The 144,179-nt window shown below is 39.6% G+C and overlaps 7 protein-coding genes and 1 long non-coding RNA gene across 10 annotated transcripts; 2 read left to right on the forward strand and 6 right to left on the reverse strand.

Annotated features, from left to right (window-relative positions):
• The first annotated feature begins 501 nt into the window (after window positions 1–501).
• On the forward strand, window positions 502–33,133 carry col13a1 (collagen, type XIII, alpha 1). Its single transcript, XM_081616425.1, has 24 exons — window positions 502–506; window positions 1,113–1,163; window positions 1,694–1,729; window positions 2,407–2,433; window positions 2,616–2,642; window positions 2,798–2,824; window positions 2,931–2,957; window positions 3,599–3,625; window positions 4,366–4,428; window positions 6,384–6,476; window positions 7,390–7,476; window positions 7,576–7,593; window positions 7,678–7,713; window positions 7,837–7,893; window positions 7,977–8,000; window positions 8,631–8,684; window positions 13,502–13,588; window positions 18,561–18,614; window positions 18,709–18,762; window positions 21,173–21,208; window positions 26,695–26,781; window positions 27,445–27,522; window positions 29,593–29,631; window positions 31,415–33,133. The coding sequence occupies exons 5-24, from the start codon at window positions 2,640–2,642 to the stop codon at window positions 31,445–31,447; spliced, it is 984 nt and encodes a 327-aa protein (XP_081472551.1). The 5' UTR covers window positions 502–506; window positions 1,113–1,163; window positions 1,694–1,729; window positions 2,407–2,433; window positions 2,616–2,639; the 3' UTR covers window positions 31,448–33,133.
• A 1,036-nt stretch (window positions 33,134–34,169) lies between these two features.
• Window positions 34,170–39,517, reverse strand: cyp17a1 (cytochrome P450, family 17, subfamily A, polypeptide 1). The gene is made up of 8 exons (XM_008428943.3): window positions 39,121–39,517; window positions 38,886–39,024; window positions 37,898–38,133; window positions 37,270–37,356; window positions 36,201–36,419; window positions 35,372–35,541; window positions 35,166–35,269; window positions 34,170–34,675 (listed from the first exon to the last, which is right to left on the reverse strand). The coding sequence occupies exons 1-8, from the start codon at window positions 39,427–39,429 to the stop codon at window positions 34,395–34,397; spliced, it is 1,545 nt and encodes a 514-aa protein (XP_008427165.1). The 5' UTR covers window positions 39,430–39,517; the 3' UTR covers window positions 34,170–34,394.
• Window positions 39,518–41,277: 1,760 nt separating this feature from the next.
• borcs7 (BLOC-1 related complex subunit 7) lies at window positions 41,278–45,019 on the forward strand. The gene is made up of 5 exons (XM_008428942.3): window positions 41,278–41,440; window positions 43,040–43,102; window positions 43,485–43,528; window positions 43,609–43,629; window positions 43,733–45,019. The coding sequence occupies exons 1-5, from the start codon at window positions 41,309–41,311 to the stop codon at window positions 43,782–43,784; spliced, it is 312 nt and encodes a 103-aa protein (XP_008427164.1). The 5' UTR covers window positions 41,278–41,308; the 3' UTR covers window positions 43,785–45,019.
• Window positions 45,020–46,433: 1,414 nt separating this feature from the next.
• Window positions 46,434–62,348, reverse strand: nt5c2a (5'-nucleotidase, cytosolic IIa). 2 transcript variants are annotated; one of them, XM_008428937.3, is made up of 19 exons: window positions 62,094–62,347; window positions 60,823–60,943; window positions 59,625–59,657; window positions 57,966–58,039; window positions 57,512–57,629; window positions 57,320–57,415; window positions 56,578–56,669; window positions 55,578–55,635; window positions 55,149–55,242; window positions 55,006–55,059; window positions 54,835–54,918; window positions 54,639–54,680; window positions 54,419–54,526; window positions 53,739–53,805; window positions 52,709–52,879; window positions 51,774–51,825; window positions 51,485–51,545; window positions 50,780–50,956; window positions 46,434–49,231 (listed from the first exon to the last, which is right to left on the reverse strand). In XM_008428937.3, exons 2-19 carry the CDS (start codon window positions 60,921–60,923, stop codon window positions 48,992–48,994), a joined length of 1,722 nt encoding a protein of 573 aa, XP_008427159.1. In that variant the 5' UTR covers window positions 60,924–60,943; window positions 62,094–62,347; the 3' UTR covers window positions 46,434–48,991. The 2 variants fall into 2 exon arrangements, with proteins under 2 accessions (XP_008427159.1, XP_008427161.1); XM_008428939.3 differs by lacking the exon at window positions 59,625–59,657 and having other exon boundaries at window positions 62,094–62,348.
• Window positions 62,349–63,732: 1,384 nt separating this feature from the next.
• wbp1la (WW domain binding protein 1-like a) lies at window positions 63,733–70,390 on the reverse strand. The gene is made up of 4 exons (XM_008428935.3): window positions 69,373–70,390; window positions 68,125–68,227; window positions 67,249–67,410; window positions 63,733–64,998 (listed from the first exon to the last, which is right to left on the reverse strand). Exons 1-4 carry the CDS (start codon window positions 69,430–69,432, stop codon window positions 64,535–64,537), a joined length of 789 nt encoding a protein of 262 aa, XP_008427157.1. The 5' UTR covers window positions 69,433–70,390; the 3' UTR covers window positions 63,733–64,534.
• Window positions 70,391–72,761: 2,371 nt separating this feature from the next.
• Window positions 72,762–75,869, reverse strand: LOC145555107 (uncharacterized). Its single transcript, XR_014091191.1, has 2 exons — window positions 74,544–75,869; window positions 72,762–73,508 (listed from the first exon to the last, which is right to left on the reverse strand). It is a non-coding gene; the product is annotated as an uncharacterized LOC145555107 (long non-coding RNA).
• A 4,240-nt stretch (window positions 75,870–80,109) lies between these two features.
• fbxw4 (F-box and WD repeat domain containing 4) lies at window positions 80,110–117,654 on the reverse strand. Of its 2 annotated transcripts, XM_081616423.1 has the most exons (9): window positions 117,359–117,654; window positions 115,037–115,132; window positions 114,582–114,767; window positions 112,948–113,080; window positions 110,808–110,893; window positions 90,800–90,865; window positions 84,559–84,699; window positions 80,424–80,565; window positions 80,110–80,315 (listed from the first exon to the last, which is right to left on the reverse strand). In XM_081616423.1, the coding sequence occupies exons 1-9, from the start codon at window positions 117,646–117,648 to the stop codon at window positions 80,181–80,183; spliced, it is 1,275 nt and encodes a 424-aa protein (XP_081472549.1). In that variant the 5' UTR covers window positions 117,649–117,654; the 3' UTR covers window positions 80,110–80,180. The 2 variants fall into 2 exon arrangements, with proteins under 2 accessions (XP_081472549.1, XP_081472550.1); XM_081616424.1 differs by lacking the exon at window positions 90,800–90,865.
• A 10,006-nt stretch (window positions 117,655–127,660) lies between these two features.
• Window positions 127,661–134,522, reverse strand: fgf8a (fibroblast growth factor 8a). Its single transcript, XM_081616512.1, has 5 exons — window positions 133,192–134,522; window positions 133,060–133,096; window positions 132,089–132,269; window positions 130,528–130,634; window positions 127,661–128,773 (listed from the first exon to the last, which is right to left on the reverse strand). The coding sequence occupies exons 1-5, from the start codon at window positions 133,221–133,223 to the stop codon at window positions 128,489–128,491; spliced, it is 642 nt and encodes a 213-aa protein (XP_081472638.1). The 5' UTR covers window positions 133,224–134,522; the 3' UTR covers window positions 127,661–128,488.
• Window positions 134,523–144,179: the final 9,657 nt, after the last annotated feature.

A 144,179-nucleotide genomic window follows, 5' to 3' on the forward strand; every position in this document is an offset into this window, starting at 1 on the left:
CAGAAAAATGTAAATAATAACAAAAGAAAAATGTATTCAAATGTGGATATTTTGCATTCTCTACCTCCTGGCCCGAATGTCTAACAGAAGTTGAGGTGAGGTAAAGCAAACCTCGAGAAATATTTCAAAAATACAACTTTGCTATTAATTCAATGTAAAACAAAACAAAAATCAGAGCAGTTGGGGTCTGCCAAAGTCAAATGTATAAGTTAAAATAAATAAAAACTTCAATAAAAAAAATATATAAGAGCAAGAAAAATATATACTTTTCACCCATTGCATGTGGCATAAATTCATGTTTCCAAAGTAATTTTTAATTCTTAGTTGAAGTCGGTACCACTATTCCAATTTGATTAATGCATATTTAATGTATTGAGACTTTTTTCCTGCTTGTTTTACTTTTTGCATTCATATGTCAAACATTTATGTAAATTTTGACTCCCTTGTATGTTCTACTGAAAGCTGAGTTTCAATGTTTTATCTTTCTCTGTCTTGCAGGACCTCCAGTAAGTAACATCAGATGCTGTATTTGAACTCCATGTGGTATGTTGTGGTCTGTTTGGGGATGAGGAAGTTTAGAGTTTATCTCCAGGTTTCATGTTGTCACATCTGGTTTCGTCGGGCTAAACATTGACTTCATTACTTTTGTTATTAGAAAGTAGATGTAGTTTATTTAGTAACTATTTCTGTTCAAACCCCAGAATAGAACCAACCTTTTCCTTATCAGGTTGTTGAACCTTTTTAAGTTCCTGGTCCTGATGCTGCTTCCCCAAAAGATGAAGGCAGGAGAATTCAACTCAATTCAGACTAATTATGCAGAGTTACAAGAACCTTGGGGATCATCTGAACAGCAAACTGGACTGGACTCTTAACGTAAAAGCAGTTTCCCAAAAGGGCAGAGCAGGCTATACGTGCTATGGACGTTCAGGTCTTTTAGGGTCCAGGGGGAACTGCTGAGGACCTTCTATGATTTTTTATATATATATATATATATATATATATATATATATATATATATATATATATATATATATATATATATATATATATATATATATATATATATATGTGTGTGTGTGTGTGTGTGTTTCTCTTATGCTATCTGTTCATAGGGGACGGCAGGGGAGCCTGGTCTGTCTATCATTGGACCAAGAGGGCCTCCTGTGAGTACTGCTGTTTGTGATATGCCAAAACTCATAATTACCTCAAAAATGTATATCTTTTATTATATTTTTCTCCCATGCAGGTTGCCATTTTTAAACCTGCTAAAAACGAACAGGTTTAAGAGAAGTTTAGTCTGATTTAACTTTTGCATATGATATAACTGTACAGTCTGTACTCTGAGAATATCTGATATCTGACACATAATGTCAGATATCAGATATTGTTGTTTTTACCCTGTTACCTCTGAGGCTAAATGTTTTCAGTTAGGTTTAGCTGGTTTGATTAATCCTTTGGTCCCTAAGCAAAAGCAATTGCAAAGTGTGTGATGCTTGTCTTTGTCACGAAGCAACAATCTGTTGAGACCAGTCTGTTAGTGTGAACTTCAAGTCTTTTCAAAATCTTAGAAAACAGAAAAAGTCATCAATTTTGTCCCCAGCTAAGGAAATTGATAAAATTTTCTTTACTATCCTGCACTGTTGCATGCCAGATTATTAACAATATGGCTTTTTACTGTCCTCTTTGTTTTTAGGGACAACCTGGCACAAGAGGATTCTCTGGTTTCCCAGTAAGCGATTGTACAGTTTTTAGTAAGACAGATGAATGGGTACGGATGTGTCTTTTAATCACAAAACCTAGTTTACAGTTACGTCATATGCCACAATTGTAGCCATAGAATCCTTGAATAATTGCTAAGTAAGATATAAGATATAAAATGGAGACCAAGACACAAGAAAAATGGTCTAAATATTTTGCAGTACTGCGTGATTTTTGTATCAAAGTTAGTGACAAGCTAAAATGTTTTATTCTTTATGACCCAAACTTTAACCTTTACCTTTAAACTTTGATCTGCAACCAAAAAGGAACAAAATGACTAGATATACATGAAGTTAAATATGTTAAACACATGACAACATAATTTTCTTAAAGGTTTAAAATAACAGGAAATTCAATTGCATATATATATATATATATATATATATATATATATATATATATATATATATATATATATATATATATATATATATATATATTGATGTGTACACTTTGAGTTTATTCCTTGGCATTTCATTCTTCCATATTATTGTTGAAGTACATGTTGATTAATACTTAAATTTGCTTTATTTAAATCACTGCTTACGTTAAAACCGGATGTTGCTTCATCCGGTTTTAAGATTTTCTTAGACATTGTTAATGATTTGTTTATTGACGTGGATTAAATGTTTGTCTTCTTCTTCATAGGGTCCTATTGGGTTGGACGGAAAGCCTGTGAGTTTTCTTTTTTCTTTTGGAAGAAAATAAAAGTAGAGATTTTTGTGTACCTGTTTATTGTGTGAGTGCGTGGCTGTGGTCTCGATGAATTAAAAGCTCTTTTTGGTTTTATCGGCTTTAACAACACAATATAACAATTCACATTGTGTAACCCAACCTAACATTTTATGTCCACTCAGGGGCAAAAAGGACAAAAGGGAGACATGGTGAGCATGGCTACTTGTTTATACCCACAATACACAAGTAATAATTTGAATCGTTTGACCGCTTCAATTTTAAAAGTGGAATAAAATTTCCAGCTTTAATTGAAGGCATTATAAAGAGGATGTGTTTTGTTGATTTTTCATTTCTTTTCTTTTAGGGTTCTCGTGGTCCTCAAGGAAACCTGGTGAGTTTGCAATTTTTTTTAAAATTCTTTTTCACAAGATAGCAAACCTGATATCTTTGCAAAATATATAAACAGAAAACTTCTTTTCCCTTTCATTTATTTCTAGGGGGAGCCTGGCCTCAAAGGGGAGAAGGTGAGAGATGCTGCCGTTTGCATCACAATACCACGATTCAGCCGACCTGTGGATGTATTTCAATGCGTATTTCTGTATAGAAACAGATTATTATACCCAGATCCCAGGTCTGAATGTCTGAATCCAGTGTCTCATCCAGTGCCGGCCCAAAGCACAAGCAAATTGAGCGGCCACTTACTGGAACTGATTTTATTTATATATATATATTTATTTTTTTAGTAATGATTTCTATGTGGTAACATTACCAAAAACACACAATTTCATTATAAAGTTGTGATTTGTTTTACAATAATATATATTTGATCATGTAGAAATAATTTTTACACGGGCAACAAGAAAGAAGAAATTAGAAATCACACTTCACTGGTAATATACGCATCCAAACCTCCAAAGGAGCGGTGGAAGATACGTAAGCGAAACAATGTCACAAAAAATAACTTATCCTTCAGGGAGAGAGAAAATAAAGATACAATACATACATTTAATCCAATTTAGAGCCTGGTTATTAAACAAAGCAGAACAGTTTTCTAGACTTCCAAATACAAAACAAGTGCTGACTTTAAAATGTGTAGTTGGTGTAATGTTTACAACACAGCTGAAATGGATACTTGGAGGTTTACTGAATGTTTTGTTTTCTTCAGGGTACATGTGGAGATTTAACACACCGGGTAAGATTGTTTTTTATATATTTTTCACAACATGCTGACACATGTCATACGTAGTTATTGAAAACAGCAACTTGATTGGTTTGGGTTTTTCTAAATAGTTTCTTCTTTTTCACATTGATATTATTCATGTTGAGTGTATATCAAACGTGTCCCTTTCAATTTCTTCACCAGGTTTAAAACCCCATTGTCATCTAGGCAGGCAGAAAATCAGCAACACACATCAAAATGGTTACACAGATAAAAGATACTTAAAAGATCATTTAAAAAATCATTAAAAAGCACATCTAGATATGAAGGGAGTATTGGTTTGAAAATGGAAATCTTTCAAGCTTTATGGGATGAGATTCATGGAAAAAAGGTCCAGGAATAGAGATATTAAGATATTTTTTGCTGTTAGTTTTACATGCTGTACATGTACTGAATTTGTTATAGCTGCACTGATTGAGCTTTTCCAGATCTCTAGAATGTAGTCCTTTCAAAGGAAGAACATTAAAAAAAGATTTTTATTGTTTCTATCCTTCAGATTGTTGCAAGCATTTGTTGCACATGCTTTTGCTTCCTTTCCCGTTTTATGTTCTTTACTCCTGTTATGCCCTCCCCCCTTTAATTTCCATTGTTGTGGTCCGTTTTCCTTCCCGTTTCATTCTTTTCCTTTTCATTCTTGTTTGAACCTGTTAGATTTTTCCTTCCCGTGATCTTTTTGCATGGTGGTCAAGTCTGTTTATGACTTCTTCTTACAGGTGTTACCCATGACCCTGAGAAACATGCCTTCTATAAACCATCTAATCTTAAAACGCCTCCAGGTAAACATCTGTCTAGGCAATATTTGTTTTTCGTTAAGCCTTATGTACAACTAACCAACTCTCCACAAACTTTGTCTCCTCTGTCTTCTGCCTAACAATCTTTTGGCTTTAACATTTTTGGCCGTGTTCAAACCAAAAAGATTTGTTGTTATTCAATACCTGGCATGCAGACTTTATATGTTAATAAAAAAAGAATTTTGCATAGCAAAGATCCGGTGTGAATTGTTACCGGATCAAAACAAATTACTACTTTTTTTTATTCATTCATTAAGAAAATTCAGTAACTCAGAAAAGAAGAATATTGTGGCTAAACTAAATATTGAAAACTTGTGAAATCACATACTAATCAGCTAATTAACTCAAAACATCTACAAAATGAATAGTGACGTGCCCAATATATCGCATGCTATCATTTGTCATCAGTCACTCAGCCGTCTCAGAACGTAGAGGCGACTTTTGGCTCTTCCTGTACGCAACGTTAATGTTCTTGATCCAGTCCAGTTTATAGTCAATGTGAAGTCTCAAATATTTATAATTCTCCACAATGTCCACACTGACCCCCGGGATGATAACAGGGGCCACTGGCATCCTGGTCGTCCTCCTCAGATCCACCATCAGTTCCTTGGTTTTTGTCACTTTGAGCTGCAGATGATTCAGCTCACACCATGTGACAAAGTTGCCTACAGAAGCCCTGTATTTAACCTCATCACCCTCACTGATACAACCAACTACAGCTGATTCATCTAAGAACATCTGGAGATGACAGGACTCAGTGCAATAGCTGACGTCAGCTGTATAGACCGTGAATATGTAGGGAGACAGGACAGTCCCTTGTGAAGCCCTTGTGTTGTTGACAACACTGTCTGACACCCAGTGTCGCAGGTGCACGAAATATAGTCTGCCAGTTAGATAGTCAACAATCCTGGTTGTGTTTGTGTGAGAGTATATATAGACATTTATGCGCAATTGCAAGTTTTGTCCCATGGGGGCTCTCATATCTCTGCTCCAGTGCACGCCATGGTCCTGCTGTTGTCCCCATAAATACTGTACAGACCTCATAGCTTTCATGCAAGCTTTGCAAAAACCATGTGGGCACAGCTCTCATCCCACTCCAGACACTTTAGGTTTTTCAGTCACATGCCTCTGGCTGAGTCAGTACTATTTCAGCCGAAAGTCAAGAGCCAAGCCAAGAACCATGTCAGTGACCAAGATGACGTACGGCGGATCATCAGACTCAGAGAGCAATGAAGACTGGGTCCAGGTCCTGGATCAGTGCTGTCTTGAGACCGTTTGTTGGCCCCAGTTAGACTGATGATGAGCTGGTGTCATGCTTGCTGTCTTCTGAGCGGGAAAACTGTCCAGCCTGCTGCAGTCCCTCTTGTTCTGACTCCTTTGCTGTCTTCACCTTGGGGACATATTCAGGTTGACCTCTATGGAGAACATTATGGGGTACCTTCTCTTGCCCGCTACCTGCTGGTTGTTAATGATCTTCATTCTAAGTGGTCAGAAATTTGCAAACTGAACTCAATCACTGCATCCTCCGTCATCGACTTTCTGGAACCTTTTTAGATGTTTAAAGAGTTTATAAATAAAATTGATCATTAACTGTCCATCCATCCATTTTCTAACACCCTTGTCTCTAGTGGGGTCAGGAGGGGTACTGGTGTCCTTTTAGAGCGAATGTTTTGAGCGAGAGGCGGCGTCACCCTGGACAGGTCGCCAGTCTGTTGCGGTTATTAACTGTCTTCTCCATTAATATTTTAATGGAAATCACTTGAACTTGTTTTCATTACCTTAGCTGAAATTAACTATATTGTCACTTCTAGCAGAAGCCTTAAAACTTTTACAACTCTTAAAAATAATGTACCAAATGTAAACTTTGCAGTAATGTAAAGAGTTGACTATTAATAGATTTGTTAGTCTTCATAATTGATTGTAACTCAAAAGTCTCTCAGCAGGGTGCACCTGGATTACAAGGACCCCCAGGACCTCCAGGCCTCCCTGGTGCCCCTGGTTCCCCTGGCCTTAATGGTCCCAGTGGACCACCGGTGAGTCCCAGCTTTACTTGAGATACAAAACCACAAATAATTGACTTTTTGTACAATATTCCTAGTTGTAGTTTTTGATCGTTCCTTGTTGAAAAGAAATGTAAACATCAGTCATGCAAGAAGTGCTCTTGTTCTTCTTGTTCTTTTTAACACATTTTAGCAAAGATTTATGCGGATTGCGGTGCAAACTCCTACTATTGCCACCATCGTCTCTCAATGTAGCCAACTCTGGGTCATAATTTCATGTCACCTACCCAGTGACAGAGAATTGACCAGTGAGATACTGTTAATGAATGGTCCACGACGCTTTTTAAAACATCCTTGCAATGTTTTGCATGTTTTGTTGCCATTTATGCCAGGTAAAAGAAACCGCAGTGTCAAAATATTTAAAATCGATAGCAAGTCTGTAACCCTGCAACCGTAAATAACAGCGCAACAGCTGCTATGAATTAGGGGTAAGTCAGGAGTACCGTGGACTTTAAGTACAGAGTTTGGGCTGACTGGATGCTACAGGTAGTCATTTGGATGTCAGATTATTTTTCTCCAGCTCCATTGATGTTGAAATTTAAGTTGATGTTTCAGGTGAGTAATTCAGCTAAGTGCAAATGAAATGCCATTACAATGGACACCTCTAAAACAGCCTGGGTTTTATCTAAGGTGTCTAAAGGTTTCTGTCCCTCCAAAGGTTTGTCAATCCAAATACAAAGCAGCACAGAAAAAGATCAAAACTATAATTCCACAAAACAAATTCCCTTAAAAGTTTGTAATACCATTTAATCCCCTCACTCCAAGAAAAAAGAACCACCACAACCAACCAGTATACTCAAAGCATTTCAATATACTGTCCACAGTAACAGAAACACCTGGATGTATGGATTACCAAAGAAACATACATGTTTTCTATGTGTGCCAGGGTGAAAAGGGAGAGCCAAGCTCTTTTGCTAAGGGAAGTAAAGGAGAGCCAGGTTCACCAGGACTAATCGGCCCAATGGGGCCCAAGGTGAGATAAGCATCAATGATTACCTTTTAGCTCAGCAGTTGAAGTTGTACAAAAAAAAGAAAAAAGAAAAAAAAAGACTTAAAGAAGTTTATTTTTTAGGGCGAAAAAGGAAATAAGGTAAGACATGAAACTGAAACCACTCATTAAAAAAAAAAGGATAATTACTTTGAAAACATGTTATGGTGGTCAATTTTCTATTAGGGGGAAGCAGGTACCAAAGGCCCTGCTGGCCCAAGAGTAAGTCTTCCATAACTGCCATACAACATTTTTTTAATTTAGGATTTCATTTCTCATTGCTAATCAAAGAACTTTTATCTCTGTGTCCACAAAGGTTCCAAATGTTTTTGTCCTGTTTCTTAGGGTCCGTCAGGTCCAACAGGGCAGCCAGGAAAGATTGAACTCCAGAACAGTGAAAATGTATTCCATTATTTCAGTATGTACTGTATTGTATCCCTGTAAGAGAATGTGTATTAGTTTAGTAATAGTATGTTTCTTTACAGAGCATTCGCAATATGCCCCTAATGGTAAGTGACTTTAGTTTATCCCTTAGCATATGGTGGGTTGTTGGAGGATTGCTGAAACCAAGAATTCAGTTCTGCCAATGAAGGATGCTAGATGTTGAACATGACTTAAAATGAACTAAAACTGCAACGCTAAAGCAGACTGCTTTAAAGATCAGACTAGCTCAGAGGGGCTAACACTAAGGTTGAGAGATACATTATATTCATGAGATCTTGTCCTTCTCAACAAGATCTAGAGAAACTCATCCATGCTTTTATCTTTAGTCACATTGGTAAGTTAAATTTATAGCACCTGCGATTCTCCTCACTTTGCTCTTCAGTTCAGTTTGCAAGTTGCTTTGAATATCAGGGTTTTTTTGTGATATCAAGTCTATTTTTATACATTCAAACCTTTAGAAGAAAAGGCCCTAAGTGGATTAGCAAGGAAGAAAACAAACAGTAAGATGGTAAGATCAAACTTTCAAGATGACTCAAGAAAATCTAACTTAGAAAAAATACACAATATTGAAGGGCAAAAACAGTGTTGGGATGAGGCACTTAGCAAAACATCAAGCAGATATTAATAAAGCAGAAGTAGAATCAACAAACCAAATGGATTTGTTGTTTTTCTGACATTATTCCACATCCTCATAGGGGCTTCCTGGATTACCTGGACCGCCAGGATCACCTGGAATCCCTGGTGAAAAGGTAGGCAATTTTTTTAAATGGCATTGAAACAAGATTTTCTATAATTGTGGGGATGTAGATTTTGTGTGTCTGTTTCTAGTTAATCTTGTCTCTATGTCGTCTTCCTGCCCTGATTGATTCCAGCTGTCTCATGTTTCCCCTGATTACCTCCCTGTGTATTTAACTTCACCTGTGTCACCTGCCGGACCCTAGTCGTTAGTCGTGTCTCATTGTCTAGTGTTAGTTCCCTAGCCTCTTCCCTAACCTGGATTTCTGTTCACTTTGTCCATTAAAATCATCACTTTCCACTTCAACCTAGGTCCAGCCGCATACATCCTCACCACCACAAACACTACAATTCATGGCAATAATCAGGCCTGTCTATTTAATCACATACTAAATAGACAGTATTTAGTATGTGTGGATGTGGATGAATCCACATCCACACTGTTCAGTCACTGCCTTAGCACTGGTGATTGTGCTAAAGTCTATTAAAATGCAGATTTTTAGATCTAAGCACTTAAGGTTGTTTGTTAATGCTTACTAAAATTTTAAAGCTAGATATTAGCTGTAATACAGAAGTTTGTAACCAAGATGAAATTTGTTCAAAGATTAATATTTAATTGGTATACTTGGCTAAAAAATAAGCATGATTACTGTATAAACATTCACATTTTCAGTTGTTGGCTTTTCCCTGCTTTATTCTAAGCAGCTTTTGTTGGTTTTAACAACAACCAGGGATGGGCCAGTTGCTGGTATTGAATTACCATAATATGAAAAAGTCACAGCTTCAAACCACAAACATTTTTCATACCATTCTTCCAGAATAAGCGTTTATTTTTACTGGTCAGAGATAAAGTGGAGGTAGAATCCCAGCAGCCATGTGTAGCTGCTGCATGATGATCCCTCGCCCCTCACCCCATCTAAAGTCTGCTGTAAGGGAATTCTTTGGCCTACGAAGCAAGATAGGCGGCCACTTGGAATCAAATGGTAGTGTAGAAGAGAGACTAGCTACTGCAGCAGGTTGTGTACCTTTGTGGGTAGAACACGTAGTGGTCTGGATTCAGATGGTTGATGGAGCAGCGTGATCATTGAGATGGGAAAGTTGTGGGTTACGTTGGAGGGCGGACAGGTAACAGCACAGGTAGTGGAAGGAGAACCGGTCCATTGCCAACAGTGGAAGGAGAGGCCAGAGATTCTTCCTGAGAACTTGCAGTCTTGGACATGAAGGACTTGGGCAACACAATTGGTAACATCCAAGGCGTCACAAAAGGAGACCATAAGGTGAAGGACTCAGGCCACACAATGGGTAAAATTCAAGGTGCCACAAAGGTAAACCTGCAATGAGATCAACAGGTAAATGCAACTGGAAACAATCTGGGAAAAACACAGAGACAAAACTCAGAGGGGCAGAGAGTACCACAACACGCAAACACTCAGGCGCTGAAGTGTTGACAACCTACTCCTCTTATACCCAGGCTGATGAGGCAGATTGCTTGCAGGTGAGTGGAATCTTAACACCCTCCAGGTGAACAACCTCCTGGCTCCATCTAGTTGACTGAACTGTTGACTGTGACAAGGCAGCAGACAGAGAAGAACTCCCCACAAAAGCTAAAACCCTGTTCCCAACACATAACAGTTGGTGCAAATTGGTTGATTCATGTTTGATTTGGAGGCAACCGTGTGCAAAGAGCGAGGGATTGAAATTCACCATTCATCCACATCCACACTGTTCAGCCACCAGCCAGTGTTGAGCAAATTCATTATGATGTGATTTTCTGTCACTTGGCACAGGTTTAAACCTAAATGAATCAAAGAGTAAAAGTAAGACATCCAGTAGAAAAACAGATAACTTCCTGTTGGAAGTGGACACGGCTAAGGTGATGTCACCAGTTGACCCTGTGAATGTGATGAGGGCTGGTCTCTAATAAGACACAGAAAGTCTGATGCAGCAGTGACCTTGTATGTAGAAGTTAATGCATCTTGATGTTTCATGGTGAATGGTCAGGTTTTGAGGGTTGGCCACACCCCTTGGTATACGGATGTATACCAAGTTTAATAATTCTGGGATAAAGCATGGCTTTGGGCTGATTACTTAAAGTATTAAAGGGGATGCTGTAGGCCAGAGATCTCATTCTCGTGGCCCGCAGGATGTTGTCTCGTGGCCCCCACCGTGATATGAAAGTATAATATTAGTGCGGCCCACAGGGTGAGCGAACCTACGCTTGTAACAATGGTGCGGCGGTGATGGAACAGTCCGGTACCAGTTTCCCTTCCTGCAGTCGCCAATCCGGTACTTTCTACCATTAACAAATGCCACGATCAAACGCAGAGAAAGGCGACTGCTACTGGTCTGCTCGTCTTCCGCCGCACTGTTGTGACAAGTAGAAGCGGTAATGATGTCACGCATCGAGACGTTCTCCATACGTTGCTAGCTGACTAGAAACGTCTATAAAACATAGAACAAGAGTGATGCCAAGTGGAATAAACTTAGGGTGCGTTCACATTGCAGAATAAAGTGACCCGATTCCAATTTTTTTTTGACATATTGCGACCTGTATCTGCTCTTTTCATGACAGTCTGAACAGCACAGGTCGGATTCTTTTCGAACGTGACCCATATCCGATACGTATCCGATTCAAATGCGACCTAACGTACAGGCCGCATTCATCCGAACTGAACGTCACTGATACTTAACAAATTCTGCGTCCTGATACGCGCAAGTGGGAAGAAAAACAGCTATGACAGACTATAATGAGGATTAAGTTGTTAATATGCTACTCCTGTTGAACAACAACTTCAAATATGTAAGTTAAGCTCCACCGGTTTGCATGTGAACGACTGGCAAAAAAGTGTGAACGGTCCGGCAAAAAAAATCCGGTTTGACAAAAAAATCGGAATTGGGTCACTTCAGGCTGCAGTGTGAACGCACCCTAAATTTTGTCACACCCTCATCATGTCTTTGTCAAAGCCAAAGCCTGCAGTTCACGTATTGGAGAAATAATTAAATGTTTTAAAATGTTTTTTGTGGAATCCTTTATGCCGCCCAGACTCTGCCTCCAGCGGCCCCCGGGTAAATTGAGTTTGAGACCCCTGCTGTAGGCCAAGCACACCAAAGATTGCTGTTGATTCCTGTTGGGGGTCAATCCCAATGTGTTTGGTGCAGCTCGGCTCGAATCTGTGGAATTTAGAGTCAAACGTATGGCAATAGCGTCACAGGTCGCTTCGCCATGCCGCCGTGCTCACCTCCTCCACTGTCAGTGTTGGTGTTAGTCAGTGTTACACCAACATGTCTTCTGTATATGGACATAGTTGCAGGTTGATTAGGTCAAAGGTGTCAGAGACCATTCAGAGTAAAACATTACGCTTCCTGTTCTTAGTGGGGGTAGCCTAAGTGATGTCATCATTTGACCATTGGGTGTTGTAGGGCATTCGATGATGATCAATCACTGAAGGTTTGGTGTCTCAGTGAGTTTTGTGTAGGAGATATAAGAATTTTGTGTTTCATGGCGAGATGTCAAACTTTGAGACCTAGACATGCCCTTTCAGCCTGCACGAGTTTGACAATTGTACTAAATTTCATGTCTCTACGACGAAGTAAGGTCAGTGCAGAGGGTATTTTGAAAGTTGTTAGTGGGGGCCGCGGAGCAGTTTATGCTGCGATTTATGTGACAATCTTAAAATACGTGTGTGTGCTGGGGCAGCCAACAGATTGAACAGACTGACCTGCAAGACATTATGGGAGTGAAGCTGGACTCTTTGACACCACTCTCCTTAGACAGGACTCTTTCTGCCCAAGGTGGATGTCATCTTGGACAAGTTTCATCCACTTCATGATGTGCTGGCCATCTAAAGGACCACTTTCAGCCACTTGAAAGAGTTAAACCAAACTTTGTACACATGTTCAAGGCCACACCATGAGACCATATCTTATACTGAACGGATACCGTTATGCATTGTTTGCTCGCTGTATGTAATCCAAACTGAAATTAACTGGTTAATGAGGAAAGATGGGCCTGGCCCAATGATAAGTGTATAACAGTCAGAAGAAGAATAAATGCTAGGACCACGTAGATGTCAATCAGCAGCAAACTGGTCTGATGTTACCAGTTATGACATAGTTACCAGATATGGATGGTGAGGTTGGGTGCCTCACCTTGTAATCCAAGGTGAAGCACATGGGAATACGGGTACCTGAATTGTTTAGATGAAGGCCGTCAGTTCCAAAAAAGATGTCTTCTTCCCCAGAAAACATAAAAATTTTCCACAAAGTTTACATTTTGCAGAATGCAAACGGAAGGGCTTTCCCGAGACTGTACACAGTAAAATGAATACATTTTTAGACTAGTCGATTCTTTGGGTTCATTTTTTATGCATCACGTTGAGTTTTGTCACATTTATGTGACAAAACTGATTTTTCTAAGATGAAAGATGAAGAACTACGTGAGTTTGTCAGTTTGAAATGTACAAAACCACAAAGGAATTTACCATAACCTTTGCATCGCCGGCAAAGGCTACAGGATTAATGTGTGGCATAATGCCTGGCTCTTTTTCATCCATCAAAATGATCAGCGCCACCTGGTGCATTGAAGCTTCTAAACTGGCAGCTTTTATGAAAACACTGTCTGTATGGAGCTTGAAACATAATTCAAGCTCCATTCTGAGGATCCAAAAGAGTCTATGCCTTATGTTGGGATGTTCATCCCGTAAAGACATATATTTCCAAGTCCATATTCTTTAAAAGCCATTTAAACAAAGAAGTATCCCGTAAACTTGAGCCTTCCTCAAATTTGATCCATTACATATCTGAAGGACTTTTAAATTTGTGTATTTTTTAGGGACAGCCAGGTATTGGCATCAAAGGGGAAAAGGGTGCGATAGGGCAAAAAGGTGACAAAGGAGACAGAGGCTTTCTTCGATTTTCTGTAAGTAGACTTTTGTATCCTCCTTCCCTGTTGTTCATTTTTTAATGAAGTAATTACAAATATAGAGTTTGTGGTCTTGAACATTTGCTTAAGATGCATTTCTTCTCTATACTATGGTGTCACTGTCTAAACGTTTCTCATCTTTGTGCTTACTTTTATAATTAACCAATAATAAAAATAAAAAAGTTTCACATACAGTTTTAAAAATTTTGTTTACAGTCATGCTGTTAGTTGTATGACTGTTGCCTTCACTGCTCTGATAACAAAGCTTGTTTGAAGTATCTTGGGAATGGTGGCCATTTTAAGGGGCATATAACAATAAAATTGTATTAAGTGGGTTTTATTTGGCCAGGCAAAGCATTTAAATCTGTTAGCATAGCTACTCAGATAACTCAACCCCTTAGAATTGAGTTATCTGAGTAGTTATTTAATCATCTCAAAAAGCTGTACTCAACAGAAGGTGCCGCTCAAGGTGGTATTGCTGTGGTTCCACAGGTTTTTGTTGTGGTACTTGCTATGGTGGCAGCAAGAGGTTGCTGCAGATGGCATGGCTGAGGGCAGTGCTGTGGTGGTGTCGGTTGTTTTGGAGGTGATAGAGGTTGGTGGCTCGGCGGTGACCGAAGATGATGAGGGGTTATGAACAGATGTGGCCACCCACAGTTTGATCAATTTCAACGGGATCTTGAGTGTTTTCTCCTTGTACCTTCTAGGGTAGGGGTCACCAACTCCAGTCCTCAAGGGCTACCATCCTGCAACTTTAGATTCACCTCTGCTCCAAAATGTCTGAATTCCCTCACCAGCATTCATTCATCTCTGCAATAGGCTGAAAACGAGCAGTTTATTTGATCCAGGTGTGCTTGAGCAAAGACGCATCTAAAAGTTGCAGGATGGTAGCCCTCGAGGACTGGAGTTGGTGACCCCTGTTCTAAGGTGATCAATGTGGATCTTATTGATAGATTTCTTACTCCTATCAACAATGCCAACACTTTTCCCATCAACCTAAGTTATGGTGTAGGGTCCAAGGAAATCTGGGTCCATCTTTCCACTTTTCCATTGCTGACTTCTGTTTTTTTTTTTCTCCAATGTCCCCATCCTGAAAGCTTTGAGGCTGTGCTTGTGACCGATGTCTTGACATAGTTCTTTCTTGTACTTCCTCTTGGTTTCCCTGGACAACTTTCAGTATTTCCTCTTGCTGATTAATGTCTACAGCCACTTCTTCCACCATTTCCTCAAACGATCCATCAAGTTGAATAAATTGATAACAAAATATGGCTTGGTATGAGACACAGATGCTCCTTTTTTTATCCCCAGGATTTTGCTCATCTCAGTGTTGATCTGTAACCAAATGTTTTGAATTATTTTTCAGCTATGTTCTTTGTGTTTACATGTAAAATACATTGTTAGAAACTGCTTCTATGGATGTTCTATCAAGCACAGCTGTTGATGCATATGAGTTGCTAAACTCTTTCCCTTGATTTGACAAGATTCTTTGTGGAACCTCAAACTAGTACACCAATTTAAGTATGCATTCTGTGACCTCAGCTGCAGTTTTAGATTTGATTCGGTAGACCTGTGTCCATCTAGTGCAGTAATACATAATAATGTGGTACAAAATGGTGAACCTTAATTTAAAGAACAAGATGTTTCATAAGGTTAAAGCAAAATGTAAGTATATTTATTGTAACAGTGTGTCGCAGTTAAAAACTTAAATACCACAAATTGAACTAATAATTACATAATTACAACATGATGCTGCTACCCCCATGCTTGACAGTTAGGATGTTACAACCGTCCCCATTCTTCCTCCAAATGTAATGATAGTCATTATGGCCGAACAGTTCCACTTTAGTTTTATCAGACCAGCTGACATATTTCTGCAATCTGGTTTTTTATGTTTCTTTTGAAATAAAGGTTTCTTCATCTCTAAGTGGCCTTTCAGCCCATGTCGGTACAGAACAGTTTGACTGTGATTAACAACACAGTCTTACCTGCTTCAGTCAGCATATACAGGTCCTTCTCAAAAGATTTGCATATTGTGATAAAGTTCATTATTTTCCATAATGTAATGATAAAAATTAAACTGTCATATATTTTAGATTTATTGCACACCAACTGAAATATTTCAGGTCTTTTATTGTTTTAATACTGATGATTTTGGCATACAGCTCATGAAAACCCAAAATTCCCATCTCAAAAAATTAGCATATTTCATTCGACCAATAAAAGAAATGTGTTTTAATACCAAAAAAGTCAACCTTCAAATAATTATGTTCAGTTATGCACTCAATACTTGGTCAGGAATCCTTTTGCAGCCTTCAAGGCAGCGTGGCATGGAGGCAATCAGCCCGTGGCACTGCTGAGGTGTTATGGAGCCCAGGATGCTTCGATGGCGGCCTTAAGCTCATCCAGAGTTTTGGGTCTTGCGTCTCTCAACTTTCTCTTCACAATATCCCACAGATTCTCTATGGGGTTCAGGTCAGGAGAGTTGGCAAGTCAATTGGGCACAGTAATAACCATGGTTAGTAAACCGTTACCAGTGATTTTGGCACTGTGAGCAGGTGCCAGGTTGTGCTGAAGAATGAAATCTTCATATCCATAAAGCTTTTCAGCAGATGGAAGCATGAAGTGCTCCAAAATCTCCTGATAGCTGCTGCATTGACCCTGCCCTTGATAAAACACAGTGGACCAACAGCAGCAGCTGACATGGCAGTGGCACCCAGACCATCACTGACTGTGGGTACTTGACACTGGACTTCAGTCATTTTGGCATTTCCTTCTCCCCAGTCTTCCTCCAGACTCTGGCACCTTGATTTCCGAATGACATGCAAAATTTGCTTTCATCCGAAAAAAGTACTTTGGACCACTGAGCAACAGTCCCAGTGCTGCTTCTCTGTAGCCCAGGTCAGAGGCTTCTGCCGCTGTTTCTGGTTCAAGGTGGCTTGACCTGGGGAATGCGGCACCTGTAGCCCATTTCTTGCACACGCCTCTGCACGGTGGCTCTGGATAAACATCCAGAGCCACCGTGCTCTGGATGTTTATCCAGAGCACGGTGGGGGATAAACATCCAGAATGTTGGGGGAAGCAGTGGACTGCATACCAGCACTGAATTCTACAGTTGTCTTGATCTCAATTAATGATTTTTCCCCAACAACGCCCTCCGTAGATTGTGGAGAAGGACCGATTCCCCCAAGGTCCGGAATCGGTCCTTCTCCACAATCTTCCTCAGGGTCCGGTCACCTCTTCTCGTTGTGCAGCGTTTTCTGCCACACTTTTTCCTTCCCACTGAGGTGCTTTGATACAGCACTATGGGAACAGCCTATTCGTTCAGAAATGTCTTTCTGTGTCTTACCCTCTTGCTTGAGGGCGTCAATGATGGCCTTCTGGACAGCAGTCAGGTCAGCAGTCTTACCCATGATTGCGGTTTTGAGTAATGAACCAGGCTGGGAGTTTTTAAACGCCTCTGGAATCTTTTACAGGTGTTTAGAGTTAGTTTGTTGATTCAGATGATTAGGTTAATTGCTTGTTTAGAGAACCTTTTCATGATATGCTAATTTTTTGAGATGGGAATTTTGATTTTTCATGAGCTGTATGCCAAAATCATCAGTATTAAAACAATAAAAGACCTGAAATATTTCAGTTGGCGTGCAATGAATCTAAAATATATGACAGTTTAATTTTTATCATTACATTATGGAAAATAATTAACTTTATCACAATATGGCAATTTTTTGAGAAGGACCTGTAAAGGAGGTCTTTGGCTTTTGTTCTAGAGTCTATCTGCACATTTTGGACCGAAAGACTTTCATCTCTGAAACACAGAGCCCCTCTCATTCCTGAGCAGTATTATGGTTGGACATTCCCATCATGCCTATTCTAGAATATAATTTTTTCAACAGATGAACACAGCTCTTTCAAGCATCGGTGAATTGTTCCCAAAGATGAACCAGACTTGTGCAGTTGCACAATTCTCTTCCTGGTTTCTTTGCTGATTTCTTTTGACCTCCCCATCATGTCAAACAAGAAACCTGAGCTGTCCATGACGACATAATGATGTGACTGGCTTTGCTCTCAGCAAACTGGTTCTTTTACAGAATCGGGTAAGAACTGGCTCCAGAACCAGCGCCAGGAAAAGAACTGGACCTCTTTGGTGGAAAATTTTCAGAATCTGTAAATAATTTAAAATGCCCAAGTAGACGTGTTCAAGGCTTTGTCGTGGCCAGTCACATTTACCAAACAGAACCACCCTTCTCATTAGGAAAACAAAGAAAACATCAGTAAGTGAGTTAATAGACTGATATTTTCATTTCAACTTGCATTATATATTAAGATGTGTTATCACAGAGGCAGTCATGGACCAGGTTAGATGATCCGTGACTGTTAAATGGGTTAAGTGTTCCTCAGCCTGAAAAAGTTTGAGAAACACCAAACATCACTAACATGAAGCTGCTGCCCCTTGGTGCTGCAGTCCCTCAGCAGTTTTAATAGATATGGCACCATTTAAGAACAGTTAAATACTGCACACATTATGATGACTGAAAAACAGCACACTGCAATGGAGCAGTAATGTTATGTCATAACCGCGCCATTATTGTCGGTACCAATAAAGGTACAGTCCTGGCCCTTCATACTTTTTAAAAAAAAAAGTTTTTACGTTAATTGGACTAAGGAAAAAATAATCAATTCAAAAAATTATTTTGTAAAGTTGAGTAATGTTCACCCTGCAACAGACTGGCGACCTGTCCAGGGTGTACCCCGTCTCTTGCCCGAAACGTTTGCTGCAGATAGGCACCAGCAACCCTCCCGACCCCACTAGGGGCAAGGGTGTTAGAAAATGAATTGATGGATGAATGGATGAGTAATGTCCAGCAAAAAGAAACACTAGCTTAACATTTAAACACATTTAGAAATATTTGTGCTTCTTTTTTGTTATGCATGCCCTCAGTTGATTTTTCTTTGTTTTTTGTGCTAACAGGGTCCCACAGGACCAGCAGGTATACCAGGGTCTCCAGGACCAAAGGGAGATAGAGTAACTAACATTTTTATTGCTTATTATCCACTTGAAAGCATAATAAAAGTGTTACATTGTAAATGCGTTTTATATTTTTTCCACATGGCAACAGGGTGAAAAGGGAAATGCAGGCTTGCTAGGACCAACTGGGCTTCAAGGCATCCCTGTGAGTTGGACGCTCCGTTTTACATATTTGTTATCCAGCATTATGAAAAACAAGACATTTTCAAACTGCTGGCATTATTACTGAAAGTTGTGTCTGTGTGAGCAGAGAGTTATCCTACATTACCAAAACTATTATGTAATCTGCCTTTACACATATGGACTTAAGTGACACAGTGTTCTTATACAGTAAAATATTTGAACTGAGATTTTCCACTTTGAAAATACAATCATGTACAATTTTTAACACAGTTCTTTTATAGTTACTACATGAGAGTACAGTAATTATTCTCTGAAAAATAAAATAAAAATGTATCACCATGAGAACCATCACAATCTGGGCTGATGATGCCTCTCTGCAGCTGCAGGATTGTTTTGGAAGAACAAACTGGGACATTTTTGAACATACAGACCTGGAGTTATTCACTGACAGTGTTCTGTGTTACATCAAGACCTGCACTGACAATGTCACAGTGACCAGTATTACAGTACCCGGGTCCTCACAAACAAAAAGGCATGGATGACTCGCCTAGTCCAGTGGCTGCTTAGAGAAAGGAACACTGTTTTCAGGTGTGGGAACAAGACCCTCTACAGCTTAGCATGGGGCAACTGTCAGATGGAGCATGGTGCACCAGGACAATAACGACAGCAGGCAGGTTTGGGTGGGAATCCAGTACATCACCAACTACAGGACCTGCCACGGAGCAGCTGAAAGTGACGTCTCAATAAATGGAGAAGTTGAACCACTTCTTCGCTCATTTCGAGTCAGAGCTCCAGTGGCAGCTGTTTCGAATGCAGGAGTGCAATTAAGCACCTCTAACCTCAAGGTTTAGGAACATGAAGTGAGACGCTCACTACAGTCTGACGACCCCAGAAAGGCAGCGGAACCTGATGGTGTTCCTGGACGTCTGCTGAGGAACCTTGCAGAGCAATAAAAATTAAAGATTTTTTATTGTTACCTGTCGGAGGTCAGAGTCCCATCCTGCCTGAAATCCTCCACCATAGTTCCCATTACTAAAACGTCACCCATCACCTGCCTCAACGACTACTGACCAGTGGCTCTCACCCCATCGGTGATGAAATGTTTTGAAAGACTGTTTCAGAGTTATATTCATTCATGCATTCCTCATACAGTGGCCACCATGGGGCCTCCAAAAGCAATTTATATTTCTTTTTTTCTCATTAAAGAACGATTTTTATATGGTAAAAAAAATATGTATTTATGTAAAAAAAAAATTAAAAAAAGATCCGATTTTGGTTTAATAAAGTAAACACACAAAAAACAAGTCTATTTTTGTTTTTTTTATTTTTCATTTCCATTGAAATTTTCAATTTCAATGGAATAATAAACAAAAAAATTAAAAAGTTTCTTTGTTTTTTTTATTTCAGACTATCTGATTATACACGGAGCGCCTTGACTGGTTTTGTGTTGAGTTTAATGATTTTCATTGTACCGACATGTCAGTTCAAGCCCTTACAGCACTTCTGTCAGACTACCCCAGGGAAACTGTGGCTACTATCCAGTAGCTTACCACCTTCAAGTGTGTGAGTGTGAGTGAGTGTGTGTGAATGGGTGATTGCATTGTGAAGCACTTTGGGGCCCTCTGGACTTGATAAGGCACTATGCAAATACAAAGCCATTTACAAAGTCTTTTATAGCTGGCATGTTACACTCATGCAGGTGTGCTGAAGTTTACTGGCTCTGACCAGAGAAACTAGGCCGGTCACTTTAACGAATTTTGCTGGGCGATTAATTGTCCCATAAATTATTGCAATAAATGACAATTTTGTCATTTTAACAGCAGAAAAATTGCACAACAAGGCAAATACACCTTGCCACAGGTCAATAATTTCAAAAGAACATTTAACACTGGAAACAGAAGAGCTTTTAAATATAAAAACGTAGGAGGGGTCTGGGAGGTTGAAAGGACACCATTCACATTCAGATGCTCTGAATGCAGCCAGGGGGAGTATGAGTCGGCCCCCCCACAAGATGCCGCCCCTGGGCGGTGGCCCATGTGTCCCATATCAGAAACACCACTGCACCTCAGTGATTGTGGACTGTCAATACGATGGTCCCCACGCAAGGAAACCTGGTGCAGATATGCTGGTTGTATTGTTTAGTTGCTACTGTTTTACAACATAGCGGCTCCACAGGTTCAGTGGTTCACCTCAGTCATTCAGTTTGCATCCAAAGCGCTCCCAGACTGCAGCTTTCACGTTCGGCTTTTAAACCCGCGTTTCCCCGACTCACTCCTCCTCTTCAGGCTTTAAGCTGTGGTAGGAGACCAGGAGCCCGGCCCTTGTGGGACCCCCTGTGCTGCTGACAACACTGTTTGACCCACAAATTCAAATCTATTGAGTATGATTATAGATTTAAAATTGTTATATTTATTTCACATTTCTCTTTTCAGGGTTTGCAAGGACCACAAGGACTGAAAGGAAATCGGGTAAGAAATTACAAATTTCTTATTGAGAATTACAGTAGAAACCAGAAGTTTACATGCACCCTAGAAGAAACACGTTTTTTCTGTCTTACTGTCTGAAGTTAAATCAGTCCAAACTTCTCTTCTTTTTTGCTCAGTTAGTATTACCTCAATTATTTCTTTATGCAAAATGTCACAATCATTTGCATATATCTCCTCAGTATTTCTTAGCGTTGTCTTTGAGCTGTATGACTTTAAATGTTTTAGACATCCTTCCACGTATTTCTCACAGCTGTTTGCTGGGGTTCTGTCCCATTTGTCCTGACAGAACTAGTGTATTATAGTGAGGTTCTAAAAGTGGCCTTTTAAGAACAAACGGTAACACTTTATTTGAAGGGGTTTGCATAAGACTGACATGATACTGTCATAAACATGACATAACATCTGTCATGAACATAAAGAAATCTTTATGAATGTTTATGACTGTTGTCATCAAGTGTCATTTGGTAAATAATGACACTTTTAATGCAAAGTTGCTTTAAAAGTTGCATTAAAAGTCCATTAAAAATGTCAACTTTGCATTAAATTATTATAATTTACAAAATCATGCAAAGTTTGCATTTTTAATGGACTTTTAATACAACTTTTAGAGTCACTTTGCATTAAAAGTGTCATTATTTACCAAATGACGCTTCATGACAACAGTCATAGACATTCATAAAGATTTCTTTATGTTCATGACAGATGTTATGTCATGTTTATGACAGTGTCATGTCAGTCTTATGCACACCCCTTCAAATAAAGTGTTACCGAACAAACAAGACATTTTTAAAAGTAATCCTGTATCTCACAGTTTTTTTTCAACTTTACTTGATATTTTGATTTGAACTTTCCTTGATAGTGACTTAGCTTTGTTGATTGTTGCATTTTCCTTTTGAGGCCGTAATAGATCAACTGATCATATGGCACTACTCAATGAATCTTTGATATATTCTGTCTCTCAATGTTGTGACATTTAGCAAAAATAATAATTTTGGTCATTCTAATTGACCAAAAAAAAAGAGAGAGAAAAGTTTCACCTATTTCTTTTTTTTTCTTTTTTTTTCTCAACTTTGCTTGACATTTTGATTTGAACTTTGCTTGACTTAGTGACTTAGCTTTAAAGTTGGTTGAATCCCTATTTTGAGGATAAAATTGATCAGCTAAGCAGCAGCAATGTTGAATATGATCTCAAACCCGTACTAGTGATGGGGCAGTGACGTGCGGTCAGGGGAGGCGAGTGAGGCACCTGCAATCCCGATAAATAAAAAGAAGCACATGAGAAGTAAAGTATATGCTAACAATGATGAGAGAAAATCAGTTTGTCCACTTGAATTTTCTATGAATTATTTGTTTTGTTTATTGGTAATTTCAACATTTTGATGGTCAAAATCACTGAATTTATGCATTGCCTGTTGAAATACATGAAAGAAACCTGGGGTGAGACAGTTCAGTGCTATGCCTCACATCTGAATCACACAAGTGAATAAAGTTGGCAGTTGATACATTCCCACTGTTGTCTCTCTTTATATCACGTGTCAAACCCAAATAAATTAAGTGATGAGTTTTAAAAAAAAGTACAAATATAAACCAGCTTAATTTTTTTTTAATTATTGAGAAATATGTTGTTATGGATGGGTGTCTCAAAACCCAAAACTGCTATTGATATTAAAAATGTATAAATAATTGTACATTTAAGGATGAGTATGAGAGATTTAATGTCACTTAAAGTGGGAACAATTTAAGAGCTTATCTGGTGGGGAGATTTAAATGTTTAGGAATATGAGAGGGGCAGTAAATCATAAGATCTTGTATCGTCTACCTGCTCCTTTTCGAACAAATAATGTCAAATTGTATGTCGGTGAGCATGATAATTTGTTTTAATGCTTTTTTTTCTTGCTTTTACATTTTGTCAGATTGAAATAAATAAATATGTAGAAACAAGGATGTTTTCTTACAACAGAGTATTTGTGGAGAAGGATAGGTATATGGACGTCATATAAAATAAAGGTAAGATCATACATGATTCTCAGTTTTAATCAGAAAAGAGAGAGGTCAAATAATAATAAAAAAGTGACCTTATTAAATCTTCTTTTATTTTTGCTATTATAACTCGGTATAGTCAAATTTTTAAATATTACATTTGTATTTGATTTTGGATCTGTACATCCGACCCCCCAGGAGTCTGTGCCTCACCAGTCATGAACCTCACCACACGTCACTGTTATGTGGGTTTGCTTAGAATATGTCCGAATAGCCTAGCAAAAAATGAAATAAAATAGAATAAGTACACAATGTACACACTGGAGAGGATGGCTTGGCAACACACACATCCATGTAATGTAAACTATTTTCAGTTGTCATTTTATACAGGACATATTAGTGAAATATTGGCTGCTAAGAAACTGCTAGTCACCCTCGTCTCTTGTGTCCACCTCTTTGAATCAGTTTCATTAATATATATATATCATATACATTATATGCATATAATGTATATTTCCACTCCTATCCTTGAGGTTCATAAGATCTCCCAGCACATTCAACTGGCCTTGGTTTCTATGAGTATCCAAAATTACAATGGGACACACATGAAATAAACATACCCAATTTTAACTTCTTTAATGAAGAGATTTAAAAAAAAAAAATCAAGGCTGGGAGATAGTACTGGTGTTTTTACCATTTGTCCTGTCTTCCTTTGTTTCTGCAGGTCTCCCTATCCCCTTTTCCCTTCCTTCACCTTGTTCTTTGCCCTATGACTGCTTTTGCAGGGTTTGCCCTCCTTTCTCTCACAAACCCAGGCCTTCTTTTCCTCATCCTCTTTCCACATTCTAACATATTCCTGATTTAATCCTTTTCCTTTAAGACCTCCCTTTTCCCCACCTTTCTCAATATAACAGTAGCTATTTCTTTTAAACCACCCTGTCCCCAAATCCCAATCCTTACTATTTACCTGAAATTGGCAATAAATAAATACATATTAACAACAATTCCGCATTAAAATTTTGCTGATGCGATATTCATCTTTCATCTTGCCAACAACTGACGGTATTGGCCAGATGAAGGATTCATTCAGTCCTTCAGCCGTTCACTTGGTGAGTAGGGTATCTGTTAATACAGTGTTCAGCTAGTAGTTGAATTTTCCTAGCAAACTGCACACAGCTGGGTTTCAACCAATAATCAATACTGAACACTGCTCTATTTAATCAAAACCAGTTTTAGTGTCCACGTTTGTGCACACAGACAAACCATTTGGCTTTAGTTCTGCTTTACTCTCAATCCACTTACATTTTAAATACAAATTTATACAGTTTGGTGTGAGACATTTTTTACAGCCTTGGGGAAAAAATCTCTGTGGTGACTTCATTTTTTTCAAGTAGCATTCTAAGTAGCTAAAAGTCTAAATAGTTTGTGCCCAGGATGTGTGGGGTCTGCAGTGATGTTAGCTGGCCTTTTTCTGACCCCGAATGGAGGGAAAGACGGTCCTGTTTATGTTTTTTGTGGACCTGATTGCTCGCTGCTCTCTGGCCATATCATGTTTTGTGGCTGACTCTAACCAGGCATTCGTAGACGTTTACAAGGCAGACTGAGTAATGACAGTGTAGAAGAGGAGCAGGAGCTCATGTGGTAGGTTCTTGATTTGTCACAAGACGTGGAGAAAGAACACACACATCAGGAGCATCGTTGCTGATTGTTCCTGTGGAGGAGAAGATGCTCCTCAGCTTCATTTGCTTTTGCTGGTCAGTCAGGGAGATGGTGGTCCACTTGCAGGTGGAGGTCTGATGCTGTGAGCTGGAGGATGGCTTGGCTGATGGCTTAGAAGGCTGAGCTGAAATCCACAAACGGGATTCTGTCACATGTCCCTGGACAGTCAAAACTGTGCCTGATGAATTGTGGTCCCAGGCTGACTGCATTATCCATTGACCTGTTGGTCCAATAAGCAAATTGGAGGGGGTCCAGGATGGGGACTGTAATGTCCTTCCTTTATTCAACACCAGTCCATTAAAGGATTTCAAGACCACAAGCATGCGGTGAATTTCTATGAGATGAAGAAGCATTTGAAGCAGTTTAGAGTCTCACACAGCTCAGGGGAACTGTTGAAGATCTAAGTGGGGAGGAGGGTCAGGTGGTCAGCGCAAGCACTTAAACAGAGGCGTAGCACACGATCAGGTCCTGGAGCATAAAACCACTGAGGCAGGTATTTTTTGTTTTACCTTATATTTGCTTGTTAAGTTCTCAGTTCCCTAAAATTCTTCTGCAGTTTAGTCATTATGGGTCACAGATAAGGAATCTACAGACTGTCTGTGACCTTGGTCTGCCCATTTTGATGCAAAAAGATGAATTTGTCCACAAAATAGCTTAACTTTACAGCTGAATTACTCCGTAATTAACCTCTTTCGTCAAACTGTTGGCATGTAATTTAACTACTGATGAAAAATACAAAAAGGAATGTGTATATTGAATGATAAAATGAGAATCAAATCATATTTGATTATCTCCAGTTAACACTTTGAAGGTTTTAAAAGTCCTCTTTCCGTGCCAGCAGGTCAGAAGGAAACATGTACACTGCATTTTGGTGGTGACGTCTACAGCTAGCTGTTAATAGATGATGTTCTGATGCACATCTCACTATATCCCTCTGTATCCCTCTCTATATGGATGATATTAAGCTGTGTGCTAAGAAGTGTTGTTGTAAGTGTTGTTTAATCACTTACATGTCAGACACCTCATAAGAACCCTGCTCACCAAATGAGTACCTTTGACCTCCCTTTTTAATTCCTTCTGCTTACTTTCCTTTCACACCAGAAATGCTTCACAAAATCAAGGTCTTTTAAATACCTCAAAAAAATCACATCAAAGTAGTATTTTGAAATTACTTATTTTCCATGTATGCCAAGTTAAAGTGGCAGAATGTAACTTTTACAAAAAAGTGTTACATATTTTTTTGAACTGTCACTACATTGAGACAGATAATCTGTGAAAAAAATCGAGCTCCTCCACCTATTACCCACTGGTAATAACAAAAAAACTTGTTATTGATGCCATGTGAAGAAATTAATCACTCTCTGTCTGTCAAAACAACCAATTAGAGGCAGAAATGTCTTAGTGCTGTCAATCACTTGTGTATGTGCTGCTCAATGTGTTAATGGCAGAGAAACAACTTACTGTTTCAGAATGAATGTTTATCCGCTGTCAGGAAGAAGCCGTAGCAAAGAGCATGACTGACAGCGCTAAGACACGCCTCCTGGTTCTGATTCGTTGTTTCTAGTTACCACTGGAAGGCGGACGAGCTTGATTTTTTTTTTCATAGATTCTCCCATATTATACTGTCATGACATGGTGACAGCTTCAACAAATATGTATAAATAAATAATATATATATATTTTTTTAAATAAAAGTTACATACTGCAGCTTTAAATGTACTTCAGAGACATAAAAGTTTGTCTTTTTTTAAATACACTGTTGTTTGCAGGGAGAAAGGGGCAAGAAAGGCAACAGGGGGGCCAAAGGGGATAAGGGAGACCAAGGAGCACCTGGATTAGATGCCCCATGTCCTTTGGTATGTCAGCGAATCAATATGGAAAGTAAAGAGGCAAAAGGAAGGACTACCACTCTGGAAAATCCCACAATGCTTTGGTTACCCTGAACATTTGTACTTAGAAATCATCTTCCTTTTGGCTCTTTTATTGACTATAAAAAACAAGAAGAGTTTTGGTCAGGTTTTCATTCTACCAGAAAGCAGCAACTGATATTATAGTTAATATCAATAAACCTTAATTAGAATAAACCTACGACATACATTTGAAGCAAACCATTTTTGCCTAGACATGAGACCAAAACTCTTTTTGAGGACCTCTTTATTCAGAAAAGAGGCGGTCAGGAGCCCGTCACTCCTGGTGAGTGATCACAAACCCCAAAGTATCTTAGACTTTTTTAGCATTTATTTTACTTTGCCACATTCTCTGGAGTTGAGATACCAGTTTGGGGAGCAGAGGGGGTCAACGCAGAAAAATATAATCCAAGTCAAATATTAAAACACTTCCAAAAAGGCAGCAAAAACGGTTTTTATTAACAAAAGTGTTGTCATCAGTTGGAGCCTATTTTTAAAGGGACTCTGCAGCCATTTGATTGAATGGAGCACTTTGTTTCATTACTCAGTGAGGGAAGATCTGCAACACCTTAGCTATAGCAATGGATCTTAAATGGCTGATTTCATAAACAGGGCTTCCGAGGCTTTAAAGGGGACAAAGGTGAACCAGGCTCGCCAGGCCTGGATGGGCTGGATGCCCCTTGTCCTGTGGTATGGTCCTCTTCCTTTCCTGCTACATCTTCAGCATGTCTGCACTGTGTATAATTCTTACTGCCGAAGGAAAAAAGATGATTAACAAAAATATTACTTCTTCCTCTAACAAGAACAAACATTTACATGATTGCTTTTTATAATGATGGCATATCTATTCTGATATCTCACTTAAACTAACAAGCATTTCTTTAATCACTAAGGATTTCTTCTACATATACAGAAACTTATTAATGACACTAACAATATCATTAACAGTACATTTAAATTCTGACATAAAGCAGATCTCAAAATGTAAACACGTCTGTTAGGATTGCAGGTCTTTGTGACATGAAACCACTTTAAATAACTTCTAACTTTTGATATGCGTTTAACGTGCACTTCAACTGAAAAAAAAACTTGTTAGTAAAAATTTCAGAAGACCTGCAGTAACAGTTTTGCAAAAGTATGCATCTTTCAGGTTAACTGCATATTGTCCGTCTAATATTGTTGCATGGGGCATCACATTTTTTCTCATAACTTACCACAGAGAATCAGCCAAAACAAATTTATATTCTGTCCAAATTTGTCAAAGGCCTGGTGTTTGTGCGTCAGACATTTCTGATGTGCGGGGCGGGTTTTCTTGAAGGTTTAAAACCCAGATAGAGGATGTTAAAGTTGCAATGAGTGAAAGGAACCATCAGCGCCACCTGGAATAATACTCCAGGAAAATTGGGTTGTAATAAAGACACAGGTAAGTTCTACTGGAAGAAAGGAGACAAGATTCAAAAGTTCTATGAAATTGATTGAAGTTCAATATTTAAAAATCGCTTTTTAATTTGCAATACCCTAAAACAGAATGGTTAAGGCAAAGTTAATATGGTTTAACCAAAATTGTTGGCTGAAGTAATGCATTTAAATCTCAAGGGAGGCTGAGGTTTGCCAGTGGGGGAAGCGGTGAGGGAAGGGGGGCAACGTCCAGTGAAGAAAAAGGGGGTCGCTGGATGAACGACTGGCCTAGAGCCGAACCACCGGGCATAGCAAGTTTTCTGGGGGAAACCTTGAAAGAAAACATGAACACAACAACAAATACAATATTGCAGTAACTCCAGTTGAGCCGTGCAGTTGACCCCCCAGCCAGCAGGGGAAGGTCTGAGTTGATCTTTTAAAATATTTTCAGAAGGCAAAACATCAGCCAACATCCCAGATTGAAAGCTGGTAGAGAGGCTCATCAGGAAACTGTGAACTGGTAGGTTAAGGCAACCGCCACGTGAACAGATGAATAAATAAAAACTTGCCAAGTACGGAAGAATATATTTGCATATGTCTGTATTAAGGAGGGCTCCATCTTTCCTTTTCTTTACCTTCTTATTCCTCTCCATCTTTCTCCGCTTCCTTTTACACTTTGAGTCCATGTCACATCCCCTACTTGCTGTCATCAGATTTGAAAAATCTGGCCAATCAGATCAATCAGAAAAGTTACCACCCCAACTAACTAATATGCCCCCTGAACACAGAGAGTCAACACAATTTTTCTGGCGAGAGTACACAGACGAGTCGATGGGGCATGTTCTACCGCCCATCGTGCTGCGTTTACGGGCTTGTAGAGAAATGGAAATGCGTATGGTCAGAGCTGTGCTGCTCATGTGCACAGATTGTGCCGTTACTATCTCTCTCTGTTAGTAACTGCAGAAATAAAATGCATTAAATGAAAATTCTGCTTAACATCCAACAATGTCTTGTTTAGATAACAAAAGTATTTTTGAATGTTTTTCATGAAATGCATCAACATTTGTGATGGACGTTAATTACACTGACATTTTATCCATAGCATGCATATGGAAAAACCAAAGAAATCAGTAAAAGTGGAGCCACATCTCCAATATGTTGGTAGTTTAACAGTTGACTCTCCATGGATGTTCATGTTTCAAATATACTTTTGAAAGTAGCTTTAGAACATTAGTTTCTTTTCCTGTCATTTAGCCAAACAAAGAGCCGTAAACATAATTCTTACATTCATTGTTGCAAGTTTTTGCATAATTCATCATGGAACGATACCTTTGATTTTCTTCCCTTGTCTTCTGTCTCCAGGGGGATGATGGCTTACCGGTCATAGGCTGCTGGAATAAAGTAAGTGTGATTCTGTTTTAGTGCTCGTCTCAAGTTTATGTAGATTGCAACGTTACCACTAACATCTCTTGCAATTTGTTCTCTTTTGCAGTGATCATAACCTCGGAATGGCTTTTGTGTCTGTTAAGAATATATTTATTTATTTATTTATTACTTATCCCAATATATATATATTGGAATATATATATATATATGTGTGTCTGTGTGCGTTGGTAGGTAGGTAGGTAGACAGATAGAAAAAATGAAGAACCCACTTCACTGAACCCCATTGAAAATCTCATAGTTATTCCACCAAATATTGATTTCTGAACTCTTCCTGAGTTCAAACATCAGTATTGTTGTTTTCTTTGCATTATTTGAGCTCTGAAAGCACTGTGTCTTTTTTTTTTATTATTCTGACCATTTCTCATTTTCTCCAAATAAATACTACATTTTTGCTTGGAATTTCAGAGACATGCTGTCAGTGGTTCATAGAATAAAAGAACAATGTTCATTTTACTCAAACATACACCTATAAAAAGTCAAATCAGACAAACTGATCATTTTAAGTAGCCTCTTAATTTTTTCCTTAGCTGTAGATAGATAGACAGAGACACACACACACACGCACACACAGTCAGGACAACAAAAAAAAAAGTCCATCCATCCAATCTCTACCCATTAAGTAAAGAACATCATAAACTAAGCTTATTATGAACAGATTCTCTGCCCCAATGCGCAGCAGGATGCTCCAGTGACAGCGACTCTCTGACCGACATGGATAGACTCTCATCATCTGAATGCAACTTGAACTAGATGTTTCCAGATGTTGTCAAGCTGTATGTTTATAAGTTCATAAAGCTGCCAGGGTAGAAGCTTCAACACGCAGGGTGAGAAGCCCGACGTCATGCCGCACTATACAGGTGTTGTATTGTTTTTAAGAATCTTTTTAGCACTAGTTGCCTTTATTTGTCAGCAATCCAACAGAGAGAGAGAGAGGGAGAGGGAGACCCCGCTCTGACCACTGCACCACGCAATGCCACTATTCAAAAAAGAAAAAGAAAGAAAGAAAATACACTATATGAACTTATTAGGCCCTCCATTTCAAATCTCCCCTGGTCTTTGCTTCTGCAGTGACATTAACTCACCAGCAATGAAATGGCATCTGGAAATATGATGTATATTTTATTGAAATATTCAAAGTGATTTTTATCTATTGCTGATTGTTGTTCCATTGATATAGATCTAGCCATTGTGAGCTACTGATTTTTCCCTACTTTTCCCCTATTGAAAAAATAGTTTATTGAAGTATATTTTAAATATGCTGCATTTTTTCAAAAATACATTTCTAGTATGTTATTGAATATACTTATTAAGATTATATTAAAAATGTAAAATAAATGTAAAAAAAAACCTGATGGCTATCAGTTTGGTTGAGCTGACCTTAATGCTTAAAGTACTTCACATGTTTTAAAATAAAACTTAATCCCAGCAGCTACACAGCGATGCACCGCTATAGCCATCAATCCAAAAAAGAAAATCAGCAAATGTTTCATGTTGTTTCCATCTTATGTTTTCTACTTTGCAACATGTACATATTTTATCTCATAAAAAAAAAAGATCTATAATAGCAGAGGGCACATGAACACCTAACAACGTTTAACCTGAGGACATTGAGCATTTGCAAAAACAGCTGGTGTGTTTTTGAGAGAAAGTTCTAACCACCTAAAGAAAACTGTACATTAAATATTTCCTTTTAATTAAGTTCTTAATGATTAACCTGTTTTGACCTGTTTGTCTGAAGGGTCAACATCCTTTCCAACTGGCTAGAAAGTAGCGCTGCCTGCCAAAGACAACTTAGTGAAGCCAGAGGAGAAGAAACTTGAAGCGATATTGAAACGTCTTGGGACTTGTTGTTTTTTTTGTCAAACCTGTTGACGAACACAAAGCCTGTTTTTTGAGTCCTGGAATGCAGAAAAGCAGAGGAACGCCAACATCCTGCAGGTTACCGAGGATCCAGCTGAGAGGAGCACACAGGGAGACGATGTCTGAGGATTTCTCTCCATTCTTCTATTATCGTTTTCTGTTTTCTGATTAAATAATCTTTGACCTACGGCGCTGAAGTTGGAGCAAAATCGAGGAATGGAATTTATTTATTACGTTTTGATAAAGACTTCTTACGAGCAGCACGCCACACAAATTAACATTTTGTGTTTCCTAAAAAAAAAAAAAACAACAATCATGATTCCTATTAATATAGTCTGATTAAGATTATTTTTGTGCAGCTATTGCACATTAACTTGTGTTAACATTTGTGCTATTTCCATAAAGAAGATAATGTCATGTCTGGTGACATTTTTAACATTCTTTATTTTATTTTATTTTTGTACTGATGTGTTTTACATTTTATGTCTATACTTGTAAATATTTTACAATTTCATTACTATGTATTTAAAGGTATTTAAAAAGTGTTGATTTTTAGGTATACTGTAGAAGATTGTTATTTTGATTTCAGGCTCAGTCAGAGCTGAATGACTGCTGGCGTGGAAATTTGGGCATTTGATTCCGGACTGGGCTTGAGCCCCCCTGCAGTGTGGAAAGTACTGTTGAGAACTAGAATGAGAAACTGCTGACTGTATTCTGTACAAGTGAAACGTGGTTCGCGTTCATATGTTTTGAGCATATAGGCTATGTCTCCTGTTGTCGTTTTTTTGAATTCAGAATGCAAAGCCATAGTAAATAACAGAAAAAGTAGGTCTTGTTTCATTAAAAAGAAAAAGACAGACATATTCCTAATGTCATATTTTTCCCTTTTTTTTTAAGTGTACATTTTTGCATGTTTTTGTCAGATTTCTTGTTTGTGAACACAAACTGGCCAATGGGGTGATTCTGATTCTGACAGGCGGAGCGAGGGATGCATCCTGGGTACTGATACTTTATAGGTCACAGGTGCATAACCTTCTAGCAGATTTTTCTCTTTTTTTTTGCTTCATACCAGACCTTATAATGGATTCAGTTTTGAGTGTTATTTTCAAGGTTCACTAGTAGCACTACCTACTGCCTGTCCTCACTCTTGGAGCATAATGGCAGCTGGTTTGTCAAAAGGTCCGTGCGATACAAGCTGAAATGCTTTTCAAAGTAACAAATACATCTGGGCCTTTTGGATCTTTGCACATTTTTAGAGTTGCCAAGTTTCGTATAAAGTGTTTTGGGTTTTTTTTCACAAAATATGTACAATGGTACATTATTAGGGAATAAAGTTGGCAACAACTGCAACAAAGTTTTTATTTTCTTTTTGTAATTTTCTATATTTTACAATGTTACTGAATTTGTCTATCGAGGTTTTTAAATGCAATCCACAATTTAAAAAAGAAATGTGTTTATTGTATTTTAAATGAATGTGATTTGCAAGACTTCATTGTTGTTCTCATTTGAATTTTTCTGCTTTTTTTCCGAACCCAAAGTGTCCTCAATTTGACATGTACATAAGGATTCCCAATAAATGCCAAATTGAAATAGTAAAGAGCATCATGAAGACTTTTTTTATTTTTATTTTAACGCGTATCAACTTTTTAAAACTGCACAGGAAACCTGCACAACTGAGCGTGATCTGTGGAAAACACCACCAGATGCTCCTGGTGACAACGGTGGCAGCAGGCGGACGGAGTTCATCCCTCAATATTTATCTATACATTTTAGATTGCTTATAGTTATATTTGTATTTAACACTATGGTAAAAGACTCTGACAAATACAGTGTCCTGATGTTTGTCCTCTGTGATTTTAAGCATTATTCACTAAAATCATCCAGAGCTATGACATGGTAGACATCTGAAAAACTATTGTTATTGACAGGGTTGTAGAGTAAGGTCAGGGATTATTATGGCCATCATAATCTGTGACCAGTTTGATCCTGGCTGTTTTAGGGTCCAGTGATATTCAGTGTCATTTTGTAAATAGTTCCACCTTTAATACAAAGCTGTACTAAAAGTTGCATTAAAACTCCACTAAATGTGTCAATTTTGCATCATTCGGTAAATAAATACACCTTTAATGCAAAATTGCAAAATTATATTAAAACTCGCATTAGACGTCTATTAAAAGTGTCAACTTTGCATTAAAAGTGTCATTATTTACCAAATGACACTTCATGACAACAGTCATAAACATTCATAAAGACTCCTTCATGTTTAAGACAGATGCTATGTCCTGTTTATGACAGTGCCATGTCAGTGTTATGCACACCCTGTAAAATAAAGTTACCTTCTGTTTTATTCTACTTTGATCAACCTGAAGTGCAGAGTCAGCAGAGCCGCTCCTCTTCGCTCCGTATCAGATTGGTTCAGATCGAGCTCCTTCATTGTGAACAAACTTTATAATCAAACCAGATTTTTATCAACAATTTGACTTTAATGTTTCCATTAAATGTTCGAGGCATAAAAGCTGCAGTAAGTCAAAAGGTTTCTTTGGTACATTATCTCAGATTAAGGTAACAATTGTACTTTAAAGTAGCGTAACGACAGTCTGTGTCAGTGTTGTGGAGTGAAAAGACGTCTCTCCTCAGGTTTGTTCAGTTTAATACCACAGAAGAGGAAATGTGTTCAGTTCCTCTATGTCAGATTGCAGGCACAATTTTTATGTGGTTTATTCTGCAAAGATATATTCATGGATTTTATATATTGGAAAATGTTATCTGTGCAAAGCACGGCTGCCTGTTCTGTCTGCTGGCTCGTTCTTAACTCTGTTCTCTGGGTTTGAAGCAGAAAGTGGAGCATGGCTCGGCTCTCAGCACATCTGGCTCTTTGCTCTCTCCCAGCCTGGTCTGGGTGTAGCTTTCACTTTGTATTTGACTGGCTGGAGGACCACGCCGAACTTGCCCTCCAGGCTAGGCAGGGAGTGGTCTGGTGGGACAGAAAGGGTGAAGCGCTGTAGGATCCAGGACAGGAAGAGGAAGAGCTCCATCTTGGCCAGGGCCTCGCCCAAGCACACCCTGATCCCGGTGCCGAAAGGCAGGTAGCTAGATGACGGGATGGTCAGCCCTGTGCCTTCACTGTCCAGAAAGCGACCTGCAAGAGGAAGACAGCAGGATTGGACTGATGGACATCAGAACTGTTCATGGGAGAACTAAGCTACTCTCATTAGTACTGGTGTCTTTATTCATGTTTGAATGATCAACAAGTCACTAGGTGGCCTTAGTGCTCAAACTAATCAACAGATTGGCTCTTCAACCCAGAATCAATCAATCAAGTTTGTTTGTACATTTCAGCAACAAGGCAGTTCAAGGTTTAAATTTAAAGAAACTTAGTTTTTTTGGCTGTTTTGCAGTTTTTTTGGAAGTTTGTTCCGGATCTGTGGTGTATAGAAGCTGCGTCTCCATGTTTGGTTCTGGTTCTGGGGACGCAGAGCAGAACCAGAACCAGAAGACCAGAGAAGGTCTGGAAGGTTGACACGACAACAGCAGATCTTTAATGTGTTGTGGTGCTAAAACGTTCAGTGACTTATAAACTATTCTCTGAGCTACATAGTATTTGGATGTTTGGAGGTCAGATGTCTCACCGGGGTCAAAGTGCTCAGGATTGCTCCACTCCTTCTCATCATGATGGAGAGACCACAGGTTGATGATGACTCGAGTTCCTTTCTTCACTTTGAAATCTCCAATACTGATGAGAGGAAACAGTTCAAATCTCTCTGTCGATGTGCTTGAAAGGATTATTAGTATGGAAGGTAAATATTGTTTTAAATTACGACGATATCGATTGTACCTGGCGTCACTTAGCGCCACATGAGGGATGAATAACGGAGCGACTGGGCGAATCCGTAGCACCTCTCTAATGGTGGCCTCCAGGTAGGGCAGACTGCCTCTGTCTCTGAGGCGGGGAGAGCGATCTGCTCCTATCTTAGTGTCCAGCTCATCCTGGATTCGCCTCTGTACCTGGAAAAACAACAACAACAAAAACAGAATCGTAAAACCATTCCAACCAATAGAACCCATTTGAAAATTAAATAATTTCAGTTAGAAATTCACAAGGTTTTGTCTCAGTTCTTCGGCGAGTAACATAATATAACAGTGAGACGTTTAGAGCTCCAGCCCCATTAGTGATTTAAGTTCCTAGAAACTTATAATTACTAATACCTCATTTAACAAGTTAGGTATCAGTAATTAACTTTAAACTTAATGTATTTCAAAGGGATTATTAGATGCGCCAATAATAGTGAGTTGTGATTGATAAAAATAAAATAATTTGTTTCATGCTGGGCTGCAACAATGAAAGCTTGAATATATTCTTAGGGGGTCAATATGGTCTTCATTTGTAAAACTTAAGAGTAACATCTGCACATATCAGAAAACGTTTGTCCTATTTTCATCTCATAGTATGACTGCCAACCCCGCCTCTCGCCCGGAACGTTAGCTGGAGATGGGCACCAGCAACCCTCCCGACCCCACTGAGGGACAAGGGTGAAAGAAAATGGATGGATGGATGGAGTATGACTGCCATCTAGAGGACTAAATAAGAGTAACAGCTTGAACAGCATTAAAGGTACTGAAAGTTTGATAGACTTCAGACTAAACAGCAGGGATTCGTGGCTTACGTCTGGATGATGGATGAGGTATGTTACTGCCCACTTGAGCACAGTGGTGGTGGTTTCAACACCGGCTCCAAAGATGTCCCCCACTGTCATGAGGAGGTGATCGTCACTGAGGCCTGCAGTCGCCTTGTCAACGTCCGCCGTGTTGTTGTTGTCAGCGCTGCGTTTGGCTCTCAGCAGGGCGTCCAGCAGGTCTCTCTGGACGTTGTCGCTGTAGTCTGCCTGGGAGACGGGAAAGAGTCGGTGTGCAACACACACACACACACACACACACACAGTCAAAACAAACGGGAGAGAGGTTGTATCACTCAGGGGAAAAATAAAGAGGAAAAAGTTTTTTTTATTTTTTTTTTAAAGATCTGATCATGTACATTGAGCTGCAGCTACTGCTCTGGTGGACATCTGAGGCGTTATGACTTGTGACAAAATTTGACATTTTGGGGTGGCCTTTTACTGTCTGCAGTCCAAGGATTGTCAGGTTGTTGTTCATTTTGTCTGATCGCCCACTGGACATGCCCCACCCATGCACTGAGTAAAACAAAAATAATTCACTGAGTTATGCTCACAGAGAAGCAAGTTGGATTAAAAATTATACAGAAATCAAGAGAAATATTACTTTTGTACAATAAAATGTCAGCAAATGCTCGTTTGCAGTAGTTACCCCCACATGGCAACAATATTTGACATGGGGCGTTTATATTTTTCTTCAGTATAGTTTGCATTTCTGGTCAATAAGTCACACATTTAAACCTTACTTATTATTCTTACTTGAATATTAAAAGCCAATAACAGGCAGAACAGCAGCAGTAAATAAGACACATATTGTTAGATCAGGGCTGACCAAACGTTTGTCTTGAGGGCTGAGATGTCAAGTGCAACATAATAAGCTACAAAGTGGACCATGTAACGGTCAGCTCGGTTTTGGATAGAGTGAGAGTTTAATTGGAACAATGCATTTCGTTTGAATTGAAACTAGGACTTTGTGTGCAGTTTTAATATGGGTTCTAATCAACATGAATGTTTTCGACATCAGTGCCGTCGTGTGGGTTAATAGCGACACCACAGAGCCTACCTTATGCTCGTCATACTTCTTCTGCAGAAGTTTGTCTCTGACTGAAACACAGTGCTTCAGAAGACGCAGGTCTGCATTGGGGAAAATCTGGTGCACAGAGACAGACGTTAATCAGTTTTGATCATACTCAATGTTTCAAATTATCTTTACTACATGATTCGATATTGACTGACGACATTTTTTTACATGTTTTTATTCAGGTGTTAGGGTGAAACAAACTGCCCTTTAAAAGCAACACAGCAGGTTGCTTCCTAAACCCAATGATGTAAAGAACTGGAGAACTTGAGTTTGTATTCTTTATGATTTGTTACCTAAACATTTACCATGACTGTTGATCAGACCCTCAAACCAGTTTAATAACTTGATTATTAAACGTATTGGTCTCATTTAATGGAAGTTGGAGAAATGTAAGGCTCATGTTTCTATGAGAGAAAATGTACCTCAATGCATTCTTGTTCAAACTGGATGAAACATCTGCTTTTGGCTCATTTAGTTTGTTGCAATTTTTGTACTTTTCTTATTGTTTATGTAGCAACTATTGTAGCTGTAACTTCACGTGTCTTTCTGATTACAACCTCATTTTCCACATTTGAAGCTGTCTCTGTGTGGGGCGTTGACATCGACTGACCTGTAGCCAGGGGAAGATGTCAACTAAGCTGTCCTTAGCCACCGTGTCCACGATGCCCTGGCTGTAGCGCAGCATGCCTTCGAACTCTGGGTCTCCGCGGGCGTAGGATGAGTTGAAGCAGAGGGAACAGACCACGTTTGTGACGGCCCGAGTCAGCTCAGGGGCCAGATCCAGAGCCAGGCCCAAAGCCGCTGCCTCGGACACAGTGGAACACAGAGACTGGGCCTCTGCACAGACTGAGCACACCACAGGTCCACCATGTCCGGTTACTGTCCAGTTCTGCCCAGTAGATAAACTTAATAGGTTTCAGTCATTTTAACACTACAGGACCAAAACGTTTGGAGGGAAAGTGATTTGTGTCCACTCCAAAAAACTGATATGCCAAAAAAAAAAAACTGAGTGCAGAGCATTTCTCCTACCTACTTTGCTCCACCCCCTTACGTACACACACACACACACACATGCACGCACACACACACACGCACGCATGCACACGCACACACACACACACACACACACACGCACACACACACACACACACACACACACGTGCAAACACACACCCAAACCCATCTCTCATAGCCACCCAAACATGTTTGGGTGGCTATCTTTGTGGGGAATTTCCATTGACTTCCATTCATTTCTACAGCATAAACTTTACCCTTAACCTAACCCTATCCGTTACTTACCTAACCCTAACCAAAACTCAATTCCCACCTTAGTCCTAAATTTGACCCCTGACCCAAAAACAGCATTTCCCCTTGTGGGGACCAGACTTCGGTCCCCACAGGGAGCAGTGGGTCCCCACAGTGTAGTATGTGTAAGGAAAATGGTCCCCACAAGGTATTACAAACAAACACACACAAAGGCAGTCTGTATGGATATGCGCCAGAGAGAATTTCTACATGCGTAAATAAATATTTTTGATCAGTGTTGCTATATTTGAACATTTTGATACATTAAAGGAAGTGTAGTGATCTGTACTCACTCATCCTCTCAATGGTGGCAGATCCTTCTCCAAACATGCAAAGAGCTCCATGCACTATTTTTCTGTGGAACCTCCAGGCAGGACTGTAATCTCCAAAAGCAATGTCTTTTCCATCTCTGGTCAGAATGTCTGTAGTTACCTTTGAAATACACATGGCACGCAGAACAAAAGCACAAAAGGACAGCGTCAGCACGAGAGATGAAGCCGAGGACACAAAAAGAGAAACGGTACCCACAGTTCTTGGCCTCCCTGCAAATATCTTTCCCTTCTTCAGCAGGATCTCTTTGGCGTGCACATGCTGGTTGACGATGACTACCCTGTGAGAGCCCATCGTCAGCGAGTACGTCTGTCCGTACTTTTTCTGCAGCTCTTTAAAAAGCACGTGAGGAGGATGCTGGCTTCGCAAACTCAGCAGACTGCCGATTAAAGGCAGCGCGGGGAGGTGAGGGGGCTCCTGGGAGCCAAACAAGGACTTGACTTTCAGCTGCCACGTCAACACAGCCAGAACAAGGATAGCAAAGACAATCAGAAAAAAGCAAGCCATATCTGTGAGTGGAGGGTCCTGCCGGAGTGATCTGATTCACCTGTGGCCATGCATCGCAGGGAGAAGCTGTGAAGGAAGGCTTCCAGCTCATGCGGCACTGAACTTATATGCAACCACATCAAGGCCAAAGCCTTGACTCTGACTGAGCAAAGATAAGAGACACTTGTCTGATGAAATCCTTGAAGAAAATCACTTCTAACCATTGTTATGCCCTTCAAAAAACCGATGCTCTATTCCAAGTAATGAAATGTCTTCCCAAAAGTATTCACACCCCATGAACTTTTTCTCCTTTTTGTCATGTTTCAACCACAAAGCCCATGTATATTTGGGTTTGTCACCTTGTATGTGACAGACCACTACAAAGTAGCACACAATTGTGAAATGAAAAGAAAATAACACATGGTTGAGGAGGCATTGTAATGCATGGTGTTGGAGTTCATTCATTTTTGTCTCTGTGCACCTCCGTGGTTCATTTATCAGTTTCAGGACCCGACCTGAAATAATGGGATTTGGTTATATATAAAAACAGGCTTTAATGCAGAAAAATGATCAAATGTTACAAGCCACACATGTCATACAAAAGGAACAGATACAGAGTTACATTCTCTATCCAGCACTGGGGCAACACTTAGTTTATCTTATGGATGAAACCAAGTGAGGCAAAGATTGCAGCGCGAGTTTAGCTTTTTATTCTTCTCTACAATCTCCACCCTCCCTCTAAAGGATAGTCTAATCAATTTCAGTCTGTTTACGTATGACTGGCGGCAGTCACATGTAGACATGGTTAGGTAAGCTGCAGTGTGTGAGTGTAAGCAGATGAAAGAGGCTAAAAGAGATGGAGGAAACAATAGAATTCATAACAATGGTTTCAAATTTTTATTTTACCAGTAAAAATCGGTGGGGCGCATTTTACATTCAATACTTCTTGGTCAATACATTGTTTTTTAGGACCAACTGTCACTGTAAGAGCTGCAAGCATTTTGAGGTAAAGTCTATCTGTCTATCTCAGCTTAGGTTTTTACATTGACTAGACCATTGTAACATGTTAATATTTTGATCAGTACCATTCCGTTGTACCTCAAGCTATATGTTTAGGGTGGTAGACCTGCTGGAAGGTGAAACTCCACTCAAGTCTCGGGTTTTTAAATGTATCCAGTCACCTCCATGTCCACTTGTCCAGAAAATGTCATGGAGACTGCTGCTACTAACATCAGGAAAAGAAAGGATCGCTCTGAAGTCAATTCTAACATGAATGACCTGTGCAAGAAGCTCAATTGTGAAATGTCTTCATTTCTAAATATTCTTCAGTCAGAGGTAGTGTGGTGTGGAAGAACTTGACCTGCCTGGATAGAATCCTGAACTGAACTGAACTGAACTATGAGTCAGACTATTTTGTCCAACATCAGTGTCTGACCTCACAAATACAATTTTGGAAGAGTGGTCTAAATTCCCATCAAAACTCCTAAACCTTGCGGAAAGTCTTCCTGCAAGAGTTCCAATTGTTTTAGCCCCAAAGAATGGATCAAATAAATCTCGTTAATTAACAATCAGCTGTGGATTTACACACACATGCTCATGTGTGTATAAATACTTCTGGAAATCCTTAGGAAACTTTAAGGTTAAATTCAATTCTGTTTTAATATTGCATAGTAAGCCTGATTATTTAGATATTTTTCAAATAGAATCTATTTTTTAAAGTCATTTTTTAGTAATTAAGGCTTCATTATGTAGTTGTTTCCAAATATTTTAATGTATGAGCAGAGGAGGACACCGGTAAACTACCGAATAGATGTGAACCGAACAGGCGCCTCATGAACGCGTTGCTACTCAATTAAGGACCTCTCCGGTTGCCGTTGTTTTTTTTTTTGTAACAAGGAAAATGGCGTCAGCTGATTCTCAGCCGCGGTTCGGCCAGTCTGTTAAAGGATTATTATCCGACAAGGTGGGCTCCTGTAGCGGGGACGTGATTGCGTTGACCCGCCAGGTGCTGAAAGGATCCCGGAGCCAAGAGGTAGCGGAACACTCGCTTTGATTATTGCCTTCTTCATACTATTGAACATTACCGGACAACCACCGGAAACAAGTACACATTACAAAATAAAAGGATAGCCACGTTACTCTTAAAGCGTCTTAACAGGCTCCAACATATGGACTTTAATAAAAAATAATATTGTAGCAGTTCTTCATCAGTATCACCCGAATCGTGTATATTTTTATGTTTACTTGCTACGCAACACATTTCCCATAAAAATGGATAGGGCAGTCCACCAGCGGCCCATCGTGTATTGTGTTAAAAATGTCAACAGGAAATTTTAAAATATGCTCTCTATATAATCAAAAGACATTATTGACAATGTCTTCCGATAACCTCAACTATGGTTTTAAAAAGGCAAACACAAAACACAGTGAAATACATTTTAATTAAACATTTATCTTTTGCACTTCAGTTAAACCCTTAAGAAGTCATCGGTCAGTGGATCTTAAGACAAACTACGTAAAACTGATCACATTTAAAAATGAGATAAATAAAAAAGAAATATTAACTGATTCATTTGATGGCATTCATAAAAATATAATGTTTGTTACTGGTTTCTCAATTGTTGACAGGTGTTTTTTTAATGACTTTATTTTTGTGTTTAAAATGTAAAGCGCTTTGAACTGCCTTGTTGCTGAAACGTGCTATGCAAATAAACTTGACTTGATTAAAAATGGACAATGATGAGTATTTATCTACTTTACTAAAAGCCACAAAGTTCAAGTTTTTATTTCCTTACGTTTTCTTGTATTTTCCTAATTCCACCAGTTTTGTTTAGCTCGTTACAGAATTTTGATTTATTGCTTCTGATTGGTTTATACTCATACAAGAGAATCCAGTATTTACTAGAGATTCTCTGATTGGATGAAGACCTGTCACATAGTGAAGTGTGTACCAGAACATGGTTTGAGCGCGTATGAGTGAGCATTTGTGTGAAATAGCATCATATGCCGCACAATATTCCTTTGTCACAGAGATATATGTACATACATCTTATTCACTGCACATTTAGCGCGAACATGAAGCGCTTTGGTGGCACTAATTGAAGTTTTGGAGGTTTGCGTCGAGCGAACGGGAGTCAAGCAAGTTTTCTTAATATATCAAAAATACAGAGAATCGTTCAAAATGTCACGTGTAATTTTCTAGATTCAGTTGAAATCAGGCACAATTTATTCCTACTTGATCACAAAAATAAATTTGTATAGTTGGCTTGCACCTACGTGTTTATTTTGGGACTTAATGTGATGTTATGGGGAGTGTTTGTGCCAGTGTGTTAAGGGGAACTTGCACATCTGTGAAGGCACCATTAATGCTGAAAGACACAAAAAGGCTGTGGAGCAACATCTTTTTCAGGGACGTCCTACGTGTTCCAGCAAAACAGTGGCAAGCCACATTCCGCAAAATGTAACAATAGCCTGGCTTTGAGGAGCGCTGGTACGAGACTGGCCTGCTAGCAATTATAAACTATTTCCCCATTTGGGTTGAATTGATCACCCAAAATGGGATGTAATGTTTGAGTTACTGAAATGAAGGATTTTTTTTGTCAACAATGTTTTCGTTATTGGTGTCTTTCAGCTTCTTGGCCAAGCAGCAAGGAATATGGTGATCCAAGAGGATGCCATTCTGCACTCTGAAGATGTAAGTGATCATTCTTCCTCAGGGTTTCCCCCAGTGTACTATAAGCCTGGCGGGCCATCAGGCTTTACTTGTGCCCCCACCAGGCTTAGCATTGCTTATTTATTTAAGTTTTTAAAAAATGTTTGCAGTTTTTTAAGACTTTATAGTTGGTGTTCAGTTATTAATCTCCCAATCTTTCAATAAGACATAATTATCAAGTGATATTTTCAAATTTCACGTCAACTTTAAGCATTTTTTAACTCAAAAACATGGTGGGCTGCTGGATGAAAGACTGCCCTAACACCCAACCACCAGGCTTAGCAGGTTTTCTCGGGGAAACCTTGTTCCTGTATGTGACTCTTCTTTGAGCTAACTGGAGACATTTGTGTTGTCTGTCCTCCAGAGTCTGAGAAAAATGTCCATCATAACAACTCATCTACAATACCAGTAAGTATCACTCAGCTGCTTCACTTCAGTCGGTGCTGTGGAGGAAAAAACAGTTAAAGCATGTGTGTCTCCCCTCTCAGACAGGAGGCCATCCAGAAGAAGTAAGTCTCAGCACACCCAGCGTTGTTTAGGCTGTACTCCGTATCTCTGAGTAAAGCCATAACACAAAGCCACAGCGTATTCTCACTGTCCTTTGTCCCTCAGTGTGGAGCACTCAAAGAACCTGCAGGACCAGCTGACGCATCTGCTGAAGTGATGCAGCACGACAACAACACGCCGTCTGTCACAGGGGTTAATGTAATGGTGCTCCCTGAGGCCCCCTGCTGGCCTGTGTGATCGTCGCCTCAGCTTTTGCTGCTGCAGTGCAGACAGTGGGCGCCATAACTGGCTCTTCTGTCGCTTATGTGTCACATTCGTGTTTGATCAGTGAAATTAAGTTGGCTGTTTGGCAGGTTTAGGATGAATTGCACAGCTGGACTGGTTACATGCCGAGGTGTGTTTGATATTTTTAAATGAAAGGAGTCTAAAGTGTTTTTGTGGAGCTTCATTCAGTGGATGAGAAGGACAGGATGAGTTGCTTCAGATGGTTAAGAAAGCAGCTCTTCAGGTTGCCCCTGGAGTCTGGACACAGATTCTGATTCAGTTTAGTTTATTTATACAGCGCTAGTTTACAACACATATTATCTGGAGGCACGTTATATAAAATGTAATTTTGATCCTAATCAAATCCTGTCAAATAGTGCATCGAGTTCAGTCCCTTAACGGACTAGTTTAAACCCAGCAGCAGATTGGATGGAGTCATTGACTTGCAGCATTCACTCCCCCCCCCCCTTTCTACTGGCGGGAGCACACAGTGTCATTGACTTTTACAGCATGCACGTAGTGACAGTGGAGAGAAAAAAACCCTCCCTTTTAACAGGCATTAACCTCCAGAGGAACCTGGCACACTACGAGACGCCATTTCCCACAACGACTGGTGGTTTGAGAAGACAGAGCAGAGACACAAAACAGAAATGATAAAGCTGATGTCTAAGTTCTACGTTGATGAAAAGTAATAAGTTCAAAAAGAGAGATTGATTAGCTGATGGTCGTTTTATCTCAACCCTATGCCGTCCTCCAGGAAGGAATCACAGCCGCAGAGAATGCCAAACCACATGTAGCCGGTTTGGCTACGTCAGTTAAAATAACGGCAAATAATGCAAATTGGAGCGTTTAATAGAAGAAGAAGAAAGTAGATGGGGATTGGGTGCAACATTCAATTTGAAGGTTTAGATCAGGCGTGTCAAACTCAGTTTCATTTCGGGCCAAATCAATCAATCGTGCCAGAATGTGTTGATGAAACCAATTAAACTGTTAAAATATCAATAAACAGATGTTTGTTTCAGCATTCAGTAAGTGTTTCTTAAAATTAAATAATATTGAACGTCTTTTCACGCTGATCCAGTTTGTGATTGTTTTTTTGCTATTAAAATCACAGTCTTAACACCCCCATTAAGAGTAGAGAGTTCTTTTTACATGCATAATGTGACATTTATATTCTTTTATTACTGGATAAGATGAGAAAACCTGCAAAAATCCAGCTCCATAAATCCATCCATCCGTAGTGGGGTCACCAGGGTGCTGGTGTCTATCTCCAGCGGTCAAAGGGCGAGAGGCGGGGTCACCATGGACAGGTCGCCGGTCCATCATAATCCATAAATCTGCACACCCTTAAACTAAAACTGTTGAGCAACTTTTGGTTCAGTTGCATCATTCAGTCTTTGCGAGTTCACAAAGAAACTGAAGGAAGGAAAATAAGCGGAAGGAAACCGCATCTGTCCTGGTAGGAGTCTCTTGACTTTTGCTTCTTAAGCTAAATATTGCATAGGGTAGAATGAATCTGATTGTACGGTAAGATTAGGAACTGACAAACACAGGAACTGATTCAAGACGTGCCGGGACACATTCAGCACTTTAAAGGCAATAAAAATGTTATTTGGCACAGCTCAAGATTTCAACAGAATGAAGTAGTTTCTAAGGTAACAATTCTCAGAACTATTATGAAGATAGAACCACAGTAATTCAGAGAATATTTCTTTCTAAGTCCGATGAGCTGAGAAAATGACCGTGACCCTTCATTTCAGCACGTGGCGATGAACAACCTTATCAGCAGCCTGAAGGCCAAACGGCAGATCAACCCTGACAGCAGCCCTGAAAGCGCTCTTCGGCCCGTTTCTTCAAGCCTCACGTGTTCTCACAAGTGTGGAATCAGGGTTTGGTGCTGCTGATTATGACATCCAGAGAGCAGAGTGTCCTTCAGTGTTTACAGACTTCTCCTGCAAAAGAGCTTTTAATAAGAGCAGTCGCTGTGGTTTGGTGTGAAGATGAACGCAGAGGTATGCCGACGAGGTTAAACAGCACACGAGGAACCTGTAAAGGCTAGTTCAGTGAGAACACGTGAATTCTGGCATTTCTTACAACATGAGATTTTTTTTTAATGCTACTTGTTCCATTGTGGGACTGCACAGTGGTCAGATTCCAGCCTGGGGTCTTTCTGCATGGAATTTGCATATTTTCCTTGTCGCGACCCCACAAGACAAAGCGTGTTGGATGGAAGTTCCATAGTAGTGGCAGTATGCACTCCTTCCCCCGGTGTCATGCTGCATGTTGGTGCATCATGGCTGATGCAGATGTAAAGTGTCTGATTGAACACCACATCAAAATGCATTTCTATGAAAAAAAGTTGGGTTGCATTTCATAATTAAATTATTTACGCAAAAACACATTTTATAATACATATACATACTTAAACATCAATCTGTCTGTGTGGGATTGATCCGTCACTTACCAATGGCACTACCTACTGACATAAATCATATTTCCATTTATTTAATATCACCTTGAACAAATCACCTAAAAAAATCCATGCATTTTATAATAAGAATCTTTATTAAAATATTTCAACACTGAAACAATGTCAACAAATACAACACAGCAAAAACTAAAATAAAAAGCATGCATGAAGTGTGAAGGGCTGCAGGCTCTCATCAACCAAACGTTGATTTGGCTAAATCTGGCTTTTGAATGAATATCAAAAAGAAGTTGTTTTCCAGTATCTCCATAACATGAAAGTAAAACTTTGAATCTTTATCAGTAGAAGGTTCTGCTAAGAACCTGACTGTTGTGTTACGTGAACTTCGATCAACTAAACATTCCAGCATGTGAAACACGTCTACAGCCACGGCGGCATCAGTGATGACACCGGTGCTCACGCTTTGTTACAGAAAATGGCTCATTTGGGACAACAAGAGACTGCAAGACGCCCACCCTTTTTTCCCAATAACAGTATCAAGTCAAGCGACGGGTCAAGCCCCGCATAAAGAAAATCAATATCGAAGGAAACATGTTTCTTATAACACAAATGCTGGGTTATGTTACGTTACTGTGCAATTCAGCAGGAGGATTCAGAATCACACGCATCACAGGCCATCAGTCAGACTGACCTGGTTCATGTCATCCTCCTGCCTGAAGGAACAAATGCTCCGATGTGTACCAGTTCATTTGCCTCTGCTGGCCAAAATAATTAATAGCTTAAATTCAGCTACTAATGGTTGCAAAGCTGCAAAGGATTTCCTATCCTTTGTTTACAGTCTGATATAGAAAAAAATCTGATTACAGTTCAACATTTTTACACGGGGAACAATAACAAAAAATAAATAAAAAAATCAAATTCACATGAAAATTGGATTTTTAAGTGAAAAAAATCCAAATGCTTAAATCACGGAGACAATAGAGATGATGTGAGATTGTTTAACAAAAATCTTTTTAAAACAAGTAAACATATCGACTAGGTGTAGAACAACAAAATCAGGATGAGAACACTTCTGTATGAACCCTTTATTTGACGGGGTGCGCATAAGACTGACATGACACTGTCATAAACATGACAACATCTGTTATGAACATGAAGGAGTCTTTATTAGTGTTTATGACTGTTGTCATGAAGTGTCATTCGGTAAATAATGACACCTTTAATGCAAAGTTGCTTTAAAAGTTGCATTGAAAATCCATTAAAAGTGCCAACTTTGCATTAAAGTGTCATTATTTACAAAGTAATGCAAAGTCGGGACTTTTAATGGACTTTTCAGCCATTTTTAGTGCAACTTTGCATTAAAAGTGTCGTTAATTACCAAATGACTCTTGGTGGCAACGGTCATAACTATTCATAAAGACTCCTTCATGTTCATAACAGATATTATGTCATGTTTATGACACTGTCATGTCAGTCTTATGCACACCCCGTCAAAATAAAGTGTTAACGAACTTTGTTGCTGAGGGAAAAAGACTCAATGTGAGCCATTTCCTAAACAGGCAGATTACATGAGTAAAGTTATAGGAGGGAACGCCGTCGTCTCTCTTCTTCCTGTAAATAATGAATAACCTCTCACAGCAGGAAGACAAAAGAAAAAAAGAAAAATTTCTGAAGGCTGATCTGTGTTCTTGTTGTACCATGAATCTAGATAAGGAACGGATTCAAATCAGATAGAAAGACTGAAATTTGCCCACAAAGTTCAGATTATTCCGATTAGTAAATCTTTGGTTAACAGAAGGGGTATTTAGACCAACTTATTAATCAACCTCAGGGTCAATAAACTAAAGCTAGAATATTGAATAATCCATCAGTCCATCCAGCAAAACCTAAAACACCTCTGCAGAATTAGTTGACCATGTTTACAGGATTCTCTGTACAGCTGCACAATCTGACCACATCCTGACCATCTGAGCTGGTTTGAGATGTTGTAACAGCAGCAGCCTGTCAGAGCGTCAGAGAACAGGAAGTGGATGCTGGTAACATGTTATGTTGTTTAACCGTTTAACAACCTGCAGAAGCTGCTCAGGTCTCTGCTTGGAGCTTTTTTTAATATTATTACACAAATGTTTTTTGTTTTTTGATACACTAACCACCCACAAGATGAAAGGCTGATAAAGATACTCATCACCATCATTTATCCGACAGTCCAGCAGTTGCGATGGTTTTAATTGATTGGTCTGCCTTTACGTAATATAATTTGTAAATCTGCCACATATTTAAATGAGCACATAGTATAAAGCTGCTTCTTTGCCTTCATGCACAGACTGGCAGGGTTGTGCATAACGCTGCAGGAAAACAAAAGCAAAAGAGCAAAATGGCAGTAAGAAAAAAGAGCTTCGACTGAGTGGAGAAGCTGACGGCTGAACAGAAACCAGCTGGACCCACACACACCCAAACATTTTTACTTTTCTATTTGCTGTATCTGCTTATGCCTGAATCCTTTACTAAGAACAACTAGATCCAAACTGGCTTCATGATCCTGGCCAAACCAGCAAACCTGAATGAGATTTTCTAAATATCCATCAGCCGCTTGAAAGTTGGACAAAAACGTTACGCTTTGAACAATCAAATAAAATGTGCAACAGAGATAAGGCTCATCTATCTGCGTCCTTTCACTCCTCTTCTTCCTCTTCCTCCTCCTCGTCGTCGTCCTCGTCGTGGCAGTGGGTGATCTCCTGTGGAGCCTGGGGGAACAGGTGAGGCGGCTGGATCTCACTGACGGATCGAGTGAGCTGGTGCCGCTTGATCTCCATTTCTTTGATGTCAAAGTCTCGGCGGTTGCGGGTGGCGAGCGGCGACTCCGTGTCTATCAGGTCGACGTGTGAGTGCTCCACCGTTGACTCGTGAGGCATCTGGACAACGAGACACAGAAGCAGAGCTCAGGCAGACGGGCAGGCAAAGGGGAGAGCCAGCGACTCATCATCCAACCTTATCCAGTGTGTTTTGGCATTAAACACTCTCATTGGTGTATAACTGCTGCAGAGTGCGTTCCATAGTGGAGTGGCGGAAATTGGCAAATGGCCTTTAATTCATTGAGGATTGCAGAAATATGTCTCTGGCCAGTTGCCTGATGTTCCTCCATATCGATGGGGGAATTTTCCTGCCATAATTTGAGAGCACGCATTTTACAGTCTGAAAGCTTGATTACATGTCTTTTGTTCTCAAAACTTGTAATACTTGTACTTATATTTTCAGATTGAAAGCAGGATTTCATGTCTTTGGTTCTCAAAACTTGTAATACTTGTACTTATATTTTCAGATTGAAAGCAGGATTTCATGTCTTTGGTTCTCAAAACTTGTAATTCTTGAACCCAAAACTAATGCTCACTGTCAAATATTTGCTGTGCTCTCTCAAACCTTTCTCCTCTCGCTCCAAACTTGTCTCTGCTCGGATCAAATCTCCGCTTGCAAACCTCTCTGCTCATTTGCAAATCATTTTCTGCTCACGCTTGGAACGAAAAATGTACAGTCGCCTGGCAACCTCTCAGCCAATAGAATGAAAGAGGTATTACTGGATATCTGTTCAATCTGGTTTCAGTCTGGACTTGGGCAGGGCCATTTATTATACAGGTTAGGGATTAAGTTTATTATAATATATGAAGTACTATATATAATACATAGTATTATACTATAACAAAGTACAATACTATATTATTGTACTATAGTATAATATTATACTATATTATGGCAGGGTTTCCCTCAGACTTTACTTGTGCCCCCAACAGGCTAACCATCGATTATTTATTTAAGTTTTTTTTCTTTTATGTTTGCATTTCTTTGGTGTTCAGGTCTTGATTTTCCAATCTTTCAATAACACATAATTATCAAGTAATATTTTCAAATTTCTTGTCAACTTTAAACATTTTTTAACTCAAAAACCCAACAGGCCGCTGGATGAATGACCGCCCTAGTACCCAACCACCAGGCTTAGCAAGTTTTCTGGGGGAAACCTTGTATAGTATAATAGTTAAACATCAGTGTAACACCGCTCTGTACATGAATAAATAAATATGAATAAATATGCAGAGCAGTTCAGGCTCCATTTAGTGCAAAACATGCCCACATTATTGGCTTTCCACCAGCATGCTTGGCCACCGGCAGCACAATGTCATCATAGTATCATTAAACCCTGAAATGTCTGTCTAGACCAGTTAGACCACATTTACCACATAATCCTGTTTCTGTGCTGATGTCTCCAACACAGCTCCTTTAGCTTTAGCGTCCCGCTCTCATCTAAAACAGGTGAAGGCATCTCTGCTAGCAAAAGTCCATTCAAGTTACTATATATAGAATTGCTGGATAAGCAGCAAGGAACATAAAAGATTACCAAATAGTCCCACAATGAGTCAGATGTAAACACTGAGAAGCTCAGATCTAAAATGAAGCAATAATAAACTCACCAGTACATGTGCAGCCCTGAACAGATAGCTGAAGGGGTAGTAGAGCAGGTTGATGAAAGAGGCCGCGTACAGGTCAGCGTAGCGCATCACCTGGGAGGCAAACAGCGTCTGCCGGGATCCACTGCGAAATAGACTTCCCATCATGCCGTAGCACATGTCCATGTCATGGGTGACTTTCTGTAGACAACATGTTGACCAAAGAGAATGGTCACAACTTGCATAAGATAACAATGCAAAGTATTCACAGTGCTTTATTTTTTACACATTTTGGTATACTCCAGCTTTATTTAAAAACATATTAAATTAATCCTCAAAAAATTCTACCAAAGTTGCAAATACCTTCCGGATGCAGTGCATGTGGCTGTGATAGTGAAAGCAAAGAAATACAGAAAAATTCAAATATCCGTTGGTTTCTATAAAAATGGCAGCTGCACCATGTCGAGAAAATACTGAATTGCAGTGGAAAACGAGTCAATGACTCGATACAATTTACTGGGTTTCCATAGACTGAAAAGTTTTGAAACTAATTTGAATAAAGTTGACTGTGTTGCTTGATAACAAGAACCACATAGTTTAAATTCTATTTCTATTTCTAGAGTAGTGATGGCAGCCTTTCGAGTTGCTCTGTTAAGTTAGTTGTAATTTGTTCATTTCATAGACTTTTGTTCAGATTTTTATTTTTGGTTATCTTTCATAAGGTATTACCTTGATGCGCCTCTGCAGTGAGCTGATGTCAGGTCTTTCATTACTACTGCTGTCCAAATGCCTGAGGATGGAAACATGGAAAACATGGAAGGGTTCACCTGTCTAGTTAAAGTAAGGGTTCTGCATGATCACGTCATGATCATGCACTATGATCACGTTTCTTTGTCAATAGTTGAAGTATAATAGAAGAAATGCACATCCTGCAGTTTCATAAGTATGTGTTAAAGGATATGTTGTAAGAATCCATTAGTACACAACACATATATTTAAAGAAAAAACAGGACCTTACTTGTAAAGATCTGCGAGAAAGCAATCAAGTGACTGAAGTTCCTCAAAGATGGCTGGAGAGAAAACGACAATGATGAGTCAGCTTACTTGGAGAAGCTGAACAACAATTTTAGCAAATATAATCTGTGGCAGCTTTTCAATGTTATCACTATAACATGCTACAATTACGAGGTTCTTCTCCTATCTTCTATTTTATTATTATTATTATACTTTTTTAATCTTCCAAATATTTCACCATGGTGACAGAATACAGAGCTGTGAATACAGAGCTTCTCAGCTCAGTTCTGTCGGACGCATTTTGCACTTGCAAAAAGCAGGTGAGTAATAATTACTTAACGGTATGAAAACAAGCAAATCAGAGCTACGTTTTGATCATGTATGTCAGGTTATGCATGGATATTTGAACCACATTCCTGAAAAGTTACGGCTTTACAAGGAAACTAATGGAAACGGATGTGTGGCCAGAGTTCAGATTTATTATTCTGGAATCAGCTTGACGCATTAAAGGGGCAGTACAACATTTTCCATCTACATGGTGTCATTTTATAGCTCAATCAAGTAACTATGTTACCTTTAGTAGTTATAAAAATGCTATATTATATATAATCAGACTTATATATTATATATATATATATATATATAAAACATGCTTTAGGGGAGTTTGATAAGTTTATTTATTTAAATAATTCTGTTGAAGCATATATGAAAAGCAATGTTGTCCGACTTTCTTTAGTTCATTTTCATAGACTTTTTATTCATTATTACCTTTGTCAGATTCAAGTTATTTCTGTGACAATTGTGGGTTTTTCTTTCATTAACTCAACAATTTTGTCCATGTGTGTATGTTACTGACTGTTCAGCTTTGTAACTTTTTCCATGACATACTGCCTAACAAACTGACAGGTCCTTTTTAAATGTGATGCTGAGGCCTCTCACCGCTCTTGTCAGTCCACACATGAAGCTCCTGGGCCAGCTCTGGTATGACCAGGAACGTTCTCCAGCCCTGACGCTTCTTGGACTTGAGAATGTCTCCAAAAATGTGGTCTCCAATGTAGATGATGTCCTTTCCTTTAGCGCCCAGCAAGTCGCAAACAATGTCTGAGGATCCTGAGAGAGAAAGTGAAGGGAGTATTAGAAGGTCTGATCAAAGGCCTCCTGCTGCACTCTAAGGCAGTGTTTCCCAACCCTGGTCCTCGAGGCACACTGCCCTGCATGTTTTAGAAATTTCCCTCCTTTAATCCACCTCATTCTGCTGTTTGCAGTTCAGCAAAGACCTGCTAATTGAAATCACCTGTGCTGAAGCAAGGAAACACCTAAAACATGCAGGGCAGTGTGCCTTGAGGACCAGGTTTGGGTAACACTGCTCTAAGGAACAGAAGATCCACCAGAGCTTCTCAGGTCGTCCATACAGCCACAACATGGGAGTTTAACTGCATGCAATATATACATGTATATATGGATACTGGGATAATGACCTCTATTCATCTTTCACATTTACAGAAGTACAGCAAAAAAAAACAAAAAAAAAAAACAGGTGGGATGTCTGAATTAGATGTTTACAATTACATGTCTCTTACTCTTTGGTGTTGGAAAAACAAACAGGTTCTTTACTAGTACCAGTGAAAAACTGGCACTGGAGTCAGCCATAATTAAGGTCTGGAACTCATTTATTGGAAAAAGTCCAATTGAACAATTGAATAAAAATGCATAATTTTCTGAGTTTTATAAGTACAGCATTTTGAAAACTTTCAACTTCATTACTACAACATTGCTAGTAGTAATGCACTACTAGCAATGTTGGTCTTTCTTATGAAATCCCAATAAAACATATGAAAGTTGGTTTGTAATGTGACAAATGTAGACTAACTTTTGCAAATGGTGCCGATGAATTTTTTTCTTTTATTCAATAATTACTGAGGGGATGGCTTACAAATATCTGCCTGGGCATACCCATTGGAACATTTACCTCCAGAGTACACGATGCCGTGCTGGAGCGGTCCGGTGTATGTGCCGATCTTCAGCCGACTCGTGGTCTGAAACAATCCACAGCTTCATCACACACTTTCAGAGAACACGACATTCAACGGCATCTGGTTTTAGCTTCTCGCTATGAGGCCTGAACCTAACTTAGACACGATTAAGGTGCATAGTTTGTATTCGGCCCCTCTCACTTCAGGACGCCGTCATATTTGGGGAAAGGTGGTAGACGTAAATTAAAGCTACTCTGCTCTGTAGTTTCCCTACACAGACTTAAAAGTCTGGTTTATGGTCCTCAGTGATGATGATGATGATCTGCATCCATCTTCAGCTACTACTTATTTGTCCCTTTAGCGTTCGTCTTCAAGACAAAGAAGCCATGCTCAGCTGGATCTAAATCAGGTGACTGCCTTGGCCAGTAGATAACTACTTTGTGCTTGGAGAAGGTATGCTTAGGCTTGTTTTCCTGCTGCTGGATGAAATACTATCGAGTGAATTCAGAGGCTTTACTGGGACTGGAAGAGATCAGAGCTTCAGTGTATTATTATGAGCCTGCTGAGTTTTCTGTAAATTGCTAACACACAAAAGGAGAAAACATTTTTAAATCTGTCTGAACAACAGATGATTTTGCTCCATAACTTTCAAGTCTATCTAGTAACACACACTTACAGTGTCGACTTGCCGCAGAACTGTACCTTCCCCAAAGAACACGGGCTTGCGGGCGTCGACCAGGATCAGGTCAAAGTAGGACTGCCAGGGCCGGTGAGGAGTTCCCGGCTGGGGGAACAGCACACGCATGAGGAAGTGTTCTGCATAACGCTTTGTCTTAAAAAATGTCACGACGGCCATGATTCTGGTTCTATTCAGGTTCCCGATAAACTCGACGCACCTTTGGTCCATGAGAAAAGTCAAATAGGTAGGTCATGATTTTCTGCAAGAAGATAGGAGACATGTTTTTAACACCAATGAAAATAGAATAAAAATAAACGGTCTCAGAAAAATAAAACCTCCCAGCAGATTTATTCCAGGAAAAATAAGAAATAATAGAACTACACAAGTTAATCATGACGGAAGAAGAAACTTACCTCAGTGTACTTATAATCACTGTTGGTGGCCAGAAATACTTTAGCCACTTCGTTCATGCGGCTGAGGAGCAGAGGGAGCTTCGGCTGTCCACAAACACCAACAACACAATTCAAACCCAACAGTTCTTTACAGTCAGACGTCAGGTTTCATGGAAAGCCGAGTCCACTTACATCCTTTACCACATACTTCTCCAGGTTCTCAACCGTCTTCTCTTTCAAGGATCCCTGTGAACATCAAGTGAGAGCCAGCAGAGTGAGTGAACAAAGAGAAAGCAGAAGCCAAGGAGTTATTAAAGAACAGGAACAGGGTTTACCTTGAAGTGAACCCAGTCCACAGCGTCTCTCACGTCCTGGAACATGCTCTTATATGACATAAAGAGGTCGCCATTTTTGAAGCCAGATTCACAACTGCAGACAAGTTCACAGAGCATTTTCATCATTAATTTACTCAACATTCTGCCAACCATTTTTTTGTTTGTCCTTCGAAGCGGTCAGTCTTTCTAGTCATTTCTGAAAATTTGTCTTGATGACTATTTCTTTATGTTCTGGTTTCTTGTTGCTGTTTTTAGACTGAGCACAGATGTCTGTGCTCAGTCAATAAAAGCAATAAAAGCCCTCTGAAGCAACTAATAAGGAAAAAAGGAAACCAGAACTGGAAATACAGGAACACTGGAAATCCTTTACTTGGTCAGCTCTAAAACATTGGAATCACCCCCATGGACTGAGGCAGAGTGTGTGTGTACCTTGCATATCTGGGACAGTTAGTAAAGAAATCCACCAAACAAGCGAAGAGGTACGTTTCTGTGGAGGAAAACAAAATGAACAGTCTGGTTATACAGTATTACATCAAATTTGCTTTGCCATAAAACACATGACTGGCATGGCCAAAGGTTTTTTGGCTGTGTCGACTCATTACCTATGGTGGTCATTTTCACTGTATTTGGATTATTGTGCAAAGTCATTGGATATCCGGCAAGGACCAGAACTGTGAATGTTTTTCCACCTTCATGGTTTTTTCTGCATCAAAGCACGTGGGCAAGGCTAGGCCTGAAAATCTGCCGATTCGTCGTAAAACATTGAGGCAGAAAACGGTCCACGCGTGGGATGCTTGCTGCATCACGCTTTCTGTGCGTTCTAACAGACCAGCACTTATCTTATTACGTTCACATGGTAACATGATGACATCACCTTAACCCCACCCTCTCCCAACAGGAAGTTGACATATTCTGACGTCAGAATGTGTCAAAGAATGGAACCAAGATGTGCAGCAAGCAAATCACATTCTTGATTTGCTTGCTGCACATCTTGGTTCTATTCTTTGACACATTCTGATGTCAAGTTGTCTGACCCACACAGAGCAACAAGATACTGAATTCTTCTCAGTACCGACTGCTGGTTGGACTGTGTGGGCTGGGGGATGGAAGGGGCTGCACTGAAGGTGCTTAAGTCGCCAAGTGTGTGACTAGAGTTAGAATGTTGACTACGGCACTGGGGTGGAGGTGTTGGAGATCAAGGAGTCGTTTGACTGTTTGAGGTTGCTTGCAGCTTTAATTATCATTATATTTTTTTCATTTTCCAAATATTTGACCAGCCATTCTGAAGCTATTACTGTGTTTTACCTTAAATTCTTAGGTACAGAGTAAGAAATAATTCTGGTTAGTTTCACCCACATATACCCAGGTCTTTAGAGTGAATAGTCATGTTTCATTTTAGAATGGAGATGTAAAAGGAGCCTATACTAACCCGGCAGGTTAAAGAGTGTGTTCAGGATGTAGAAACGGTCGGTATCTCCACGCTGGATGAATTTGTTGGGATACATCTCTCTGATCTCAGGTCTGTGCACAGAAATAACACAGTCAGCTGCTTTCATCCATGCATTCAGTGTGTGGGCTTGAATGAGCCATTTAAATGCTGGTGCTTAGACCTGTCACAATAAGCAATAAATTAATTAATCGTATGATAAATTAAAACAAAGCCAATAAGTTCCATTGGCATGATTTATCGTTTATCCTTTTTACCTCTCTTTCTACCAAAGACTGGATGATAAAAATCTTCAGTCTGGTGCAACTATCCCTTTTTTGAAGGAGAATTTTTTTTTTACAAACACTTCGAAATTGATTTTATTTATTGCTGTTTATTTATTTTTGATATTTAAAATGTCTTCCAGTTCCAGTGTTAAATGTTCATTAGAATGTAAAGTTTACTAACCTTTTAGAATGCGCTCTTGCATTATTATTTTGCTATTACCTCTATATTACTTAAGAATGATCTCAAAAGAATATTATCGTGTATCGCAATAACTTCTGGAAGAATTTATCATCCAGCAAAATTTGTTATCGCGACAAGCCTACTGCTGCTAGCCAAACATAATGCATAAGCTCTAGTGAGACGTTATACATATCATGTCTGCTACGTGGTTGTGATTAGAACCTCAGTGTCTCACTATGAGGTGGAATAAGGAGAGATGTCGGCGTGTGAAGCTCACCCCCTCAAGAAGTTGAACCCGTGTGCACACACCAGAATGTTCCCATAGGCATCCACTTTTAGCAGGTTGCCAAACATGGTGTCAAACACCAGACCTCTGAGATGATGCAGACAGATAAGTGAAGGTAAGAGATTCGATCTCTGCAACAACGACCGAGTCAGAAAACCAAACAAGACGCTGAGAGGAACCCACCTGGTGGGGAAGGAGGGATCATAGACAAAGTTCAGCAACTCTTGGGGGTAACCGATGGATACCAGACGCTCAACGGTCAAGTCAAATCCCAGTGACTCGTACTCTGGAGATTTATACACTGCACAGGAGGGGAGGCAGAATGATCGTCACAGCATAACACAATATCTGAACCACTTAAGTTCATACTATATTAAAAATACATAAAAGTGCTAACAAATAAATAAATTCATTTTTTAAATAAGAAACCATTTCCCTAAAAGTACTGTATACAGGGGACAGACAGAAGTATTCAAATGATGAAATAGAATTTGAACCAAAACTAAATTCTTCCATTAAAGAGAGAGAACACATTCTGGGATGTTCTTAGGATTTATTTACAGAAGTTTTACCAAAGTTGTTTTCTCAGAAACCTTCAGATGACTTTTGTTTTAAATTAGGGTTATACTGTACTTACCAGCAAGAGTATAATCCATGTCAAATCCAAAGCACTTGATTTTTTCCATGGCCAAGCTTCGATTGACAAACACTCTGCAATGACACGAATCTAGTAACAATTAAGAGCGATTCTTTTGTCTTTTTTTAAATTGTGCACTTTTCCGATTCCCTCCAAGCGACTCCTAGGTAAATGACTGATCAAAAGACACAGTGAGTTGCAAAAGCAGGTCATCGCAAAAATAAATTAATCCTCCCAGAACACATCTATTGCACAGACAGACATGCACTACACATTCAAATAGATAAAAATTATTTCAAGTTGTTACATGGCAACATTAGGATGTTACTGGGATGATGAAGATATGCATTACCCAGAGGGAGCATGAGACACTTTTTAACTAAACAAAGTGGAGAGCTGAAAAAATGAAAATTACTGATGTGCTGTCCTATATGTGAGCCTGAAAATGTGTTAATTTACCCTTAATCACTTTGGTATGGAATACAACTGTTCAGAGCAACAGGGACACCAAGTCAGAGCTGCTACACGCAGAGCTTTGTGCAACTGTTGACTCCTAGATGCATCATAGTGCCCATAAACTCAAATGTATTTTACTGGGACTTTAAAGTTCCAGAGGTAGAAAGAGGTCTAACAAGGTGATAAATGTTACAGCAATTGATGTCCCTCATCCCATCACTGACTGTTCTGTTCTGCAGATCTTCTACAAGTCTGTTGTTGAGACAGCCGTCTCTTCTACTGCCATCAGAACCAGGGACCTAAAAACCCCAAAACCTGATAAAGAAGGCCGGTTCTGCTCTGGGAACGAATGTGGACTCTTTGGAAACAATGATGCAAAGATTGATTTTACATAATATCAAGAAAATTATGGACAACCCTGACCATCCTCTTCATGAGACTGTCTTAGAAAAACAGTGCGTGTTTAGTCTGGAGTTTCTTCAGATCCACTTTAATACACAGCTACAGGACATCCATATGCACAACCATCACCATCTGAAGAACCTTGAATATGAGTTCCATCCATCCATCCATCCATCCATTTTCTTGCACCCTTTTTCCCTCAGTGGGGTCGGGAGGGGTGCTGGTGCCCATCTCCAGCCAACGTTTCGGGTGAGAGGCGGGGTACACCCTGGACAGGTCGCCAGTCTGTCGCAAGGCAACACAGAGACACACGGGACACACAACCATGCACACACACACTCACACCTAGGGGCAATTTGGAAAGGCCAATTAACCTGACAGTCATGTTTTTGGACTGTGGGAGGAAACCGGAGTACCCGGAGAAAACCCACGCACGCACAGGGAGAACATGCAAACTCCATGCAGAAAGACCCCAGGCCGGGAATCGAACCCAGAACCTTCTTGCTGCAAGGCAACAGCTCTACCAACTGCGCCACTGTGCAGCCTTGAATATGAGTTATAACATCTAATTTCTCTCTGGTATCAAAAAATTATTTTTAAATTTGATTCTAAAATACAGATAGTCATATAATCTGTGACACCATTTAAATTTCACAACCAAAACACTCACATGGACCACCTACTGGGTGTTGTGTCAGTACTGATGACATTTTATGAAAGTATTATGAAGAATTATGTCACATCATGGAAATCGTAATTCCGGTCATCACAGTAAGCTTCAAAAACAAAAGGGATGCGTACCTCATTGCAGGATGAGCCAGATCCCTCGGAAAGCTTTGCAATAGAAAATACATGTAGGATTACTACTGAACTCATGTAGCAATATGCATAAACCAGAGAGATTAGATATGCCTCAAGCCACTAATGTTTAATACAGAAAGTTCAAATCAACACAGATTGATTTGTTTCTGCCAGATGATCCTCATCAACTCAAATAATGTTAATATGCTATCATTCTGACAGGCCTTTAAGTTCAAAAGAGTAGAAGCAGTTTCTTTACAAAAAAAAAAAAAAGTAAATACTTCATTTCAGATTGGCTAAACTGCTCATTGTTACAATGGGAGTATGCTCTTTCGTGTGATTCTCTGTATTGGTTTTTTCTTTGCAATAATTTCACTAAATACACTCAAAGCATAGCAATAATTACTGCTTCACCGAGCTACAGAACAGGAGATATCAACCAGGTTAATTCAATTCTGAGTCAAATTACCCCTGAGTTAAATGTGAGGTTAAACCTGAATCATGTGACATTTTAAGACGACGCGGGTTGATAGCATCACGCCTCGGCTGCGTGGTAACTGTCTCTAGGCAACCGTGACAACAGCTTCCAATCGTAGCGTTCTGTGTGTTTTATTTTGGTCATTATTGTTACTCTTAGCATTGATATGTGGGTAATAGGCGTGTCTATCAGACATGTATAGAAATACAGAACAATCGGTATCGGTTCAATACGGAACGCAACATCCATCAGCCAAATACAGGACGATTCTGTATTTTACAGGACGAGGGGGGGAAGGGGGCGATCCGATCTCAAACATCAGTGTTATAGCATTAGCTTGTAGCATTCATGGGGGAATTATCTCCAAACAATGCTGTTCATCAGCTATAACAAGGGTCGCTCATGTTTTTCCCAGATGTCTTTACAATGTTTCAGAGTTTAAAACTTACAGCGAGTCTTTGTTTTAATCAGGTTAGTGACTGTGGGGAGGGGCGGAGTTATTGCAGCACTGCTGCTGAAAGAAGTGCCACAATTTAGACAAATAATTATAAATGGCTCTGTTCATATTGATTTTGATGCACCTAAGTACCTTTGAGCAATTATGTTTTATAGTATCACATATATTAAGATACTGATTATTTTGACAACTCTACTGTGATGTCATAACAAGAACCATGAACCATATCTGTGTAAAGAACAGAAATACAGATGTGACTGTACCTGTGGTGAGCTTCGCGTCGATACTTCTTCATTGCAATGCCGTCCATGTTGGCCGGGAGTTCAGCACAGTTCTGCAGACGGTCACTCCATGAAGTCGTCATCTTTAACGTTGAAAATGTTCCTGCGGTGAAAAGGTTTGCTCATTAAAGTCAGAAGCAGGCTGATCCATTTCGAGGGACACAAACAGGAGTCTGAGACATGAGTAAGACTGAGACAGTGTTCCTGAATCTAGATTTTTTTTCAGTGAAATTTTTCAAAAAAATAACGGAGGACATTTTGCTTGTGAATATGAAGATCTTTGTTCTTTTCATGTACTATAAGTAGGTAAATACAACGTCTAATGAACAAGAACATATCAAATATTATACATGCTTTAAAGCTGCAGTATTTAACTTTTCAGTTTCTTTCAATAAAAAACTTAATGAATAACTGCAAGTGTGTGTCTGGTGAATTTTTGGTTAAAGTATGTTTGTTCTCATTCAAAGAAGTTACTCACAGTGGTTAGAGAATCCAGAAATTTTACTCAAGAGTAACAATACTTCATAATAAAATTAGTCAAGTAAAAGTAAAATGCACAGAGTAGTAAAAATACTCCTAAAGCTACTTTTTAAAGGGGAAAACAAAGTTATTAAAGTAAATTTCACTAGTTGCAACCCAAGTCTGAGCCTGGGTGCCATCAGTTCTACAGGGGCAGTGGTCCATGTTGGTGAGCTCTTTCAGGTGGAATCATTTGGTTTGCAATAGTTTTGCAGATGCTGATGACATACGAGTTATTGGTGTATTCCGTTAACACACACCTGTATGCTCCAGAGCAGCAAACTGCCTTTATAGCGGTGCTCTTACTGGCTAATGACTAGATATTTAATGCACAATGAACCAAGCTGCTTGCCATCTTAATTCCTGCAGAAGCAGGAAGGTGGCCTCACAGTTGTAGATGCCATGCGATATTTTATATTTGCCTCCGTTTAAAACCTGGTCAAACCCGACAATTATTTCATAAAACTCTGATACATTAGACACATTAGAAAGTACAACAAGTCGGAGTAAATTGTGAGCAAACATAGCCATGATAGTCTTTTTGAAATCGCATTGCGACACTGTGGTTCGCAGGCAGCTGGAGGTGTCTGAGAGAAGCCAGCAGTCAAACAGCAGCCATTTAACGCCGACACAGGAAGTCAGAGCCAGAAGAACAACAGGAAGCATTTTCTTCCAATAAAGCTCTTTAAAACGGAAAGAAATGAATAAAATACTCGACTAAAAGCACCACTTACCGTCTCAACGTTAACTTGGACAGTGACTGTGGGAGGAGCGTGCGCAGTAGTGGCAAGCTCCGAGAGGTCTGCGCTATGATTGGATCATCGGGAAGGACGCTCTGATTCACAACTGTTTGAGTGCTGAGACGGTCATATGAGACATAAAGAGTTACTGAGAAATAAGAGCAGCACATTTATCAGTCTGTAGATGTACAGAAAAGTTTAAGTACAAATAATGCATGCAGGTTGTTCTTCTAGCCGATCTAAACCAATACTCTCTGCTCTTCCTGTTGTTTCAGCCATAGACGGATATAAATTATGTCTGTGGCTTCAGCATGCTACCATCTGCTGTATGGGAGGAACCATAGGACAATAGGAAATACGGCGGCCATCTTGGAGCGGTCGTCCCTTCTTGTCTAAACCAAGACAGCAGAAGATATTAGCTGTATTAATTGTAAAAAAAAAAAAAAGTAATTAAAAAAGGCAAGGCAGACTTTTGATTATGAATATTTTTAAACATACATGTTTTCTTCCTCCTCAGGACATTTATTAATTAATCAAAATGTCTGGCACATCTAATTATTTATCCTCTTTCAACAGGTCAGACATTGCAGCAGACACGGAGGAAGGAATCGTCTGTCATATTAACCTAAAATGTTCACATATAAATTTACTTCTGGAGCACTTTGCAACAAAAGTTGATTTATTTAACATATATGCAAGATAAAACATTTTAAATGTTAACCCATGACTTAGTGAGATTTAAATATATAACATAACAAAAGGGCAAATATTCTTTTTTTGTTTTGCTTTTAAGATTCTATAGTTGTGGGTTTAAATAGCGTTTCACTGCCTATGTCTTCCTGCAATATATAGTTACCAAGTAATATTTTTATATTTTCTCTCAATTTAACACCTTTTAATTCAAAAACATGGTGAAATGCCTCAGCGCCCCGTTCACTGGACTTAGCAAGTTTTCTGGGGGAAACGCTGCATTTCACAGCTCAGTCTGGGCTTTCCCCCCCATTTACTTGGATCCCTCCAGTAGAATTTCAACCAGGCCAATCAGCAATCAGAAGAAGTTTTGAACGATGAAGTAAAATTTCTGCGCCATTTTAGAATTGTAGTCTCCCTGTAGTTTTAGCAATGACTACAGAGGAAGTGCAGGCAACTTCATAGTATCGAACTGCTGCAAGCCATAAGTCACAGGAAAAGTTAGCAATTGGATAAAATTTAAAGCTTCAACAGAGGTCACGCCTCCAGGAAGCAATTGTTTCTCAATAGTCAAGAGGCCAGATCCTCTGGACGAAGCAAAGCGTAGAACAACAACTTGGTTTTCAGCAGACTAGATATGATGGAACATGTTCTTGGTTTTGAAAGTGCAGCTTTTTAAAACCTGAATACACATTGATAGTAGAGCCCAGTTAAGATACAGCAACTACTAAACTAGTACAGGAACCAAATAGAACAAATCTCCCTCTGATTGAGTGCTTTGAGTCTGCATGAAGAAAACAGAAGGTTCTGTTAAACTTTGTGGTCAGTGGTAACCTCACTCCATTGTACTCATTTGCAATAAATGGAGGTAATTCCACTTATTGCAAATTGATTATATTCATACAGCCAGTTACAGAAATTCAGCACAAATCAGACACAGAGAGGATGTGTAGCCATTGTTTTAGTAACACATTTAAAATGATAAAAATACATTTATTAAAAAACAAACAAACATGCATACCATCTCATTACTAATGAGACATATAGACATGAGATAAAATCAGAAATACAGTACACATGAAAAGACTCATTATTTTGGCCCTGATCATACTAAGTTTCAGTACTTCTCCTGAAGCAGGTACATAATAATCAGCCTCATACAGCACATAATAAGGTGAGGCTCAGATTGTGTTGGAGAAAAAAAAAAAAAAAACTGTTTCAGTTGTTTCATGCATCCTGGACAATCTAATGCTACATGATCCATGTCCCCCCCAGTGAAGGTAAATATGTCACCCCATACTCTTTGACATTCTCTTTGGTAATGTAGTGAGGAATCTCAGTCGGTGCATCATGTAGCTAACTCAACAGGTTGAGACTGCTCAGTGCTTTCAAACAACCGCACTGAATCCCTAAAAAGGAATCACACTGTGGTACACTTTAACTTCACATCAGCTTACAGCTGGTCTATAATGTACAACTGCATTTCATTTCCCTTCTAACTGGATTATTATCTGGTGTCATACACCAACCCTTATCCTTTTTAAGGCCCATTGTGTTCATAATAGACATAGTCTTGTGGATTAAGACCTAAGAGTGACCATTTTCAAGTATCCATGTACAAATCAAGCTATCAGACTATTAGGTTAATGAACCAAATACCCACAGTCTGAATAAATAGGTCTGCAGAAAGAGCCAACGTCTTGGTACAAAAGGTGCAACATTCCAAAACTACAAGACAGACATCATCACCCAGGAGATTTTGTTTGGGTGTCATCAGCTGCAGGTGCACCAGCAAGACCCTGTTCAGGAGTCTGGGGATCAGTACAGCCATCTGGCTCATCCTTTCCCCTCAAGCCCTCCTCTTCTAACGTTTCTTCTCTGTCAAAAAACTCATGCTGATCCCATGGATGGTCCTGGCCTTCACACACTTCAATCCCAGAATCCCCAGTGAAGCGCCGGTACCGGCCTGCTGTTGAGTCCTTGTTAGGGCCGTTGGTACTGCTGGAGTAGAACTGCGTCGTCTCTGGAGTCCCACTAAGTGCTACATTAGCGTCACACGGCATGGAGACGGCCGAGTGGGGGCTGTAGACTTCCTCAGGAGGGTCACCGGACGGTGGTACCAACTGGAGAGGTGTGTACGGAGGTGGAGGGGTAGCTGGTCGGTTGACTGTCTCTTCATAGGCTGGTAGCAGGTAGACAGGCAAAAGTCCTGCAGAAGACAGTGTTACAGATATATATTAGTACTTGTGAAGATTAATGCTAAAAAGCTAAACACGTTTAATTAAATATGCTGACCACAGGGGCCTGGTAAGCTTGTTAAACGACAAGGTAGAAGGAGATGGGCCAGTCTTGGACTTCTTTTTTAATTGGTGCAAAACATCTAAATTTGTTCTGAACACAAAATGGAGGAATTCAGGAAGCTTCAGTCGTTCTCCCCAACCATCATCGACAGAGAGCAGATTCAGACAGACTCTGGGCGAGGTTCTGGACTGTCACTGAAACTGGGATTACTGGGCTGACCTTATTAGCACTATGGTTCAGCAGAGACTACACGTTTTAAAGAAACTTTTTTTATAGAGTCAATGACTCAATGCTTGTAATGTTTTATTCTGCTTTCATTGAGTATTTTAACCTTTTGTAACATTTGTTGGTTTGGCAAAAGCTATTGAGGCCAAGAAGAAATCCTTGAGAACTACAGTGACCACAGCCATCAAATTTTTAGGAACCACTCTGCCAAGCATGGAAAAAATATACATCTTCTGAGAAAGGCAAGCAAGATTATAGCAGACAATGCACATCCCGTGATGTCCTCATTTGAGCCGCTTCTTTCAGGGCGACGGTACTGCCTTCTTTTATTCCCAAGAAACAGGACAAAATTTCTTTCATACCACAATTAGTGATTAAATCAGTAAACAGTAAACTGGTACCATAAATTTGTGAGATTGAACTTTGTTGCTGTTAATGTTGTTGCTTTTATTCACTGCTTATGTCATGTTTTTGTATGTATATCTCACGTAAATGCCTGGTGACAATGCTGCAAACCAATTTTCCAACTGGGATCAATCCGTCCGTCCGTCTTGGTATTAGAGTACCGTATTTTCCGCACTATAAGGCGCACCTAAAAACCTTCAATTTCCTCAAAAGCCGACAGTGCGCCTTATAATCCGATGCGCCTTATATATGGACCAATATTGAGCCACAACAGATCTAGCAACTACGGTAAGCAGCCCCCGACTTCATTTTCACCCGTAGAAGAAGAAGTGCGCGGTGAATGCTTTGATAGTTGTCAGAACGCTGGTTTGTTAATAAAGTTTGACTGACCTATCTACCTACCGACCTGATAATCAGGTCGTCTGCAGGTCATCATTTAGCACCACATTCTCCACGAACATGCTGTGCGCGAACGGAGAAGGGTGACCATCGTTCGGCCACGCCGCCCCGGGCAAGTCGCGGCAGGCTTTCCTCGTCGACCCGAGTCGGACTGTTTTGTTGACAATCTTTATGTCAACAAAGTGGCTTTAGATATTCATCTGGGGTGCTTTGACTAGGGTTACCAAGGGACCAGCCTCTATACATTTAAAGCCGGGGGGCGGGGAATGGAAAGAGAGACTGAGACTGCGGCGGCAGCGTGTCGGTTTGTCTGCGTTACCCAGAAAGCAGTTGGGCACTATCGCAACACCGTGAGTGAAACAATGACTGGGGCAGCCTACTATATAAAGTACTCGGGGACCACTTCTTTATTATTATACATCCACATTTGTAGAGTACGGAACAAATCGTGTCCTGTATCGGTTCAATACGGGACGGGTGGCAATCCTAACTGTAGCGTCTATTCTATGCGCCTTATAATGCGATGTGTCTTATATATGAAAAAAGTTTTAAAATAGGCCATTCATTGAAGGTGCGCCTTATAATCCGGTGCGCCTTATAGTGCGGAAAATACTGTATTTTGATTGTATAACGGACGTAATTTATATTCTCTGTGCAACTTTGTTTTCCGTAGTTTTCCGTAGAAAACAAAGTTGAAAGCAAAGTGTAGCAGTGATCGATGCTCTGATGATGTCAGCAGTGGAGAATCTCCAGGCTGTGGTTTTGATGAGTTGTAATCCAAACATGTGCATTCCAAAGGCGGATTCAGCGACTGTGTGCAGGAACAGCCAGGACCGAGGAGGACTGCAGAATGTTGTGTTGGGCTTTGCTTGAGACCACACAGCACTTTGCAGTTGAAATTGAACAAAGCGAGGCACATTACTGTGCTCACTAGTACTGCCTAAAATTTTAATAAAATTCTGAAACCTATGCAATATTTCCTTTTGCACTTGCATATGGCCTGTTGTCTGGGTTCATAACCTAACATAGTATATGACTGGATGGCCCTTTTGAAACCCTCCTCTACATTCAGGGTATAGAATATGTAAAGGTAACAAAGTTCACAAGCGGTTTCAGGTGTACAACTTACGAAGATAGAGGGGCAGCTGAGAGTTGTTGTGAACCTCCCTATAGGCAATGAGGTTGATCTCGTTCTGCCGGCGCTCCTGCTGAAAACGCTGCTTGGCCCGCCAGTGTTGACACACGCAAAAGCCTGTCAGGATAATAATCACGGCCCATACAAGCCAGAACCCTGAAGGGAAACCACAGCGCACCAAGGAAACATATTAATGTGTAGCTCATAACTGGAATGGCATCATAAAATGGACTTCTGCAGGACTCTAAACTTTAGGCAAATACTCAAATGTGCTCAAAATATGAGTTCTGTGTTTAAACAAACTCAAACTTGCAATTTAATTTAATAACAAAAAAAAGCTGCAATATTATAACATCTATTCTGAATCCTGCAAACTGTTGTTGACAGAACTTTACATCGGTATTTAGCATCATCTTCTAAAACAGTAATCAGCGAATCTCTAATGCACGATAGGCTGTAATGTACCAGAGTGAGTGGATGGGGAAAAAAATATATTGTAAAGCTTTTAGTAGAAGCTCCATAGAGGCAAAAATTAAGAGTATATGTGTGGACAGATCACAAGATTATGACTTTACACCAAAACTAGTAGTAGTAGTAAGTGTACAACATGACAATTTAACAGTCATGGCATTCTTTTCCCAGGATATGTAGAAAACTCCAAAGAATTTTTTTTGAATACAGAAGAAAGAGAAACATCATTATTAGTCTATTTATAACAAGATTGTCTTAGGACAGAAAAAAAATACATCACAAATAAAACCTTGCTTTAACCTATACTGTATACCACGGACTCATTTAAACAATACGATGCTTACTGGTTTATGATATCTTTCTCCTGCTAATGAAGAAGGAAATAGAAAATTAACTCACACCACAATTCATAGAAGTTACTGCAGCACTCTGCTTGTCCACAGCAGTGGCCAGATTCACAGATGTAGCTCTGGTTGTTCACTCCCAGGCAAACGAGTCCAGCCTATTCACCCAAAAAAAAAAGAGATTCCAGTCATCTCCGACTCTAAATACAACATTCTGAAGCAGTAAGGGATGTTTTTCTTTTTTTTCTCTACATCTTACAATGATTCTAGGCACATTCCAGTTTATATTTAAGCCTTCATTGTGCTGTTTTTTTATTTACATTTCTTTCTTTCTTTTTGCAGTTTCCGGTGCTTACTAATAAGAGTGGAATGATGATGAAACACCACAGACAAGATAAGAATGTATGGTGAAAAATGCTGAAACGTTAGTAATAAAAATAGAAACGAAAGCAAAAGCTGGTGTGTTTATAAGAAAAAAAAAGCAAAAGAGTGAATTAAAATATATATTAAAAAACTTTTACAAAACTTAATTATTCATGAGAAAACAAAATAATGAAAAAATAAGTGATCAAAAAACTCAGGTCCATTTCTATGACAGCCCTCTCTGACATTCTGTTGAAATATGCACACACACACACACATTATATATATATATATATATATATATATATATATATATATATATGATAGTTGGTCTGAGGTTCTGTACATCATAATATAGTTTCTCACTCTATATTGTGAGATATAAGTTTATTATTCTTTGTTTATCTGGGTGGCGGAAGTGGGCTTCCATAACAAATACAGTCAACTACAAGTGTAATTAAACCTGAAATACAATTTCACTTGAGAGAAGATTAAAATGCGAAAGCAAACAAAAAACATGCGTGGGGAGGTGATAATAACCACTGCTGACTTGAATGTAACTTTAATGTACACTCTGGACAAAACAATAGAAATCACTAAATAGTCGCCATTGCATGTTTTGGATAGCAAATCAAACGTGATACTCCTTATAAAGTATTTAAAATAAAATAAAACTTGACGTTCCGGTTTGTCTCATTGATCTATAAAGTTTCCCACAATCGTTCTCCTTGCTGAACTAAACGCAGAAGTTTAATTATAGGTAAGTTAGCTGTTTAGTATGATCAGAAACCGGAAGCACAACTTGTAGCCACAAGCTAAACAAAGTTTGCCTGTATACTACCGTGTGAACATCTTCGCTGTCCATCACAAGCTAACACCTGTAAACAGTCAAGCGCCAAAAGACTTCAACAGCTGGGGCCGACTTTAGGTTAGCTCTTACCTCGACATTAGCTGACGTAGCAGAATTTCCAAGTCCAGCGTTAAACTTAGGTGAAGACATGATCAAATTCACCTGTCTTTAGTAGTTTTAAATAACTTCTCTGAAGCTCGCTGTCACATAGTAACACAAAGTATGTTAAACTACGTCGGATTCGATGTAAATGAAGCACAGTTCGTCGTTCACATTGTTCCCGGTGTTTATTTAAAGGGATTGACTTTTTGTTTCACTCTGACCCTACTTCCAAGCTCCTGACACAGCCCTTAGCCATATTAAAAAAATAAAGAGACAGAGAGAGCGAGAGACAGAGCGAGCGAGCGTTCTTCTTCTTCTTCTTCTTCTTCTTCTTCTTCTTCTCTTTAAGGTTCATACTGCCACCTACTGCTCGTGAGTGTAGCAGCATTTTGGTTATGGAAATTGAACTCTACTTCGTACTTCCAAAAGTACGAACAATAAAAGCTGTAAACACATATGAATGTGGTAGATCCCTGGATATTTTTAATTAGTCATGTCTATAATATCTGGTTTCTATTTTTTGTTTTCATATCAATATATTTACTATTGAAACGTTCACCCCTGACATACTTTTTTGTATTCTGGGTTCTGTTCCATTGTTTTTCCTTGTTTTTTCTTTCCTTGATAAAAAAGATGTTATCTAAAAAAATGTATACAAATGCCTTTCTTTTTTTGTTGTTGTCATATTTCACTTTGTTATAAACAAAACAGTTGAACATAACACAGCTGATATGGATTGTCAGCTCACTGCCTGGACCGTTGATTACCTCACCAGCAGAGCACAGCATGTGAGACTTCCTGATTGGGTTCACCTTGTCGTGGTGACAGTGATTCAGGTGACTATTGGTGTGTGCAAGAAACTGTTAAAACCCTCTTGTATGTATTTTCACATTTGTTAGTTGTCTTTACTTATTTGCATTTACTCCAGTAACTTTTTGGAAAAAGATTAACTTTTAGGAGTAGCTTTATTACACTTTACTTTTTACTTGTACTTGTATGGAGAGCCGTTTTAGCCAAAATTAAATAAATAAATAAATGGGTGAAATAAATAAAAAATGAGTAAAATAAATCAAAAAATGAAGAAAATGAGTGAAATAAATAAATAATTTGTTAAATAAATAATTTAGCTTTTTCATTAACCCATTTTTTCATTTATTTATTTTTCATATTATCAATTTCTCAATTTCCCTTTTTTCATTAATCTATTTTTCATTTACCCACTTTTCATTAATCTATTTTTCATTTAACCATTTTTTAATTTAGCTTTTTCATTAACCCCATTTTTCATTTCTTTATTTTTCATATTATCAATTTCCCAATTTCTCTTTTTCATTTATCTATTTTTTATTTATCCCTTTATCCATTTACCCATTTTTCATTAATTTATTTTTCAATTAACCACTTTTCAATTTCCCTTTTTATTAACCCAATTTTTTCATTTATTTATTTTTCCGATTATCAATTTCTCTATTTCTCTTTTTCATTAATCTATTTTTCATTAATCTATTTTTCATTTGTCCTTTTTCATTTATCTCTTTATCTATTTACCCATTTTTCATTAATCTATTTTTTAATTTAAACATTTTTTGATTTCCTTTTTCCATTAACCCGATTTTCTATTTCCCAGTTTCATTAATCAATTTCTCATATATCCCTTTTTTATTTACCCAATTTTCTTTTATCTATTTTTCATTCAACATTTGTTTGAAAAATCTTTACTTTTCCCATTTTCCAATTCCCCTTATTATTTAGTATTTCCTTATTTTCTTATTTATCACATTCTATTTCCCCGCAAAACTTAGGGAAAAAATAAATGCAAATGAGGAGAGGCACGTCATCAGGCTACAACTTCCCCAATTGGTTGGTTAGCGTCACACCCATACTTTGCTTCAAGAAAGATGGCGACCTACTAACGGGTTATCAATAAGCTGAAGCTCATTAACTTCATTAGAAAATAGTGTTATTACTCCTGACTTTAGTTCTCGTGTGGCCGCTCAGACAGAACGTGTTTCAGTTGGCGGCTCTCATGGACTCAGAGCTTCACCGTCGGGAGTTTTTATAGTTTGAACGAAGCGGCCGCTGAAGTTGGCTTACGATTGAAGGTTCGGGACACCTTCGTAGCTACCAGCTGTGATCCAACTATAAGGAGCAACTTTACTGTACATCGTAAGTGAACTGCAATATCCAGAGGCAGCTCTACGGAGCATCGGGCTGAAAGAATGAGAGTGGAGAGCCTTGGAGATCTGCATCGGAGGCCATCTTTCAGACATGCACTGCTGCTGTCCGTCCAGGATCCTCCGGTTGCCCAGACGTTGCACGGTAAGCTACTAACGCTGATGTTTGTTTTCCAACTACAGTCATATTTAATCAATAGGGCTCAATTACGATCGCGGAGGTTTTGAGTTGATCTCGGCAATAGGTGACAAACTGAACGTCTCCAGGATGTTGAGACCAGCACGTCCTCTGATCCAATACATCTTATTAAGGATAAAATCAACAAAACGTGTTCAAATTAATGGCCCAACAGGTTGATTAAAGACAGTAAAAAGGTAGGAGTGGTTTCGAGTCGATCGCCTTGTTTTACCTTTGTAAACAGACAACCTGAATACAGTGACTTTAGTGAGGGTACAGAATGGAGAATGGATAAAAGCTGAACTCCTGCTACAATCTTTGCCTCTCTTGGTTACATCCCTGAGGTGTGCCAAGTGTGGCCCACATGCATATGCACTGTTGAAAATGAGAAGCTGACATTCACAAATGACATTGAAATAAATTCTAGTCCAACTTCTGGTTTGTTGCGATTCCTCTGGATCCTGTTGGAGGAAAAATATCCCAACTTCACAAGATGTGGCTTTAACCTAACTCCTGTCAGTCTGAAGCTTCTCATATTTAGGTCATCAAACCAAAGTTCAGATCTACCATAACTGGTTCCATCGCCACCAGGTCAAAAGTACAGCTTTTTGGCGCAGCACATTCATTAATGTTTCCATCATGTATGTTTTCAGATGCAGACCATCCTGCAGGCCTCTGGTCTCAGTGTTTCCCTTCAGACTCCCAGTGGGCTCACAGCTTCAGGATGACCAGAGACCTTCACCTTTCTGGAGCAGGAACACTCGGCCAAATGCACTGGTGACACATTCATTTAAAAAAATGTGTCTGTTCTTATACCATTGATATGCATTAACCGTCTGTATTTTACCGTTTTGAATAAACAAAATGTTTTATTATGAAATCTGTGTTCCTTCTAATATGTGAAGTTCTAATTTAATCAAATCTCATGTTTTCACGTCCCAGAGACAATAAAATGATCGTTTGTTTGTGGCTTAAAATAAACGAAACAATCTTAATAGAACAAAGCTACAAAAATAGAATACAGATTGAAAGTTTTGGACCCGTTTTATTTTTTGGTTTCATTACACTGAAGATTCTTCAACATGAAGCTAAACAGTGAGTGGAGTACCTTGTATGTACGACAACGTAGAAATGAACAAACATGACATATTGGGTTCTTAATAGCAACCCTAGCAGTTATTTTACACAGCTTGGTTTATTGAATAATGATTGTGTTCATTTACGGACGCCTTCAATTGGAAATCTGCAATCTGAAGTGTCAGTGAAATAGTTTAACCAGTCAGTCCTCAGGTCGTCTGCCCTGCATGTTTCAGGCCTCAGTAAATGTCTGATGGATGAGCTAATGCTATCGTTTGTATCAGGTGCTCTGGAACAAACACTTTAAAATGTTAATGTCCTGTATAACAGAGTGATATAGACAAATGTTTTCATCTCACTGTGTCATTTCCACTCTATAGCTGAAGTTCATCACATTTCTGGATGTTCTGTGTTTCAGTTAAATTGAAGTTAGCAGGTTTTTAATCAGGGCCACAACACCCTGTGTGTGTTGGGTTTAAGAAAAGAGGCTGCTCTGTTGAGCACCAGCATTCATTTTTCCTCTGATGTTTGGGTGAACTCTTCTCTGTGGAGGTCGGCCGTCTCTCTGGTTCTTCCTGAAGGAGACCCATCAGGAGTTCTGGTGCTGCTCACAGTGCAGACGGTTCTCCTCACTGTTCGCCGTGTCAGCCGTGGTCCCTCTCAGCCAGGATCTCCAGTCATTCTGTTCCTTCACCCTTGAATAAACATAACAGAATATGTTCTGGGTGTTATGATTCATTTGTTAATTGAAACAATGTTTAGTATCAAAATAAGATTAATTTATTTCCTTAACAGTTCTTTCTCCTGTTCCCTCAGAAGGGCAGAGTTTAGGAGTGACTAATTACATTTACTTAAATATAGTTGAGTAACTTTTTGAAACTCAAATGAACTTTTAGGAATACTCTTACTATGCTGAACTTTTTACTTTTACACAAGTCATTTTATTATGAAGCATCACTATTATTTAAACTAATTTTTCATTTTGTCTTTAAAATACCAAAATTTCCACTGAACTTAATATTTTGGGCCTTCTAATTGTGTATTTCTTTTAGATATGAAATAATTGATAACTTGATCAGTTACTCAGTACTGATCAACTTTTTACCAAATGCTTCTTTACTCTTGTTTAATTTCTTATTCAGCTACGATTTACTTTGAGTAAAAACATGTTGAAGTGCTGCTGTTATTCCTGGAGTATAAATTGTGGGTCCTCTGTCCACCTCTAAGGAACAGTAACCACATGTTGAGGCACACGTTGACCAAAAACAGGCAAACTAAGGTGGTCAAGTTATACATACAAAGAAATACTTAAATTAATAGTCATATTTACTTTATATGCATGTGGGCACACCTCAGGGATGTAACCAAGAGAGGCAAAGATTGTAGCAGGAGTTCAGCTTTTATCCATTCTCCATTCTGTACCCTCACTAAATGTCACTGTATTCCGGTTGTCTGTTTACAAAGGTAAAACAAGGCGATCGACTCGAAACCACTCCTACCTTTTTACTGTCTTTAATCAACCTGTTGGGCCATTAATTTGAACACGTTTTGTTGATTTTATCCTTAATAAGATGTATTGGATCAGAGGACGTGCTGGTCTCAACATCCTGAAGACGTTCAGTTTGTCACCTACTGCCGAGATCAACTCAAAAACTCCCGCGATCGTAATTGAGCCCTATTGATTAAATATGACTGTAGTTGGAAAACAAACATCAGCGTTAGTAGCTTACCGTGCAACGTCTGGGCAACCGGAGGATCCTGGACGGACAGCAGCGGTGCATGTCTGAAAGATGGCCTCCGATGCAGATCTCCAAGGCTCTCCACTCTCATTCTTTCAGCCCGATGGTCCGTAGAGCTGCCTCTGGATATTGCAGTTCACTTACGATGTACAGTAAAGTTGCTCCTTATAGTTGGATCACAGCTGGTAGCTACGAAGGTGTCCCGAACCTTCAATCGTAAGCCAACTTCAGCGGCCGCTTCGTTCAAACTATAAAAACTCCCGACGGTGAAGCTCTGAGTCCATGAGAGCCGCCAACTGAAACACGTTCTGTCTGAGCGGCCACACGAAAACTAAAGTCAGGAGTAATAACACTATTTTCTAATGAAGTTAATGAGCTTCAGCTTATTGATAACCCGTTAGTAGGTCGCCATCTTTCTTGAAGCAAAGTATGGGTGTGACGCTAACCAACCAATTGGGGAAGTTGTAGCCTGATGACGTGCCTCTCCTCATTTGCATTTATTTTTTCCCTAAGTTTTGCGGGGAAATAGAATGTGATAAATAAGAAAATAAGGAAATACTAAATAAATAAGGGGAATTGGAAAATGGGAAAAGTAAAGATTTTTCAAACAAATGTTGAATGAAAAATAGATAAAAGAAAATTGGGTAAATAAAAAAGGGATATATGAGAAATTGATTAATGAAACTGGGAAATAGAAAATCGGGTTAATGGAAAAAGGAAATCAAAAAATGTTTAAATTAAAAAATAGATTAATAAAAAATGGGTAAATAGATAAAGGGATAAATGAAAAAATGGACAAATGAAAAATAGATTAATGAAAAATAGATTAATGAAAAAGAGAAATAGAGAAATTGATAATCGGAAAAATAAATAAATGAAAAAATTGGGTTAATAAAAAAGGGAAATTGAAAAGTGGTTAATTGAAAAATAAATTAATGAAAAATGGGTAAATGGATAAAGGGATAAATAAAAAATAGATAAATGAAAAAGAGAAATTGGGAAATTGATAATGTGAAAAATAAAGAAATGAAAAATGGGGTTAATGAAAAAGCTAAATTAAAAAATGGTTAAATGAAAAATAGATTAATGAAAAGTGAGTAAATGAAAAATAGATTAATGAAAAAAGGGAAATTGAGAAATTGATAATATGAAAAATAAATAAATAAAAAAATGGGTTAATGAAAAAGCTAAATTATTTATTTAACAAATTATTTATTTATTTCACTCATTTTCTTCATTTTTTGATTTATTTTACTCATTTTTTATTTATTTCACCCATTTATTTATTTATTTAATTTTGGCTAAAACGGCTCTCCATAGTACTTGAGTTATGAAGTATCGCTGCTCTTTCTTGAGTAAAATTTCTGGATACTTTGCCCACTGCAAGTAACTTCATCAAATAAAGAACAAACATATTTTACCATAAATGACTGACCTGCTACAGTTTTGTCTTGTTTGTTCTTTGTTATTCTATTGTTATTTTCAATCAGCTGAGCCTATTGTGCCGCTTGGAAGTCATTTGAAAATATAGTAAACATTAGTGTAGTAGATATCATTACTAGATGTATTTTACAATGCTGTAACATATATTTATCTATATATTGCTAACAGTAAAGATTATAAATTAATTTTGTAGGTTTTATAACAAATTTTTTTTAAGTGTTTCTCTTGATTGAATTTGTTGTTTTGTAAATGTGCTGTTAATTACTGCTTCTTTTTCAGTCCCCAAAATACCAGGATGTGCACACAATTTTAGATTTTGGTCTGTCTGAAAATATTGAATCAAATGTGTTTACAGTGAACTCATTACTCGAATAGGCGTTTTACCAAATACCTTTGTCCTTTTACTTGAGTCTTTTCTTGCATGGCTACTTTGAGCACATCTTTTGGCTGTTCCCACCAATCTGTGATATCTGACATATTAAGAAAATGCATAAAACTAAATGCCTGCACAATGATAGTCTGTTTAGTAGTTTTAGTTGCCCCTAAGAAAGTTGCAGTGATTCTGATGAATAGGCGCCTTTCACCTGCCTGTCCATCGCCTTTGGATGGTTATTCTCCACAGAGCTTGGCTGGCCCCTTTGAACCTTACAGACAAGTTTTGGGGAACAAAAGCAAACAAATCACACTGTGACATTTTTCACTGTCTTTCATGACCTCCTATTTAGGCACCTTTTGCCTCTCTGCATTCATGGTCCTCCAAGAAAGTCAATGGTTCCTCACATCCTATCAGGGCAAATCAGGAGGATACATGCTAATCCCCTTAATCTGCCCTTTCTCCTGCGTGCAGCCACAGGGAGAGAGGGACCACAAAGAGTAATCCTGTCAGAGAAACAATAGGATTAAGGCCCCAACCTCACAAGTGACAATCAGGTATCCACTGACTGATCTGCCAAGCAGGAGCCCTATCTGTAAAGTCCTGGCTGCCCTGTCTTCACTGTGACTTTATTTTTGTTTGGTGGGGTTAAGAGGGATGGGGGGTGCTACAGCAGGAGGGGTATTTCTTTGAGGGACTGCTGGAGGTCTGACAAGTCTGAGGTCTTCTATGCACCAGGGACCAAAGAATGACTGACATGTAGAGGGGTAGGAGCACGGAGGGGGTTTAGTAAAGAAAGGTGGGAAATGTGTGTATGTCTGTCTGTCTGTGTGGCACAGGTGAGGCTGAATCACAGGATAACTTTTAGTTGGCATTTCACAAATTTGAACCTCATAAAAGAAGAGCAAGAAAAAAGCTGCTGTTGAAAGAAATCAAAGATGTCTGCTGAATAACCACAAACCACGTAAGGGACGAAGGAAAACATGTGGAAGAGAGTGCTTAGTTTAGATGAGTCCAAAATTTGCATCTTAAGCTAAAATGACAAATGTAGTGGAAAACTAACCCTGCAAATCACCTGAAAAACACTTTGGAAGGGGTGTGCATAAGACTGACATGACACTGTCATAAACATGACATAACATCTGTTATGAAGATGGAAGAGTTTTCATAAATGTTTATGACTGTTGTCATGCAGTGTCATTCGGTAATTAAATTTTTAATGCAAAGTTGACAATTTTAATGGACTTTTAAAGCAACTTTCCATTAAAAGTGTCGCAATTTACAGAATAATTCTAAGTTGATGCTTGTAATGCTCTTTTAATGCAACTTTGAATTTAAAGTGTCTTTATTTACCTCTTCACGACAACAGTCATAAACAGCCATAAAGACTCCTTCATCTTCATAACAGATGTTATGTCATGTCAGTCTTATGCACACCCAGTAAGATAAAGTGTTATCAAAAATAGATTTTTTAGAAAATCTGACAGGCCTTTGACTGTTTAGGAAAGAAGAAAGGGTGAAAATGTGAGTCAGTAGATGTTCAAAGATGGCAAACATAAACCAAACGATTGGCAGCTGGACGTGCAGCAAAAAGAAGTTTCTACAAAGTACTGGTTGAGGGTGTTGGATATAAACTCTCGTCACAATTTACTAATTTTTAATCTTAAAAACCTTCTACTTTACCGTGCAGCTCTATTGTGAAATACACTGAAGTTCGTGTTTTGTAATGTGACAGAATGTAAAAAACATCAAAGGTTATGAATATTTCTTCTTAATAACATACATTTAGGCAGCAAAATGAAACCAATCCTTCACAGCTGTACCCCACACTTTTAATCTGCCTCACAGTGTCAACATTTGCCCACCAGATGGCTCCATAAGTACCAATATCGGTAAGTCTTCCATAAAAATCTAAAATCAGTCCTCAGTTAGGCCAGTCCTGGGTTTAAAGAGGACCATAACAGTAAGGGATTTATTTATATATATTTGCATGTTAAATGTTCTATTTTTACTCTTTTACTCTTTCCATGTCCAGGGGTGAAATAAATCACACATTTTTGTACCAGATTATCTTCTTTTGCCATTATCTGATCCAGTTATTGGCATGCCCCCTCTTCTTTATTTGTTGAAGGAATAAAGAGTAATGTAACAGGATACAAACTTAATCTACCAAAATCCTTATTATTTCCACTGAATAATCTAGCAAGACAAATCAATTACAAACAGTTGCCCTTTAAAATTGAATAGGACAAATGTACTTATCCAGGAATAGACATAGCAGGTTTGATCAATATATTTCGATGTAATTGCAAATCTGCACTATATTGCCAAGAGTATTCGCTCGCCTGCCTTGACTCACACATGATCTTAAGTGACATCCCATTCTGAATCCATAGGGTTCAATATGATGTTCCTGTTCTTGAGCTCATCTGAAGGCCACATGAAGTTTGGAGGGCAGTAGTGACCGACTCTGCAGAAAGTCGGCGGCCTCGTCACACTATGCGCTTCAGTATCCGCTGACCTCGCTCCATCAGTTTACATGGCCTAACACTTTGTAGCTGAGTTGCTGTCATTCCCAAACACTTCCATTTTCTTATAATACAGCTGACAGTTGACTGTGGAATATTTAGGAGCGAGGAAATTTCATGACTGGATTTGTTGCACAGGTGGGATCCTATCACCGTAACACGCTGGTATTCACTGAGCTCCAGAGAGCGAGCCAGTCTTTCACAAATGTTTGTAGAAACAGTCTGCAGGCCGAGGTGCTTTATTTTATACACCTGTGGCCATAGAGGTGACTAGAACACTTGACTCTGATCATTTGGATGGATGAGCAAAAACGTTTGGCAATATAGTTTATCTGAGATTGAAGTAGCATTGTCCATAACAGGCCAGATAAACGCTATAAAAAAAAAGACTATAATACCCAGGTTTAATTATTTCAAATGATTTGGTATTTTCTTCTAAAATCCTATTTTGTCCAGTTAGACTGACATATCTCCTCATTTATATGGAATAAAAAACCTGATAAAAAAAAGGCTATTTTTGAGAGAGCTAAATCGGACGGAGGGTTTGGTTTGCGTTATTTTTTATTCCATTATTGGGCAAATAATATTGTTAACTTAACATACTGTGTGTGATCAATCTGGAAGGGCCAAACAGCATGTTTCCATGGTGATACCATAGGTTTGTCAAGAGGATCACTTGCTCTAATCCCTTCAAAGGCTTCTTCTGGATTGATACTGCCTCTCTAAAGTGTTGGAAAGAAAAGAGCGTGCTTTGTTATTTTTCGAAGAAGGGAGATTGTCCACATGATTTTATGCGTTTAGGTTTTGACTCATAGCCTCAAGGTTGTGGATTTGCTCTTTACAAGCAGGTTCCAACAGGTTTTCCTAGCTTTTCCTGTCTGGTTTTTGAGGATCTTTTGGTGTGCTTAACTTTACCTGGCAAGTCCTATTTAAGTGATGTCTTGATCGAGAAGAGGTGGGGCAAGAGACAATAAACTCAGGTGTGATAAATCACAGTTAAGATATGTTGTAGCCAGGGGAGAAAAAAATCACTTTTTCACACACGGCCATGTAGGTGTGGATTTTTCCCCCCCTTTTCCTTAAGAATAAACACCTTCATTAAAAGAAACAGCATTTTTGTTTAGCTGTTTTGCCTTGGCTAATATTTAAATTGGTTTTATGATGTTCTGAAAAATAAAATGTCATTTTTAACTTCAAATAATTGAAAAATAAAAAAGAAATATACCTCTTTATTGGTTTTATAAGTGTTAACAGTCTTTGTTTGTGTGCGTGTGCATGTGTGTGTCATCTGATGTGAGCAGGTTGCTGTCTGAAGTCCAAGGAGTGCAGGGCAGTGGCCACAGCTGCATACAGGTGAGAGCTGCTGAATCTCAGGCAGTATATTGGGCTGCTCACAGAGTCAGAGCTCAGCTGGAAGAACTGCAATTAAAAAAAAAGTTTTGTTAAAGTCTAAGGATGCCTTTCAAGGACGAAGTATTTCCATTCATTCATGTAACAGATTGTCTGACAGGTGGATGAGGATCACACCTGCAAGCATTTGGTTTGACGTTTGTCCCAAATACGGACCACGCCGTAGTATGACGAGCCGCTGGCTATCATGTGATTTCCATCTGTCTGGATGCAGTAGAGAGCACTGTCATGAGGCTCCTCCCACTCCATCACACACTTCCTGTTGGAAAAAAAGGTAGATGTTTTATTACGTGCTGCACTTTCACACACTCACACACATGCTTGTACTTCTATACAAACTGAATTCTTTGTATTGAGTATAAACATTTTAGTAACTGCATTAATGACTAACTCAAACATTTTCCATAACCCTATTCTAACCTTGACCTTAACTAAAACTTAATTCACACCAAGTCTCGAAATCTAACTAACAGAGCACAGTAGAACTGCAAAAAGGTGAGGACTGAGAAAGGGTCCTCACTTTCCATGAATGACCTCACTTTGTTGTAAAATATTATGAAAGTGGTCCTTTATATGTAGTATATACATGTATCCACACACAACCACATAGACATGTTGAAATAATGGCTAATCATTTCTCATTTTTAACAAAAGAGAGATGTAAAAGTCAAAGACTTTGCCTTTGGGATCATTAATAAAAATCCAAATCTAAACGTGTCTCCTTTCTATTCTGTCATGATGTTCCCTCTTTGCATCAGTATTGTGCTTTAGGTAACAACATCAAAAATGACCGTTCAGTGCCTTTTGTCTAGTCACTGTGCTATAGAGGGTCTGGATAACATGAGAATGCAGAGCAGCTCTCTGACACTCTTAGCCTGACCCAGAAGGTTCCAGAGCCGAGGACAAGATCCTGCCTTGTTCCGGAACCAAAGTGAGCTCACACATCACTCCTTAATGACTAGGATGTGCAGGAACTCCTATTGGTCCACTTGAGTAAACAGACAAGCACATATCAGGACCCTCTTCAGACACCACCATGTACCTGCTTCAACAAACCCACTGTCATCTGGGAGTAGCAGAGCAATTTGATAGATGCTGCCTTCTGAAATTAAAAAATAAAATCTTAAAAAATCTTAAAAAAATCTTAAAAAAATAAAAATAAAAAATAAATATATATATATGCATACAATAAATAATATTAAATTGGCCGGATTGGGTGAATTGATGAGGGCAGTGAAGATTGTTACGTTTTGTTTTTAATTTATCTTTGAAATTGTTGAAGCGGTCGATGTGTATCTTTTTGTGTGTTTTAAGGTATTCTGGGCCACCGTTCAGCTTTTCTGTGACATTTGTAAAACTATGATTTTTATTGTAATGTTTGTGGTGTGGAAACCAGCAAGAATAGTTTCGACAACGAGGACTAATGGAGATACTTAAATAAACTAAACTAAACAAGCACTTAGACTGGTGAGGTCCCATGTAATAAAGCACAGGTACTGTATGTTTTGTTTACAAGAGAAAATTCAGTAGATAAGATGGCAAATATGTGAGTGAATAATACCATAATCCATGTCAAATATATTTGGAGAATAAGAGATGGCTAATGAAAGAAGTCAATGCAAAGTCCTCACAAGTGATGAAAGCCAAAAGGTGTGTGCGCTCAGCAGAGCAGAGCAGAGCAGTGGTTGAGGTTTAGAGAGGGGACGTATTTTAAGGACGAGTATTTTCTTCCAGCAGACATCAATCCTCCATTAGAGCAGCCTCATCAATAAGTGATGGGGAGACATCAGGAGCAGACAGTGGGGCAGCACATGGATCTTATGCACAATGCACTCTCTAATTTTAGTTAACCTCTAAGAGGGAGGTCACCAACTTGCTCCTCAGGGTAAAGGACAAAAAGAATGCAAAACCAAAACGTGGCTGTGTTTTTGTGTACATGTGCACAATTTCTACGCAAATCTTTGCGTAGAAATATTTACGCAAATGTTCTGTTTTTGTAAAGGAGACAATGTGGATTTCAGGGAAAACAGATTTAGATCAAACCCTATTTCCATCATCGGAGAAGAAGTGAAGGTGGTTGAGAAATATAAATGCCTCAGTGTTCATCATCTGGACAACAGACTGGACTGAAGAATCAGCAGTGGCGAAGGGACAGAGCAGACTGGACTTCTTAAGCAAACTAAGATGCTTCAAGGCTTGTAGTAAGATACTGCAGATTTTCTATAAGTCTGTTATTGAGAGCATCATCACTTCTATCGTCATCTGTTGGGGCAGCAGCGTCAGAGCCTGAGAAAGCTCAATAAGCCAGTAAAGAAGAATGGTTCTGTTCTGGGGATGACTGTGGAACCTCTGGAAATGAATATGCAAAGAAGGATTCTTCCTAAGGTCGAGAAAACTATGGACAACCCTGACCATCCTCTTCATGAGACTGTCTGAAAACATTCATCCAAGCAGAGGCTTCTTCAAATTTGTTGTAATAGAGACGGCTACAAGAGAGCTTTTAATGGCTGCCTACAGGTACCAGCGAGGACCAAAGTAAAGTCTTAACAGACTAAAATCCTTAAAAGTGATTACCGGACCATCAAGAACCACATTGACTGAAGTAGTTCAAACCGGAAAAATTCGATGTGGTTTGACTAAACGGACACTATTTACGGGAACCGACCAGCGAGCAGCATGAGGGAGCGTTGACTCCGGCGTACTTCACTCTGAGGAAATTTGCATGTAATGAAGGTGGACTCACTATCCAGGTGTGCAAAAGTACATTTTTATGACTATGTACGTGTACTCGGTGCGTTGCCCAGTAAACTGCTTTGCTTGGCGGGAAACCCTGTTCACATCAAACTGTTTTGTATGCGAAACTGATCTAATGAGGCTGAGAGTCGACACCGTCTTGTGGACAATATGGAGTCAAATTTTGAAGAGCGTGGGTAAAGGAGAGGACCACAGCTGAAGTTGTGGTTGTGGGACATGCAGCAATATTTCACGAGAAATGTATGAAACTGGTTCTCTCGTTTATGCAATATGGAACGGTTCTGCACAGCAGAGAACATGCACAGTACCTCCGATTATGTGGGAACCCTAAGTTGCATTTTGCTGTAGAATCCCTTTCCACAGAGGGATACTCTTCCACCTCTCTTTATTTAGACCCATAATAGGAGACTATGTCCTGTTTAGCTTATTGAAATAGAACATTATTTGCTGCTTTCACTAGCACACGATTATACTATGTACAAATGTCTGTAAACATGTCAAATCAAGATCTAAAAAATTATTTGTACCCCTGGCATATTCAGATTTCACAATCAATGTGTTTGTTTTTCGACAAAAAATTAGGCAGGCATAGCTCAAAAGAAGTTTGCTATAGTTTTATAAAGTTTAAAAATAACATTTCTATTTACAGCGTAAAAGTTTTCTTTGCCTCTTTGGTATTTTGTTGATTTATTTTTGGTTATTTTAGCTCCAAATCTTTGAAGTTGGGAAGTCTCTTCACCATCTGCTCAACCTTCAGCATCCTCCTCCGTATCGCTATCAGACTCAAAGCAGGACTCTTGTTATAAAGTCCAAAATATTAATAATATTTCCAGTCATGCTAGCCAAGACGCTACTAGCTAAATTTAAATAGTAAAATTTAAAAATCACTTTGCACCGCAATCGGCTTGAGGTATGAACCACTTTGGTCATAATTGCGTAATCATGGATCGAAATATTTACCTGCAGTTTTTAAATAAATAAAACATAAGTTTCACAATAGATAGCGTACATTTTATATTAGAGTATTATTAATTCGTCCCCTCGGCTGTTCTTGTATTTCTTTAAAGGCGAGCTCCAGACAACCAAAGCCTCTTGAGTGACCCTGATAGATTTTTTTCTGAGGCTGCTAAGGTTTGCCCATATTAATTATTTATGCCTAAAAAAGGGGACCCCCCTCTGCCAACCTTACTGTCAGTCCCCAGAGCAATCTGCCAATCAGATCTGATTTGTCTTACTTGACTGCTCCCCTCAAAAATTCTAGCCTGAAATCTTGAAACACTTGCCATACTAAATCAACACTATTATATCAAGGAGAAGGTTGCTGAGAAATCTTCCATTAGAAGCAGATACATTACTCCTGACTGAGGCCTGTGTGTGTGGAAGTTAAACAGAAAGAAACATTGCTTTCTGTGTAATTTCTGCAGAAATTAGACAGAATTTCTGAACACTTCGAAGTTCAAAAATAAAAACAAAGAATCAGAATGAGGACGATGCTTACTGTGGACTGAGCCGCAGGTCCCACTGTCGAACAAAGGTATCATAGCCGCAGGTGAAGAGCTGGAACGGAGACTCAAAGACTATATCCAGCACCCCCGCACCACGACGAAACTCCGAGCCCAGCCTGCATACACACGCTAATCTGTAAGGGAGACATCCAACAGTAGCATTTCTCATTTAGACATCCATCTGCTACACAACATCTTAAATCAAGTCTGAAATGTGAAAAGAAATGAGAACAGTTAAACTAACCCTGATAGTGGCAAACAACATCGGTTGACACGTAACTATATGAGTAAGAAATGTGTTTGTGTCCTTACACCTCATTTGAATCAATGCTTCATTTCTCCTGGAAATGTCTAATTTATACCTGCATGCCATTGATAAGTGGCAGAGTAAACTATAGGCCTCATTAAACCATTGGCTCCAGAAACCCAAATGAATATCATGAAAGACAAAATGTAAAATGCCCCTGAAATACAATTCCATATGTTTACTTAAAAATAAGAATATTTCTTTAGCATTTAATAGCAGAGGTCCATGGAGCGTAACCTGTCACTGTGGAGTCTTCCATGTCTCTGTGGTCCTCAGTCAGAGAACTGAGACTGGAGAATCGTGTAAGGCAGTTTTGATCCAGATCGACTTATTAAGGTGGTCTGAAACATTTATGTCATTATTTATGAAAACAATGACAATTTCTGTTGTTGGAGATGATGGACAAAAAAACTATACAGAGCAAATACATAAGCCTAAAAAGACAAAATAGCTCTAGGTGTGCAAAAGGAATTCTGTGCAAGTAGCAAACGGAGTTTGTGTGTCTGGGTTGATGTGCTGTGAGCCGAGGGTGTGGTCAACGAATTCACATCCCAGCAGCACCATGCTCTTGTGATCACACTCTGAGTTTGCACCTCTTGCTACTCAGCACTTGATTATTGGAGAATAACTTGCACCCAGTAGGGTATGTGATTGCAGAATAACTGTCTCTTTGTTGCCATTTATTACCCTCCGTGACCGTGACTGTGTGCTACTCTCACATTTGTGATACCTGCCTCGTAGCAACCTTTTAAAGGAGGCCAGTGACCTTAGTGACAGACCAGCGCGATGCCTCAACCCGTGCCCCCTCCCTCGCCCTGGAGCTCAATCCACAAGCTTGGGCTGGTAATCCCCTAGCCTTACCCCAGGGGCCATGTTATTGGACCAGGGCTTTCCCAGTGGGATGCCTTACTGGGTGAGAGCTCTCATTGCCAGGGCCTCAGAACCAAGCAAGGGCCAGTGGGGAGATTGTGATGAAGTGCATTTTGGATTTGTATGGAATAGCAATTCAATGTAAAAGCCAAAAAGTGCAGCACGTCTCTGAAAAAATTTATAAACCAAGCTGAGAACAAAACTAGAACATGAGTAACATGTAATAATGACAGCAAAGTGTTGTGAAAAGTACAAAACAGCATAGATTCTCACATTGTAGGTAAGAACTTTTTACATGTACAGACTGTCAACAAAATGCTATCTGTTAGAAAACAGAGCACACTGTACGCATGACTTGCTTTTACCAAAGAGAGTCCGTTTGCCTGAATCATAAATGGACATGTGTGCCATGTCCATTTATGATTCAGGCTGTTGTTAGGTAAATAGTTTGTCTCAGGAGAATACGGCATCGTATGCAGCAAGCTTTAAATATCACACGTGTCAGGTACTGTTCCAATGATTATATCTGATATTGCTTTTTTCCCCATTTTGCAAGGAACTGTTCCCACTAAAATAAAGAATGCCTGTTCACAGTTGAGGGAGACTATCAACTTCTGCAAAAGACAATCTATCACATTAGCGCCAGGTGGTAATTTACTAAAACATTCAGGGTTTTCAAAATAAGAAACAGCTTTTACTTTGACCAACTTCATAAAAGGTTTATGTATGAAGAACCTATACTTCCTGTGCAACTCCTGCACTTCTGCCATACTTCTGTGTAGAGGTATTTTTACTTTTATTATTGAACAATCCTTAATTCTCTTTTCTCTGAGAGGAAAGTAATTTGAGCCAGAGTGTGAGTTGGCTGTTTTGTGGTACCCGGTTAGCTTCACAAGGCCCAGACTTAGTGACTGTTATGAAGGGGCTATTGGCTATGTGACATTCAAAGTCCTGGTTTAAGCTTGTCTGGCAGCTCTGCAGGAGTCACGCCGGCTTTAGGGGCCACACACACACACACACACACGCACACACACACACACGCACGCACGCACGCACGCACGCACGCACGCACACACACACACACAGGTTTCAAAAGTTGTGAAAGAAATCATTAATGAATTGACAAGGTTAGAAACAATGTAAAAGCTAAGGGAATTATGCTTTAGTGTGGAGACAGCTAAAGAAAAACTGTGTGTGTTTTTGTGACAGAAGTGGCTGGAGGCTCTTGTAAAGGATAAGCTCTAAAACAACAGCCTGGATGCACTGGGAAACAAACCGTTTTGTCAAAAGCTGTCAGACAGGTGAAGAAAAGGATTCCTGCTGAGGTATATTCACTAAAACAAACAGAGAGGAGTCACGCAACCTGCTGCACATCACTCCCTTTTATCCCACATCCCTGGACCAGCTGCACAACGACTGAAGCAGGAGCGGGAGGAGGAAACGCAGCCCATCGAGAATGAACGATCACCTTGAAAATGTCCAGCAAATGCACATATTGCCGAGACAATGTAGCATCAATTTGTACAACGGGGTGTCCGTACCGCTGTAGACGTTTAACCCTGTCCTTTCAAAGTCAGGAATGCGAGGAATCCCAGCCTGACCATTTGACTGTAAAAAGAATGACTCCTTTTCTGAAGTCACAAAGGGAGATGTTGGCGGAGGGGAGTAATGATCAGAGCCTTCTACCTTTGATGCCGATTCCCTCCTCTGTGTTTGACCATGAGGGAAATTGTGTGAAAAGTCGGGGTGTTGCTCGGATGACGCCGCATGTGTGGCATCCCCTTCCATACGAGTGATCATACAATTTCTTTGTCCCTCTGAGATGGTAAGATGAGAGAATGTTAAATTAAAATTAAAGTGCCAAGAAGTCATTGGGACCATGGGCTTTTGTGGCTGCACCTTTGTTCAATTTAAGGGTCTCAAAGGCTCTCAGCCTGCTGTTAGGCTATTCACTGTTGTAAATCTCTTGCATCGCTGATTTTCACAAGTAGCAGAATGGTGCATCTTCTCTAGAAGGTTCTGTGGCAGCAGCTGGTTTGCGCCTGCAACAGTGACCTGTTTATGATGTTTTCACAGAAAAGAGTCTTAAATCAATTTACACTGTGGTTGTGCAAAGGCACTGGGGTGAAGCTGATGCAAACAGTGAACGCTGGGTAAGGTAAGGCAGAGAATTTAATGCTTGCCACTCAGCTTCACAAATTAAGCAAATAAGTAATAAAAAAAAATACAGGCTACAGCTTACAAACTGAAGGTCAGAGATTCTATTTTAAAATTTTCTGCTGGAGCAGAATGTATTGCTTTTAATAACAGCAAGTGGTCTTTAAACAGCTCCAGACCATCACTGTACTCCACCACCATGTTTGACTGTATGGCCAGATGTTCTGCCTCTGGAATGCTGGATTTGTGATGATGTGTGGATAGATGGTGGACCCAAATGCAGCACGCAGAGGTGTCAAGTAGATTTTGTACACTTATGACAAAAAAATTAAAAACAAAAACTTAGAACAAAAACCACGGAGAACACGTTTTTTTTTTTTTTTTTGCTCCAAAAGTAGAGAAAAAAAAAAAAAAACACCACAGGAGTCAGAAACAATAGCTAGCAGGGTAACAATGGAGAAGTAATAGGATTTAACGGGAGGAACCACCAAGGAGTGAGAGGAAAACAGGTATATAAGTACTGGGAGAGTGAATACTGGAACAAATGACCTGGGCTGATTTGCTAACGGGTTGCAGATGTGAAGGGAGAGAGCAGAAGGCAGGTTGAGGAGAGAAAGACAGTGAGAGAGAGACAGAGAGAGAATAACAAAACGTAAGAGATATAATTCAACTAGAGTAACAAAAAATAACTAGACACACAAAAAATTAAAAATAAGACACTAGAATCACTGAGAAATAATTGAACTAAGGTCAAACAAGGTTGATTCAATCAAAAAAAGAGACTAAAGAACACAGAATAATAATGAAACTAGAATCAGTAACAAAAACAATATTAAGTTAAAATTGTGTATAAAAACTACCATATAGAGGGCCTTTAAATGCAAAGTTATCATACACAGGAAGTGGTGACATTAAAATCTGTCTAGCTGGTGTCAGGCAGAGCAAACGCCCAACACGTTAATTTACAGGACACAGAATCTGGGCCAACTGGATAAACAACTGTGTTTATGTCTAGAGGATGTGCTGCTTTACAACCAGATGAAGAGACAATAGAGATGGCTGATGGCTATTTTGGGTCTTTATGTGTCAACGTTGTGATTGAAGAAAATGTATTACTGTTCAGAGTATTTAAATACTTAGTCATATTTGTCACAGTGGGTTCTTAAGATTCTTAAAATAAATGTTTATTTACTAAATAGCTTTTGGTAAGTGATTTCCGTATGAAGTTTATTCAGAATCTCATCAGATTTACTAAACTCTTCAAAAGCTCAGACCCCTGAACGAAAGCTGTCAGGATATTTCATTATTTCCAGATGGCGTTACAGCTAACTGGAAAATTCCCCTGCATGTTCTGCACTCCTACACCATAAATGAGCCATTTCATTATGCAGATCACTTTGTAACCACATCAACTTCCCATTCCCACCTGATGAACGTGCCTACTCATCCCTTTCGTTGTTCTTCCTGTGTGGCTGCCGTTTTATACCCTCCTCGAGTTTCCAAGCCTTTTGGGAACAGGAAGCAGCTTTTTGTATGTGGCTGTGTGTGATGTTGTGTCGGCCTGTTGTCACTGGCCCATGTAAAGCTGGGAATTACCGAAGCCTTGTCAGGGATTTATGAGGTTTAAGGTTTACCTTTCCAAGCCAGGATTTTTTAGAGGCCCCTCACTCTGGACAGCTTTTTGTTGGAGACTAATGTGTGCTGTGGTGTTTTTAAAACTGCAGCTTTGTTTATCCATAAAGGGCCACAATGGTAATGTTCACAACCAAAACGCCCATACATAAATGACATAGATTGTTACACTCATTAATAAGCCATTAGATCCAACCTGGGGGGGTCAGAATACTCTAACATTGGTCTGTCTGCTGTTCTATACATATTTATTGTAACTGGTTCACCATTTCAAACTGGTAATATCCAAGAATATAAGCATATTTCAGCATAGTAACCAGCCTGGTGCTGCTAATTCAATGCTTTTGACAGCTGGTCATAATCAGTGTGTCCACCACAAAAGAATGCAGGAGCTATGGCAGCTTACTGATACGATGCATCAGTGTGTGTTCACACCATGCAAATAAGGAAAGACATCAGCAATGATCTTACAGCAGCATTTCTTGCTGCTCACCGATCTGGTGAAGGTTGCAAAGCTGTTTCCAAACTATCAAAAGTCCAGTGGAACAGTAAGAAAGACTATTCACAGGTGTGAGACTTTCAAGACAGTCCTCCTGAGGGTGAATGTCTCTATAAATTCACTCAAATGTCAAACTGTGCAATGATGACCCAGGTCATCTCTGAGGCGTGTGTTTTAAAAGTTCAGAATTGTGACAGTATGATTTGTTTAGAAGGAGGAAGCATCTTCTTTCTAAAAAGAAAGAAGATGCTTCTTTCTCTTTAGAAAGAAGCATCTCTCAGAAAGAAGCATCTCTCCTCCTGCCAGGTGATTACATCCAGCTGTTCCCCATTTGGGGTGCACTATATAGAGGAGCTGGTTCTGGAGATGAGATTCAACCCTTTTCTCGTCGAGCTCATTCACCAACTCCCTCACCCCTCAGCTCTAAGAAAACAAGTAAGACTAATAAATTCCCCATTCCATTTACCTTCCTGGTCAGAACGGACCCAGAAGAGCCGAAGGTGCGATATGGTAGCCTCGTTTAGCCATCAGGCTGCCCCAGGGCAGCAGTGGCTACAATCCAGTGGATCATTTTATTCATACCCAATACCTTCTTATGAGAGCAGACTTTTAATATTATTAAGTGATTTTTGGTTAAATGAAGTTGTGAACAAAACAATTTGCTCCTTTTTTCCTGACACTTCAACTGTTCAAAATAGAGCAAACTGAATTTGAGTCCCCTGTAAAAAAAAAAAGAAAAAAAAAGTGCTAGAACAGGTTCCTCACTCACCGTTCCACATCCCAGATACGAAGAGGATAGAAGTTCTCACAGCATGCAGTGCCTGTTACAAAGGAACTGGATATAAAACACAGAGAAGGAGAGACATTTAGAAAAACAACTAGAGTAAAACAAAAAAAAAAGCAACAAAAGTTACTGTTGGGTCCAATATTAAAACAAATTTGCCTCCAAACACAGACAAGCTTAGTTTAAGATATGTGTTTAAGATGAATATATATTTAGCAATATACAGAGCAATACATGTGTGTCCTTAAGATTATTACTGCTAATTGTTATTTGTTTATTATTATTATTTTTATTTACTTATTTTTGTATGCCATACTAAGGCAAACAACCCCACGACCCCTTCAGGGACCAATAAAGTCTTTTATCTTATCTTATCCAGACTGTGAGAGAGCAGACTCACAAACCAAAAGGTCATCTACCAAATACAAACATAATAAAATAGTTTGACATGACATCAGCTAAATAACCCTATTATATACTAGTTACAAAAACCAGCTTTGCTTGGTGAAATACTAACAGCTAACAGTGGATATAACAGAAAAGTAGTCATTTTGGGCCACATCAGCTTCTGTTCTTTTACTACAGAAATTATTTATATATTTTGTTGTCAGTTTAGAACACAACAGATTATGATTTAGCCTGGATCAATATGAGAAAAGAAATGTTCTTAAAAACGGACTGATTTGACAGTAAAAGATAAATGAACAAAAACAGAGAAAAAAGATGGGGAGAACCTTTCCCTCTCCCTTACACACACACACACACACACACACACACACGCACACACACACACACACACACAAACCAGACTTGTCGCTGCCTCTTTTCATTACACATTGTTTCTCAGCAAAAGAAAAGAGACAAAAACTACAACACTTGTGATCCTTTGATTGGAGAGGCAGTTTGGAATTAGCAGCCTAGGTATGCACGGTGAATGGTCTGCATGTGGAGCAGTCGGAGAGCAGTGAAAGGAGAGGGGAGGAGAGCTGTTAGGGAGGGTTGACGGGGTGTGTTTGGGTGTTAGAAGCTATGTAGAGGGTGGGGTGGAGCCCAGGGGTGCTGGTGGTAGGGGGGCTTCTGTTGGGCTGGGACTGAATCTCAGGACTTAGTGCCCTCCTATAGGGATGACAGACAGGAGGGAGGTCCCACTTTTATGCTCAGAAAGGTGGTTACAGACAAATGCTGCCACCTGCATTAAAATACTTTGGATGAATGTACAGACACTGATGTAGAGAAGTCAACAATAGGTAGGCACTGACTCAAATGAATTCTGACAAAGCCCTGGAGACATGAAGACATTCCTGCTCAGTAGACAACCACTAGACAGTAGAAATTAACAATAATTAATAAGCAGATTAACTGTGAATCACTGACTGTACAGTATGGACCCACTATTTGCAAGATATACAATTAGGGGTCAGTCCATTGTTACTTAGGCACAGTAGTGATGGAACTGGTCTTTAGTTGCTAGCAGTCAATACTGTTTGTAATATAACAAATGACTGTTTCACCTGTGAATAAGGAACTTTAACTCTTGAGGCAGGTTATGAAGATTGGTAAATGGTGAATTGCCTGTTCTTATGTAGCACTTTATCTAGTTCAGAGGACTCTGAAATGTTTTACACTACATTTGGACAATACAGCTATTGTAGGCTATGTATTTGATGGGAAGGACCTGAAGGAGATCATCAGCAACGTTGTTGCCATGTCTGAGGTCAACAACCTTCACATTAAAACCACCGAGAAAAAGGAAACGGTGACTGACTTTCACATGATGTGCGTACAGACTAGCCTGATAAAACCCAGTCCCTTTTTCTATGCTTTGCTTCGTACAGAGTGCCAGGGCTCTCAGCTTCACCGACTATGTTGTGGTTCGCAGACTGTGCTGCGAAGCAAGATTTGAATCAATCAGAATTGCATAGGAAATCAATGGCCAGGCTACATATACATATCAACAGTGAACATCCAGGGCTTGGACAGATTGTAGAGGAGTGGACCCAGATAGCAAGCAATGGTAATTCACTGTTACCATTATGGTAATTCATTACCATAATATAATGGCAGATAATAATACCCATCGTATGCCAACGAAATTGTATTTAATACCAGTGAAGAAACTTTTAATGGTATGTTATGATGTAGACCTATCAGAACAAAAAAAATTGCATGAATATGTTGATTCAATAGTTAAATCAACATTGATTCCTAACTGATTCAATATAAAGTAAACTGTGCATGCAGATCCAAATGTAGATGATGGTTGAATCAACATTGATCAGTTAAGGGTGAAACCCTAACGTTCAACATGTAAGTCACCGACCATTTTCAATATCATTCCAATGTCAGGCTTCAACGTTGATTCAATGTTTCTGGTTAGCTATCTTTCAACGTTGATTCACTCATATTTTGCTATCTGTTAAAGTATCTGGATGTTCACTTGACACTGGACTGGTACGTGAACACAAACGCTCTATACAAGAAAGGTCAAAGTTGTCGCTGTAGAAACATCTTAAAGATAAACAGTGGCAAAAGCTCAATTTTGCTTTTTGGGAAAGGCTGAGAATACCTATACTAATACTTATAACTAATACTTATACTGAGAATACTAATGGATGTTGGCAGGAAAGATCTCTTGTCGCAATCTGTATTACGGTAAATCTGAAGAAGCCTCTGACTGAAGATACTCTCCCTTCCCAAGACAGTCTCAAGAAGATTGTGGTTGTAACGAGACAAAAGGTGGAAACATTTCAAAAGTAGCGTAAGTGTACATTGTTCAGGAAGCCCTGTCAAAAGGCCTGGAGTCCAGCCATACCAACACCACCAAGCTGAGGCATCACCACAAATGCAGGTGGGATCATCATGACATGCAAATGGTGAGGATTGTGCTGAGCATATGAGTGTTGGGAGAAGGGGTCAGAGGGGTGGTCGGACAGCAGAGGGCTGCGGTGGTGGGGGGCAAGGCCATCCAAGCAAGACCCAGAAGCATCTGTCAAGCCAGTTAGCAAGAGCAGCCCATTGGCAGGCCCCATTAATTAGTGTTGGGTAAACTCATTTCAGACCCAAATGGGTCGGACAGGGCCAAGACCAGTATGTGCCATGGGTGACCTCTGACCCAGCTGACACAGGATACAATAGGGTTACCCTCACACTCACTATCTGCACCCTATTACTCTCCATTACTCACATTACTCACCCCTCACTAGGCCGCGGCACTGGCAGAGGAAAGCTAGAGGACACCATCCATACAATAAAAGACCCCCCCGCTCTCTAACTAACTCCCTCACCCTTCTGAAGTGCCAACTGGGCCTGATCTTGGGTCAGAGTTTGTACTGATATTATAGCTGCTAAGGTCAGAGCCTCTCTCGCCTAATGTGGGGCAGGTATCCCCCGTCCCCCACACAAAGTTCTGTGTCTGACTAAACAGAACCACCCATCTCTAACCCCGCCAGAGCCCTCCGCCCTGTAACTCCACCTCTCATCATTAGCAACATGCTGGGCCTCTGTTAGCGTTTGGGTAACCTCATCAGCTGGTTGAATTATCTAAGGGTCTGTGTGGGGTGGGGTAACACAAACTGAGTGTATAGTGGGAAACTGGTTTAATTCACACAGACACACGCACACCCACACATGAACAAATCGCAGACATGCTGAAGAACATGCACACAGTCAGTTGGAAACAACTTCTCATTCACACAAGTCACTTAATTGGTAGGACTACACACACACACACGCACACGCACGCACGTATACACACGCACGCACGTATACACACACACACACACACACACACACACACACACACACACACACACACACACACACACACACACACGCGCACACACACCATTGGAAATTCAAGGAGTTAAAAACATTGTTAGCTTTAAATCTGTAGCCCAGACCACAATTCATCCATAGAAACCACAGGGCATCAAACTTCTTCTGAACAGATAAGAAAACAAAGAATAGCTTTCTGATGATGTCAAACACATAGACATTTATGAAAAAATGACCATTTGAACACTCTACAAACAAGATTGGGGAGAAAACAAGCCTCAGAATTTTAAAAGAATTCTCCAGAAAACCTGTTCCGCTACCTGGGGGGCATCACCACAGTTTACCAAAGTTTATTCATTTACATTACTTTGCAATAACCCCACCCCACAGCACTGGCTGTCAATAATTAAATAGTTATGACTGAGAAGATGAAAAAGGTGAGCTTTGGTCTGAATTATTTCGTTAGAAATATGTTTTTAGAAGTTTTCAGCTTTTGTTCCATTTTCCATTAAGGTTGTACTTTGACTACCAAAATCCCTCAAAGCAAATTATCTGCCTCCAGGATTATTACCTTAAAATCAGTTTTATTATTTAGAGCACCGTGTTAAAGCCGGTGATTATTTGTGTTGCACAACATTGTCACTTCCACTTATGAGTTGTTGACGAATGCTAAGTGTTAGCAGCATAAAGTCCAATTTTCAAGTTCAGTCCAGGGAATGCAGGGGTATTTCATTGAGTTATGACAATGTTTGGGTTTTTAATGTTTTTCTGGGGGACCAATAAGCATCCTTAAATTGACTGGCACGATGCCTGGAGTACGACAGTCTTTCTCCTCCTGGGGCTGCTGGTTCAGAGCGAACAGCGGAGAAGAGCGTGGCAGGTGTATTTATACAGGTGAGCGGATAGACTGAACACAGCAGGCTGCTATGCTGTAGTTGATGCTTAACGTAAGTGTAATTTTATGGATGAACCAGAAAATGAATTGAACTCCATCCCAGTCGCAACAAATGGGTGGTAGAGTGCATTCTGTTGGCACATGGCTGGCAGATGTGTTTCTGTGTGACGGAGGAGCCAAATTTCTGTGTGACAGAGGAGCCAAATCCTGCTTTTGTGTCCATTCACATGGACACAAAAGCAGGGCCGGCCCAAGGCACAAGCAAACTAAGTGGCTGCTTAGGACTCTGTGGCCATTAAGGGGCTATTGTTTTAATTAAAAATGATTTCTGTGTGATAGTAACAAAAACATACAATTTCATTATAAAGTTGTCATTTTTTTTACAATATATATTTGATCATGTTGAAATCATTCTTTATACAGGCAAAAAGAAAAAATAAATAGCTCTTGAGGGCCCCCTGGTGGCCCTGGTAGGTCACGCTTCACTAGTAATCTGAGCTGCCAGTGTGCAGTGCGAATCAAAAACCTCAAAAGCACTAGCGGAAGATAAGTGCTTTTGCAACTTATCTTGTTGCAAAAAAGGAGGAAGAATAGAAAACGGCTAAGATGAAGGTATGTTTGTGTGTGTCATGGTAAGGTAATGTTCATCAAAAAGATTTGTGGAGCTGCAAATAGAAAATTAGTTTGATAGCAACCTTGAACGGTCCAGTTCAACAGCCAAACATTTAAATACTAGAGTCTTTGTGTGAATCTGAGAATAAACTGTGAATGAGTTGATTCTTGTGCTTGGCCCTACATGTTTCAGAAGTTGGCTTCATAATGTTTGATAACAATAATTAAAACTTGACATTGTCAAGCGAAATGTTTTTAGATCTGGCTAAATGGCTACTGCATTAATATATCAGTGAGCTACTCTAAGCTAGTTGGTGATGTGTTGTTTGCTGCCAAGCATGATGTGACTAAAAACAGACATTATTTTTACATGAATTTATAAGTTAAATGAAACTTCTTCAAGAGCTGTTAAAATTATTTGAAGGCTCAGAATCACCGATGGTCCACATTCTCAAGTGACAAAGACTCACCTAGAACAAATTAAAATGTTAGCAGTTGGAATTACATCCCAAAGAAATTAACTTAAAGTATGTCATGCATATGTGTGTATTCCATCTTAAGTAGGGCTGCACCGATTGCAGTTTTCTGGCCGATCACAGATTACCAATCTTTAAAAAGCCTGACCTGCCAATTCTGATTTTGGCCGATACCATTTTTTTTCCTGAAATGTCACTAAATAAAGATGTTTCCTGCTTAATACACCCGATTAAGAAGATAACAGTTCAGCAAACACCTGTTAATTAGCCATCAATTGAAATCAGCAGGGCTGAAGCAAGAAAACCCTAAAACATACAGGCCAGTGTGCCATGAGGACCAGGGTTGGGAAACACTGCACTATGGAGTTTCTGTGAACCCTGAACTTTGGTGGAACTAAACCAGGCCTAAATACACACTGGAGGTACTAGTTCTCTGCTGACTGGGGATCGCCTTGGGGTTCCCCCTAAGGAGCCGGGCCAAATGGCATGGCAGAGGGAAGCCTTAAAAGACCCTCTCTTTTAAGGCTACTACTTCCGCGATCCAACCTGAGATAAGTGGAAGATAATAATAAATGTTAGACAATGACTTAACCTAGTATATTTTTTGCAAAAGACAAAAATCCATATTTTCTCAGAAATTGGTGGTTTTTATCCTTTTTCTTCATTTGTGCTCTCGTGACTTGTTCCTGGTTTTGCCCTGGTGCATCACATTTTAATTGAAAAACATCAAAAACGGCACGTGACTTTGACCAGACAGTATGCATCTATTTTTAGAAGAAAAAAAGTTCTTCATGTCTTTAAAAGTAATTTTGTTTTTAGAGATATAACGTTTTTTGTCGAACTGCGATGATAAGCTTGGACCTAAACTAAACATGAATCTCAATCTCCACACAGGACTCTTCTGGATTAAGGGATTAAGCTCCATCAATCTTCCAATCAAATCTAATCAGAATTTGTGAAGGAATCATTTTGTCTGTAAATGTGTTAACTGTGGAATCATTCAACTAATTCTTTTATGAAAGTCTTAACTTTTTTCTGTTTTGCAATGAATGTTATGTAATCTCTGTGTACTGTTGCTAGTCTTGGCCAGGATTCTTGTGTAAAAGAGATTTTTAATCTCAATGAGAAAGTTAATAATAATAATAATAATAATAATAATAGTAATAACTCCTAGATTTTAGTAGGGTGTTGTTAGTTTTTGCAGTCTTTTTTTGCAGGGACTATTTCAAAGAACATCAATAGTTTTCTCAGTCTGTTGTGCTGAAAACATCATCAATTTCCACCTTTTCACATCCATGAAAACAGTTTTACTCCCTTAAATAATGAGCCCCAATTTGCTAAACCTCACTGTGATGAGACTGACGAATGAATGAAATTCTTGCCTCTCATAATGATGGTCTTGACTTTAGTTGGAGTTAGCTTGGAGAAGTTTTGTGTTAGTAGGACACAAAGCAAACAAAAAGTAAGTCAGTATTTATCTTAGCCTCTGGCCCCTGGACCAATTACAATGAATAAAGGCGAGCAGCCCATGTCTCTGCTCTGGGAATATGAAGGCATTTGGCTCTGGACTCCAGGGGCGGTTTGGCTTTGCCCCGTCACCCCAGACCCCCAACTCACCATCAGAAAGAGGGTTGTTAATTTGTTGCGCTTGACCCCGGGCTTTGTGCCTGATGTGTATCTAGTTTGTAAAAAGTGCTTTTATCTGGTTTCTAAATATGTCTGGGCTCACAGGGTTATGATGCTTTTATATTGGTCAGGGAGGGAGACAATGGTCAAAGGGTACAAGGGCTGACCCCATACCCCCCACCCCACACTCCCTCTCTCTCGTTCACTCCCGAGCCTCCTCTCCCTTGCTCCGTCGGCCCTTTACACACCGATATGCATGATCAAACATTAGCATGCACACAATCATGCACTTTCTCTCTCACAGATTCACACACACATATGCTAGGACCCCGTTGTTCCATCTTCACCCCCTGTGGTCCTTTTGGCTTCTGTTCGTGTCTTCTGTGTGTAGGGTCACCAGGACATTCCTCAGCCAGCCCCTTGGCTGTGTTCATCCAGCTGGAACCAACTGGGATCCAACACCAACCATCCACACCAGCCACACAACACAAATCATCTGCAACCATGATGGTTTCCAAGACTGCTGGTAATTTTCACAACGCTTTGCAATGTGAACATTAAGAACATTATTCCAATGTTAGGACTTTTACATTAGAAAACAAAAACAGACAAAAATAATATATTAAGTCCAGTTCCATTTTAGGTGGAGGATCATAGATGGCTTGATTGGGTTCTAGAAAAAGCTCCCGGTTAAAACAAAAATTTTTACAGGATGTATGCCACCGTCATTGTGACGCAATGCATTCCTGAAAATCCAATTACAGGGCAGAATTCAAGAAAAGAAATACTGTTTGCAAGGGCAAAAAGCATTAACTTTTGCTGAAGAACAAATTTTAGTCCTTTGCTAAGGTAGGTAAGATCGAGGGATAAGATTGACCGATCACCGATCTCCCAAAATTATGGAAAATGGTATCCATAAATCGGCTGGCTGATAAATTGGTGCACCCCTAACTTACATCTTGCTCAAATTTCCACTGTAGTCCAAAGAAGCTTCACGAAAAAAATTGAAGCAAAGTTCCAAAACTGTAAAGGAAATACCCTCCGAAATGATCCAATAATATCAAACCACTCTTCAAAAATAAATAAATAAATAAATAAATAAATAAATAAATAAATAAATAAATAAATCTATTGTAGTGTAAACAAAACTTCAACAAGATGTAACAGCTATGCGGCAAAATATGCCAACTTATAAATGCATGGCGCTTATACTTTAAAATTACAAATTTTAACTGTAGGCCTTCAGCTAAAAATAAATGTTTTAACCATCCATTTATCTTGACAGACATTTTCAAAAATCTATATTTCCTCCTCTTTCTCCTCCTTCTACTATGTCCTCTTCTCCCTTCCTCTTCTTTTTTCTTGTCTTCTTCTATCCTCCTCTGTCCCCCATCACTGCTGCTATCTACTTATTTAGTTTGAGCTTGCAACGTTTCATTAGCTAGGCAATTTGCTTAACCAGTAAAGAGATAGTATGAAGTCGGATTGTCAGCTCCACCGTGTGGGAAGAGCTCTGTGCTCCTCACAGGGACTACATTGCAATCCTCACTGACTGTCTCATGTACTTTATCAACTTCTGCATGGAAAACATTGCGGCCCTCACGAAGGTAAGGTGTTTCTCTTATAGCAAACAAGCCTTTTAGGTTGGGAAACAAGGAGGAGCTGAGAGGTGCACAGAAGGAACTGAAAGAAATTTAGGGAGGGAAACGAAATCTACAGAAGATGGAGTACAGGAACATCTGTGGGGTTTGAAAGCGCCTGAAGACAATTGCCTTGTAGCATGTTGTCAGCTTCCTACAACTGTTTATCACAGCATGATAAAATAAATTAAGCTACCAAATTGACTTCTGTGAATGTAATAATTCTTAATGACCCAAACTCTTTACATGCAGGCAAGTGGATAAATGAGAGGAAAAAGTGCTCCAAACTTCAGCAGTGGGCCATTACTTACTAGAAATATGAAAGCAATTTTGTTCACGGTATCAGATCAGCTCTCAGTGAGATGTGTTTAGTCCCTCTAAAAATTAGACAAACATGTCCATGAGCAAGGGTTTTCATAAAACTGTACATTTTCATTAAAACTCAGTTTATATTTAGTACTCAAGGATTCGAGGATTTTTTTTATTGCCATGCCACCTTTGCTTGCTTGTGGTATGAAATTTGGACTCACATTAAAAAATCTAACGCACAAATAAAAAATAAAGTAATTTATGTGATATGTAGATATGTACAAAAAAAGTGTGTGTGTGTGTGTGTGCGTGTGTGTGTATAAATAATTTATGAGTTGAAGTTGAATTAGGTGCAGCTTGAGTTTAAAGGGCTCAAGCTGTGACCTATTTTGGTCACAATTAGTGTTCATTTTGGCTGCAGGAAATTTCACGCTGTTCTTGTTCAATTTTTCCAGCCGGGCAAAATAAAAATAGATACTAGTTTTCAAACAGTATTACGGTGTTTGGTCACCCTTACCTCCAATGAAATTCACACATGAAAACCATGTACCACATGAAAAAGGAACATACTGTACGCCACCCGTAGTCATCAAGGCAGATGGTGAACTAAGCAATCAGAAATCAAAAGTGCAACAGGCTGAACGGGAGGCAGGTTAGGTGTCAGAGGCACAAAATTACTCTTTATTCATGCTTGACCGATAAACAAGCCTCCTGTCACCAGGTGGCAGCAGTGTTCAAATTGATCAACAGGCTGCCTACTAAAGCCAGTAGAAGTAGCCTACAAAGACACACCAAGGATAAAAGCACGGATGTTTTGAGGAGACAGAGAGAGATGGAGAAGTTTGTGACAGTGAAAACAAAAATGGCGGCAGAGGTAAACGAAGTAGGACTTTAGTTTTACTAAGAGAATTAAATTTTTAAAAATACAGGAGTAAAGTCATAATCTTACAAGAGAAAGAATATTTTATTAGAGTAGTTATATTACTGGCAGAATAAAGATGCAATTTTGCCAAAAGTTGTAACAACATTCTCACGTGTATAAAAAAAGTTATATTAATAAGATAGATGAGGCCTGCTCAGCAAGTCTGGTTCTTTCTTTGAAATAAACAGTTGCTTAAACAATAGCTTCAATGTCCTGGGACTGATAATCTTTTAACACATCAGAATCAAATTAAGTATTTTCTTATTTGTAAACCCAACACCAGTCACAAGATGCTGAGTATTCCTCGTTTCAGTGCAGTGTGGAGCAGATTCTCATGAAATTATGATTTTATTATCACATTATTACAAATTCACTTTGGTACTTAGAACAAACAGGCAAAACACTTAGTCCACTCCATCATAAGCACGTAACTGTGTTCATAGAAAAAGGTCAGGAAATAGACAAAATCTACTTGCTGTGAATTCAATATTTTATGTGCTTTTCATCTCTTCTGACAAGCTGAGATGTCAGCTCTAAATTCAAGCTGAGAGACTCTGCCTACCTGCATCACCTAATTACCACACCTCCCCCTCAGCCAATCTCTCTCCCACTCCTGCTGCTTTGGCATGACCCTCTGCCTCCACCTCTGTGCTCCATCACCCGGCTCTGATCCCGCCTCCTGCAGACATCCATCACCTTACCGCGACTCTCATCTCTTCCATGAACATCCTCCATCATCCTTCCCTGAGGTCAACCAGTGATTTGAAAACAGCGATCTGTGCCTCACAAAGGACCTCTGCATCGGGGAGTATCTCGCAGCCTTCAACTTCTATTGTGATGTTCTGTGTTCAGTCACCTGGGGTAGTCTTCGGATTGAGCTAACTCCTACATGTTCCTCATTGCTGATCTCAATCTCAAATACGGCCATTCCCTGTTCTATCAGTACCACAAGATGTCCACCAGTAAGGCCGTGTCAGTCCTCTCCCAGTCAGGGGACTGCCTGGACTGGTTGGTCCTCAATATGGAGCTGCTTGTCAGGCTCACTGAGGTTTCTGCATATCACACCTGTTCTTTGCTCTCTGACCCCTCGCACAGGAGCATCCTTTTGGCTTCTTGGTCCAGCCTTTCGCCTCCTGGCCCTCCTGAGGTACTGGGGCATCTTTCTTGAGGCTAACAGGGGCGCTCTTTGCCACATGCTGCCATTCTCCTCCTTTGACTTGGATTCTCTCCAGTCAATATTTAACTGGGCCAATCAGCAAACAGAACAAAAAGTTATGAACGTTGAGGTAAATTTTCTGTGCCGTTTTAAAGTGGTGGTCAGCCTGCAATTTTAGGAATGGCACCAGTGGAAGTGTACAAAGCTGTTCAGCCCATGTTGGCACGCTTCCAAATATTGGTTAAAAAACTGACGGCCGCCTCGTTCAGATCAGCACTTCTCTCTTCGTAGTGGAGGATGATTGTTTACAGTGCAGACAATTTCCGGAAAGCTTTTTAGCGTCGAACTGGCGTAATGCATACATCACGAGCAAATGTTAGCAATTGGGAAATATTTAAAACACTCAACACAGTCCACGCGGACCCTGTGTACGAAGCATAGGGTAAAGTCCTGATTTCTGCCAAGCTAGGTAAACCCTGCAGAGAGGGGTTTTGGAGGAATCGAGTGATGCAGCGATCTGTTAAATTAACAAATCATTTGAGTGAACAAACTTAAAATAAATAATTTAATTACCTGATTCGTTCATTTCTTAGTTCAGCTTGGGTGAAGGGGTAAACTTCCATGTTCTGTGACTCATTAAATGTATGATAAAGATTCACCCAATGAGAGACAGTGCCACTCCAACACAGTTCCTGTACTGCCAATCAGAAGTCATGCTGTTCTCGCTGAATGAACGGAACAAAGTGCTTGCGCATCCGTGATTCGTTCAAGCAGCATGAATGGCACAGTATGCTGTGCTGTTGGACGTGAGCCGTTCACACTGTGACACACATACAGCATCATACCGCAAATCAGGAAGTGAGTTGTTCAGTCTTTTATTATTTTTTCTACGCCGCCTGGTTATTATCGCTGTTGTTCTTGTCTTAAAGCAGGAATAAACAGTGGTGTAGTGTACATTTTTGTAGTACACTGTGTTTTGAAACAAAAGTAAACCAGTTAGTGCAATGTAATCAACACTTTATTTAGATTTTTAACTATATTTAACAATGCAACATTTCTGATACTTGTATTTGATTGTAACACAAACTTTGTACAATAGGTGGCTTTAAAGACATGTGGTACAATTTATAACAAACAATTTTTGTCTGCATTTCTTTTACAGTACGTTCCACAATTTTTGTGGAACTGTTCGTTGAGTGGAGACCAGTGCCCACGTTGACAACAATTTCTCTTGATCGTCAGTGAGATCATCATGATCAGTAAAATGTCTGTTCATCTTGGCAATACAGTATGCTGTTCCAAATACAACATCTATCTCAGCTGTATCTCACAGTGTCATGTAGAGATTTATCCATACTTCCAGGCAGATCCATGCGCCTGAGCCAGTTTGTCAGCCCTTCACATCTCATGCTGCTGAATCTTGGTCCGGAGTGAAGACAAGCTGCTTCTCTGTTCTCACTTGAGCCTGATGACTAGATCTTGAAGGAGACCCACTCCTCAGATCTGGAGATCCTCCTCTCTGTCAGGGCATCGGTTGACTTCATGGTAATGCAAACAGCACATTCTGCAAGTACATAAAAAATTATCATAGTCGTATAGTTTTTAAGTTTTCCTAATATTTCTGTTACCAATAGCATCTGCTGCTGGATCAAGTTTAATCATACGTTCATAATTAGATTCATATTTAAATTATTTACACTGTTGCTTGCATTACTACCAACTTAAACCTGAGAATGAAAATATTGGGCTTTAATATATACTATATTACCTGCACCTTTCAATGACTGTCCTGTGTGATGAGCTACATTATAAAATGTTTGCCAAAAAGAGTATATTTTACTCAAATTAATATTTGATTATCATACAACTTTTTGCAAATGATCAACATGTCATGTATTAATTTTGTAAACTTATTTTTTTTAATCACATTTATTACAACTATAAATAGCTACTATAATTTGTAGATTTATTAGATGTCCTAAGCTTCACGTATACACACATTTGTTCCAATGCTTGCTGGCATTTCACTAACTTTCTCTCCCTCCGTTCTTACTAAGCATGTCTGTTTTCAAATTCTCAAGCCTGATTCTTCTTCTACATGGTTGCAATTGCTCATACTAACAATTAATCACATTTTTTAAAAATGTATACAAAGCTTACAAGAGCACAAAGCATAACGTTTTGTTGATTATTGGAATGACGACACACTTTGACACAAGCATGTCATTTTTATATTCACATATTTATTTAATGTTTGTCCGATATACTTCCACTCATTAAAAATTTTACTATGAAATGTTACTGCAAATACCTGAACTGCACAATGACATGCAGTTGCTGATTGGGCTAGCTTTAGCTAACATGTTTACTAGCTACTTCTACTTACCAGAGGTAAAGTCGACACCGGCCTCATAGTTTCGGCCAGTTTGACGGCCGAAACTATGAATTCAGGGATTTATGGGTTTATGAAGGGCAGCTTGTTTTCTCATTGTTTTCGGTCCGTTGCTGTAAGCATTGCACTGGGACAGGACGAACAATACATTGCTTATCATTCATAGACTTTAAAATAATAACCGGGAAAACACTGCAGGACGGTGAATTTTTAATTCAAGCGAAATCAAATCTTGATAAAGGTGCAGAAATTTTTATTTTTTTTTTCAAAAGAAATGTCAGTGATGCCGAAGATAAAAATTTACTGAAGATGCTACAAGATAAAATTGTTTATCAATATTTGAACATGAGGCGGATAGAGTACAAAAAAATGTGGTTACTCAAGTAAAACTGCAGTTATTTTTGATTTAAATTTGCACTTAAATAGAAGTAAAGTTACTAACATCAAAAGTAACAAGTACCTCTTTAAAATGTTACTCTAGTTACTTTGTGATGAGCAAAACAAAGTTCTGCTCATCGCAAAGGAAGTGAGAACATAATGGTCTCATTGTTTTTATCTAAAGGATCACATTTATAAATAAAAAGGCAACACAAAATATTGTGCATTTTTAATGGGACATTCATTTCCAACATCTTATGTCAGCTGAGTTTGTCCCTCTTATCTAATAGTTTTAAATAATTGATTCCAAACTAATCACCTGATTTTGTGTTTTCAAATTTAGTCAAAACTCGTCATAATCACAAGTACTTGATAAAACTGACATTTACATTTGTGGTTAAAATATTATTCAAGTTCACAATGTATCACACAGCTGCTGCTTGTACTTACAGTTAAACTGATGCATTGAATTCAGCAAAGGGTTTTCTTTTTCTCACAATTTAACCTGAACTAAACTTGATGGGTTTTTCTTGCTCCTCTGTCTCCCAATAGATTCCACACCATTTAATACAAACCCAGCTGAAAGATCAATGCTGTTTTTTTCTTATGTTTTATCTTTACTCATTAATGGATATAATTTCAAATGCAACTGAGTAACTCTACTCAAAACAAATTCAAGTAAAAGTAAGAATTCAGGTTTTGTAAACAACTTATGGTGCAATATAGACAAATTGGAATTACAGCAATACGAGTAAATGTAAGTAATTACTTTCCACCCTCTGTGCCAGAGCCAAAATATAAAAATATATGTTTCTTCCATATTGTAAAGCTCTTCTACAGTACAGTAAAATAGTTATGCTTTTATTTGTTTTGGTTCGCACAACGAGCCACTGACGATTTTCGTCATAGTACCCGGCAAGAATTTAAAACCCCTTTCACCCCTGCTGATAACCCAGCGGACTCATGTTTCTGTGATGAGCTCTAACTACATAACAGGCTAAGCTAGTTGTATAGAACAAGTTGAAACTCCACTGCAGCTGCTTGTCCACCTGTTCATTTCTCGCTAGCTAAGTAGACCAAAACAGTCTTCCTGGTAAACCAAAGACCAGAGAACACCTGTATGAGGCCGAGATATAATGAAAGGTGCTCGGTTTGTGTTGTGATTGTGCATGAAGGCTTATGTGTACTAAGCGTTTCTCCCACTGTGTTTATGTGTGTAGTAAGTGTGGGGCATCTGCAAGGTGTGTCTCTCTCTCTTTGGGAGAATGCCTGCGTGTAATGCATGTCTGGATGAAGCTATCTGTGTTTGCAAGGAATGTAAGCCATGTGTGTGTGTGAGAATGTGTGTAATGAGGGGGTTCAGAGGGAGCTGTGATTATTCTCACCTCCTGTGGTGCAGGTCCTCTGGCTCTGTGGGCCCCAGGGAAAGCGCCCTGTATTTAGCGTGTGGGAACACACATTCTGCCCCCTTATCGCTGTATTGTTGCTGCTTCGCTCTTTTCTTCTCTTTTCTTAACTAATTGAATTCTTGACTCCTGAGCCACAGGGACTGCTCAGGAGAGACCAAAGAGAAAGACATGAATTTCGGGCTTTTTCTTGCGGTTGAGTGGGACAGAGCAGTGGGGGTGAAACTGGAGTGTGTGAGGTTGGATGGTGGCAACAGCAGCAGTGGGAGTGCAGTCGGAGAAGGCTGTCTGGGTGGCTACAGTGGCGTCACCCTATACTTACTAGAGGTCAAAGGTCTTCCCCCCCTGGTAGCGGTGAGAAAGTACTGAATTGGGGACGGTTTATCCAACAATCTTGTCCTGTTTTTGGAACGTTTCAAAGGCACTTTTAGTCCATGCGACAACTTTGTAGTTGTGCTTGAGGAATTCTTGACAAATCAAGGATAACCCCTTTGGCTGATCTCACCTCTCTTCAGGGTAGCTTCTCTCTTAACTGCCTTCTGCCCCCCAAGCCCCCTTTCTATACATTTATATTAAAGCAGTGTTGTCCCCTAAAGGTAAGGCCTGTTTTGTACCAGGTTACCAACCTTGACTGACAGGTAAAGGACAAAGGGAATGTTAAGTCAACAGCAACAAATTGGTTCTTGACAAATGACCATGAAAAGCGTCTCTTGAAGAATTTTTTTTTATTTGTGTGTGTGTGTGTGTGTGTGTGTGTGTGTGTGTATGTGTGTGTGTGTGTGTGTGTATACAGTATCTACATCCACAGAAGTGATGGACAAATCTGACTGGAACCTCAGAGAAGGAGGGTGGTTGCCTCTGCTAAGGTTCTTCAAGGTATGGAAATGTGGATAACATTTTCATACCTTACCAAAGTTATGGCGTTACCATAGCATCACAGCCTAGCACAACACCCAGGGCACCCGTTTGAAGTGACACAACCAGCAGCCCCCGGTATCCCACAGATCATAAATGCACTGGCCAAAGCCCCAACAGCTACCAAACCCAACAGACATCCGTGAGATGTACGTATGTTTTTTCAGAATGAGAAGGCATCATGGATGAATTTTCAATTGCACTGTTAGATAATTTCTCTGTTATCCTTGGCTTTAGCCTGTGTCTACCAGGACGGCTCAGAAGTCACTGGACTGCTCCCAGTTTGACCAGCAGACTGAACCCTGCCTGTGCCCTGTGTTGGCAGTATAATATAAATACATCTGTATTTTAATGTCCACTTTTTTCTTTCACTTTTTGTGTATTTTTAAGTTAAATATCTCAATCTGAAGTGTTAGGGTATTAAGAAAGTTTCTGTAATGAAATAAAAATAGTTTAGCCTAGTACACATTTTTTCACACATTGTCTATGCTGTCCGTAGCAGAGTTGACATATCATACTATAATAATTTTTTTTTTCCTGAAAAAAGTAAGAAAAGTATGTAGCTAATGTTTGACAATGATTGATTTATTACTTTATTGTCTTCACAATAAAATATCTAAAAATTAAAAGGAAATTATGTTTTTTCTTCCTTCATATCAAATGCGCATTAAATTATGAAATTGTGTAAATATGTTCATGAATACACTCCTGTGTGTGTGTGTGTGTGTGTGTGAGCGTGTGTGCGCGCGTGCGTGTGTGCGTGTGTTTGCTTGCGTGCGTGTGTGTGCGTGCGTGCGTGTCTTCATCAATGTCAATATAAAAAGGATTGATCAGAATCAGCTGACAAATATAAACATTGTGCTCTTTAAACAATTAAATAATCACATCAAAAAGTTAAAAACGTTGTCTTTAGTGCTTTCTTTAATTCCCAAATATATTAGTGAGTGTGACAGAATGTGTCACTGACAGGCATTGACTTAAAATACTGTGTACGACGACGCTTTATGAAGTTCGGTCCATTTATTTCTGCCAGTATTTGCTTACTGACAGATACTCCACATTCAATATGGCGGACGCTGTGACGTATCGCAGCAACGGGCCGATCCAGGTATGACACTGTGAGATTCAACCTATTGCACTAGAGACCCATCATAGCAGCACCTGTCGCTATAAAGAAATAGGGGGAAAACAGAGGCGAACAATCTACAGCTGTATTCTGCAGATCCCCACTTATCACTCCGGATCAACTTGAACGCTACCTGGAGCGATTCTACAGCTTGTGCTCCATGAGTCCTCCACAGACACACGCACGGCGGGACTGAACCACCAGTTCTTGTTTTCATCCACAATGTCATCATTTACTTTCTTACTTTTTTTCTCTAATTTTCTATGGTTAATTCTATTATTTTGTTGTACAACTCTCATGGATAAGTAAATCTTTTTTTTCATTATTTTTATTTTAATTAATATCATTATTAATGCTTCATTATTTTCTGTCTGACCATTAATGACTATCATTACAACTACTATATCACTTTGCCATTTTTTCGGTTTTGCTGTTATTTTATTATTACTGTAGGCATCAATACAACAGATTTAGTAACATCACTGCTGTTAATATTAACAGCAGTTATTATTAACAACATAATATGTCATGTTTATTTTTATTTTTCTCTTATTTTGCTTGTTTTTACCTTTTTACTATAGACCTTTTTTGTGTCTGGAATAAATATATGATTGATTGATTATCATTGTTTTTTATACATATGCACTATTATTTTATTATCGTTATCACTGTCAGTATTACCTCATTTCTCTGCTATTGTTAACAGTATTTTTTTTTCTTATTTTCTTTGGTAATTCTAAAACTTTGTTATAGAACCCCATTGGAAAAGTATGTTTTTTTTTTCATTATTATTATGATTATTATTTATATTATTATTGTGGTTGTTGTTGTTATTAATATTTTATTCCTTTCTGTCTGACAGTTGATGACTATCGTTGCAACTGCTAATCTATTTAGCAAGGTTTTCTTTTTTTCTTTTTCTGCTTGTCCTTCTCTTTCTTTTTACTTTCACCGTTTCACTCTTACCATCCATACAGATAATCAATTTTGGAATAATGTCTGCCATAATATTTTCAACATGTTCAACAACACCAACATACAGTTAATACAATATAAAATAATCCATAAAACACACCTCACACAGCACAGGATGCACTTCATGGGACTTACAGAATCAGAAATATAGGAAAAAAAATCAGTACCTCACAATGGCTAAATCTTCTCACACTACAGATAACAAAAATCAGCAGTAGAAAATAAAAATGGAAGTGAACTGCCCAATGGAGAGCCTAATAACAAGTTCACATAGTGTTTTTCTTTTATTTCTTTCTCTTTTTTTAAGTTATCCTTTATTTATTCTTTGTTCTGGCATATAGTTTGATTTATTTATTTTCCTATTTGCTTGCTTTCTTACCTCCCTCTCTTTTCCACTTCTTCCCAAAAATATCTGTGACGTTAGGTTAACGTCACCAAGTAATCTAAACGTGGACAAAAAAAGCCATGGACAAAGGCCACTGATCGGCTCGGTTTACTTTCCAATGCATCACCGAACTTTAACGGGGGCGGCAGTTCTGTACCAGCCTTGGCAATTTAATGCCACAACAATGATTCTTATTAGACCTTGAGATGATATCAAGTGTAACAACAAAACATGGGATGGAATTAGACGTGGGATGACATGGGTGTCCAGCAGATGGGTTGTTATGCCTGACATTATCGAGTGGATCATCCACTCACTGTTTAATAATGTCAACTAATCCACAAGATTGGATCATCAAGGAAAACAAAATGCCGGGGTGAGGTGACTCAGAGCATGAGAAAGGGTGTATAAAGGAACTGACTTCCTTTAAGGCTGCAGAATACAACTTTTATGAAAAATATGTTGTTGTTTTTTTTACACATTTAGGGTGATGATGGCGATGTAGGTGTTCGCCCTGCAGAGGGTTGCCACTTCGATTCCCACTCCACCCACCTCTGTCATGTCCTTAGGCAAGACAGTTCACCCACCTTGTGTTGGTAGTGGTCAGAAGGGTCAGTGACACGAAATGACAGCCTCACTTTAAACTACAATCCCTAACTATGCTCAAAAGATCTCCACTCCACTCATTGTAAGACAACTACCACCACTTGGCTGGACCTCTGCTGAATTAGGTTAGTCAATTTAAAGGGAGTGACTATTTATGCAGTTACCTATTTTATGGTAAATATTACTCACCATTATTTTGTAGAAATAAATTTTTACTTCCACTGCAAAGGTTTTTTTTTTGTAAAAAAGCCAAATTATGTTGCTTATAATTGATTCATAAAAGTCGTAAAAGGGTAAAGTACCTAAGGTACTTCTATAGGACATGTAATTAAGTCTTTAGTAAATGATCTACAAGGCATTCTAAACTAAACTCAGCAAATTATCTTAAGAAAGTACTTACCTTTGAGTGGGACTAATCGCAACAGACCAAACTCTGTCAAACATGGGAATCGTTCCTAAGGGGGAGCTGGAGGTCAAAGTCCACATCTAGAGAAACAAATGTCACCAGTAACTATTTTTTTAACACATGCTTAAGTCAGAATCAGAATTAATTTCAATGCCATTGTGCACATATAAAGCACAACGAAATGTAAAAAATATCAACTCTCAAAACACAGAACACCTGGGATGTTAAAATAAGTAAATAAATAAATATCAAGTTTTAGATTGAATAAGCTGTGTTCATGGCAACAAGAGCTCTTGGGTATAAACTGTTTTGCAGTCATTTTGTCCTTGACTTTACTGCCCTGAAACACCTCTCTGAGGGCAGGAGTTTGAACTGGTGGTGGCCGGGCTGTGAGCGGTCCTTGATGATGCTACGGGCTCTCCGGAGGCAGCAGGTCCTGTAGATATCCTCCAGAAATGGAAGAGGGGCAGCCAATCAATATCTGGGCAGAATCTCTGGAGCTGCTTCCTCTCTGCCGCTGTGCAGCTTCAGAACCACAGCGAGATCCTCAACACCGACTCCACAGCGCAGCAACATAGGGCCACTAAGAGCTCAGTTTTCAGATTGTTCCTGCTGAGAATCCTCAGGAAGGACAGTCTCTGTTGTGCCTCCTTCAGGACTGAAGTGGAGTTAGCGTTCCAGGTCAGGTCTTCTGTCAAGCAAACTTGAAATTTGACACCATCTCCACCCTCTCCCCATTTATAATGCTGGGTTGAATGTCTGGTTCACTTCTCCTAAAGTCAACAATCAGTTCCTTCGACTTGGAGATGTTCAAGCGGAGGTTGTTGGTGGTGAACCAGACAGACATTCGTTCCACTTAAACTCTGTATGCGGCCTCATCTCCTCTAGAGATGAGCCCCACCACCGTGGAGCAAACAGACATCTACACCTCCAGATGCAGGAAAAGGGCCTCCTGCATCATGAAGGACCCCACTCACCCAGCACACTCACTTTTTGTCCCGCTACCCTCAGGCAGGAGACTGCGGAGCATCAAATGCAGGACAACCAGACTGAGAAACAGCTTCATACCAGAAGCTGTGAGACTCTCAAACTCCTCTCAGTCTCTCTCACTGCACTGTCCCTAACAATAACTTGGTCACTTCAACCCCTAACCCCCCCCCAATGACACTGTATTTGCACTTTACACTCGGACACTTTAAAATGTTGCACTGCTAAATTTATCTTCCCATGCTGCTACATTATTCATACTTCATCCATTTTGTACATTCCTATTAATATACATTTCATTTTTCTACTTCTTGTTTTTATATATTTGTAAATATTTTTCCTATTTATAACAATTTGATCTTGTAGCTAGTTTTTATATTTTATACTTTATATTTGGATGTAACTGGGGCCGTGACTTTCAATTTTGTTCCACCTCATGTAACACGTGATGTGAATGACAATAAAGTCTCTTGAATCTTTATGATGGTATTGTTTGGGTGGGTGGGACTACAATGTAGAGGGGCTTTAGCACACAGCCTTGTGGACAACTGGTGCTGGAGCTCAGTGCTGAGGACAGGTGGGATCCTACTCTCACCCTCTGAATCAGGAAGTCCATGATCCAGCAGCAGATGTTATGGGGGAGACTCAGGTCAGGTGTAGTTCGTCTTGGCCTCTATGATTCCTCTCTTCAGAGAGCCTCGGGTGCCATGAATGTCCATGAGGAGCCTGGTGTGTGGGCTATGTTCGGCGGTATGTTGTGCATCTGTACAAAGTCCTCGATTACGTACCATTCGCTCCATAATCCATTTTGGAAAAGATCTTATCGGTTGTACATGATCCTACCCTTATTAATAAAAAAAAGAACCTTAAAAATCAGTGACAATGAGAGGAACTCCGAGCTGCTGCGTCTTTGAGTTCCGCCATGGAAACTCTAACTTAAATAACATGGTAGAAAGAAGGAACTGCAGAATTTGTGGTTTACAGAATTAAAAGATGTAACAAAAAATAATATCCTTACTCTGTGTTATACCAGAGCTTAAAAAGAGATGAGAAAAAACCCTGAAATTTATCTAAATTCTTTACTTAGCAGACTATAAGTCAGTATTTAATTTATCATCATCAACAACTGATTGATAGATGTTCTTACTCGAGCTGTTCGGTCTCTTGATCCACTGATGATGAGTCCGTTTTTAGAGTCCAGGCAGTTCACTTCCTGGCTATGACCCATTAGCCCCAGTGACAAGTTACGTCTTCTGCTGTGGACCAAGATCCGTCCATCACTGACAAAACAAGACAAAATAGATGTTTAGGCATTTCACTGCTTATAATAGATGGGTCTAAAATTAAAACTGGTGTGGCCAAGTCAAGTCTGCAAGAGCCACCATCCTGCAGTTTTAAATGCATCCCTGCTCTAACACATCTTTATCAAATGGCTGTATTTTTTCGTCATCAGTCATCAAGCAAGAAGGGAAAGTTAACGGTTCTCCTGGACCGAATCTGGGCACCCATGATCCAAATGGTTTAAGGCTGTAGTAAAGCAAATAGCTGCAGTCAGAAATTCTTTTTTTTTTTAAACATTAAAGAATTTCACCAGAAATACTTTGTGTTTACTGTGACAAAACCTTTCTCACTTGTTGGAACACGCTCACTTGTTGGTGTAGACAAGTGCAGTAAATATCAAAACTTATTTTAGCTTTACAATTCAAGTAATCATTTGTAAATAAACCTTTAAAACATATTTTACAGCATTTGTTTTGCCATAAAAAACAAGCAAAAAGAAAAAAAAAAACCTAAGAGTTCTTCTGCATAAGGATAATCCAGGGGAATTCTGTGTAATGCAGCAAATGTCTCACCTTCATTTGGTTTGGTTCAGTTTCACACTGCACTTATGACAGAAGATCATCAGAGACTGTCCAATATGAACCATCAGCAGGTTGCTCTGACACTGAGGCAAGTGCAGGGGGTCCGAAGAAGACAATAGAGCATGAGATAGTCTAACCTGCTGCTGTGACCATTTAGAAGTTTGAAGATTATAACATTTTAACATGTGTTTGACTAGGCTTAAAATAGCATCCAGAACACCAGTGGTTTAAAGTTTAAACCATTAATGGCTGTATATCTAGGCAGAAGGATGCCAAGAGCTTATTGATGGCTATACAAGGTAAGCAGTTTCTCTTTCACTAAAGAACATTTCTTCAAATATTTGAAGGAGAAGGATCACAACAAATTGAAACTTGTGAAGGTGTATGTTGGTTAATGATTACAAGACCAATACCAGACCTTCTGAGACCAAGGCAGACGCCGAATGTTTAGAGCTTCAAAAAAAAAACAACATAATTTCTGGACATTGCTTTTTGTATGCATACAAAAATTAATGGAAAAACAGTTAACTACTCAATCAAAACTACTTATTGGTTTTAAATTGATATTAGTCACAACAAACTAATATTTAAGTTACTAAATACAGCTGCATATTGATACATATAGTTAATTATATGTTATATGTTAATTTTAGAGAATAGTTAATTCTCTAAAATTAACTATTCAGCTTACGTTGCACAATAGTTGTATGATAAATTTAAAAAGGTTTGTCATGTATGGCCCTCTCTAACGCACAACCCATATGCCATGCTGCTGTCCAGCTGGGAAACTGTAATGCCAACATTACAGAAGAAGACGTCTAAGAATAATATGTAGTAGTGACCATGTCAAGTGGACTTTGTCAAAAAAAAAAAGCCAACAAAACATGACCTTAAAGAGGCCATGTAGAGAAAGAATTACCTTCCTGCACTGATCAGGTGAGAGTCTGTGAGGACAAAGCGACAGACATCGCCCTTGTGCCCCAAATAATTTTCCAGTGGTATTCGCTGGAGCCTCCTGGAGTCATGGTTCAGAGAGTAGGCTCCGATTTTAGCAGCCTGAGACAAGTACAGCACATCTCCGTCCAACTGTAACCATGGCAACAGCCTAATAGCAAGATAGGGAAAGGTAAAAAGAATAATTTATGTGGAAAATAAAAGGAGAAAAATACTTATAGCTAGCTTTCTTTCCCAGAGAGGAAACTATTCACAGGAAGCGCCTGCAAAAGGGAGGACTCTACAAGATTTTATATGTGGAAAAATACTATTACTCTCACATCAGGTACATTACAGGAAAATGCAATGAAGCTAAGTGTCTCTGTGTTGCGAAGAAAAACATAGCTAGTTTTGCCGATTAAAAGCAAATGATTGACGTACTTTGTCTTCCATTTGAGAAGAGTCCACTTTTTACAAAATCCATGATACCAGTTCTGAGCTGTCTTCACTCGTTCCTTCAGAGGGATATTAGGATATCTGCAAAGACAGAAACAACTGAATATCAATTCATTTTTCTAAAAGGTTGAAAGTTGTAGTGCCAAATGGTTGTAGGCTATTGCATGGTTATGAAGTTCATCTTCTAACAGGACAACCATCCTAAACGTACAGCCAGAGGAACAATGGATAAATTAGATCTAAGCATATTCATGTGAAAGAATGGTCTAGTCAAAGTTAAGACCAAAATCCAACTGAGAATCTAAAGACAGACTTGAAAACAGATGTTCTCCATCAAACCTGACTGAGCTTGGGTCACACTGAACACAACAGTGAGGAAACGGTCTCAAGATATTCTGAACTGGACGGGACAGCAAAAGAATCCACAAAATATTGACCGGATTAAACGTTTTTTTGCAGTTTTATTTGTACAATGTTTTAAAATTATGTTTAATTTTCCTTTGCGCTCTGTAATGATCAAACAAAATCTTACTAGAAGGTTTGTGGTTTTGATGTGTCAAAAGTATGAATTCTCTTACAAGGCAATGCAAAATGCCTCACTGCCCAATGAGTTTGAAAAAACATCTTTGTGCTTAAGCAATGACAGAGGGGAAAGATATCAGCAACGGCCTTCAAGAATTGTTACTGTTCATTACCTGGGAAAGAGTATGATGTCAGTCCAAAATAATTTAAAAACCACCATCCAGTTGAGTGCTAAATATTTCAGAAAGGCACAGATGGGTTAGAACTCTATTGGTGGATTTGAGTGGGACACTTTTAGCATAGGTGGGGACACAAAGAACCTGTCATGGGTCTCCTCAAACTCACTACAACAGAGTAACCTAGAGCCATCCTTTGCTGAAAGTGGCCTTTCTGCTGGTCTTTTAAATGACCAGCAGTCTGGTGGTTAATTTATAACCACCAGCAGAATTTTTTTATACTCACATTGAGTATAAAATGATGAAAGTCATTTTTAGGAACGTACTGATATTTAGATTTGGGGTTGATATCAACATCCGATATTAATAGTCCTGCTGTGGCCAATATTAACCAATATTTCTCGATATTATATAAATTATATCATAAATATTTCTCTACCATTTCAACATCTTTAAAATTTTAAAAGAAACAGATAGTAACAGATGAAAATAAATATGGGTTGTTCATATCAATCTAGTTTTACTTATCTGACCGATACGTTATGTTTTACGAATGACTAATATCGGAAGATACTGATGTTAGTACTGATATATTATGCAATCAAAGTCATTTTCTATATCCTAGTCTGCTGTAAGGAAACATGGACTCTGATGAATATTATCCACAAGCAAGAGGTCACTGAGTTACTTTTAGTTTGATCAAGGAATATATAATTTTTCATATTTATTTAATTGCCCCAAACAAGAACCAAAATACAAAGGAAAGAGTGTAATAGAACACGATAGCAATAAAAGCAGTAGTACACAATTGAATTCAAAGTTATTCAGCATTTTATGATAATTCATCTGCATAATTGGTGAAGACAATTATGGCATCCTTTAAGTTAATGGGACTGATATTTACTGCTTGTTTACAGAGGAGAGCTGGATAGAGGAGGGAATGAAAACTGGGGAATGGATGGCAGAATTGGCCCGTTGATTTGGTGGGACGTGGTAATAGCGCTTAGTGGACCGTGAAAGTTAGGGTTATGACCCGTTTCCCTCAACTTAGCCAGAAAAGTAAACCCATTTCATTTCTCTGGGGGTTTTAAAATTAAAGCAATCTTCTCTGCAACTGAATGATAAACCTGTCATTAATAATAATAATAATAATAATAATAATAATAATAATAATAATAATAATAATAAAAACATGATCAAACAAGAGAACAACCCTCTGTGAAGACAGAGGCTCTCCAAAATGTTGATCAGGGGTCCTAGCATCACATGTTGGTAGACTCACACATTTGAATTGTGTGTGTGTGTGTGTGTGTGTGTGTGTGTGTGTGTGTGTATTGTAAGGTTCTACTTCTGTTGTCAGCATCTGCAGACAAGAAGCCCCACGTGTCGTGTTGACAGCTGACATGTGCCCTATGTCTGCAGTTACTTCTCATTAGCTTCAGCCGTGTTGTTTCTGTACTCTCGCGGTTCTGTACAGAACGGAGGAATAGCCTCACAGGTCCAGTTAAAGCTGTGTCTACGAAGAACAAGAATGGCTACTTGGCAGTGAATGTAACCCCGGCAACCGAAGGAAAATAAAAGCAGCTGTTTTTCTCAGCTGTCTCCTTACATGTCCGTCCCGTTCCAGATTATCCCGCTGTTTAAACAGCCTTTTGCAATCCTCCTCCACACAGCGTCCCGGTTTACAAAGCGATTCATGCTTTTACAAACTTGAGAAAGGCGACAGAGAGATGTGCGGTCCAAATGAAACAAGATGTGGTAGAGCACGTCCTCAGGGAGCTGGGTGAACAGCATCGCAGCGAGACACCGAGCAAAACACCGGCCATGATCCACACAGCAGAACGTCCGGGTAAACAGGAAGACGTAGCTATAGCGGCGGCGTGACGTCATGACGCACATGGTTAGTTTCGCTCACTTTCAGAGAGCCGTGCAAACTGGGATCCAGGAAGATAAAGTCTTTCAACATGAACACCGGTTCAAGATTTCACTGAGCCCTGAGCAGCGGTGTCTAGTGGGCGAATACGTGTAAACTATAAAACCTCTAGTTTCACGGCTTACAAGTGTTTTCTTGTGTTTTTATTGTCTCTGAAAAAATTAACTTACGGTATTTATTAAATGTAGCAATACATATCCCCCTTTTTCAGTGACCTTCTCTTCAGCTCTGTCAGTATTAAAAAGCCATTTAGCTTTTTAAATGGAAGGCGAGGTTTTTGAAATTAAGCCCATTGGCGCAAATTCAATCTGGTAGACTATTCCCAGTCTCACCTGGAGCATCCATTCGCTGTAGAGATGAAAAACAGGTGGGAAGGGGAGCAGAGAGGCAGGCAAAAATGCTGAGGAAGGGAGAACATAGAACTGTAAAGAGAAAACCTACAGGTGACAAACAGCAAAGGGACGCTAATGTTAGGAAACTCAGAGAACTAACACATAGGAATAAACTAAAACCAGATTAAATAATAGACAAATGTTCAAAACTATAAACCCAGAAGAAAATAAAAGTCCAAACACAGATCATGCTTCAAGACCAAGCTCACCACACAGTCTAAATGGATACAGCTCAGTTTATTTTAATAATATGATGCTACTCATGAAATGTTGTAGTAGCAGATTTATGCTTTTGAAGATGTTTAACATTAAGATAGTATTTTTTCTTTTGCATAGAAATCAATTTTGTTCTGCTCATTCTTTTCTTTTTTCTTAAGATCACTTCCTATGCCAGGTTGTTCTGGGATATATATATATATATATATATATATATATATATATATATATATATATATATATATATATATATATATATATATATATATGTTATGACTTCAAATATGTGGTAATGACTTAAAGTCTGTATATATATATATATATATATATATATATATATATATATATATATATATATATATATATATATATCTCACTACATTTTTTTCTTACAATATTTTATATACGTTTATAAGTAACTCCTAAAGACTAATACTACTGATGTATTTTCCAAATAACAACTATGTATTTGGAGAAGAATACAATTGATTACCTAGAAAAATCAAAAACAAAATTTGTTTTCCCACCTTTTTTATGTCTTAAGAAAGTTTTGAAAAATGAAGAAAAAAAATCCTGACATACAGGATCAGAAATCATGCACAAAAGGGTTAAAAATGCAGTTGTTGAAAAGCCTTATTAATTTGTAGATTTTTTTTTCTCTTACTTGTAAATGAATTCAGAAATCTATTAAGCTGTTAATGTTATTGTATTATTTAGATTGCAAACACCTGGAGAATCCTCCTCGAGTGTTTCCTCTGTGAGTCAAACATCGGGTCACACAGCCCCGAGGCCTGTTTATCCACTAAAACTTCCAAGGTTGTGTCACGGTCAAATGACTACCAAAAGTTGATTGACCTTATGACATTTTGCTAGGCTCTTAACCGTTTAGCATCAGTAGCAGCAATTTGTGCTCATTCACATCACGAGGGTCCTCGAGCCTTCAGCTACAAGCAGCGTCGCCGCAGCTCTTTGATCGGCTGAGCATGACTTTTCATGGTTAGAATATGCAGATTGTCTTTCTTCCATTCTCTCACGCTTCAAATAAAAGATATCTCCCCTGGTTCGAAGCCCGGTGCATGTTCCAAATGCTGGGCCGTCGAAGAAAATCACTTATGGCTGGCTTTCCAGTTGAACTGTCATGACTAAAAGAAATGAAGAGGTTGGGAGGAGGAGGAGGGATATGAAGAGTGAGGGGTGGTGGTGGCGGTAGAGGGGGTGTTGAAATGGGGCCTGTGTGTGTGTGTGTGTGTGTGTGTTGGGGGGTGTCCTTTTGATCTTTTTAGGGCAGCAGAAAGGGAGTGGGTGGAGGGGGGGGGGGGCTTTGCCTGAACTGGCAAACACATTTAGCTGGTAATTGTTTGGATCAGACTGACAGTCAGTCTTGGAAATGCATGGGCAAACAAAAGTTTACAGCTCCAATTGGAAAAGTCAACAGGTCCCACATAAGGCTTGTACATAAACAATGAAATTGTGGCAGAGAAGCTTGGCTTTGATCAGCTGTTTGCATTTCAATTATCCAGCCCCGCTTCGACCGCTGGCTTTTGTTAACGCTGCTGAATTGTTTCTTCGATTTAATGAGCTCTTCTTGTCATTTCTGATAGCTGATCCGTCCGTCTTTTCTGGCCTGTAACCAGTGTATGTGATTTACCCTCAGAGGCGTATTTCTTTGTAAAGCAATTGCTTTCTTGTCGTATGTGAAAACAACTGAATTCAGAGAAGTACATTTTTGTGGTGTGTGTTTTTTTCTGGATTAGAGACCAAATGAAGGCAGGAAAGACCAAAGGAAAAAAATAAACGGCACTCTCAGAATTAAAAGTAAATTTTATTTGAAATAGTGTGTTAAATTGTTTATTCCGACATTCAGTTGATCATCTAATTCAAAGCAAAGATACACATGGTTAATACTTGCCGTAAGGCAGGATTTAAAAAAAATTAAACATCTTAGTCATTACAGTTTGGAAGCTCTTTCCTTCCACGACAGTCTAGTTAACACCAACTAGTGCTGGTGTTTGTGTCTTCATCCATGTTGTATTCAAATGAAAGCCACGTGTCTCCAGTCATCTTTGGTTCCTGGTGTCATCTTGGATTCTCATTTTAAACTTTGGCAATCGTGTCAAATCTGTTTCTGTGCAAAGGCTCATCCAGTAATGGTTTATTTATGATTACTAAGTTGTTTTGCCTTGATGCAGTGAAGATACATAGGTTAGGATTCATTCATCATTTTTGCACAGGTAAAAGCACGTTTGACGTGTTAAGTTAAAATAGAAATGAAACTGATTTTAAAACGTAGTTGAAAACATTTCCTTTCATTTGTATTCATCACAACTCATTTAATTTCTTTCAACATAAATAATAATATTAATGATAAATTATATTTATAAGTCCCCTTTATGTCACAAATTTAAATCACAAAGGACAAATAACTGATGACCTCTGAGCTGATGTGATTTTCTGTTGTCATATTTGCCACAAAAATTTGAGCTTAGCAGCGTTTGTTTGTATTTCTTGCTCCTCTTTCATGCTGAAAACCAATAAAAACACGTTGAACAGAAAACAGCAAAGAATAAATGACCAGAAATATCACAATCAGAGAATCCCAAGTCTTTAAGGACCAAACAATGGTTCTCCGCTCACACCCTCACGTTTCTGAGTGCTTCACAGTGAACCACGAGTTGCCGAAAGCTGGAAGAAGTGCTTTTTTGATGAGGGCGGCTTCTGTGTCAGTGTGAGGCATTCAGGGCCGGTTTAGGGAGTCAGGGTCGCGTTCTCTGGTCACCGCTGCTATTCTGCAGCCTCCACAGGGGAGGTCGAAGGTGGGGGGTTAAATTGCTCCGTACGCAAATGAAGAAGGTAGCTCTGTTTGTTTATTTGGGGTTAAGTACGACGGTTGGGGATCAATAAAATGGATGAAAGCTACTTTACACCCAGTTTTCAGCACCAGAATTGCTCCACATTTGCATGGCAGCATTGGCGACACAGAAGGTGTGATTTTTCCCACAACTCAGTTCTTCTCTGAGGCTGACTTTACTTACACTTACTGACACTGTGGGGGCCGTTATGGCTACAGCGGCCCTATTTAGGGCCACCTGATTTTACTCTCAAGCTGTCTGCAAATCTGGTTTCCGAACCCACGCCTTTAAACGTGCGCTTCGTCCAAAACTCTACCTTTTATTTCAGACTCTATCAACCTGGTTATTGTTTCTGTATTTCCCCTTACATGTTGGCAGTCGTTAAATTCCCAAAACATTGACATGGATCTGGTCTCAGTGGAAAATCCCCTAGTTAATCCAGTGTGGAAGGACTTAAGTGGATTAATGTCAAGTGTTGTGAAGACTGTTTGATTTAGAGCTTTTAGCTGGGAAGGCCTGTGATAGTTGACAGGTTTACTTCACTCTTCCCTGGAAAGTAAAGTTGTATTGTTATAAATACACTTAAAAACAAAACAAGACAACAACAAAAACTCACAGCAAAATTGTAAGACTAAATGAGCAATTACCATTTCAAAAACGTTAAACTCAAATCAACTTTTTTCACCTGTAAAAAAAAAAAAAAAAAAAAAAAAATCAAACACAGAAGATATTTAACTATGTTCAGCTCCTTGACTTAAATTTGCCTCTCAAAGGGATAGGCAATGCAACTTCAGCATTCCTGTGTTGCACTGTAGATTTCAGATTATATATTATATCTGAAATCTGTCATGTTGTCAGGGTGAGATGGATCCACGCAGACAAAACATCACCAGGTGAATCCTGTTAAAAGCTTAAATAATGAATGAAAAGACATGTAACTAAGGCAAGGGCAACACAACAATCCAGCAATAATAACAGTAATAATAAACAAATAAAAAACGGTGAGCATAAATACTTTGGAGCTGTAGGTAGCGACATGGACCCCGTTCCAGAAAGCGGGATACGTGAAAATGTATTAGATCTGGGATAAATATGCGGATTTCCTCCACCTGTCAGGTGAGACAATCTCCAGAAAGCGCTCTTGATCAAAAATATTTGCAAGTATTAATGCTTAAAAGTCAATGTTTATATTAAAAACCTCCTTAAGACTATTGAGCAGAGGTGAATCCAGGAAGTTTTTAAAGAGGGCTAAGAGGGGCCCAGTGATGATCTTGGGGTGTTACATCAAAATAATGTTTAAAGTGTAGAATATGCAAGCGGTAGAGGTCGCCACAATGCCCTCAAATAGATACAAATCTGAGCCATCCAAGTGAATTGTTTCAAAAATGTCCTGCATGAGACACTTTCCAGAGAGCTCAAAAGTTTTCTGTGTGTCTGTGAATGACTTTTTACTAGACTTAAACAAGTCTAATCATTTTTACTGTGAAAGAGTTGCTTCGAGTAGCTATAACAGAGTACAAACCAAATCTACACAGCAAATTCAAAAGTGTTAGATTTCCAGTTTAAGTGTTGTATGTTTAAAATACAGTGTTAATTCAACAACATGAGTGTTAGTTTCCCTAACACTCACTAAAACGTTCCAAAGAGTTAAAGAAAAAGCAATCCAGTCCAGTGTTGATTTCTAAAGTAACACCAACCAACTCAATTCCTCCCACAATTGTAACATATTTGTGACATCACTTCAGGGAAGGAGCTACAGGTAGGGTGGGGGTTGCAGCAGGACCCTGGCCTGGACGTACAGTGGGCCCACATGGGAGGTATTCCTTTAAGGATTCAATTCTTTTTTAATCACATCTGACTAAACCTTGAAAAAGGAGAGCCCTCTCCTGTTGAAAACTGTGTACCATATCCCAGTAGGTTACATAGTAGGGTGCCCCATTGTTGACTCGTAGTTGCTAAAAACTTTACCAGATTGGCTGATTTTAATGACATGGGGGTGTAAAATATTGAATAAAATGTTGTGCTACATGACTGGCTTCATTTTCACTCTTATATTTAACTTTATGACACACAAAACTACAAATAAGTCATCCTTAATGGGTCCAGGTGCATTTTGGGTAAAGCTTGTCACCAACGTCATCATCAGTCACTTGGCAACAAATGGCAAACTAGCTAGAGCATTTCTACGGACTACGTTAACATGTTTTGAATTTGTGTTGTTTCATCGTTAGTGACCAGTAACCTGGTGTTTCTGTTCTTCTCTTGGTTTGTTGTACTTCATGTCAGATGGACTTCAAAATGACATAGTCGCTCTCTCTGGTGATGAAACTTGTTAGCTCCGCTGTTGCGGGCATGTCCATGTTGTAAAGTTAAATTATCATGAGCTTTATTATTTGGGCCTGGTCATTAGCCCCGCCCCCCGGCCGACGCCGTCTTGTTCCGCTACTGCGTCACATGTTTACCTGGGGAGCGGAGGCAGCAGTATGGCGTCTTGTGTGGAGCTTATTATAACAAGGTAAGGTCCATGTTAAAATGATCATGTTTTTGACTATTTTTTATGGAGGCATTACTTTTTCATTTACACAAGAGTATCGATTCATATACAGTACATAACCTACGTTCACTTAACCTACGTTTATTTGTTTGGATATCACGATACGACTGTTTATTATCTGAAACAAACATTAAAACTGTCAGGAAAATCTGGAGGCCATTTGAGTTGACATTATTTAGCTGAGGAGGTCGTTTTCTTTAAGTTTTTGGCTGTAGACTGCAAAACGGGGGAGTGGCTGTGCTGGACCGTTGGCTTGATCTAAGCCACAGGTGTCAAACTCCAGTCCTAGAGGGCCACTGTCCTGCTACATTTAGATGTGCCCCTGCTGCACCACACCTGAATACAATAATTGTTAGTGTGTCATGTTGGTGACTGAAGCCTGTTATGATGACTTCAACACATTTCTTCAGACAGGCTGGTATGACTTCCACGTTCATAGTGTTAACTTTTGACAATATACACTAGTGTTGAGTAAGTCAGCACTGATGTGTGTTTAATTTCAACTACTGTGAGTGTTGATTCAACTATATCACAAATAACACTTTCAAAAGTGTCATTTCTACACCATCCAGAGTGGACCAATATAGACACTTTCAAATTGTTGAATTTAACTCTGTAGGAGTTGATGGAACACTTCCAAATTTGCTGTGTAAAGACACTTGTGAAAACAAAAATAACGTCTTGGACATTGTCAGTCTCGCTCATGTGAAAGTGGCGAAGAAACATCGAACCATCCCAGGAAAACTTTAACTTGCCTGAGTGCTTTTGGCAGGCTATGTCGTGGTGAATCAGCATAGCAGACAGAAAGGTGGAGGATGTGAGCAGTGTGTACACCAGGGTGATTGATACGCCATAAGACCCTCCTGCTGGCTCTGATTGGTTGATTCTGATGGAGCATTGCATTTGTGCAAATAACCATAGGGGGGAAACCAGAGGCGCTCAATTTTTTTTCACAGATTATCTTTATTATATTGCCACGATATAGTGATGATTTCAACAAATACATAAAAAACATATTTTTACAAAAGCTATATACCGCAGTTTTAACCCCAAGTTGCCCACTAATCTGTGTAATGTTGTGTGTTCGTGAGCCTGAATGGGTGAATGTGGCTCTACTGTGAAGCGCTGTGAGTGGTCAGTCCAGGCACCACATACATTCAGTCCATTTACGGCTGTAAGTGCACATTCAGCATGCAGAAGGAATGCGCCAACTTGGAAGTAGGGCTTTGCTTTTATTATTCCAGTACATTGTGATGTAAAACTTGGTTCGCTTTGGACAGAGACAATGGTCTTCCAGCAGTTTTCATGTCACGACAATCTTACATGTCCCTGGATTGTTCCATGACTAAGTTCCTAACTAAGGGACTTAGTGATGTCAAGTTGAAAGCCATTCTAAAATTTTTAGCGCCAAATATTAAAGATTTTTGGTAAATATATGATAGGGCTGCACAGTGGCGCAGTTGGTAGAGCTGTTGCCTTGCAGCAAGAAGGTTCTTGGTTTGATTCCCGGCCTGGGGTCTTTCTGCATGGAGTTTGCATGTTCTCCCTGTGCATGCGTGGGTTTTCTCCGGGTACTCCGGTTTCTTCCCACAGTCCAAAAACATGACTGTCAGGTTAATTGGCCTAAATTGTCCCTAGGTGTGAGTGTGTGTGTGCATGGTTGTTCGTCCAGGTTATAGTGTCTCTGTGTTGCCCTGCGTCAGACTGGCGACCTGTCCAGGGTGTATCCCGCCTCTCGCCCAGAACGTTAGCTGGAGATGGGCACCAGCAACCCTCCCAACCCCACTGAAGGATAAGGGTGAAATAAAATGGATGGATGGATGGTAAATATATGAATGTACTTCAACCTAAATTTATATTTATGACTCAATGCGTAGTCAAGAAAGCACAAAATATATTCATCTGCATCCAGTTTTCTATTTCCAAAGCAACAGATGCAGATGATGGAAACAACAAAAATGCATGAAGGTGATGCATGTCGAAAACTCCTTTTGAGAATTTTATTTACAATCTTATTAAAATTAGAAAACCAAGAAATCACATTTGCTCAAGTATTCACAGACTTTGTATAATCATCTGTACGTCCACCTTTGGCAGAAGTTACAGCCTCCAGTCCTTTTGGCCATGATGTCACAAGCTCAGCTCGCCTATCTTTAGATAGTTTCACCCATTCAGTCCTTTGCAGTTCTCCTCGAGCTCAATCAGGTTGGATGGGAGACAACAATGCACAGCCATGTTCAGATGTTGAATCACATTCAAGTCTGAACTTCAGCTAGGCCACTTCAGGGCATTCACAGAACCGTTCTAAAGTCACTCCTTTCAGAGCAAGGCTATGTGCTTTGAATTGCAGTCCTGCTAAAAAATTAACTATCGCCCAAGTCTGAAGCTAAGCACATTAATCCTCGATTAATGTGCTTAGCTTCTCTGTAAACTGCTGCAGTTCTTGCTGCTGCAAAACACCTGGATAGCATGATGCTGCCACCACCATGCTTCGGTGTAGGGAATGGTGTTGGCCTGGTAATGAGCCATAACCCCTGGCATTCACACTAAAGAAGTTGATCTCTGTCTCCTCATGCTGGATCTCTGACAACGTGAGGACAGATTGTTGGGTTTTCCCCGACAACCTCTCCTCTAGGCGCTTCTGCCCTGATCTCTGCCCTGATCGTTTAGTTTAGACAGCTGACTAGTTCTAGGAGGAGTCCTGCTGGTTCCAAACTTCTTCCAGTAATGAATGATAGAGGCCACTGAACTCCTAAGGACCAAACTGAGGAAACCCAGCGGATTGCAAGTAGTCATTGACTTGCATCGTTTGCGCCTCCTGCACAAGCGTGTAGCAACAGTGGACAGTCACCTGCAGTGTCATTGACTTCGGAGCAATCCTCCACACTGAGCATGCAATGCAGTGAGAGCAGAAAGGGAAACTCCCCTTCGCATTGAGAAACTCACAGTGACGAACGGCTCAGTGTGAGTGAGTGTCCGTTCGCCACTGGTCATGACTGACTGTGGGTTTGAGAAGACAAAGCATACAGATGGTTGATCTGGATAAGGCAATGTAGAGTTTTTTTTTTTGTTTTTTTTTTACATAATCACAAGGAAAATGCCAAAAAAACAACAAAACAAAAAAACAAGCCAAAAAATTATAGGGCAGTGGTTGAAAGACAGACTATGGTTGATGATGTTCCAGTAGTTACTGATCAAACCCACATCTAAAAACTAGCTTTATAGGCCTGATTTAAAGGAAGTGTTTCAGCATTTTTGTAGTTTACTGAAAGTCAGTTTCAGATTAGTCTAGTTCTAGTTGGGACAGAGTGTAACATGCATTAACCTGAAAACGGAGAGATGATACCAGGTTATAGCTCTAGTGCTAATTTACACCTGCAGACTAGTCCATGTATGAGCTAGTGGTCAGGGAATCGTATAACACATACTCTGAATCTTCATATTTGGTTCAGATTCTGGGGATGCAGAGGATACTTGAACTATTAGACCCGAGTTAAGGATCTGTTGTGATTGTTTTAAAATACAATAATAGCAGATCCTTAATATATTTTGGTGCTATGTCTGTGGTGAGGACTGGAAGACATCGAAGAGCTTGGTCAATCAGGAAACTATTTGTTGAGCAACAAAAACTACATCAATGTTTACTTTAGGTAATTATTAATATTTATAAGAATAGCAATAAATTGTCGATGGAGTAACAAACAAAAAGAAAACTTCTTCTTATCATTGCCTTCCTTCTACAGCCATGGTGTTCATGTCCAGACAACTTTTCAACCATGTGAAGAGGATGAAGACAATTTCGTGTTGATGTCTTGTCACGTTTCATTGTTGCGGCACACTGCAACAATGAAGATAAAGTTGATTTTTCTATTTTAAATACTTCCATTGAGGTTGTGCTCGAAGGACAGAAACATGGGCTAGCCGCTGATTTGTGAAGATTTTCACATATGAGTCCCAAGCAAGCATGTATCAAACAAGAGTTTAATGTCAGTGTCCTAATGTACATTTATTACACCTCTTAAATAAATATTCCATCTTTAAAATTATTATGCACATCCTCAAATAAAAATATATTTATATATGTATAAAAACAGACATAAAGAGTGAAACAAGAATCCATAAGGTGAGGGGGCAAAAACGGATAAAACACATTTTGTACATGAGTCACTACAATCAGATCAGGAAACCTGTTAATATAAATTATAGCTGCCACATCGTCCCATAATATGCTATGAGCGCTCTGTTTGCTTAAATGAATCCAGTAAAGATGAAGCGTCTGGCACACAGCCTGAACACCAAAGTGTCCCCCCCCCCGTGCTGTTGCTGCCTGCGCTCTGCAGTGCCGTGTCTCACAGTGTGTCCGTAAACTCAGCGTTTCCTGGCAGTGCGGCCGCTCAGGGTCCTTCAAGTCTCCTTGAGCGGCAGGCGAAAGTCCAAAAAAAAACAACGTCTCCTCTAGTTAAAATGATACGCAACAAATCAAAACGACACACTCTACAAAGATGCTGAAAACAAGACAAATGACGGGGAAAAAGGAAAAGAAATTCTCAGCGCTAAAGAAAAAAGTCTGGAGTACAAAAATAGATTTTTATATGTATGTTTTCTTATTCTTTTATGCCCATGAACTTCCTTTGTTCACTTGAGAACATTTGAAAATAAGCTATGAGTTAGGATACAGTATGAAAAAATATCTAAAGGTTCATTTTGGAGAGGGACTCATAATGTTTCGGTACTTGAGTCAATATTTAAGTTCTGTTGTCCTCCCTTTTTTGTTTCCGGGTCTTTCTATTGCACCTCAGCGCTGTAAAGAGTACCGCGTGCGTTTAGTCCTTTGACTGAAAGGGTAGTGGATGAAGTCAAAAGGCCGATGTTGACCTGGATGGGTGGGCTGCTGCCCCTTCGGCAACCTCTTCATGAAATGCACCTCACGCTGGTGCTGGCGTGTCCTAGAGCCCCTGCGTGGCCGTCCGCGGCGAGTGAAGGCCATGTACCAGCCATCGTACCGGGCGTTCCTCAGGGCCGTGTAGTTGTTTTCCAAGACAATCTCGGTGAAGATGCAGTCGCGGCCCTGTCCGTTTTCCTGCAGGAAAGTCAATTACAAAATCCTTGACTGAGATTTGCAGATGGAAACAACAGGTATATAAAGGAGACACCTGGACATGCTCACTCACATGCACATGAAAACACACACAGGGAGCAGATGCTACAGTCATTACAGATCAGAGTGATGGGCAGTGTCAGCAAGCAACGACTCTTTCCCCGCCTTAAGTGTACCTCTATAAAGCTTTGAGGGTAGATGCAGGTTCTCCTCCCAAAAGGCCTTTATTAACATGAAGTGTCAGGTTTACTCCCAGTTGTATCTACTGTTGTGTTTGTAGGTAAATCTTGCCACCACTGATAAATTCCAACATATCACAGCCATTCTCTGATGCTGATTTTGAATACACTCCAGACCAACAGAACAGTTCAGAGATGGTTAAAGCAGGTTTCCCCCAGAAAACTTGCTAAGCCCGGTGGTTGGGCGCCAGGGCAGTCATTCATCCAGCGGCCCGTCGTGTTTTTGAGTTAAAAACTGGACAGGAAATTTGAAAATATCACTTGATAATTATGTGTTATTCAAAGATTGGAAGATTAACACCTGAACACCAATTATAATATCTTAAAAAATGCAAACATAACCCCCCACCCCCCCCGAAAAAACGTAAATAAATAAGCAATGCTTAGCCTGGTAGGGGCACAAATAAAGCCTGGTGGCCTGCCAGGCTTATAATACACTGAGGGAAACCCTGACTAAAGTTTGAATTATGTGGCATCTTCAGTCACTGACATGAGCCGTCATGTACAACTAAAACATACAGTAAGATGATGTCAATTTGCTCTGGCCTACTGTAACAACCAACCACCTTTTTAGGCAAAGGGGGCTTTAAAAATAGCCAAGATGAACCCACAAACATACATCCGTCCCAAACTGCATGTTCATTCTTTGTGTCTTTTGCTCATACGTGCATGCACACACACACACACACACACACGCGCACGCACACACGCACACATACACACACACTAAGGCCGGAGTCTTCTGTGACTGGGATGGAAGCTTGGGGCAGATGGTGTTTGAGGCAGGGTGCTGGGTGGGTGGAGGGTGAGTGGGAAAAGGTGGGGGAATCTGTTTATTAGCCCATCGCAGTGAGAGTAGGGTGCTGGCATAAACCTCAGCTTCTGACACACACCAACAGAGCATCGTGTGCCGATCCCAAACTAAACTCCAATATGGACACTTGAATGCTTGAACTGCAGTCTGAATCTGTTCCACGTTTGCCTCTCAGTGCTTTCATTAGGGATCCGCCAGGTGAATACTTTGACATAAAGGTATAGTGTGTTCAGTGTTTCGGCTTTTGGATTAAAAATTATTAGAATTATAAAAAAAATACATTTTATTTATAATGCCCCTCAAAGACCTGTCATGTTTCCTCTAATTGAAGGGGAACTCTTAAGGCCAGGGGAGTAGTTGACACTAATAAAAAAGGAGTGACCCCTACTACTACAACAAGAGCAAAGGAGGGGGTCGATTAAAGTAAATCACACTACCTTCCGCAGGCCATCATTTAACAGTATACCTCTCTTGTCTCTTAGATCTTAAGCAGTTCACCATAGTGACATGTTAAACCTGTTCATTCAGGTTATCGTTCCCAAGGCAACCCTAATCTTTTTCCTTCCACTAGTCCAAACAGTTCGATATCGACTCTCATCTAAACATTTAGAGGTTTCAGAGCCACAGCGAGCCGTCGGCTTGTTCTCCATGCTTCAGCTGGGTGGCCAGCCTCTTGTCCTCACCTTGCCAATGAGCTTCCCCTTTTTGTTCATGCAGATGTAGAGGCCCGTCTCGGCTCCCTTGATGCGAACTCGACTTCCAAACGTGTCGGTCTCTACAATGAGCTTTGCTGAGGAAGACGAGAAAGATGAGTTTGTTTAGAAAGCGGTGCATTAAAGGTTTCAGCAAGCCTACTTTGAATTATCTCTGAAAAATTCAACATAATGCAAATCAATGAGTCCTATGCTGAAAGAAAGAAAAATGTACATGAACGACAATTTCAAGACCTGCACAAACATACCCACACACACACACACACACACACACACACACACACACAGACATTGTGTAAAACCTATGGGAGCATTCCTGGAGATTTATGCAAGCTGAAATTCCCACAAAATGATAAAACCATGTGCCTGTTGATTCTTTGAAAGCTGAAGAGACAATTCTAGCAGCGGGTTACGAGTCGCTCAGAATCCCTGAATCGCCTGCCTCACTCATAAACTGTCACATTTATCTCCATAGCATGACAAGATTCTAACAGGCACAAAGTCAAGACTTTTTGGAATGAAAAACAACATCTTGTATCCTGCCTCAGTTTCATATTATTCCGCATATCCACATATTCCACTTGTTTTCCAGATGTTTCACAGATCACACCTACTCCGAGACTTTAGATAAAACTATCAGCTAGAAACCAAAGTGAGGATTGTCATGGCCAACCCACTTAAGTACGAGTTCCAGCTGAGGTCAGAACCAGCAGTTAGAGCAGAGCACAGAATTGACCAACAAAACCAAAATGTTGGAGACAAAGTCTCCATCACACTTCCTGCTGCTTAACACAAAATGACATCCGGCAACCAGACAGGTTTGTACGGAGACCTCTGAATTAAAAGGAACACCAAGCATACTGCTAACCTCTGCATTTCTTGAGCCATGCGGATTTCAGCGTGCAACAACACTGCCCGGCCTGCTTCAAGAAGCAAGGGTGAAAGGTGGGGGTGCAGAGGGAAGATAAGCTATGCAGGAAATGTTCAGGAGGCAGAACATCTAATGGCTCTGCCAGACATACAGAATCTCTGCAGATCACCTTCTAGCACCAAAGATAACTTGCGGTGCGTATTTCAGAACGTCTCCCTCCACCTGGGTAGTTAATGGCTTGTGTACCTTTAGGTTACTGAATGAGGAACCAAAAATAAACTTTAATTCAAAAAGGTGTCAGAAGACTTCTCAATTCTTTTATGCACACATGTTCTGTACTGACTGAAAGTACACACACAGAGATCTGGAAAAAAAAAGATACCACTGCACTGAACCCCACTGGAAATCTCATGGTTATTCCACTAGATATTGATTTCTAAACTCTTCCTGAGTTAAAACATTAGCATTGTTGTTTCTAAATCAATATGAACACTGCATCTTTTTTGTTATTTTGACAATTTTTCATTTTCTGCAAATGAATAAAAAATGTATATAAAAAAATAATTACACACACACACACACACACACATATATATATATATATATATACACACATATATATATAAAACCAGTACCAGTAACAAGAACCAGTGTTCATACCGTGCGCATCTCCATCTTCGGCCATGGCGTTGATCTTCTTGTTGGGCAGGACCTGCACATGCTTGCCGCTGGTCCGGCTGTACAGCTGGTAGATCCGGATCAGCCTGCGGCTCACCCGGTCCGTCACCTTGCTCTGCTCGCTTACATGCTGCGTGAAATTAGGCGGGGACTGATTGGTTACCTGTCAGAAATTAAGACGGCATCACAATTATCAGTGCTTGCTTCTTTTTTATATGCAATTACTACCTAGGCCATTTTACTATTTGATTTATATATATATAAAAAAAAAACAAACAGAAAAAATGGTTGAAAAACATTCTAGAAATTTGAACAGATCCAATTATTATAATCAGGACTTTGAGCATTTTTCAACGAAATGTTATATGTAATGAGAACAAACAACTTGTTTTCTTTGTCTTTCTTTCATTCTTTTTTTTCTTTGCTTTTTACAAGCTGCTATGACAACTTCCAAAAGAGAATCCGCCAGATGACGGTGACCGCGTCCAAAGGGACGGACTTTGTGATTACAGGTTGTGCGTAAGGAGAATGTCCGCCTCAGCGTGCGTACACACACACGCACACAGACACACACACACACGCACACAGAGTAAGAGAGAGAAAAACACTTTGTTGAATCAATGTTGGATTATTCGGGTGAAAACACACTGGATAAATATGAATTTATCCAAATTAAGGATAAAATCGCACACTGCCTGATGCCTCTTTTTTTTTTTTTTTTTTTCACTAAATCATTTCCTCCTCCTGCCCGATGGGCCGCCAGGCGTCTGCCAGGGCCGGCGTGAGACCCGCTGTCCGCCGTGGGAGCCATCAGATAGTGTTTCATCACATAATGTTATGGTGCACCGTTACTGCATCATATCTGAATGGCTTTTGCAATAAATAAATAAATAAATAAAACAAATAAATCCTAGTTTGGTGGTCACGTTAAAAATGTTATACAAGGTACATACCTGAGCATAGAAGCAGAACACAAACAGGTGCAGAAATCTACAAAAAAAAAAGAAAGCGGAGAGTTAGTTGGTTATTTCATTCAGGCATGTGATGTTTCAGCGGATACAGGAGAGACGGAGGGAAGCTCTCACAGATAGCGGAGTCTGGATGGGACGGCCCGCATGATGGATGAATGGATGGATGGATGGAGGTTGACCGACCCTCCGGGATTTTTTTTTTTTTTAATTACTGGCAGGTGTCCGTTTGGGGCTGCAGAAGTCAAAGCTCTTCCAAGGCTTCCTGTCGAGTCGACAAGTCCAACAGATTACAGTGAAATCCTCCAAAGGTCAGCGGTACTGACAGCGCGGCTCACGCTCGACCATTGCATCCCCCCCCCTCCCGACCCCAGCAAATTAAGAGAGGAAATTGCAACGATGAAAAAAAAAAAAAAAAAAAAAAATCACTGATGAGAGTAAAACTGATGACTCGAGTCACGGCTGAAGAAAGTCTAAGTGCACTTGCAGAAGAAGAAAGAAGAAGTTTTGGATGAAGCGCCGCAGAGCTCCTCCGCGCTGTCAGAAAGCTCCTCCAGGACCGCGTCCTCATCTGCGGCCTTCAGGTGAGTGTGAGCCCGCGGCTGGGTGCTCGCCCACCGACCTCTGTCTCGTCAGTGTTGCCGCTGTGATTGGATGCTTCCCCTACTCCTGTAACTGCTGCTGCTGCTGCGCTCTGTGGCAGGACTGAAGGCTGGAAGCTCCGCGTTTCCTTTCTCTGCTCCCATCCCACACCGCACTCACACACCCAGAAGGCTCTGCTAAGAACAAGCCCCCTTTTTTTTCTTTCCTGCAAAACAAAAGCGGATACCCTTATCTACCCCCGTCCTCCCTCTTCACTCCCCTCCTCTCTCCTCTCATCCCCCCCACACCCCCTCCACCCGTCTTTATCATCTCCCCTTCACCTGGGGAGCTGTCCGGAGCAGAAAGAAGCGAGGAGGAGCCTGGCCTGCTCCGGTCCAACACGACCCAGGGTCTGGTCTTAATGACGGTGTGTCCGGTTCTGGAAGCATCAACTGTCATTAAGAGGCAAAGGTGGTTTCATGACCCCGCAAACCGTCGTGTCCCGACCCGGCCACCCACCCCTTGTCTTCCTCCCGCAGCCCCAACACTTCTTCTTCTTCCTCCTCCAGGGTTGCGCGGTCCTGAATCTGCTCGGCTTGTGTATTGGCACCTCAAAGCGAGAGACATTAAAAGGATTACAGGTGATTAGCGTTATTGACCCCACCCCTCACCGCCGTGCAATAAATAAATAAATTCATTAATTAATGAATGGATAAATAATCACTCGCACTTCAAAGTCTGCAGAAATCACTTGAAAGCCCTGAATAATTACAAAGTAATTCTGCTCTAACCCAGAAGAATCACACACATTCATTATCGTTAATTAATCCTTAATTACCCAAAAGTAACGGATCATTGTGGTTTTAGGATTTATTGAATTTTTTTTTACCCATCCCAGCCTCAGCAGACAGAGAAACTCTCGCCCAATAAACAACCTCGTCCAGAGTGATACATTTGGATAATAGGACGAACCTTTTCCATCCTGGCATAATTACATCACACTGCATGTTCATGCAGGGGAGGAGAGAAGGCTGATCTGAAGGCTCACAAGAACATCCAGGTCGGCTAAACAAGCATAATAACGTTAGTCATCGGCTGTAGTCGCTTCGGCTGTGGTTCTAGTTTTTAACAAGTCAAAAAGTGAAGGAAATCTGATGCGCTAGCCGCTCAGGGTCGTCCTTCCCCTGTCAAACACCAGTGGGCGCTCTGGTGAAAGTGATCAGGTCTTTGTCAGAATCACCAGAGCAGGCAGTGTATGGCATTCCTACTCCACTGTGTTCAGGATCAGACCTGGTGAGGTCTCCCACAATGGAGTTAATTGATCTCAATATCCCCATGGCAACCTTCTCATATGGTCTGTTTAGCAAGTACAGTCTCAGATCATCGTCAGCAGCAGAAACTACTCAACAGCAACTTTATACCTGTTACTACAGTCACTTTGCATTGTTTCCGCATGATGACAGTGATACAGTATGAAATGATTCAATGTTAGATTCTTGATTAATATGGGTTGCTGCTATGTTGTTGTATGTTGCGGTGGGTCAGCGTACCCATCCATGCCTTCTCGTTTCAGCAGTCATCCTCATTAGCCGCAGCTCACTTCAGCTCTTTCTGAGGATGGACTTCCACCACTCATGTCAGTTTACTGAGACGCATTTATGAACAAACAGAGCTCAGACTTAAAGGTTAAACTCACAGCATCAGATTGTAGCTGCGGTAACTAAACAATCTAACTGTGGAGATTGTTCTTTGAACTTTTATAGAGTGAACTTGCCAGCTCCTTAATATTTTATATTTAGATATTAAACAACTTAAAATCTTTTAATTTATCTATGCTGAAAACCATTAAATCAAATTTTATCAGCATTTATATCCTTAAGCAAATGTTCAATTTCTATATCTGTGGTCTGTATTAAAATGTTAGCAGTGTTGGCTCATCACCAGACCGATACCATCCCTACAGTGAAGCACGATGGAGGCAGAATCATGTTAGGGGAATGTTTAGCAGCAGCAAAAGGCTTAAATTAGGAGTAAGGCTGTAGCATAGCAATATGTGGAAATAGTGAACCACTATGAACAATTTACAGATACAATGCACATGAGAATATCTGTAAGCTGTAATATCTGTCACTTGTCACTTAATCTGCAAGATAAAATAATACTACAGCATTTCAAAGGCTATAAAAGGTCCTTCTCTCTTCCTCTGTGTCTATCTCACACACACAGTTTGTGCACCCAACTAGTATTGCACACACTTTTATTCAACGGTTTCCCCAGATATTTTTTTTAATCATTTTTAAATCGTATTAATTCTGTTTTCCACAGTTCTTTTTCCCCTTTATATATATTATTTTCTAGAAGACACGTGTGACCAGGGTTAAGATGAGTATCTAACCAGTCTGCCCATCTTTCCCCACAGCCTATTGGTGATTTATAGGTGGCGTGGTCTTAAAGTTTAATACACAATATTTTGTTGCAACCACACTGTTTAAAAAAGTATTAACAATCAATTGTAGTGTTTCTAGCTACAACTGCCATTGTCCCTCTCGGCTTTTAGCACCAATACTGACCATTTCCTATTAACAGGTTAGAATTAAATCCTTGTCAAAAACCAAATACTTGGAACAGACTTTTCAAAATGTCAAAAAACACATCCTTTCTGTACAGTCTGTGAAGATTAGCCACTAGTGGCAAATAACATCAGAGTTGAGTGAGTGAGGGTGAAGGCCAACAGATAGGTTCAGTTTTCTCAGTATTTTCAATCATGACGAGTGAAACTGACACCAACATTCAGCCTGACCTCAGTCAACATTCCTGAGAGGATGACCACCAAATGGGACTGATCCTGAGTGAAGCAGCGTGTGTGAGATCTCTGACTGCTGATTCGCATGTACACACACATTTACACGCACGCACGCATACACACACTTGTACACAAACACAGCTTGTGTACTTACTGACTTCAAACCTTAGTATGCAGCAAACGGTCAGATAAAATATTTTAGAGGAAGGATATGCATGCATGTGAGAGAGAAATAGACTATATTCTGGTTCTATATTTCAATTGTTACATCAGCATTTACAGAGAGCTGGATATTACAGATGTGTTTTAATATTGTCCAACAAAAAACTTAGAACAAAAAAAGTCATTGACATGTCGAACTGCGTTCTTTTAATTTGCCAATATATTGCCAGTAAAGGAAGTCTTTAAGTAAGCAGTACAGTACAGTGCAGTGCAGATAAATGTATTTGCGATAAAAAAACCCCCAAAACTGTGGTTAATTATATTATTCTGAGCAGTGAGTGACGGTCCAAATCTCGTTGCATTTTGCAAAAAAAAAATAAAAATAATCATATTGATGTTTAATTATTAAACTGATCATTGTAGCAACACTTACATTTAAAAAATACAAGTGAGACGTAAAACCTCTTTTTTTACCAACGGCCTACTGTACTTCTGAGACTTGGCGATCAGAAGTACAGTAGACCTCCAGTTTCCTACAGTTGGCCGGGTCATCAAAGCTCTCGCAGTCAACATGAACAGAATCTTTACTGTCAGGGATTTTACTGTCCTCCTCAGCAGCTAATCAGGTAACCATGACAACAGAAACTGTAATTATTTTTATCCATAAAATTTGTATCTATCATGCTTAAAAGTAGAGTGTAAGATAGACAAATGTTAACAGTTGCTATTATTAAATATATTCAATTCTATACAATTATGTCCTACATGTTTAAATAATAGGGCTGCACAGTGGCGCAGTTGGTAGAGCTGTTGCCTTGCAGCAAGAAGGTTCTGGGTTCAATTCCCAGCCTGGGGTCTTTCTGCATGGAGCTTGCATGTTCTCCCTGTGCATGCGTGGGTTTTCTCCGGGTACTCCGGTTTCCTCCCACAGTCCAAAAACATGACTGTCAGGTTAATTGGTCTGTCTAAATTGCCCCTAGGTGTGAGTGTGTGTGTGCATGGTTGTTTGTCCTGTGTGTCTCTGTGTTGCCCTGCGACAGACTGGCGACCTGTCCAGGGTGTACCCTGCCTCCCACCCAGAACATTAGATGTAGATGGGCACCAGCAACCCCCCTGACCCCACTGAGGGACAAGGGTGAAAGAAAATGGATGGATGTTTAGCTAATAATAATGACAGTAAGCTGTACCACCTGTTAACTTTATGGCAAGCTAAAAATAACATTTAAGTTTGACATCAAGTCTACTCCTGGCATTATTTGAACAGAAAGGCTATAGAGGCTATTTTCTGTCTGTACACAAAGTGTAAAAATCACATAGAACTCTATAGGCCACCACCAAGGCATCATTACACCAACCCAGCACCAGGACTTGCCTGAACACTGGTGTCACTGTGTACAAGTTCAATTTGTTTCATCACCAAGGACTGAGAGGATGATGACCAAGAAAGAAGCACCTGATTTAAAATCAACACCTTCCAAGAAAACTAGAGGTGCACTGATTGTAGTTGTCTGGCCGATCTTCGATTACCAGTCCTTACAAACACCTGCTGATTCCAATTGGCCAATACCAATTTTTTTTTCTATCTGAAATGTTGCTAAATATATCAAGAAAGCCACTGAGTTGGCAACAGTGGGTTGACTATTGTTGGCTGCAAAAATGCAGAGTTGAGCTGGTGGGCCTGTCTGTCAGTCAAACCTCTCACAGGAGAGCAGAAAAGGATAGTGGTTGATTTTTAGACCTTTGCGGAGGTAGATGAGATTAGAGGATGAGATCGGCTTCACATGTAAGAATCAATCGATCACCGAACTCCCAAAATTTAGGAAATCGGCTTCAATCAATTGGTTGGCCAATGAATTGGCCAGAAAACATTTTGTAATTTCAACTTCAAACATCCAGCAAGAGAAGTCACATCTGCTTAATTATTCTGGGTTGCCATGTAGCTGGTGGTTATCCAGCATGTTTACACCCTGGTCAAGTCACCTGTCCATCCCAGAGACATGCAAAACAACTATTCAGTTTAACAAAGCCAATCAACCTAATACTGTAGGAGACAGTTAACCCTAACCCTAATCCTAACCCTCTCTTGCACTTCTATTTAGTCCACACAGAAAACAAGGCTTGAAAACATGAAATTATTTTGGAATTATTCTATATAATTAAGATTTTTATGTGGAGAATAGAATGACAATGTAAACATGAACTTGGATGAGGAGAACCAGATGTGACACAGGCAGAACAATGAAATCCATAGAGCTATAAACTGAGGGAAGTGTGGAGAATGGCACTGGATCCAGCTGAGTCTAATTAAGGAATGGTGGAACAACTGTCAGAGAACAGTTCTGAGCAGAACTGATGGAGGGAGACTAATGACCTCACAAAACGCAAAGGACAACCAGACTAAAACTAGAGAATTAAACTAAAATGCACAATTTGAACTCAAGAAGAAGTTTCCAAGAACTGCGGCCTGAAGGGTCGTCGGTGCCTGTCACTGTGGCAATCAGAGGAAACATTGATGGTAAAACCTAGGATTTACTTTACCTTACACGTGTCGCTCTGCAGTTCTTGTCATTGTGTGAAAAAAAGAAAAATAGTTACATAGGTGTCGTTTTTGAAATACTCAAGACACATGTTTTATTGATACCAATACTAAAGACATTTTTATTATCACAACAAACCGGCACTGACACACACAGCTCTGCAGAGGCTACAGTGATGCAATTAAAAGTCACATTAATCTGACACATTTTTTGAAGCATAAATTTGTAACTGCAGCTACCTCAGGTTTTAAGTTTCTGCCGTCAGAAATGAAAACCAAGTTAAACAAATGAATGAACTAATTGTTTTAGCTCCTCTAATGGTGAGTGTGTGTTTGTGTGTATATGTATGTGTATGTTTTAGTGCTTGTGTGCACGCACGGGTGTGTGTGTGTGTACTGGGGGGTGGGGAAGCATGATGTACCTCTTAATACATCTGATGTGAAACAAGCTGGCTTTCTGACAGGAGCTGTCGGTGGGATAGCAGGAGGCGTCCTTATCAATCAACCCGACCCCCAACCGCCAATCAAATGTCCTGAATCGCAGCACACAAGACTCTGTTATCGACACAGCCGTCGCTTCTCTTTCACTCTGAAATGAAGAAAGATGCGCATGATAGAGAGAACGAACAGGACCTTAACAAATGGCTCCTGAATGAAGGGATCTGTTCTGCTGTAGGGGTTCGTTCATCTCTGTGTTGGATGGTTCCTACAGCCTTTCGGTACAACTGGACAAGATCTTTTTCTGTCTATCTGAGATTAAAGAGTTAACGTTCTTAATCCTGCCTGTTGTGTGTACAAAGGTTGGTTTCATATTTTTCAGAGTGCTTGGTTAATGTGTCAGGTGTTTACCAAGTGAGACTAAAATGTGAGCATGTTGCAATTTATTTTTTGACAACTTATTTTTTACTTAATTTTCGTTATTTAATTATTTTCAGCTGTGTTCACAGATTAGGTTCTGTGGGCTGATTAAGCATCAGCACTACTGCAATAGATTTATGTAGAAACACACTCGGTTGAGTCTCTGCTCTGAAGGGCCCTGATGAAACGGTGGTCCTTGACTTAAAAAAAAAATAAAATGAATACTGCATATGGAGGAGTAGCGTTCAGCTCCTATACACCACAAACCTGGAACGAACTTCCAGAAAACTGCAGAACAGCCGAAACCCTGACTTCCTTTAAATCCAGACTAAAACTCAGCTTTTGGAGTTGATTTTGATACATAATCATGAAACATTAATCAATAATCTGATGTGTAACGACGGTAAGATGCAATATTGTTGACTGTGTGTTCTGTGACTGTATTTCTGTGTTTTTATGATGTAAAGCACTTTGAAACGCCTTGTTGCTGGAAGGTGCTTTATAAATAAAAATTGATTGATTGATTGATTTTACTGATCTGCATTGGACTAGCTTAGCTTGCACAACTCTGACGATGTACATTTCCCCCCCCCCCCAACTGTGAGGCTCACTGTGATAGGCAGGTAGAGGTACAACTAAGGGAAGTATCAGTGATAACAGCCTCACAGAACAAGAATCTGAGCCACTGAAACCCTTCGTAGGGAGCAGTGTGTATTTTAAAATACCTCCTGATCTGAATCATACACTCTACATCGAATGCATCATGGTGAAAGGACGATCAATAATGCTTTTTTATTTTCTGCTATTAGCAAATTGTGACACTCACATTAATGCATAGACACACACACGCACACACACACACACACCACTGTGCACTGTCACAAGGAGAGTATGGCAGCCTGTGGTTTTCTAACAGTAGTAAAATGAATATGTAAAGAACAGCGTTAAATAGAGAGCTGAAAGATATCCAGCTGAGGGCGCTGAGGGTTGGCCTCCAGTCACACAGCTCACACACACACACACGCACACACACACGCCGGTCCCTTTAAGCAAAGACAACTAACACTTAATCAAAGGTTTGTAAGGGAAATAGCTGCTAACAGATCAATCACCTGTAGGATGGGACCAGCAGAGAGGCAATCCATCTCTAGCTAAGGCCTTATGCTAATGGGAAGTGATGCTGCATTACTGCTGAGAGAGAAACACACACAGAGGGAAGATGTTTGATCGATAAAAAGCTAACATAAAGCACAGGGTGTGGAGGGGAGAGTCGTCAGAGGATGTGATCAGAAATCAGCGTCAGCCATCTGTTCGATGTTCTTGAAGTGAATTGTATTCTTTGACATTTTTGTTTTCTGGCATCAATCGATCTCCTGTAGTCAAGATCTTCCTGGTTTTTATATAGAATCGGCAGCATACCTGCACTTCATTAAATCTACACATAGAAACAGAAATGAGATTATTAATCTAATTGATTTGCAGATAAATTATCTACATGAGTAAATCTGCGTAATGATTGACATAAAACATTTAATGCAAGACAGCTCAGAAAGTTACTTAAAAAAAATAACAGCAACACAATACAAACAAACAGTTTACTTGCACCTGGTAATGCAAATTTAAATACAAAATTCTGCGCCGGCTCCTCCCACACACCTGTTCTTTTCAATAGCATCTAAAGGGACAAACAATGGTGAACTACTTATGTAGACTTGAATAATGTTTTGGACACGACAAAAAGAGTGCAGTTTTACTGCACTGTATTTTTATTTTTATCTTGTGTGATTCTATTAACAATCTTGAGTAGACTGATTTTTGTATTTAAAGAAATCAGAGATGGGAAACATTAGATTCTTGGTACTTTCAAGTTGGCACAGTGAGTCAAAAGCACCTGAGAGATTTATGGTGGAAGTGTGTGTCTTTGTTTTGTGTCAGTAGGAGGGGGACAGTTGGAACATGGCATACATAGCTAAAATAGTTGATGTCGACTGGTTTGTGTGTTTGACAGCGACAGCATAGGATGTGTGTGGTTATGTGTTTTTATTCAGGCTGTCTGCTGTCTGGCCTTGTCTGTGTCTCTAGACTTTCCTCCTGTTTCATTTCAGCTCTTCGTCCTGTCCCTCCTCGTCCTCGTCCTCGCCCTCTCATCTTCTACTGTGTGTTAACACTCTGCTTGTCTTTTTATATTGTTTTCTCTTCCTGTTTCCTGACTCAATGTTTCCTGATCTCAATGTTTTCCAATTAACTCTGTGCTTTGAAGAAAGACTATGTTTTTTTTGCAGAATTGTTTTAATTCAGACACGCTGGAGAATTTTTAAGCGTAAAATGTCTGGTAATGGGCCAGGCCACAGCATCTCTAGCTGTTGTGCTTTGGATCGTGATGGCAGGTTGTTTTGCTTTAGAATTTTCTTCCAGAAAGCAGAATTCATGGTTCCATTAAGTGCAGCAAGTTGTGTCAGTACCTGCAACCCCCACAGCATGGCACTACCACCACCATGTTTAACTGTTAGATATGTTCTTTTGCTGAGACAGAGTGTTGGTTCTATCCCAGGTTTAACAGAATAAACACCTTCCACGTCCACCTTTCAGTCCACAGCTTTTTTTCCTCAAAAGTCTTGGGGATCATCAAGAGTTTTCGTCGGCATTGTCTGACTTCACAATGCTGACGCTGACGCATACTCCAGAGTAAGGGAGTGAGACCAACTTGTTATCTGTCTTCTGTCACAAAATTATGTTGATTAATTCAAGAAAGCCACACATATAGAAGTTTCCATGGAAAAAAAAAGACTTCCTGATGTCATGCCTGATGATATCTGGCATTTCTATGTGAAAGTCATGACGTTTTTAAATTTATGGTGAGACAGCAAACTTTGAAGCCTGGCCACGCCCCTTCAGCATGCACAAAAACTCAAGCTTTTGATCTTTTTTAATCCCCAATGCCATATTGACCAAATTTGAACCGTATGGTACAAAAGTTTAGTAAAGTTCAACAGGTATGAAAACTGAAAGATGGCTAAAAATGACCTTTTGGCCCAGAATGTCCACCTTCCTGTTGTGTTTAGGGCTTACCTCCAAGACTCCTTTTTCCTTGTTTAAGTGGGTTCTACCTATGTACCAAATTTCAGATCGGTACATTTTACCAGTTGGCCTATCTCGCATTAGGAGGTGCTGTAGAGTTGTTTGACCATGCTTGTTTGCCATCAAAATACAAGAATTTGACTCGGGACAATTTTGGGTAAAGTTTGATGAGTTTTTGTATACGTTTAGTGCGCTACATTTGTGTCAAAAACTAGAACAACCATTTGAATTACATCACTTCCATGGATAAATAACGTTGGTACAGTGGCAAATGACATCCACTCAATAATTTGCTTTCCGGCGCCCTCTTGGGAAACATTTCTGCAACATATTTTTCTTATTTTTTATGTACCTCTACTTACTCTGTCTTACTGTCTTCCTACCCACTGTCCCAGCTTCCAACAGTTATTTTTGTGGTCGACGAGTCACTCCTGATGCTGTAATCAGCATAACTGTGGCGGCCTGCTCATTACGCTGGGCTTGCGCTGTGATTTAGACAAATTGTTATGAGATGTCTTTGCTCCTCTAAGAGAAAAACACTAGTTGAGACACACTGAGCTGGAATAGGAAAAAAGAACGTGGTCTAGAGCCAGAGGCAAAGGACGCTGTTGGTCAGTCAAAGATGGGGCACATGATGACTCTTTAAACATATTACGGTTGTCTTTGAGAGGATGTTAACCAGCAACAGGAGAACATTAGCTCTACCATTCAGTGTGCTTTGTAAAGCAGAAACAAAAGGAATGACACAACCAGGTGATTTCTTGCAGGTTATCCATCCATTAATCCATCCATGTATGTTATTGTTGTGACAGAAAAACAAAACCTCAATGTTTTGTATGACACTAACTTTAGTGTCACAGAAAACATTGGAGACAACATTCAAGGTGTAAAGAAAACTTGCTACAGAGGAAATGTCTGCATTCCTGCTAAACATCTACAGATTTTGTTTATTGCAGATAAGAAATTCCAGCATTTTAAAGTCGACCAGGTGACACTGTGAATCCACAGCCTCTCTTCAGGTGCATGCTGACTCAGTCAGTCTTGTCAACACGCCCTTCAGAAGGACGTGTTGACAAGGTTCTGAAA

Source organism: Poecilia reticulata, chromosome 15, assembly GCF_904066995.2.
Source record: "Poecilia reticulata chromosome 15, P_reticulata-male-v2, whole genome shotgun sequence".
In the NCBI taxonomy this organism is placed as follows: Eukaryota; Metazoa; Chordata; class Actinopteri; order Cyprinodontiformes; family Poeciliidae; genus Poecilia; species Poecilia reticulata.

Excerpts from the sequence above, each read along its gene's own strand:
- nt5c2a (XM_008428937.3), bottom strand. The coding sequence starts at position 60,923 with ATGACGACTTCATGGAGTGACCGTCTGCAGAACTGTGCTGAACTCCCG. Across the intron at positions 57,630-57,965 it reads CATGGATTATACTCTTGCTG|TGTATAAATCTCCAGAGTAC; the intron begins GTAAGTACAGTA and ends CCTCCTGTGCAG. Across the intron at positions 54,919-55,005 it reads AGAAGTATGTGGTAAAGGAT|CCGAAGCTCCCTCTGCTCCT; the intron begins GTAAGTGGACTC and ends GTTTGTGGACAG.
- wbp1la (XM_008428935.3), bottom strand. The coding sequence starts at position 69,432 with ATGTCTTCACCTAAGTTTAACGCTGGACTTGGAAATTCTGCTACGTCA. Across the intron at positions 68,228-69,372 it reads CTACGTCAGCTAATGTCGAG|GCTGGACTCGTTTGCCTGGG; the intron begins GTAAGAGCTAAC and ends TTGGGTGAATAG. Across the intron at positions 64,999-67,248 it reads TCAGCTGCCCCTCTATCTTC|GACTTTTGCCTGTCTACCTG; the intron begins GTAAGTTGTACA and ends TGTCTTCTGCAG.
- fbxw4 (XM_081616423.1), bottom strand. The coding sequence starts at position 117,648 with ATGTGCGTCATGACGTCACGCCGCCGCTATAGCTACGTCTTCCTGTTT. Across the intron at positions 115,133-117,358 it reads ATCTGGAACGGGACGGACAT|ATATCCTAATATCCCTCTGA; the intron begins GTAAGGAGACAG and ends CTGTCTTTGCAG. Across the intron at positions 80,566-84,558 it reads GACCTGCGGCTCAGTCCACA|GAAGTGTGTGATGGAGTGGG; the intron begins GTAAGCATCGTC and ends TTTTTCCAACAG.
- fgf8a (XM_081616512.1), bottom strand. The coding sequence starts at position 133,223 with ATGCGGGCCGTCCCATCCAGACTCCGCTATCT. Across the intron at positions 133,097-133,191 it reads CCATCCAGACTCCGCTATCT|ATTTCTGCACCTGTTTGTGT; the intron begins GTGAGAGCTTCC and ends TTTTTTTTGTAG. Across the intron at positions 130,635-132,088 it reads CGAAGATGGAGATGCGCACG|CAAAGCTCATTGTAGAGACC; the intron begins GTATGAACACTG and ends CGTCTTCCTCAG.
- borcs7 (XM_008428942.3), top strand. The coding sequence starts at position 41,309 with ATGGCGTCAGCTGATTCTCAGCCGCGGTTCGGCCAGTCTGTTAAAGGA. Across the intron at positions 43,103-43,484 it reads CCATTCTGCACTCTGAAGAT|AGTCTGAGAAAAATGTCCAT; the intron begins GTAAGTGATCAT and ends TCTGTCCTCCAG. Across the intron at positions 43,630-43,732 it reads CAGGAGGCCATCCAGAAGAA|TGTGGAGCACTCAAAGAACC; the intron begins GTAAGTCTCAGC and ends TTTGTCCCTCAG.
- col13a1 (XM_081616425.1), top strand. Across the intron at positions 7,894-7,976 it reads AACTCCAGAACAGTGAAAAT|AGCATTCGCAATATGCCCCT; the intron begins GTATTCCATTAT and ends GTTTCTTTACAG. Across the intron at positions 29,632-31,414 it reads TCATAGGCTGCTGGAATAAA|GGTCAACATCCTTTCCAACT; the intron begins GTAAGTGTGATT and ends GTTTGTCTGAAG.
- cyp17a1 (XM_008428943.3), bottom strand. The coding sequence starts at position 39,429 with ATGGCTTGCTTTTTTCTGATTGTCTTTGCTATCCTTGTTCTGGCTGTG. Across the intron at positions 37,357-37,897 it reads ACATCTTCCCCTGGCTACAG|ATTTTCCCCAATGCAGACCT; the intron begins GTCAGTCGATGT and ends TCTGTGCACCAG. Across the intron at positions 35,270-35,371 it reads GTGGCGCTAAGTGACGCCAG|TATTGGAGATTTCAAAGTGA; the intron begins GTACAATCGATA and ends TCCTCTCATCAG.